This window comes from Phyllopteryx taeniolatus, chromosome 6, assembly GCF_024500385.1.
Source record: "Phyllopteryx taeniolatus isolate TA_2022b chromosome 6, UOR_Ptae_1.2, whole genome shotgun sequence".
NCBI classification, from domain to species: Eukaryota; Metazoa; Chordata; class Actinopteri; order Syngnathiformes; family Syngnathidae; genus Phyllopteryx; species Phyllopteryx taeniolatus.
In genome coordinates this window covers 7,409,089-7,553,267 of record NC_084507.1, presented here as the reverse complement: position 1 = coordinate 7,553,267, position 144,179 = coordinate 7,409,089, and the positions used below count along the sequence as shown (strand labels likewise).

The 144,179-nt window shown below is 41.1% G+C and overlaps 2 protein-coding genes across 4 annotated transcripts; one reads left to right on the top strand and one right to left on the bottom strand.

Annotated features, from left to right (window-relative positions):
- Positions 1-36,840: 36,840 nt before the first annotated feature.
- On the bottom strand, positions 36,841-40,361 carry LOC133479522 (prostaglandin reductase 3-like). Its single transcript, XM_061776639.1, has 2 exons — positions 39,741-40,361; positions 36,841-37,934 (listed from the first exon to the last, which is right to left on the bottom strand). Exons 1-2 carry the CDS (start codon positions 40,028-40,030, stop codon positions 37,004-37,006), a joined length of 1,221 nt encoding a protein of 406 aa, XP_061632623.1. The 5' UTR covers positions 40,031-40,361; the 3' UTR covers positions 36,841-37,003.
- A 301-nt stretch (positions 40,362-40,662) lies between these two features.
- Positions 40,663-84,650, top strand: tshz1 (teashirt zinc finger homeobox 1). Of its 3 annotated transcripts, XM_061776637.1 has the most exons (4): positions 40,663-41,282; positions 41,469-42,037; positions 59,612-59,894; positions 79,939-84,650. In XM_061776637.1, the coding sequence occupies exons 3-4, from the start codon at positions 59,891-59,893 to the stop codon at positions 83,472-83,474; spliced, it is 3,540 nt and encodes a 1,179-aa protein (XP_061632621.1). In that variant the 5' UTR covers positions 40,663-41,282; positions 41,469-42,037; positions 59,612-59,890; the 3' UTR covers positions 83,475-84,650. The 3 variants fall into 3 exon arrangements, with proteins under 3 accessions (XP_061632621.1, XP_061632620.1, XP_061632622.1); XM_061776636.1 differs by lacking the exon at positions 59,612-59,894 and having other exon boundaries at positions 40,664-41,282; XM_061776638.1 differs by lacking the exons at positions 40,663-41,282; positions 41,469-42,037; positions 59,612-59,894 and adding an exon at positions 60,860-60,879.
- The last annotated feature ends 59,529 nt before the right edge of the window (positions 84,651-144,179 follow it).

Below are 144,179 nucleotides of genomic sequence, written 5' to 3'. Positions count from 1 at the left end.
CAATTAGAAAGGTTTGTTGTTCTCTACAGCCATGTTAGGTACCTGTGGGATGCTGATTGACTCAACAATCTAATTAGGTTTTGTGATGTCGGCTCCACAACATGTTCCAATTGGCTGCGAGGTGTGCATAGTGCACAGGGCAACAAGGTCATAGTCACGAGTGGCTGCTCTTGACAGTCTCGCGTCTTGTTAATCTTCAGACTTCGAACACTCTCCCGAACAAAACAAGGGGGTCAACATTGTCTCATGTTTGAAGCTGTCATGGTAATTATTTGGCAAACCTGAATGTTTACTTGCATGCCACCGAGTGTCGCTAGCGCATCTACCTCACGGTCAGAAGTTCCATCCATCCATCCATCCATTTTCTGAGCCGATTATCCTCACTAGGGTCGCGGGCGTGCTGGAGCCTATCCCAGCTGTCATCGGGCAGGAGGCGGGATACACCCTGAACTGGTTGCCAGCCAATCACAGGGCACATACAAACAGACAACCATTCGCACTCACAGTCACACCTACGGGCAATTTAGAGTCTCCAATTTATGCATGTTTTTGGGATGTGGGAGGAAACCGGAGTGCCCGGAGAAAACCCACGCAGGCACGGGGAGAACATGCAAACTCCACACAGTCGGGGGCCGGGGATTGAACCCGGGTCCTCAGAACTGTGAGGCTGACGCTCTAACCAGTCGTCCACCGTGCCGCCGGTCAGAAGTTGTGGGTTCAAATCTCAGTTCTTCTGTTGTTCTCCCCATGTTTGCTTGGGTTTTCTCCAGGGACTATAGATTCCTCCCTCATTCCAAAAGCATGCTTGTTAGGTTAATTAAATACACGACATTGCCCATCCGTGTCAATGTTTTTTGTCTATCTTGTATAAGGGTTACAACACAACCCGCAAATACAGAATGTCCCATGAGTCATGATACTCTTATTTTTATTTTGTTTAAGGTATCATTTGGGCAGACGTGAGCCCATCAACATTAGACAGCATAGGCTTTGCAGTTCTTGTAACCATATCCCTTGCCTGTGGCTCACCAATTGATATTGGAGCAGTGTTGCAAAATTACCGCCTGGCAAGACGTTTTTCTGTCACTGACTGCAGTTCAGCACCAGTTTGAGAAGCTTTATGACCATCACACTGCTCCAACACGTACAGTACAATTTACACTATTCATGGCAAGTTTCTTTGACAACCATGCAGCAGAAGGCCTGCTAGTACCACCACTGATGAAAACACAGAACCTCTACAGCAGGCATTGGCGCAAAGCCAGGGAAAGTCTATCCGGACGGCTGAACTGGATCTCCGCATCAACAAAATCCTGATTCAGCAGATGCTTCAGTGAGTGATAAAGGTTGATGAGCCAACACAACCTGAAGTCAGTGCAAGAAACTTGCTATAGATACCATAAATTGTACTATGTGTCGGAGCAGAGGGACAGCAAGCTACCTTTTCAAACTGGTGCTGAACTGCAGTCGGGGACAGAAAAACGTTTTGGCAGGCAGCAATTTTGCAATGCTACTCCAATGTCAATTGGCAAGCCATGGGCAAGGGAATGATATGCTTACAGAAACTGCAAAGCCTAACTTGTCAATTGCTGATGGCCTCATGTCTGCCTGAATGATACTTATAATAAAATAGACAAAAAAGTGACGTGGGACACTCACTGTTGTTAAAAAATACTTGCTTGGACTTATGATGTTTGCGTTGTGAATACAAACAGCACATTATAAGGTAGTTTGCGCAGCGGTGTAAGAATAAGTCATCAGGAGGCACTTGAACACCTTCCAGTATGCAAGCCAACCACAGAAATAAAGGTAAAGACAGTTTGTCTTTTTTGTTACTGCTTTTCATTTTATTTTATGGCAAGAATTTTTTTTCATCCAAATATTTACTGTAATTATGACTTTACTAATCATAGTTTGGTAATAGGCTTAGGGATTTACGCACAAAATTGGGTTACGTTAGTGTTGTAGGAATGCAACACCATTGTAAAGTGCCCTGTGACTGATCGCTTGCTCAAAGTCAGCTAGGATATGCTCCTGCTCACCTGTGACCCTGCAGGATAAGTGGTGGAAACAGGATGGATGAAAAATACAATGCTGAAAGAAAAAGAAAAATAACCTTTTTCTGTATTAACAAAATTATTATTCATTATGGTGTCATCAACTCACCCCGAGTTGACAAGTGAAATGCAATAGAACCTCGATTTACTGGACTAATAGGGGCGGGGGGGTTGTCTGTTACAATGCTCCGATGTTACTGTGTAGTGCAAAATTGTTTTGTACTTTTTTGTGGCCGAAAAAGCCCAGTACATTACAAAGTTATTGCAAATAAATATATAAAAAATGAAAATGAAAAATGTTTTAAATTTTATCCAAACTTACCATGCTGGTGTGCTTGTTGTCATAGTGACTAGTGGAAAGTCGAGGCGGGTCGCTTTCATGAGCTGCGAGGAATTAGTGTGCTGCCTATTTCCAAAATCGGTTAAGATTAGATGTCATAGATGAAGGGCTTGACAAAAAAAAAGTTACTGTACCAAAAATACCATGTTCCAGACTCCAGATACTTGTGTGTTGTATTCCTCTTAAACACCATTGCCATGCACACTCTCTCTACGCAGAGACGGTCCGTTACAGCCGATATCCGATATGTCAGGGTCCGTTCTATTCAGGTTCCACTGTATGTTTAGTTTGATAATAAGATAATAATCAAAGTGCATTTGAGGACAATTAGGCTGCACGGGACTCGGTTGTGGACGTCGGGCCCTCAACCTACTCATATGGAGTCTGTTCCTGCACTTTGGGGAGAAACATGCTCAGGAGTGGTCTACGGTGGGTACATTGGTTGGTAGGGATGAGAATCATTGTATTTGAGTTCGGTAATTTTTTAGGCTACGTGTCTTGTGACAGCCTAAAAAACTAACTAACAAACTAACATTTTACAGGTGATCTCTGGGATATGCACTGAAAAAAAAATTTGATAAAGAAAAACACCACAGCTGCAGTGGCCGTTGCGCACTGACATTGATGATGAACCAAAAAATCTTTGCGACATTATCAACTCAATGATCACTTGAAAAATGTGAAAAAGTGCTGTGTGGTGACCTTCCTTGTGCTTGATAAATAATAAGAAGAAAGAGCTGAACCCTGAGCAGTGTATGATGGAGATTCACAGATGTTTCAGAAGAGGGGCAGACGATGACTGTGTCACACATTATCTATTAAAATGGATAAAGCGAGAAGAATGGAGGATCAACAGTCAGGACAAAGTCTCCGTAGACTAATTATTCCTTGTGACAAAGTGGCAAGTGTGCCACCACTGACCCACCCAATCACACGTGGCGCTCATCTGAGAAACTCTGTGAAAGCTACATTTTCTTCTGTGTGACTAAGGTGAAAAGCGAAGAGAAGCTCTGATTATAGTGGTGCACAGTGAGGAGAATCCACTGTGTAGTCCACCTTTGGGACCCTCCTTAAGTGGCTTTAAATAAGATAATAAGGGCGATGTACAGAGAAAAGGAGGACTTTGTCTTTTGGCATTAGTGCGACGGCTATGTTAGTGGCGATATCTTTTTTTTGGGGGGGAGGAGTATGTGGTGGTGTACACTTCCAGTAATGAGACAGGGCTGCCTTCCTTGCCAGCCTAATTAATCTTATATTTTCATAGCGTAAAATCTGTTCTCACAGGGCAGTCTTCTACTGGCCAGAGAAGAGAGATGTCAGAGGAGTCGCTATCTGTTACCCCATCTCTTGCTTTCCTCTGACCGCCTCTTTCCTCCCGCAATTTATTACACTGGTACCAGGAGTGAAGTGAAACCTCCCAGTACGGAGCTATCTGTCATCTCTACATTATCAGGAAAACACATTGCCTTCCATACTGTGCTACAAGGGGCTCCAGCAAATTACTAGTTTTTATGGGACATGATAAAGGAAATGCTGCCTTATGTTCAAATGTTTTACTGTCTTATTGCAAAAGGGAAGGACTGAGTGGTGTAGATTGCTATTTGGGTGTTGATCTGTGCGTGTGTGTGTGTGTGTGTTTTTGTATATTGTCTGTGCAGTTGTTGCTGACAGATAGCATGATGATTGGTTCGAGTCACACAAAAGTGAGTTTCTAAGGGGTTAAAATGCAATAAACAAGTGCCACTGCCACATGATATAATAACTATGGAAGATGGGAAGACAAAGAGCAAGCACTCTTAATTGCTACCGTGCGGGTAAATCTAGCTCTAGTTATTTATTTATTGTTACACTCACAGATATGCCCATGTAGTGGCGGCAGAATTTTATGGCAGGAGATGCACACTGAGGGATAATGTCAGATTGTGCAAAAGCAGTTGGAGGTTCATTATTTCACTCAAGTGTAACTCAGGAGTGCAAACTGGTACCTCTCCAGCAACGTGCCGCAATGGCCATGCTATTATTATTGTGATTATTATTATCAATGTTTCCCACAGGACCGGAATTTATTTGTGGTGGTGGCCACCCTCTGCGTTGGTGGGCGGAGGGGTTCTCTTTTTGCGCATCGTTTATGACCCCCGCAAAAAAAGTTTGATATGGATTTTAATCGAATACTGTACTTTTCTTTTAATGGATGGTAATACTAAAATACATTAAACAACAATAAATTCATGTTGAGTTTAAACAAACACAGAATAACGAGAAATTCCATAAGAAATACATTAACTAATTTATATAACTATAAATAAATTAAATTGTAATATCAAACACTTACCAAATAACCTAAAGGATAGTCCGATAAAAATATGATAGCTTACTTAAATAAGAAATTAGGTTGGTAACAAATCAATCAAAGTGTTACATTTTCTTGCAGCGTTTGCACTCTTCACTGGAGCACTGAATTTTACATGGCTTCCTAAAAAGATATTGCAAAGGCTTTTCAAAATTTAAGTCCACAGGATCATGTCCATTCACAGATATTTTGAAGCAGGCGGCCAAGTGATCTCCTTGTAAGCGATTATGGAGCTTTGTTTTCACATGAGGATGAATTGAAAATATAACTGTTAAAACTGCACCAATAAAAACAAGTTTGTTTGTTTGTTTGTTTTAATCATTAAAATGATGCTTTTACCCTATTCATTGTTGAAAAGTGACTGTGAGAGATGCTTAGTCCTTGTGTGCTGATATGCCGGCCGTTCCAAGTCGTCTTTTCTGTAAGATTCTGCTCCAAACTCAACAAAGCTGTACGCTTGTTTGATTGTGCTTTTGATTTGATTGCATACTGCACAATTGACAAAACATCCCTAAAATGTAGCCCAATAATAAAATTACAAAGTGTAAAAAAAAAAGATTATTAACTGAAGCTATAATGCAGCTTCTAAATTTGTGTCTGTGTCACATACAGCAATGACTTAAACTGATGCATTTTGAGCCACTCTGGGTCAAATGCAGTAGTTCTGTGTTTATTGTGCGCTGACGCAGTCATAAAGGCATCCATCCATCCATTTTCTGAGCCTATCCCAGCTGTCATCGGGCAGGAGGCGGGGTACACCCTGAACTGGTTGCCAGCCAATCGCAGGGCACATAGAAACAAACAACCATTCGCACTCACAGTCATGCCTACGGGCAATTTAGAGTCTCCAATTAATGCATGTTTTTGGGATGTGGGAGGAAACCGGAGTGCCCGGAGAAAACCCACACAGGCACGGGGAGGACATGCAAACTCCACACAGGTGAGGCCGGGGATTGAACCCGGGTCCTCAGAACTGTGAGGCTGACGCTCTAACCAGTCGCCCACCGTGCCGCCCAGTCATAAAGGCAAAGAAGAAAATAAATTAGGTCCAGCCTTGTGTTAACTATTAAGTTTCACCTTTTGCTTCTGAACTAGCAGACTCTACAGCATGTTGGCGTGTGTCCTCAGGACAGGGCTTTTTTGGTATTCGCTTGAAATAATTTTCAATATTGAACTGTGTGAATGAGACGTCATTCGCGTCAACTGATGAGCAGAACTGCTCCATGCAATACAAACAGTGCAAGTTACTGCTGTCTATGCACATGTTTAGCTTCTAGCTACGTTAACAGAGAGACAGTTTAACCTAACATAAATTCAACCTGTTCAAACTTCTGGACTTGTTTGGTGAAATATTTGTACAAAGTGTAGTTTATTTTTTGATTTTTTTTTTGCAAACGCATTACTTGTTTACCTTCATTATTCCCTTCGTCTGGTCGTGTCCCTCGCAAGTCGCGCTGGCGGCCCGCTTCGGCTTGAGCCTCTTCTTCTCTGGCAGAGCAAACTGCGCGTCTGCGATACATACCGCCACCTACTGACCAGCATGTAATGACAGACAGCGGCAAAATCTATAAGTGGCGGCCTGCCACAAATAAATGTAGAAGTGCGAAACCCTGAAATGTATTATTATTATCCAACCATCCATCCATTTTCTGAGTCGCTTCTCCTCACTAGGGTCGCGGGCGTGCTGGAGCCTATCCCAGCTGTCATCGGGCAGGAGGCGGGGTACACCCTGAACTGGTTGCCAGCCAATCGCAAGGCACATACAAACAAACAACCATTCGCACTCACATTCACACCTATGGGCAATTTAGAGTTGTCAATTAACCTACCATGCATGTTTTTGTGATGTGGGGCCGGGGATTGAACCCGGGTCCTCAGAACTGTGAGGCAGACGCTCTAAACAGTCGCCCACCGTGCCGCCAATTATTATTATTATTGTTGTTATTATTATTGTTGTTGTTCTTGTTATTGTTATTTACCACAGATTTTGACCTATTTATTTTGTTGGGTGAATGTGAAGCTCTGCACTATGGGGAACTGTAAAGGAACGTAGAGGCTATTGTAATTATTCTTATTTATTCTTGCATCTCTCAATAGTCATTTCATATTAAATCTTTATACATGTCACTAGATGTTTAAAATACAGTGGACCCAGAAATCAGATTGTTATATTATTGTCGGATGGGTGGTCGGCTTGAGCAACACCTACAATTTCTAGTAAATTGGGTCTACGGTAAAACTTAAACCAGAATCTACAACTGGGGCGAGATGGGATTGTTTTTCAAAACAATAAATATAATATATAAGTATAGTTTGTATTTGGCTTTTTTTGTGTATATCCTTTCACAAGGGGATCAGTGATGATAAGCAAAAGAGAAATCATTGCAAACAGTATAATTATAACAGAACTAAGATAATTCGATCAATGCACACACATAATGGCAAAAACTCAGAAATTTGCAAAGATTTCCCAAGACAATGGTCAAGCAAAACCACATACAGGATATTATTAGACTGCAGTACCATTGGATCATAGGAGACAAAACTAACAGCATTTTAAAGCAGCTTTAAAATGTTCCTATGAACAACAATAACTTGCAGCAATTCATTCTGCTCTTAAATGACTGGCATAAAATGTTACTTAAAACATTAATTTTACTATATTTAAAAGTTTTATGGTGGCCAAAGTTAATTCCTGTATATAGTTATTTCATTTTATTATCATTATTATTATCTTATATTTGGGGGGAAATTGTATTTGAAATCAAGACAAATCAAAGGTGAATATCATCTTTCCGTTCTTTTCAAATGAATGCGAAATACACTCTGAAAATCAGTTCTGTAAATCAGTACAATGCCTTCAAACAGATGCAATATGGAAAATAAGTCAGATGTCCATGTGCTGTTCATAGTCAGTGATGCCGTGTGACATGAATTGTTTTTATGTCGATGGAGAAGGCGAATGCATCGAGGGCTTCACTGCTCCGCTGCTCAGTGGCATTGAAGCCTTGTTGCAGAAGCATCCCTGAGATGATAAAGAGAGGAAAGTGAAAAGTCACATCCTGTCACATCTCATGATCTGCAGGCTGAAATGCGAGGCCTGCAGGGCCTTGAGGGTGACATCCTCTATATACCAACACACCACAACGCACACCAGAGGATGAAAGAGGCGGAGAAATGAGAAGAGCTTGGATGGTGTGGTATGGAGGGGGAGTCAAAAGAGAGATGGAGGATTTAATGGTACATAAGAATGTGTTATATCAACTGATCATGCCCCTTCCCATCTGCAAAAAAAACAAAAAAACTCCACTTCTCTTTTTCTATCTCTCCCTCTCAATCGCTGTCAGTGTGAGACAGATTCCCCACCTCAAAGTGACAGGCCCTCAAACGACTCGGCAAGGAAGCCAAGCATTAATTAAGTCATTGCCGGACTGTAATTTCCTTGAGAAGTGAAAAAATGCACGAGAAAAGGTTACTGAGACCTTTTCTGTGTCAAAATTACCATTTGTCATGAATATTAATGCACCTAATGAAGACAACCTTTGCTTCATCAAGAGTGTTCTGGAGCAGGGTGCCACACTGATAGACTCTCCCTGGCTGTTTTTCTCCTTCAGTCAGAAGGAGAAACTGGCACACACACACAAACACACACACACACACACTCACACTGTGTGGTTTACACATTTGAGTCACACACAATCGTTTTCCTTATGTGGTGCACTGTAGCCTTCAAATGTAAGGCGTTGCATTCGATCAAATAGACCACTGAAGATAGAATCCAGTGTAGATGCTGATTTAATTCAATTGCAAAACAGAAACACACATTTGAATGAATGTTACAAGCAATAAGGAATAAGAAAATTAATTATTTATTTTATAGAGACTGTCCCTTTACTTTAGATCCAATAATCCTGTGGGGAAAAGGCAACTGTATTTTTAAAATTAAGTTCATGTTTTATATATGGTAGTAGTGTAGTATGTTTTTTATGTAGAAACATAAACCCTTTTAAGTTTGTAACATCTTCTGATATATTCTGTTTTGTTTCATTGGCTTTATTGACAGTGCTTAAGAAATTTATAACACAGCACTGCCACCAATTATTAGTTTCTGAGACCATCCAGCATCATGAGGTGCTTGAATGCAGACTCTCTCATTTTCAGTGAGCGCTCGACATTTTACCATTTGAGCAAGTCAAAGTCAATTTCAATTACAGTATAAAGCGGCAATTCATAACAATATTATCTCGAAGTGCTTTTCTCATGGAATAGGTCTCGAAGCATACTTTGCCCACATCAAAGAAAATCAGCTGAACTCCACATGAAAAAACAAAAAAACTCTATGACAGCAGAGGGAAGAGAAAATCTACCTCTAAGGAAGATTCCTTAGACTCAGTGTGGGACGGCTGTCAGCCTCGACCGTTCGGGTTGAGATGGAGACACAGAGAAGGGGAACAAATGGTACCGTGAGAGAAAGAGAGAGAGAGAGAGGGGTATTAGGGTAGGAATGAGAAAAAAGGAGGCTCACAATAATTGTATTAGCAATAATGCTATGATAATTAACAGCAATAATGAGGTAAATTTTTTCCAATACTATTATTTGTATTACATAATAATTACAGTATAGCAGAAGGTGTTGCTGGTGTCGGGAGCATCTGTGGAAGCACGGGCTCCTACTAGAGGCGAAAGGGAAAGAAAGAAGAGACAGGTTAATAACACTACATAGCTGGGGATGACCCAACACATACCGATAGCTGTGTAACTGTTAAGTTATAATAAGCAATCGATGTGTTCTATCTATCGATGTGGAGGACTATTGCTGACTATTTGTGCCAACTGCTAAAAATATTGACTGTAGTATTTGTGTTGTTGTGTGTGGCACTCGAAGTGGGAATACATACTACCCACTAACCCGGGCCACATTCACCCCAATTTGATCTCAAGTGGGCCAGACCGGTATATCCGTGGGCTAATAAGCTAATAATAACGACAACTCGTCTGACTTCGGTGCGGGCAGTGTGGGTTCAGTTCCCACTCAGTGATGGTGTGCATGTGGGTGCGGATGGTTGTCCGTGTCTATATGTGCCCTGCGACTGACTGGCGACCAGTTCAGGGTGGAGTCCGCCTTTCGCCCAAAGTCAGCTGGGATGGGCTCCAGCGCCCCGCAACCCTATCCAGGATAAGCGGTGTTGAAAATGGATGGATGGATGGACATATGAGGTAAGCATTAGTCTGCACAATTATCAAGCCATCTTCAACAATTAGCATGCATCAAATTAGCGTTAGCCTACATCGAATGCTGTGTTCCAAATAAGTGGGAAGTCAGAGATTTCCAAACTCCGATTAAGAAAAGTACACTGGGATGCCACTCAAACTGGGAGGTCCAAGTCGCAAAGTCGGAGAAAAAATATGAACCCCGACTGACTTCACTGAGTTGCTTCAATCTGAGATCGCTCGACAATGGCGACCCCGATGGAGACACAGACCGTGAATGGTAAAGCATAATTTGTTAGATTATACAAATATATTTATCCATCCATCCATCCATTTTCTGAGCCGCTTCTCCTCACTAGGGTCGCGGGCGTGCTGGAGCCTATCCCAGCTGTCATCAGGCAGGAGGCGGGGTACACCCTGAACTGGTTGCCAGTCAATCGCAGGGCACATAGGAACAAACAACCATTCGCACTCACAGTCATGCCTACGGGCAATTTAGAGTCTCCAATTCATGCATGTTTTTGGGATGTGGGAGGAAACCGGTGTGCCCGGAGAAAACCCACGCAGGCACGGGGAGAACATGCAAACTCCACACAGGCGGGGCAGGGGATGGAACCCGGGTTCTCAGAACTGTGAGGCTGACGCTCTAACCAGTCGCCCACCGTGCCGCTAAAAATATATTTATCAATGTTTATTTAGTTATTCAACATAACTTCACATAACACAACATGATTTGTACTGACTGCGCGAGGATATACTGTTCTGCCTCCATAAAATTATTCGATGTTATGTCTTAAATGCTTGTAAAATAATCCATTTCTTTATTTTATAAAGCAAATTATGATTTTATATAGGTTTGCTGGAGGTCAAAATGTGTTTTGAGCAACAAAACTAAAAACAATTTATAGCGATCAGCCATCTTTGCTGTTTACATTCGCCCGGAACGCTTTAAGGTCGCAACTGCTACAATCCGAGTGGGATAAATCCCACATTTCTGGAATGCAGCATAACTGACTTTCAGCTTTTCACTGTCAGGGGTCGCCGCCACACAAAGTCACTGGCATGATTTGTTTGTCTGACGTAACCCAACCATTTTTAATAAAAGTCCAATTTAACTTCATAAACTGCACATGTGCATATTTGCACATGAAATTATTTTACAAACAATACATGATACATACAGGCGTTGCATCTGCAGGAGTTACACAAAATCTCTTACTGCATGTACATGATTGGACTGGATTGGAGTCGCGCCCCGCCGCTCTGCTCTTTTTTTTTTTTTTTTCCCCTCAGTTTTGTGCGTGACACATTCCGCAAGTCAAACCACTTCTGGTTCTACAGTGCTTGTGTCAAAATAAAAGCATGAGTTTCACAATTAAAGAACTAAAACTTGCCTGATGGACAGATTAATGCCCACGGGCCGGATTGGACCCCCTGACAGGCCTGTTCTGGCCCGTGGGCCGTTCGTTTTGACACCCCTGCACCCCAAAAAATCTGTGACCAGGGCGCAACCAGAGAGCTGTAGAGAGTTTTTCCATAATCAAGTTGAATTTTACTTTTGTTGGACAATGGCAATGCCTTTAGGAATAGTACAAGGAGTAACGATTAGATTGTCATCCGTTATTCGTTACTGTCAATGTGACGAGCCGGGAATTGAAGGGGCAAGTCCGAGCCCAAATATTGTGTATATGTATATTCTTTATACATTAATCGCAATATCATCGTAAATGAAAAACGTTATGTAAATGTATTGTATAACTATATCACATCGTGAAGTTTGTTGAATTTGTTTGCGTATGTGTATTTGCTTTTAGTTTGCTTTGTATCAAGCCAGGTCAGCATTGGAATTGAGAATCTGTTATCAATTGCCTTCCCTGGATAAATAAAGGTTCAATAAAATAAAATAGAAATCTATATTAACAGCTTTCTTAGCCCTTCTTCTAAACTGCCTTTGAATTTGCGACACTCTTTTGTTTAAAAGACTTCCGCTTGCCTGTGACTAAATCGGACTCCATCCTGCAGCGAGCAGCTAGTTTACAATACACTGTGCAAATGTTTAGCTCAAAGAACCATGGGGTGTCCATAGCTGACACATAATGGATATCCCAAGACTTAATTCAACTGCACTGTAAGATCCATACGATATATCTGCTTCCTTTTAAAACGTTTGGCTCCTTCCAGTCAGCAAGCACTGGCTACAATTTCACTTGAGACTTTGATCAATATGTCTGTGACAGATTCATGTACCCTTATCTTTTTTCTTAAAAAAAAAAAAAATAATAATAATAGAATGTTATTACCATTTCTATGTAATTTATGGTACTACAACTCTGTAAAAGCGAGGATATTTTTTCGTGTGAACAAAATACATATTCAAATAAGTCCGGTAGTGTTGAACAAAATAATTTTCATCTCTATCTAACAGATTAATTTATTCAGTACTTTAAACATTTTAAGATGAGAAGCATACAGCATATTGATAAAACTGGCCAAAACCCAAAAGAATCAGCAGAGAAGTTGGATATGAATATGAATATATTCACTGAAGAGTATATTCATTTTTTATCACGCTGGAAAGGTTGTAAGATGTAATCATGATGTTTCGAAGCCTGATTGATCAAATATACCTTTTAGATGGATTCAACATGGAAATAGATCGAGTTAATTATACTCGGAATATTAAACCTAAAAACAATAGCCACTCTCAAGAGTGAGCATATATGATATGAATTGTATCCCTGGAAATAGGCCTTTCCTTTTAAAACTGGGAGTTTGTGATGCAATTTCTTGAATTTTTTATGAAAACAAGTTTGAGCCTGCTAGACGGCATTACATGTTACATTTTATGCTGAACTAGAGCAAATCATTTGATATTTGGAGCCCGGCAGGTGTTACTGTATGTATGCAAATGGAAAAAAACAGATTTCAGACTTGCTCCCCCATGCTCACCAGCACCATCACAAGAGGAAAGATGCAATCATCAACGCATTTTTGAACTTAAATATGTAACACTCCAATTTACCAACAAAGCTGTGAGAAAGTGTGACTTTTATCAACACATGACAAATACCAAACTTCATTCTGCCACCTGTTATGTGTGATTTGTATTTCTTTGAATGTGTCATCCATATTTTTCAGTCATTTAAATAGTTTTCCATCGGTCTCGACCACAAAGATAACAATATTTTTTTATTAGTTTTCCAACTTTTTCTCGAGCTTCTGCAAACATAAAAATGAAGGCAGAATTTTGTTTAAGTCGTTCAGAGATTGGGTCTAATTTAAAGCTGTTTTAAGTCTTACTGTGTGACTGTGAGTCATACCATCATATTTACTTGCAGCAGTCAAATACAGTACCTCATGGACTTCCTCTGATAGCACAGCCATGAATTAACATCATCCATGTATGAGGATGTGTTCTCTCATCCACCTCCCTGCTGTAATGACAAAATGTGAGACCTCTTGCTCATGTTTTTGGTCCTTTTTGTCTGCTGACACTACTCAACTGAATTCCACTCAACTTTAAGTATAGAGCCCTTCAATCAACAAAAGCAAATGAAACAAAGTGCTTTGCATACATAAAAATCAGACCACAACAATGATGATAATAATAATAATAATAATAATAACAATAATAATAATGATACATTTCTTTTAAATAAAAATATATCTCTTTTTAAAAAACGTAAAATGAGTGAGGTGGAAACACTTCTGCAGTGCCTTCACTGTGTCTTTCGACCAAACCGTCTCAGACTTTTTGTTAGCGGCTTGCTGTTCCACCAGCGACTTGTTGGTGGTCTCAAGATGTGTGAAAGTGTGGTCCGATTCTCCTTAGAAGGGAGAGAGAAAAAAGCGGTATGCTCCGTTTAGAGTATTATTCTTTCTCGTTTCACACTCTACATGTTGTGTGAAATTAGTAGATGAGAGAGAGGAATATGACTGAAGTCTCCACAGTCCTTTTTTCTTTTCTTTTTACTTTACAAAACCTATAGTAACTTTAGCACAGGCACTCGACCCTCTCCAGATAACCCCCGGCATACATTATTTGTGAAGGGGACAGTTGCTGGCTCCAAGTTAGAGGCAAGTTTAAACATCAATGAACTCTAGGGGGCATTCGAGGATTGGCCACTGACATAAGTTTAGGTCAGATCAACATTACAACATGACATAATGGGTGCTAACTTACTGTAATTAATTTTTTTTATTGCAATTAAATTACTTTAATAAATACTGTTAATGACAAGCTAACTCTAATTCTCTCACTGTCCCAGCTATATGGACGGATGTTGTCCAGAGTTTGCGTTCGTTTGGCTTTTCCTTTATTTTATTTTTTCATTTTTATTTTTTCCACGCTGCATTGCCTGCACGCGGCATGCTCCTCCTCGTGTACATTCTTCAGGTGCCCGATCAAATTTGTGTTGAAGCATTTAGATGACGTTCCCCACGACGTACTTCAGTCGTGCACAGACTGCAAATAACTTACGTGTTGTTTGTCTGAGACACCGCAAAATAGTCCCACAACGATGACGGGTTTTTTAACCGACATGACTGAAAAAACTTTATTGGCCGTCAGATAGTTACAGTACTGCGCCACAAGACACGTGACAAGGCTAAAAATAAACTAGCTTTTGGATTCATACGCAACGGCGACGCGGAGTGAAATGTCTGGTGCGGAGCCGATCGATGACGTCATTGATCGGATCGGCGGATTATGACATGAAGTCCGATCAGCATAAAATGCTAATTATCGGCCGATACCGATCACACCGATCAGATCGGCGTAAAGTCTACCAATAACCCAACTACCTCTACTATACCCATATACAGTAGTGTCAGAAATAGGGCTCTGTCTACATTAATGCACCACATAACGCTAATTATTGGATTTATATTCATTGTATATTTTAGTACAGCTATGTTTCCAAGTTATAAAAGTCAAGTTTTCTTTTTCTTTGAGTGCATGTAATATTTCATTTTATTTCAATGCCTCGCATTTTACCACTAGGATCCCTTTGTGCATGCATGTGTGTTGGATCTTTCTGTCTAAATGTATGAAACAAGAATCTAGCAAACTGCAATAGTACAATAAATGTTATAATAGCATTCCAAGCACACGTGAGGTGCATTTTGGTACCCATGCCAAGGTTGAAACATTAGTTAAGAGGACTTAAATTATGAAATGAAGTTATTCATGAAATATATATTTTTTAATGAGCTATGAAATGGTTGCTGCAATTTATTAGGATTTAATCCAGGCCAAGACAACATTTTCAAATACCGAAATATATTAAAACATACATAAGCACATATAAATCCGTCTTCTCCTTCTTCAGTTTGGCAGCTGCATGCACTGTACACAGAAACCCAGCTGCAGACCAAAGATGGGAAGCAGATGACGATTGTGACAGTAATCTCGTAAAAATGGTACAAACAGTGGTTGGCTGGCAGATCAATAAACTGACATATCATGAAGGGGTGCTTCTAGGATCAGAGGCTAAGGGCTGCTGAGCCCCAGCCAGGCAAAATAAATTTCACTGTTTTGTACATTTTAGGGCAATTTCATTCACGCATTTATGAAAGAGAAGCAAAACACTTTTTGGGAAATTCTGTGACTAAACAATAAAATCTGATAAAGGTTATTTAAATGTTGAGTCACAGCAAAACAGGAATGGATTGGATGTATAAAACATATTGTAACCCGACTAATAACAGGATGCATTTTTTTTTCGGGAGTAAACCACCCCCTTATAGTGAATGCTAAAACTACCAAAAATGGACTTTGGACCTATTTTGGGGAGTTTTATATGAAATGTAATGCACAACATGTAAAACACATTAACTGAAACTGACTTTTGTGAATACTTTGAATACTAATATAAAAGGATCATCTGTTTGCGTCACTCTCTCTCTCTCTCTCTCTCTCTCTCTCTCTGCTTGTTCAACCCCCCCCCCCACCAAAAAAGGGCTCGAGACACCTATGTCATTAAGTTTCCTGTGTGAGAGGAGTGTTGGTGTTTGATTCAGCTGTTTCATGTAAACATCACAAAGACAGACATTTTTTATGTCTAATGCAAGAAATATTGAGAATATTATTTCTTACAAACAATATGATATACTCAGAGTTGTAAGGTACACAAATACATTGAGATGTCTTTATTTGTGGACCCTTTGGGTCATTTTGTGGATTTCGATTGAGTTTAAAGTTAGCTTTTAGGCCCAATGAGATTCTCTGGCCTCCCTTAAATTGATTTTCGAGGTAAAAGATCCACCAAGAAATTACTTGAAGAGTGTGAGCCTCCCAAGTCAGACGGAAGCATAAATGTTCAATCAAAGGGTTATTTACTTTTATTGCATTATTTGATCCATTCTGAGGTGGTGTACGATAAAACAAATAATTGGTCATTTAGGTGGGTGCAAAAAAACAATTCTTTGGTGTGAATCTGCATATGAGTTAAAGCCATACATTATCATGAATAATACATCCATATCCCATTCATAGCCACGGGTGGTAGGGAATAGATAAGCGCCATAAATAAGCTTCAAAGCTGGCTGTACGCCGTTCTGTTACACCTCACCATGGCGGCTTTGCTTTAATCACAAACTTAGCCTTAGCTGGTGAGCCCCTTTTGTTGTGATTGCTGGTGTCGCCATTAGTGCAGGGTGGCACCGTCTGTACTCACATCGTCATTTACCCAATTAACACGGGACTCACACTGGGAACCAACAGAGAACAAAGCTTGGGGAAGAAGGCTTGCTTCTTACTGATGCCCGCCATCAGAATCAATCTGAACAGAAGTAAAGAAATTAGCATTGGCCTTTGGCAGGTTTCTTTTAAAGAACTACACGATGAATGGACGTCAGTCTAATAGGAGCAGCAACTTTTTCTTTTTTCTCTGTTAAATGGTAATGATATAAAGTCATTCACTATATGTAAAAGTCATAATTGTTTCTGTTTTGGATTTCCATGTACTGCATTTATCTTGCCTTATTGTTTTCTTTTCCAGAAAACAGTCAGGTTCGGCTTCAGTCTGCTATGCGGTCTCTAAACGTTAGCGGTTTGTATTCTATGTTTACATTATGTGTGTATGTGAAAGGACAAACAGACCTTTATATTAGATGTGTGTCTGTGTGTGTTTGCATTATATATGTAAGATAAATGACATAATATGTGCAATATACTGTATGTGTATGGAAAAAGACAGACAGATCTTTACATTTTATGTGTATGTGAAAGGACAGACTGATGTTTACATTATGTGAGTGTGTGAATGGATAAACAGTTGTCTGCAAAAATGGTTTCCACAAAGAAAACACAAGGGTCAGTAATGAGGTAAAGTGATGCATTAGATTGTCTATTACATCAGGTAAGTGAGCATGTGCTGTTTCCTTTAAGTTATAACCCCCCCCCCCCATACACACACACAGACACACACACACCCACACCCACACAAATTAATTACATAGGGCTGGATGTTGCATCAGCCGCCAATTATCACCTGAGGAGAGTCAGTTAGCCTCAGTTGGCCAGAAGTTCCCCCTTTTTTTTCTTTGCACGCCTTCCCCGAAACCCATCGACTCCAAGCAAATTGGATAAGGGACAGGGAAACATATTACCACCTAAACACAAAGTGACAACAAATATGCGATGGCAGTAGTAATGTAAATAAGAATGAGGAATGAGGGATGCATCCTTGTCAGAGAGTTGGAGAACATTCAGAGGCGAACAGAAGGGCGAGAGTGAAATAAATGATGTGCTTCAACTTTATTTGTCCACCAAAGTCACAAAACAATATTTTATTTGTTTGTGATGGTTGTACTGTGCACTGTTTTCAATTACCGCAAAGTGAGGGGGAAAATCCAACAATTCTTTGTTCTGTACTAGTAGTAATAATTGTGTCAGTGTGGTGTATTGGGGGCAGGGGGGGTGGGGGGGGGGGGGGGGGGGGGGGGGGGGGGGGGTACTTCCTTTCAGAGCGCAGGTGTTAGCAATTAGTTGTTTTGGGGTTGAGGCTGAATACTGTATGTCATAAAACAACTGTTTGTAGAGGAAACATTTGTCGTATATTTCTAAATCTAAATCTGCACGTATCTTGGTTTTAGTAATCCAATGATGTTGTTACATGTTATGTATGTTAAGTTGTGTTAGTGGAGGCCCAAACTAACCTGATACGTTCTCCTGATACAGTCATGGAACAAATTATTAGAGCACTCTTTTTTTCTTCAATTTCTTTTTTGTTTTAATGCCTGGTACCAGGCATTAGATGAAGAATACAATGAACATGACAAAAATGCAGCTGATTCCATAATACATTTTGTCGTATTTGACATATACTTAGTAATCTTAATTGTATTCCCAGTGATTTTGGTTACTATCGACTCTACTGAGGATAAGCAGTTCAGAACATGGATGGATGGATGAAGAAAACCATGGAAAATGGCTAGATATCAGCACTTAAATTACATTCTCATGAGCTACAGTGTTTTTGTTGTCATCATTATATTTGTCCAAGCAGATGTACCTTTGGTTGTACCAGGCATCCTTCCATAATTTTTTTTCTTACCAAACCCCTTTATACAGTAACTTCACGGAGGCGGGAGGGTTTAACAGCAACCCTGATTAACGTTATAGTGTGCTGGAATACAGCGCCCAACCTCAGCAATAATTTCTGTATTTCACGAGGACTGACTGCACATATCAAACATTTAACGAGACAATGAGAAAACTTCAAAGCACCCTAAACCGGACGATTTTACTCAACGTTAACTGTGTCCTATTTGACTTGTAATATTTTCATGATAATATTTTATTTTCATCATTTCACTTTTGTCCTTTTCAGGGTGACTCAGCAGTGGTGGGGTGGTGCCCTAGCACCCTCTATTGACCAGCTGCCACTGAATACTATGATGAGATGATGAAACTTCTATATGGTTTCACAGTCTTAAGGGCCCCTCTGAGGGAAAGGTCTTACCAACAATGCGGCCCACGACAAAAAATTGTTTGACACCCCTGCTGTATAGCATTGGAGGGTCTCAGTGTAGATTTAAGTCCCTTAACAGCTGAACAAACTAAACTGTCAAAGAAGTTGGCTATGCAAGGCTGCCTCAGTTAAGCTGATGTCAACATTTGGACCAGAGAGTAAAGACGATTGTAAGAATAGACTCGGCAGCCATTAGCAGGGACAGAGGACGTTTTTATGTAATTTCAGTGAACCTGCATTTGCCAGCAGCCTGACCTCACTTTTATGTGGATGATCTTTGTTGCCTTGGAGACTCACAAAACAAGTGTGACACTAATTTTGAATTTTTTTTTTAATTATCTGACCAAATATATGTGGGCTCCATGGTCAACGGGGAGTTTGGCTACAAGTCTATATTTTTCACATTCATCTTGCATCGGTCCAGTAAGTTGTAACTTGAATGTGTGCACATGCAGATCCTTTGAGGTGACTGCGACCTCGCGGGTCTGTGTGTGTGTGTTGCGCACATATACCTTTATAATGTGTCATGGGAGAAAGTTGTATTGAACAAAAGCTAGCCACAATGTTTGAACTGCTCTATTAAAACAATCGTTATTTTTGATATACAGAAAGAGAAAACGAGCAAGGCTGACAGAGCACAGGCTGGATGTCAATCTAAGAGAGGAGTTTTGTTGTTTGATTTTGGTTTTCTTGAAATTTTGTTTCTCATTACTCTGCAAGGTTTCACATAAGGGGAGCAAACTGAAGCAGAGCAACAGTGCCTGAGCCCAGGGGCCCCCAGGAACCACAGGGGTCCCTACTTTGATGGGGGCCTGAGCATCATTAGAACAGATTGCATGATGAGGTCAAAAAATAAGTAAATCCCAAGTAAGGCTCAAACTGCTAAACAACCAAAGTTCCATGCAGCTTTTACTGTGACTTGTATTGATCGAGGAACCATTTTTAACATGCGGGTGAAATATACCCTGAAATATCAACGGAATGTCAGCACAGTTTGCGAAGACAAAAAGATGGATGACCATCATGAAACCATAGTACTGTAAAATATCTAAAATTAATTAGGAAAGAGAGGGAAATCATAATGCAAACCATTGATCTCGCAAAGTTCACTCCTCGATGCAAAAAAAATGACTGCAAGTGCCTATGTTATGTGCACAATCAAAAATTAATAGTCTTGCATTTAATTTTTTTAATAAAGTGAATGGGATAATTTAAGGAGACTGGCATATGTTAACAAGTACAAGAGGAACACGCTGTCTAAAGAGTAAAGAGAAGGAACAATTGTGCTCTCAACCATCTGTAGCCCTCAAAGGTCAACCATATTTTTGGAATATCAGTGTGGTGGCCGACACTAAATCTGCCCAATGAGTGTGGATAATAAAATTTGGCGCCTACCGAATTACCACACCATATATAAGTAGGAGTATTCTGAATGATTTTTTTTTTTTTTGGTTTCATGAGTGTGGCTTTAGATATACAACGCCAATTCCAATGAAGTTGGGACGTTGTGTTAACCATAAATCAAAACAGAATACAATGATTTGCAAATCATGTTCGACCTATATTTAATTGACTACACTACAAAGACAAGATATTTAATGTTCAAACTGATAAACTTTATTGTTTTTAGCAAATAATCATTAACTTAGAATTTTATGGCTCCAACACGTTCCCAAAAAGCTGGGACAAGGTCATGTTTACCACTGTGTTACATCACCTTTTCTTTTAACAACATTCAATAAACATTTGCGAACTGAGGACACTAATTGTTGAAGCTTTATAGCTGGAATTCTTTCCCATTCTTGCTTGATGTACAGCTTCGGGCTGTTCAACAGTCTGGGGTTTCCGTTGTCGTATTTTACGCTTCATAATGCGCCACACATTTTCAATGGGAGAGAGCCATATTATTATATATACATTGGAACTAAAGGTGGGACTTTAATGCATTAATCATGATTACTTAATTAGAAACAAATTAAATTGTTAAAAGATTAATGCATTTTAATCATAGTTTGTGTTCCAGACAACACGGAATCTTTGTCCGTGCACAATTTCCTGGTACACTGATTACGCTGACGCACATGTCAGAGCTCGGCTACCAAAATGAAGTAATTGGATGCAACAGAGTTGCTAGGACTGATGGAGGGCAAATTTCATTAAAAAAACATCCATCCATCCATCCATCCATTTTGTCTACCGGTTATCCTCACTAGGGTCACGGGCATGCTGGAGCCTATCCCAGTAATCTTTGGGCGAGAGGCGGGGTACACCCTGAACTGGTTGCCAGGCAATTGCAGGGCATTAAAAAAAAAAGCTACCCGATGGAAGCCTTGATTTTGTGTTTTGTGCAAATTGCACAAAATAAGGAATTTTTATACCACTGAAGCATTCAACCGTCTGACGTGTGATCCAACTTTTCAACTGCCACGCAAAAACTATTTAGACTTTAACTTTCGGTCTTAATTTTTTTTTCTACTGTTTTGTATTCAAGGGAAAGTCAATGCATTTTTCTAGAGTCAACAATATTCCTGTCCGTGTCAATTATTTGATTTAGTCGTACACTAAAATCCATTGAAATTAAACTATGTTGCTTTATAGGACACATTTATATATATATATATATATATATATATATATATATATATATATATACACACACACACACACACACACACACAGAGCGGCTGAAATAATAATAATTAACATGTCACCATTTTTCTCATTAAATATATTTCCAAAGGTGCTATTGACATGAAAATTTCACCAGATGTTGGGAACAACCCAAGTAATCCATAAAAGAAGCTCAGAAATTAAGTTGTGTGTAAAAATATGAAATGACACAGGGAAAAAGTATTGAACACATGAAGAAAGGGAGGTGCTAAAAAACATCCTTTCACCTGCATGAGCTCTGCATGTATGCACACACGCAATGACACACCTAAACAATGACGAGGCCCGTCGTAACACAATCTAAAAACATGGGAGACATGATACAGGCAGCGGTTAAGGGCTTTGGATGAGGGTATGTTATTTTTATGAAATACAGTACTGCGCAAAAGTTTTAGGACGCCATTGTATTTGTTGTTTTAGTGTTCTAATGATCAGTACAGTTACAGTACAGTACAGTTAGAATGCCTCTCAGTAGGGAGCAGACCTCCACCGAGGAAGTACTGACAAAAGGGATTAAAAAAAATTGCATTTGTTTGTTTGTCAGTTTATTGGGTAACAGACTACTTCCTGGTTCATGAAGGATGAAAAACAGTCACTGATACCATTATTATTCTGGAGGGTAGACTGTTCCACTGATGCCACGGTGACTCAAATGGTGAAAATAAATTACTGTATTTGTCCAGATCTTCACGGAAATATAATGGTGCTTCTTCTTTGGCCCATTTGCCACCCTTGTACAGTTTTGTGGAAATGGATTTTCCAATTCCTTGTATCTGTCCTGCTATTTACTGTTTTACTGTCTCAAAATTGTGTGGGAGAGGGTAATCTTGGCCTAAGACAGAACTGTATATTCTTAAAAATACTAAGGATGAAATACAATAATAATAATATACAGTATACGGTAATCACAGTTTCTTTTTGCAACCAAAATATCTACCTATTTTTCTACTAATTACAGAACATTGTTTTATGTTCATACTCGATTCTTGACAGAATAAGCTACAACTACACAACCTAATCGTCAACTTAATCTATGTAAAATGTTTATCCTAAGAAAGAATTTCTCATTCTATCCTGATTTGTGAATCTCATTTTTCATAACAGATCATTAACGTCGCATGGATACCCGTATTGTCATACTAGTTTGCTAAATACATCGAGCTTGAGTATTAATTGAACCATAATGGAGTCCCAGCTAGTATATGTTTTATTCCCTTTATGTTTGTGTGTGTGTTTGTGCGTGCATACACACATGCGTGTTGGGGCTCTCTGAAGACTTCTCTTTTTCTTTTTCTTGCTTTCTGCGTGTATGTGTGGGTTCCCAGTCGGTGATGAGCCCCTGTCTCTGACACGATGCTGCTGTGTTAAGGTCAAGCCCTACAGAATGTCAGGGATGATGACACGCACTGAAAGGTTTCATCTCATCCCTCCATTTCCTCTCTTCCCCCGTATCCCTCCAATCGGACCCTAACCCCCTCCATCTCCAGCCCGCTCAGTCACAAGACAGACATATACCAGCTTTCACCTACCGTTTGCGTCAAGACTCGTGGGTGTTTGTCGGCCTGTGTATAAATAGTGTCAAGTCAGTAATGCTTGCAGCCCCTGTCTATTTGGCTGCATGTTGGCAATACCTTTGATTCACTTCTTACTATATTCAAAGTATTAAGGTAAATACAACTTTGAATGTATGGAAATATTCCTTAGCCTGTGCTAAGGAATATGTCCATGCACATCTCACTTCTGGAATGAAAACACAAGTGGAAAATTGTATGAAGTCAGCATTTGACCCCTGAATGATAAAGTATCTAAACATTTTTAATCATAAACATGTTGCTGTTTAATCACACACTCTGAGAAGTAGCAGCTTAGTCTATATGGACTTGGCTTTGGTACCAGACGGCGAAATGTTGGAGTTTCGTTTGGGATGAAGGATTGTGGACTGATGGTTGGAGAGACGCTAGTCTGCTGTCTGGACACTGTGGAGGCTGCCTTGAGCAAGGAACTAAACCTCTGTGGTTTGGTTCTCTGCGTAGTTTATTGCATGCAGCATCCAAAATACAGCAGAGCGAAAACCTCTGTGGTATAAAAGAATGTGTCAATTAAAAGACAAAATTAGTTTAAAAAAAAAAGACAATTCAACACTTTTCTTCCCAGTATGAAAACTATAATAACTAATATTAGATTCTATTGAAGCAGTGTAACATTATCCATGCAAACGTTTGATTATAATTTTTTGAGCTAAGACAAAAAAAAAAAAAAAAAATCCTGAAAATCCTTTCATCCATACTATTTCTTACCCTCGTTAGGGTCACAGGTAAACTGGAGCCTATTCTGGCTTCTTTTGGGCGATAGGCAGGGTACACCCTGGACTGGTTGCCAGACAATTGCAGGGCACACATAGACAAACAAGCATTCACACTCACATTCACACCTTTGGACAAATTAGAGTCATCACTTAACCTAACATGCATGTTTTTGGAATCCATCCATTTTCTGAGGCGCTTCTCCTCACTAGGGTCGCGGGCGTGCTGGAGCCCATCCCAGCCATCATCGGGCAGGAGGCGGGGTAAACCCTGAACTGGTTGCTAGCCAATCGCAGGGCACATACAAACAAACCACTCGCACTCACATTCATACCTACGGGCAATTTAGAGTCGTCAATTAATGTTTTTGGAATGTTGGAGGAATTCCCAGTACCAGGAGAAAAACACCGCAAGCAACATGCAAACCCGACACAGGAAGTTCAGAGCCGTGATTCCGACATGCAGCCTCAGAATTGTGCGGCGTATGGGCTTAATCTACTGGACCACTATTAAACCACCGTGCTTCAAAAATTTGAAAACGATATGTATTCTAATAAAACCTCTATGTGTATAAATGTTAGACATTGAATCATTAAGTTTTAATGCTTCTCACACGCATGTCTTCCAAGGTTTTTTTTCCCTCCACTCATCGATAGGTTAGTAGGTTAACATGTCCTAAATTAGGAATCATGTAGTGATCACACAACAAACTACCTTGTGAAACAAAAGATGGCCACAGTCTGAAACCTGTGCTTAAATCTACTTTGGTCCAGTATCTGGATGCTGTACTCGGGTCAAAATAAAGAAATAATGCTAGCAAGCTTCAAGATGTCTGGATTCCTCTGTGCCTGCTCAAGCTGTCATTTATCCTCTCACCTTTGTGGATTGCGTCTGGAACAGTGGAAGGCTGCTGGAGATGAAAAGAGCAGAGGGAAAGGGGAGAAATGAAGGATTATATGAAGAAGCAGCAGCACTTGACGGTAACTGGTTGAGATTAGTGCCTTAGGGGTACAGCAGTGGCTGTGATTTTGATACTGCGCCCCCAGCTAAACGCTGAAGGCCGCCTTGCCTGGAGGAGTCTGCCTTCACCCACAGGCAGTCAAAGATTGTTTTCTTACCATCTCTTCCTCCTCCACCACCCCACAGACACCTGTCATCTCCGATGTCAAAATTCCACTTGGAAAGGCAAAGACGATGCAAAGAATAAACAAAAGAAACATGCTTTTTTTTTTTTTTTTTTTTTTTTTTAAATGGCACACTCCGCATACAGATGAGTGAGGCAGAAGCTTGCAGGAGCTAAAATCAATTCATGTCACCACAAACATTGTTCTGATGGTTAGAAAGGTTTATTTTGATGTGGAGATGAAATGGTATGAACATTTCCCATTACAATTTTAGTACCCCAAATTATCACTGTTATAAGAATTATCATGGTAGTAGTAAAACCAGACAAATATAAAACAAAACAACCCCAAAAATAACATGCACAGTAAGCATTAACAACAGGTTTTATTTTGAATACAAAATGATTTTTTTTGCACATTAGAAAGTATAAACTGACACAACCAAAATTAATTTGCAATGAGATTTTCATCTGTGGTAAGGTCACTAGGGTGAAATATATCGCTGTCACCTGGGCTACCTTTCGCTCTGTTTTGTAGCACTGTAACACAAAATGGTAATACTAACTGTTTATCAGTTCATCGGTGGACCATTAACAGTTTCATCCCTGTTATGCTGAGCAACGCCACAATAGTTAGTGCATTTCCATTTATGATTGCTACAGTAAAAAAAAAAAAAAAAAAAAAAAAGTGGAATATTTAGAGCTGTGCAAGTCAAGGAAGAACCCCTCACGTTTTCGAGGATAGCCAGGTTAAAAAAAAATGCAGCTACATTTCGGAAACGCAGACATTTATTTAAATGTTTTAGTCAGAATGGAACTGTCCAATAGATTTAAAAAAATACAGGTCCCATCACAGGACAGATACACATTTTTCTCTGGAGATAACCCCTCAACATAAATTCAGACAGAGTTAATCCTATGATTCTGGCTGGACTGAGGTTTCGTGAGGCCTGCTGATGTCTTGCACTAGAAACATTACAATACATCAGGGGTGCTTAACATAAAACGTTGCGCTATTATGTTATAAAATAAATAACCATAATAATCTGGGTGGCATGATGGGCGACAGGTTAGCACATCTGCCTCACAGTTCTGAGGACCGAGGTTCAAATCCTGCCCCCGCCTCTGCAGAATGTGCATGTTCTCCCCGTGCCTGTGTGGGTTTTGTCCGGGTACTCCTGTTTCCTCCCACATCCCAAAAACATACATTCTAAATTGCCCGGTGTGAATGTGAGTGTGAAAGGTTGTTTGTTTCTGTGTGCCTTGCGATTGGCTGGCGAACAGTTCAGGGTGTACCCCGCCTCTCGCCCGAAGATAGCTGGGATAGGCTCCAGCACGCCCTTAACCCTAGCGGTACAGAAAATGGATGGATAATAATCTGCAATTTTTTTCTCCTCTCAGCTAATAAAAATTGAACGGACTTTTGGCGAGTGAAATAAAGATAGCAAATCAAGATTTACGGTCCTCGGCCACCTTGAGCAAAGACAACAAGGCTAACAGAACGAAACAATTAGGTGATCACGACGGTGAAATCTTCCTTGCAGATGCACGTTTTTGACGTGACATTGGCAACCTCGCCAGGCGGTGTTGTAACAGCCAATGGGGGGCAGAGGACACGACTGAGCGTAATGGCTGCGACATGTCATCAACCTCACACTCATAACAACACACTGCCATGTTTCCTCTGCTCTCTTTTTCTCAGTTTTAATGCCTTCTGTTTGTTTGTTTGTCGACCTTGCTGTGTCAGCTGACCTCCTTCCATCCAGGCCATGAAGAGAGGAGGGGGACGCTGACATTTCTGCACAGGGGAAAAAAAAAAAAAAAAAACGGCACATGCAAAATGGCCCCTACCCCCTCCCCTTCGATACATTTACTCCAAAATATGTGCGTGCCATGGATGTCTGTGGCCGTCCTGATGGTTCTCTGCCGCCATTGCCAGGGAAGTGTCACAGTATTGTGACAACTTCAGCGATGGGTGACCCGCGACCGTCGGAGGGGGTAGGTGGGGGTTGTGCTGAATCCCCCACCCACCCTGGATCCTGACAGATGTCATATACCTCCTCCATGGGCACCTTCTGTTTCCCGTTCACCTTTCTCCATCCTGCAGCGTTAGGGCTCCTGTCTCTGCCGCGTCAAAGTGCACACACACATAAACACACAAAGAGGAAGGAGGGATACTATCATGAACCGCCATGGGGTTTTAGTTGTTGATATGTTTAGATTGACAATTATCACATTATCCACAATGAATATTTCCCACTTAAATTAGCATCTTGAGTGCACAGCTGCACCACCATATCCTTGCAGGCAGTGTGTTTTTGATAAAAGCCCAACATTGGCTTGATGCGTCCATTTTATTCAGTTCATCTGTTTGCACGGAATCTTTTTATTTATTTATGTGTTTAAATACGTGTTTTAATGGACAGCCTTGCGTCTGTGCTCTCTGGCATTCACATCGTCTTCTCAAGGGTCATTTCCTGTTATTTACCAAAGGATTTTCACTGTGAACATTTGGTATTTTAGTCTTAGCACAACCCACTCAAAACCTGTTTGCACAGATTTTCCCATCATCCTTCAGACCAGTTTGACAGAAACACTTAAAAAATATGGGATTCTGCCTCGTTACATTGTCTTGTATCAAACATGTCGCCTGCCCACTCTTTGAATAGCATGTCCAACAAAGCAGAAAACTCATATTAGATTTCCATAAACCTTCTGCCAGCTGCCTATTTGCAGACATTGTGCATCATCCACTCCAAATGCTCTCCTCGATGGAAATGTGCAGACTAAATCAGATCATGGCGCTAGATAATGTTCACTTCTCACTCCGAAACAGTGACAAGGGTACGAGGCAAAGGGGATCCCGTGACTAAAGCATCAGTCATACTGACATTTGGCACACATGATGGATATTCTAATTTCCATTTTCTATACAGGTACAAAGGATTGATGACGATTACTGGTTGGCAAGGTTATTTCAACTAAACAAAGGAAGAGGCCTCCAGCTTCACTGTAAAGCAAGTAAAGTCATTTTCCCGAGCTTTTACGATGATACCTCACATTTGGGACTCTATTCGAGATAAATGAGCAACTACGAAGTAAACATCAGCAGTTGACAAAGGTGTTGCTAACACAACAATTGCCTTCGTTGCTGCGGCAGGTTTTAAAGTCGCTTCTATGACGGGCTTTGACACCCTCACCTCATTTTCACACAACCTGTTTCTCACATTTTTTCATTGTCACCACCTCCATAATTATTTCTTTACTTTCACGCCGCTTCAAACTGCACAGATCTCAATGTATTTACAACAGCATCCTCCTCAGGCCGACTCCTCCAACGCTTATCAGTCAAACTCTTCAAAGACGGAGTCGTGCCAGTAATGTGTTTGATGAAAACCTCTGACATATCAGTGCTGTAGGCTTGTTTCGCTCGCTACAAGTTTGAACTTTTTTCTTTGTCTGCTTGAAACCAGTTTCATATTGGTGAAAATAACTCTTGCCAGCAAAGCATGAACAAGGCATTTGAGGTTACAGTACTGTATATATTTCTCCTTCACTAAATGGCCAAATCCATTGGACTGAAATTAATTACAGTCCATCTCTTGTGTGGACAGGCTTGTTCCTATATACACTGAGCAGTCACAGCATTATGACTATCTAATGAGACCCAAAACCATATCCATATCAAACATGCACCAATCTAATGCTCAGCTTTGATCAACACTGTTAGAGATGTATTAATTTACCAACATGACTATAATTCTTCATTTACAGTGGCTTAGAACTGCATTGCATCATTCAGTGAGAGGTGGCTCTAATATTTTTGGTAATTTTATAGCCGCATAAAAGTCAAAATACTAGAAAAAGCGCTTGATGTATTACAATGCAGTAAACTGCGCCCGCAATAATAAGTATCGTTAAATTAATACCACTCTGACAATGTGAGTCACAACTGAACAATATTATTTTGATGAAGCCACTGTTTTGGATTTTTGGCTGCGGTCTAAATTCGTGGCCGGCTGGTGTGAGTTGAATCGTAAAACAGATTTGTGATTTCTTCCCCTGTTATACCCTGATTTGTGGCTGTTAACTGCACTCAGCTCCTTTGCTGGACAACAGCCGCAAAGCATTTCCTTTGTGATTTCCAGTTCATCCTTTCCCAGCTGACACCGGACAAGAGCTTTCATAAAGCATCCCGCACTTGAGACTTTTCATAAGACGGAGATCTCTCTTCCACCTCTGTCCTTCTGCCTCTCTCTCACTATCGCACTTTATCTCTCACTCTCCATCCAGTCCCCCCTCCCGTGTCCAAAGCTGTCCACCCAGCCATCTGTCATGTAATGTTTATGAGCCCTTTTGCTTTTGTGTCTTGATGACCACTGTCACAGAGAGCTACCCATTACCGATGCGGCCTGATGAACGATGTTACCCAGACGCGTAGCTGACACCCTTGTGTCCTTGGCCGCAGAAAACGCTGTCTGCCTAGCCTTCTCGGTCAGTAAAGAATGAGGACAAGGGGACCTAGGGGAACGGAACTGAGGATCTGTCCGTTATCCTGTCGACACGACGCTCATATTTCTCTCCTCCTCCCAGCACCGTCTCTCGTTTCCTCTTTATCCGGCCAATGGAACTCGAGGGCTGGTCAGCAAGGCAACGGCAATGATGCTGTCATTAATCGTAAAAGTGTTGAATACTGTCCTTACCTCTCACCTTAATGCATATCTACATCTCCACAGATGCAGTTGGGGACCCAGACCCCCACCAGAGACTGCCGCAAGGGTTAACAAAGGGTTAATGTAGGTGTGAAAATGATGAATGCGGAGTGCGATTTCATCTATCGAATGGAATTGTTTGTTTGTTTGTGTCTTTCTGCAGGTTGTGAAGCCAGCTAAAAGCACATATTTAGCGCACAAAGTTGGTGTTCTATGATTCATTTCACATGCAGTTGTATGATATTGGTAAAAGAGTGTTGTGTAGATGCTATTGCACTTGGCCATGACAAGCCTAGCATCCTGTCTTCTTTTTTTAGAGAAAGAAGTTCAGGTACATAACATGCATTTTTAATTTGAAGTCTATTCACACATTGCATTTACTCGATCAATATACACTATACCTAATATTGACATGATGCCCATCACCAATAAAGGTCTGGCTAAATATTTACCAACAAGAAAACCATAGTCCAAAAATACAAACTGCTAACTACAGCTACATAATTAGATTAGATATTGTCACTGATTTAATCATTTTAATTGAATTTCAACATTCAAACTACTTTTGTCTAGCTTGCTGATAAATTCATTGTTAAAGCTATAAAATATATGTATGATCATACTGTATATATTTTGAGTTCCCCTTCGAAAACCCACCATGTCTGTCATTTTAAAAAAACAAGTACATTTCTTTGGTTGGTTGTTTTGTGCTGTAGCACGCTAGCTGCGAGGTGTCGTCCGCACATTCCGATGATCCATCCGTCTATTTTCTGTACCGCTTATTCTTGTCAGGGACGCGGTTGCGCTGGAGCCTATCCCAGAAGACTGGGCAAGAGAGGTTCTGCACTCTGAACTGGTCGCCAGCCAATCTTACGGCACATACAGTATACACACACAAGCTTGACCCTGCAACCAAATAGGACAGTTTTTTTGTTTTTGTTTAAAAAAAAAAAAAAAAAAGAGCAGTGGTACTCAAATATAAATATTAAAGGGCAACAAATATTTTTTTTAATGAGTCAAAGATCTCTGTCTACTGTCTCTGGCTACATGGAATCATACTGTAATCTTAAAACCAAAGGTCCTTATCATTCAAAGCAACAAACAGAAACTAAAATAAAATGTCATTTCAACTTTGATATAAAGTAAACTAAATAGTAATAAATAATAATAATAAAACTGAGACAGTGATTTGCCTAATTCTGGCTGTCATTTATTCTTTTTGTTTCCTGTCAAACATTATGTCCATCACACCAGTCAGGCATTCTTTTTTTTCTGAATCTGAGAAGAGCTTCTTGTGCTTACCCAAAATCCATGCCATAAATATGACAAGAATCCTGCTTGCAGCTTGATAAGATTTTAGTGCATTTATTTTTGCTGTTCTTACCAGTGAATTTTGAGGAAATGTCTCTTCAAAATTCCTATGCTTTGTCTCAATGCAGTTTCAAATTGGAAATAATCACAGCCTTTCAAGTCTCCTGGCATATTAAATACGTTGGTCTTGTGATGGTTGGAGGGAGGGATAGGGACTCCTATTATAGCAGCTGACCTGGAGTTGAAACGCACCTTTTTTATCTAATTTAGGCTCCGACAGCTGGCAAAGTGTCAAAAATATGTCAATTGTGCCAAAATAAAGAGTGAAAGTTCAGAATTGCACACGGAGCAGTGAATTGTACCACAGTAACAGGCTCTTTGTATTTTTGCATGAAGAAAAATCCCAGTATACATGTGCTGACCCATCCAGAACACATAGTGAAGGAATGAAGGTCCTTACACACTGCACTTGGTTTTCACTGCACCAAGTGCGGGGTGGTCACCACATGCGTAGTCAGACTCAGCTGCATGGTCATTGCCGACCAGCAGCACATGACACAATGAAAGGGTTAGATGATGGCAAACTGCGCTGTGCGAAGTGCCACCTATTGAGGCCCACTGATTTAGGATCTTCAATGAACCTAAGATACATGTTTTGGGAATGTGGGAGGAAGCCAGAGTACCTGCAGAAAACCCACACAAGCGCAGGGAGAACGTGCAAACTCCAGACAGGAAGGACAGAGCCCGGATTCGAACCCACAATCCCAGAACTGTGAGGCAAATGTATAGACACTTGACCCATGTGCTGCCAATCCAATGATAAGTATTATAAATTCTGTGTTCATGAAGATGGCTATATTTGCAGGATACTTCAAATGGATGGAGCATGCCATTGTGGTGAGTCGCAAAGTACAAAGTAAATGCATTCAGTAGTTTATCTGGCTCTGCACCAAAATTCAACAGGCTCTTCCTTTTCCCATGTAACATCCTCTCTATGTAAATCCATGCTTGGCAGATGTAACCTTATTCTCATTCTCAATGAATCCATTCTCATAATTAACACTTCTAAATATTACTTAATACAGTTCTGTACAACTACAAACTACAACTAAAATAAAAAATTTAAATGAAGCCCTCTCTGGCGGCACTGGTTAGCACATCTGCCTCACAGTTCTGAGGACTGGGGTTCAAATCCCGGCCCCGCATGTGTGGAGTGTTCATGTTCTCCACGTGCCTGCGTGGGGTTTCTCCAGTCCACATCCCAAAAACATGTGTGGTTGGTTGATTGAAGACTCTAAATTGCCCGTAGGTGTGAATGTGAGTGAGAATGATTGTTTGTTTATATGTGCCCTGCAATTGGCTGGCGACCAGTTCAGGGTGTACCCCGCCTCTCTGGGACAGGTTCCAGCACGCCCGCGATTCTTGTGAGGATAAGCGGTACACAAAATGGATGAGTGGATGGGCCTCTCTGACTGCCTGTCAATCATAATTTCAAATTATCTTTGCACATTTGTATACATATGTATATATTGTATATATATATTAACATATATATATATTGTATATGTATTATATATATATATATATCTATATATATATCATATTTATAACATAGTTTTATTTCATTGTGTTGGTGTGTGTGCCTATTTCTTTATCTTAAATTATTCCAAGCATCACTTTTATATTTGAGTTTCAATCCCCAAAAATCAATGCTTAATGATTAACTTTAGTGTACATTGTGCAAAAAGAGGTTTTGATAACATAAATTTGTTTCCACACAATCTGAGTTCATTCATGAGGTCCTCTGTTATGTGTCAGACCCCCACACACAACTGCATCCCTCTCTGAACATCTTGCATGGCCGCTAAGGCCACAGATGAATTCTGAAGCAGATAACAATGATAATTGTATCTCATAACTGTCACTTATGTGAAAGCTGCCAGTTTGCCCAGGAGTGAGCAGTGTCTTTTTCAGGATCTTCTCCGCATGGCAGCAACGACCCCAACCCCTAGCAACACTCGTCTGCCCCCCCCCCCCCCCCCCCGCCCCTCCCCCTTCTGTCCAACACCCCAATCGCTGACAAAGTGTCCGGCCCTGAATTACTCAATCAGAGCGACAAGTTTATGGATGACACCTTCATTACAATTAATCATAGGGACTTGATTAATAAAGTTATTTCGCCCCTTCATTAAGACTTGCACAAGTGGTGCTGTCGCATATTGTAATTTATATCCCTCTGCGTTTTGGTGGTGATGATGGACAGAGAAACAGACATATTGCCATTTGTTCTCAGACATGTGGAAGTGCATGTAGGAGAAGGAAAAAAGAGTGGGTATGAGAGTGTGTGAATGTGGAGTACATACGTATATGTGCCTCAGTAAACATTCCCAATCACTGTCATGCACAACTCAACAGCTTTTGCAGAGTTTAATAAATGACTTTAATTGGCTGTAGAGATGGGCTCGCGAAAGGCGGCTCAAATATTCCATTCTGTCTCCCTTCTTGACACACACGTGTACACACATGCAGGCACACTCCTGAATGAAGCCATCTCTTTACCTTTACTCACAGTTCCCGGGTCTGCTGTGGCTAATTAGTTGAGAGGGGTTTTAGGTTTGGTAATTAGACAGAGGCAGGAGTGACGGGGGCTGTGGGAGTTGAGGGTGTCTGACTGACTTGCTGGGGAAGAAACTGGACTGTCTGGCAGCGCCAACAGCCAGCCAGTGTCCCTTAGGCATCTGGCGGTCCACACAACAGCGATGATGTCTTTGTTTCTTTCCACATGTTACAGCCGGCAGAAACCTGAGTTAAAAAAAAAAAAAACACACACACACAAAAAAAACTAACCTTGTTCTTACTTTTGGATTTGGCAGTATCACCTGGGATTGTACATTTCAAAAGAATTAAATATACATGTAACACTATATTTCAGGTACAACTCTGCATTGTTTCTATATAAATGTATATTTATGTATAATTGGATTATTCACTCACAGGCCACATTAGGTAGAATATGGGATTTATTACAAGATGTATATAAAAATTTCTGCCTTAATACATTTGTTTTAATTGAACCCATGATTGAGTTACTCAAACACCATTTATGAGCTGTATCATATTGGAAGTGTTGCTAATATTGTGACCTTCTTCAGTTAAAGGTTCTCAAATTATACAACATACAGTATTGCTGTATGTTGTGGTGCAGTTCTACACCACTGAAAACTATCCACCCATCCATTTTCAACACTGCTTAGCCTATTCTCCGCTTAGCTGTGATATCAGCCAACTTTAGGGCACCCTAAAATGGTTGCCTGTCAGTCACAGGGATGTACATTGGGTCAGACACACATTGATACAAACATTCAGTCACTTACTGGGAACTGAACACACTCTGTCTTAGAGTCAGCCAGTGAACTGCTACACTGTGGCTCCAAACCTATACTAAGGGTGGGACTCAAAAAAAAATAATCTAATCAAATTTATTGGAGGCTTTGTAATTAATTAATCTCTATTAATTGCATTTTAATGGTATAACAATATTTGCACTAAAAAGCAACGTTTTAATTTTAATGGATTTTAAGTGTATGACTGAATCAAATAATTGACAGACATGAATATTGTTAACTCTGGAAAAAAAAACATTTAATTGCATTTCAATACAAAACAGTAGAACAACTCATAGAAAATATCACTCGCCAAAATGAAAAGAGACCTAAAGGTAAAGTGCCATTTTAGGACAGTTTTTTAGAACAATATTGCCTTTCTGTGTGCCAGTTGAAAAGTTGGATTTCATGTCGGAGGGTTGAAGCGCTTCGCTGGTAAAAGAACTCCATTTTGCACAATTTGCACAAAACCATGGTTATCAAGACTTCCACTGGGTAATTTATTATTATTATTATTTTAATGAAATTTGTCTCCCATCGGTCCTAACAACGCTGTTTTATGCAATTCCTCCATTTTGGTAGCCGAGCTCTGACGTGTGTCACTGTAATCGGTGGACCAGGAAATTGTGTGCTGACAAAGGTTCTGTGTTGTTTGGAACAACAAATGTGATTAAGTTTTTTTTTTTTTAAACTAATCAATTTGTAATTATTTGCAATTCATTTTTATAAATTAAATAAACACATTAAAGCAGCTATTTAACAGTGTCTTTCAAAATCGAGCATTATAAGGTACAAGGTACTTTTATTGTCAAAGACAATTTTTGACACAGCTCTACGTAACTGCTGTGTAAATTGACTCTTATGGGCAGTACTCAATATTCATAAATTAGAGAGAATATGAATGAATCAATAACCACAGTTGCACTACTATGAATAAACTCCCCCGAAAAGACTTTCCCAGTCTTTATAATGTCTTGTTTACACCGAACAATTCCAGGTTGCTTCCCTACGTAGCCAGTAAGGAGCCCCTGTCTGCAACACAGTCCAATTAAATAAAGAGTGTTGTCTCTCCAGGTTCCTGTGTTCTCTAATTGGGGCTGTGACTGCTCACTAATCAGCTGAGGTACAGGTGGGCCCTGGAGGACGTAGAGACAACGCTGCTCCTGTTAATTGAAGAGATGCTAAACCTGGCCTCATTGCCATGCAACATAGATGCAAACAGTAGTCAAGCATGCAAAATTTATCTAAACATCCATGTGCATCAGCTCCACTTTCACCTTTTGTGTCGCTGATGCTTTTTTTTTTTTTTTTTATTCCATAATGCTCAATCAACAGGGGTGTTACAGAGGTGATTGTGATAATTAAATGATCACCACCTGTTTGTACTTTTGATCAACTGATCCTTCTCCCCCCACCTTAATTGTAGCCTTTAATCCAGTCACAAAAGGACAACTTCATCTCGATAACGGTGCATGTAAATGCTTTGACCTCAAGGCAATAACAATGCCTCATTTGAATTTACCTGTTTCCCCCTGATTTGCTCCAGAGAGATGAAGCAAATTTGGCTGGGTGTCTTTGTGATTTCCTGTCCCATCTGGTGAAGTTAGCCACCATGCATGCTGGGTCACACATGTAAAGTATATCACATTGGGTTGTACTGTGAGCAGCCACCTGGATAAGGAAATAACATGCCCATGATGTAATTAAGGCTCCAGCCATCCCTGCCAGTTTTTTACCTACTTTCTTTGATAAACTTTCTTGAAAAGGGCTTGAAAGCTTTTAAAGTTGTGCAGTTGTATAATAAATCTAGAAAATATGCAGCTTTTATGCAGAATGTGTTAGCCCCAAGAACATGTGAGTGGTTTACTGCTACATATCCTTTTTTTTCTGTGTTGAATACAAAATATGGGAATGAAAATAAATGTCAAAGGGCAAGTAGGGCAGAGTAACTGAATAAAAATGGTCTTTTTTTCTTTTTAGAGTACAAACAGCAATTTTAAATCTGACTGCTAGTTAAGTGGACACATTTTTATTACGTGAAGCTTTGGGGCATGTGAAGGCAAAGATTGATTGTGTGGATTGTGTTTCTGTCAGCTACACACAGGCAATAAAATATCAGGCACACCTGAAGCAGTATTCACTTTTGACATATCCACGTAAGCCCTTAAAAGACAAACAATGAAGTCTATAAAACATTTATGGTAGATGAAGTCCTGGAGAGTGCTAAAAGCTAGCACAGTGAGGCATCTGAACATTAAACACTGCGATCATTTTGCAACAGCAACTGTAAAAGAGGTTAAATTTATACATTTATGCAATATATTTAAATGCACGGTAATTTTTTCCCTGATATTAAATTTTGATGGTGCAAAGTGAAAGTCGAATCATCACACTGACAACACAACTGTGATAACTCATTTTTATTTGTAATTACAATGTTGTCAAACATATAATCTCAAAACCTTTACATAGCTGAAATGTTAATCAGGCAAACTGACCAGTGCCAAATTTGCATTGATGATGATGATGATTTTAAAATGAAAGTAGAATTTCTTTGTTGCAAAACATTTACAGTTTACTTTTAGAATTAGAGGGAGGTGCCACTTCTACCACAACCTTGCCGACGTTCTTTCCTGCATACATGTAGTCCACTGCTCGGAAGACTGACTCCAGGCCAACAAACCTCCCCTCTTGGGCCAAATCCCCATAATCCACCTCGCACACAAGTTTGCCCATGGCAAACATCTGCATCATGCTAGTCAGAGCCTCTGTGTAGTCGCTGATGAAGTGGGGAAGGAAGAAACCTCGAATGCTTGCTGACTTCTGCAGAAGCTTTACGGGTAGAGTTGCCCCTCTGAACTGCGGGATGCCTGACGCAGACTGGTAGCCTGAGATGAAGCCAATCACTATCAGCCGGCCTTTTTTAGCCAGACAATTAACTGCCAGTTCTAAAGTGCTGCCCCCGACCGATTCATAAACCACGTCAATGCCGTTTGGGTACTCGTTCTTCAGGGTCTTGGCCAAATCCTCTGCTTTGTAGTTAATTGGCCTGTCGCAACCAATAGACTTAAGGAAGCCCGCTTTCTCATTGGACGAACAGGTTCCGATCACGTGACAACCGGCCTGTTTTGCAAACTGCACTGCAAACTGTCCCGTTCCTCCTGCAGCCGCTGTGACCAGAACTGTCTCGCCTTTGGCCAGGTCACCCAGACGCTTCAAGGCAATGTAGGCGGTAGCACCGCTGACCAACAGGGTGAGCAACTCGGGCTTCGTTGAAGGGACAGGCACACTTTCCTTGGCGGGGACGACGGTGTACTCGGCAAAGGCGCCGCTGCTGAAGTAGGCCACGGTGTCCCCAGCTGTGTAGCGGGAGCTGGCGCTGAGGCCGAGGCCGACAATCTCACCGATACCTTCAAATCCAGCGTCGAAGGGTGGTTGCACCGTTGGGTCATAACGGCCTGCTGAATAATTAATATCAGAGGCGTTGATCCCCACAAACCTGAAAGACAATGAAAAAAATATTAATTTGGGAAGGAAGATGAGATATTGAACAGTTAACACAATAACCCGTCTTGACATACATCGGCACTTGGATTTGTTCTGGGAACTATCCACTTTTTATCTTGAAAAGAGCTGCAAACTCCACTGGCAGGAAATGCTCGTATCACACAACACAATGCACGATATCATGATTCATTTCCTTCAGACACTCATAACAGACTGCACTTTGAAAACTGTACATAGTTCAACACAAGGGCGACTGTTTTCATCTTTGGCAAGATGATGGAAAGAAACGTGAGATGGAGAAAGTGAAGAAATAAACTGTCTTTACCGTCTCTCAGATCAGCATTTGGGTCTCATTACCGTGCATGTGGCATGTGCAGTTTATGCTTCTGCCGGTTAGCAATAGGTCAAGGTGATTGAATAACTTGATTACAAATGAAAAATAAAACTGACCATGGGCAAAACAGAAAATACAGAGGTTACATAGGTTCAAATAAGCAGTTAGTTGTGATACTGATATCCCATTCTATTTAAAAATGAGCTTAATTATACAGCTTTACAAATCATGTTCTCATGGCTATCAGCAGTTATAATTTGATATTCTAAAAAACACTCAACACATGAAAACGTTTTAATTTAATAGCAAAAGTTGCTATCACAACTATGCTATCAATTCATTTTGGGTGTGCACAATATTTAATGTAAGGTGGAATTGTGGCCGATCCTCCGAATAAAAGTGGACGTAAAAAAATATATATATTCAGAGAAATACCCTTCCATTATAGTCTCACATGGTTATGTGCTTTTTCATTTACGTACAAATATTTGTAATGTGTTGTACATAGACAACTCATTACATGATTCATATTTGTAGAGTAAAAGAGAATATGTCTGTCAATATTTTCTGAAAAACTCTTAACATGTGCTTTATACTCTCCCTTACTCCTTTTCCTGAAATTAAAACATCCAAGATACACAGCTGTGATATCACCGCGACCAACAACTGCAAAGTACCTGACGGTCAAAGGTCTTCGTTTACAGGCAAATAATCACGATCCTGTAGGCTATAACGTGATCTTCACTCAGACCGATGCAAAACTACATTTTATTGGGCCGTAAATGCCACAATATAAAACCTATGCGGGCTGTGAAAGACGTATTTAACATAAAACCTCAGGTCAAGCATGCATATCGAATAAAAAGCAGAGGTAAGATTAGCTTTCAGCAGGACTGATAACTTAAAACTCTATCATGCTTAGTCCTAAGCTATTTGTAACCGAATCGTGCAGAAATATGTTTAAATTGCAGAGAGGTCCAGTGAGCAGTATACTGCTCCTTTGAATAGGTGAAAACAGGGGTGCTGCATCGCCTCCATCATCTCATCTGCTGGCACCAGTGGGCCCCCCGTGACTTTGTGTTTGCAGGTTGGTGACGTAGACGGGGATGAAGACAGAGAGAGAGAGAGAGAGAGAGAGAGAGAGAGAGAGAGAGAGAAAGAGAGAGAGAGAGAGAGGGGGGGGGGGGGAAGGGGCGAGGGAGAGAGAGGGAGATGCCGAGATGGATTGATAGACAAATGCAGAGAGGGCGGAACTTGGAATTACAGTACAGCTCTTATTCCTCGCGTATTTTGCCATCTTGTGATGTGGATGATTGCGGCTTCAGGTGGACATGGCTGAATCGAGGCAAGTACGGCTAAAGCCCCTTCTTTTATTTACAACTTGTCAACGCATCATAATAATCGCACACGTAGTGAGGCAAGATTGCGATGTGTATTTCAAAACGTGGAGAATCGACAACTTACCGATTTCTGACGAGCAAGTCGGCGTCTGCGGGTGTCGGAACCGGAACAGTTTGCACCGAGGCGGCCTCTCTAAAATTTGGACTGAGCTTGCTCACGACCACCTTTTTCATGCTGCTCGCTATGGAGGATCCTTGAAAATCAATGAAGTGCGCCGAGTACGACATGTCGATGATGGGGCGCCTCGGAACCGGAAGAAGTCCACAAAGTGAGTCGGTGCCTCTCCGTCTCGTACCGACGACAGAAAACAAAAACGCCCTCCGAGCACTTTTCGCCAACGTCGCACAGGACATTGCCCCCTAAATGTGACAAAGTTCACGGGGCAACTTGACGTGTGGCGTTAGCCTGTTAACACGCTCGTCCTCCGCGCGCCCGACGTACAGGCCCAGCCCTGTTCAAACTCGCCCATTATGTCGCTTCGAACCGAAAACAAACATTACGGCGGCGCTTTCTTGTACGCGAAACGCAGCCGTCCACACGTGGAGTATTTCACTCACACACACACGCACGCACACAAAAAACGTTCGGTTGTGGCGAAGAGAAGCACAGCACGCAAGCCAGCCTGTCACACGCACACACACGCTAGTCGGCGAACGTCGCTGGAGTCCCTCCCCCTTCCGGTCCCCTTCTTCCCGGACACTTCACTTCCTCGTGGGGCCAAACAAATCGAAGCTCGCTTCCCAACACACCCCCGTTACCCCCCCCCCCCCCCAGAAAAACAACAACAACAAAAAACAACAACAACAACAGAACAACAGCGTCACTCACGTGTTCGCTTTCACATTCAGACACAAGAAGGGAGACAAGGCGTGGACGTGAAGCGACGTGTTTTTGAAGAGCTGTGGAGCACCTGTAACCTCATTGAATAGGCAGCTTGCTTTTTTTGGGGGGGTGGGGGGGGGGCGTTATCAATATGTTAGCGATGTCAATGTCTCACATAAATATATAAATCAATCAGTATGACGTGGACGTAGTGAATATTTCAATCTGCCTCGAGGTTCTTGTTCGTGTGCTTTTCAATGGCTACGTGAGAATGTGACGGGCTGCTATTGTCGGGTTTCTTTTTCCCAGCAAAGCAGGGGAGCGAGGAGGGAGAGGGGGGGAGTCGGTTGGGTAAAGGGACAAGACAATTAAAAAGATTGACAGGTAGCCTCCTCTGTCAGGGGTGACGCTTGTGGAGAAGGGGAGGAGTAAAAAAAAATGTAGCAGGAAAAGCCACTCGATGCGTCTGTCTATCAGTTGAGACGCTCTCAAACAGCTCCTGGATCCGTCGTGTTTCAATTTTTACTTTTTTGGGGTTTATTTTTTTTTTAAGAGGGGAAAAGAGCTCGGATGTGTCGCCGAAGTAGTAGCCCTCCCCTCCCTCCCCTCTCCCGTTCTTTTAAGAGACAAACGTGTTAGTAGTCCATGCCGATCTGATGTTTTTGTTGGGGAAAGCTTCGGATGCGTCTTGTTCGCCTCTCAAGTGATCGCTTCCTTGTAACCGCATCACACAAAACGCGACATGTCCTCGAGATGCAACGAGATGAATCCTTTGCGCCGTAGGTGAGAGAGCAAGACAATTGTCGTTTCTTATTTATTTGCACAACGAAAGAAGTGGCTTGAAGGGGGAGGGAGGAAAAGTCTCCGCCGGACTCGCGAGGCTGGATCCCGGCTGAGGTGGCGTAGGGGTGACGGGACTGACGTGACCCATCTAATGTCTGCATGTCTTTTATCTCCCCTCTCTTGCAGGGTTCCGGCTTGGAAAGAAACCGAAGGGACGCGTTTCTTATCAAGAAGTGTGCGTGGCGTTCTCAGCGGACTTATCTGTTTGTTTTATTTCTTGTTTTAGTTTTGTCGTGTGTAAAAAGTGCACCAAACTAGCGCTCCCTTCAAAGAACATTGAAGATTTTTTTTTTAAATTTATTATTATTATTTTTTTTAAAATCAAGCAGAAGTGAACTGTAAACTTTGGGGCTTTTGAACCTTTTGCTCCGCTTTCCGACCCGGCCGCAAGGGAGATGAAGGAAGATGATATTTGATGGACATGAAGGTCTCCCGAGCCGCTCCAATCTGTTCGTAATTTTTGAGCTCCACATCGTTGGAGCCGATCCAGCCATTACGTCTAAAAATATCAGGCAGTGTGAAAAAGAAGACTGACACTTTCAGCTCCGAGATCAAAACGCTCTCCCACCAAAAAAGGGATGATTCTTCACCACTGACAAGTCTTGAGTTCTTTGTCATTCCTGCATGAGAAACACCGTGGAAGCTGACGGTCACTATGCCGAGGAGAAAGCAGCAAGAGCCGCGCCGATCAGCAGGTATAATTTCTCAGCCCACCGGCCAAATACTGTACCCTACTTGTTTTCTCTCTCTTTCACACATTACACCCTTTCAGTTGCGCTGCATGCTAAACTCACATGATTCAACTTTTGAATGACATTTATTTTTGAAGTATCACTGCTACCTCTCTCCCACTTGTGTTATATGTGTATAATTGCAGAAATGACACGTTTCTGTACATCAATCCATTTTGATTGTTATCTATTGGCAGGGACGTTATAGGGCTGGATAATTGAACTGAATGTTCCAATTTTGGGGCGATAAAAGGAAGCTTTTGAGGCCAAAGAGTGAGTAATGTTGAGTGGGTGGGGGAGAAACTGGCAAGAGACTTTTTTTTTTTGTTTGTTATTTTATTAGAGGATTGCCATCCTTGATTTGACCGGTGATTGATCGCCTGTCACGTGCCTCTCTCTGATCTGTTCATTCCTGATATACTTCAGTAAATCCCTCCATACAGGCAGGCATGCTCTGTCAGGTTTAACACTCAACCCCTCTGTTGTCTCAGCAAGGATCAGAAAAAAAGTTTTGAATTAATACAGGAAAATTGTTTTTGAGAGAGCGCAGTAAAAAGGAGGGTGTGCATGCTGAGTGGTTAATTGACAAATGAACCGAAACAATGAAATATCTGTCACATCAGAGACTGTGTCTTTTTTTCTCACTAAGAAGTATTGAGGTTTTATATTTGTATTCCCATCCAAATTCACCCAACATCCCCTCCAAAAAATTAGTCTAGTATCCTAATCGATATCCAGTTCTGGAGGGGAGTCTAATATTTACTGTGCGGCCAGCTGATAAACCCAGGTGTTGGCAGTGGTTTGACACCATTGACTTCTAGTGGTTTGGATCTGGACTCCCCCCTTTCTCCCTCTCGTCTCCCTGCAGCCTTTAAACAAATGTAAATGAGTGACAGGGATTTCTACCTCTGTGCTAATGAGGCAGACTCTTTGAAGTTAGGCATTAACAACTGGAGTGAACAAAAGACAGTTACAGAATTTTAAAGAGATTTTGAAATATGAGGTGCAAAGCGGGTCGAAGAGGAGGGCCAGCCGCCGAAGACTTTGAACTCGGCAGGTTTTCTCTTTTTAAACGTAGAGCTGCTGCTGGTGATGTTGAGGATGATGATGATGATGATGATGTTAAGGAGTAGAGAACATGCAACCGGTGCTCACAGTTGACTTATTTCTGTCTGCCTTTCTAGCAAAGCCGCTGTAACGTGAATTCTGGCCCAGACTGTGAGGAAAAGACTCAGATTTAGATATGCAGACTGACTTTTCTTCTCTTGAGTGTGTAGTGTGCATGTCGGGGTTTTGGTTATTTCAATAAAATACCCCGTCTGGAAAAGGTCCCCCTTGTTGGAATCAGAGTGACACTCATTAGCCCTCTGCATGAAAACATGACATCTCTTTGACCCCTGCGTTCCTCACGCTCCCTCCCTCTCATATCTCACACCCCATTGATCCATCACATTGTCCACTGAGTGCCATCATCTGTTGTAATGGTCTATCACAACTTGGCATACAGGACGTTTTCTATTCTATCAAAAGAGCAGTAGTACAAAGTATCTCGCTGCCATGATTCCAAACGCACCAAATAACTAACATGCACGCACACACGCACACACACACACACACACACACACACACACACACACACACACACACACACGCACACACACACGCGCGGACACTTCTTGTAATTACCATCATGCACCATAGAAATAAAAAATTAAATCTGTCTACTCATCTTCCTCCTTTCAAACTAAATCTTAACCTTGGTGAAAGAAAGCATCAATAAGTTTTTAGTTTTTAGTTTTTTTTAATCCTACCTTCTCATCAAGTTATTCAATGATACTAAGTCTGTAAATTTAATAATAGCCCACACGAAAGTGAGGAAAGAAATGGACATTGTTTTTTTGTTTTTTTTTGTCTCCAGAATTTTTGTACACTTTTTTAAAATAATCTTTCTAAATTGGAGTCATTTTTAACCAAAAAATAACAAAAACAATAATAAGAGATTATCAAATTAGCAAAATAACCATTTATAACTATATTAGTAGATTTTTAAAAAATGTCCTAGTTTAAAAATTGTATACGCTATTTCAGATTTTAACCAAAACATTACGTATCTATTTTTATGGAAAGTAACAAAATAATATTAACTGTAAAATAAGGTGAAAATTAGGGGAGTCCATAAAAGACTTTTTTTTTTTTTTACTACTCAACTGACATGACGCATAATATGACTTTATGACTTATGACCTAATATGACTAATATACCTTCCAAACTAATGTACACAATAATAAAAATGCAATAATTAATAAACACTATAAACTTCAAGAAATTACAATTAACCGTTCTTACATTGCTATATGCTATTATTTGTTTTCAACTTTTTAGCTCTGATTTGACAACTATGTCTAAACTGAAGTGCGCTCCGCTGTACTAGGGGGTAACCACAGGTCACAATTAACTCCCACTGGAGCCTCACATTAGTCTGGTGTGTGTACATTCAGAGGAGGGAGCGATGGGGGTAAGGTTGCCATACCCGTCGGCTTCATTAGAGAGAGCCCTAATTATCTGTGCAGCTGATGGATTTGTGACAGGCCCTAACGATTAATGCTGACAAATTCAGTAAGGTGTCAAGTCCGCAGCTGCCTTGATGTAATCAAGCTGATATTATACAGTCCCCATAGCCCCTAGTGCAGCACCAACTCAATTTGCCTGTGCAGGTGACAAATGGACTTTGCTACCTGACTAATCACGTCAGGAGACAATGCGAGTTAATGACCTTTAGTAAGCCCTCGCCTCCCCCACCGACACCCCTCTGATAACCTTGTAATAAGTAGAAGTGGCTACAGCGCACCACATCGCCTTTCTACAGCTTTCTTTAAAATTATTTCATCTCACAGGCATTTTTTGAGGAAAAGTGGAATGCTGTTTTCCTTTAAAAAAGTGAATGGGTAGAGCATTTCCAACTGTATAAAGGACCACTTCCAGCGTCTTGTTGAACAAGCCTCCTGTGAACCCCTTTCAAAATAAAGCATTCGGTAGATGTGTTTACACTTTTGTGTATGTCGCGCTCCTTGGATTAAATCACAGCCACATCATAACACGCCCGCCATGTATTTTGGTTGAGGGAAAGTTTAAAAACAAAAAACAAAAACAAAAAACAGCATCCCTGACTCAGTTCTGTTGCTGCTTCGCTGAAGGCCTCCAGTTTATTCCCAGTTGAAGGCTTGCTGTGCTCAGGGATTAATGATTTTGCATGCTCGGGGTAGCTAAGATTACACAGCGACCTTTGTGCTCTTACTTGATGATACTGTTATGCGATATTCTCCCCCTGAAATCAACAGTATGCTCAGATATATGTGCCCCCCACCTTTCTGTCCACATCGCTGTCCCGAGGAGTGCGTCATCTGTTGCTAGCGTGCTTCCTTTATAAAAAGTGAATTTCCCATTCAGTTATATTGAAAAGTGGTGTTTTAGCAAATGAACTGATGTTTTTTCCCAAATTCTTAGGTGACAAAAAAGTTTCTAAAGATGACTCCACAACTTAAGAAAAGATATGTGCGTTAAAATCAAAGGTAAACATTGTATGTGAAATAGAAAACTAATACATTCTAATAGTGCTAGACTGTTTAAGAGAGTGTAGCTTAGCACGGACTATTGTTAGTTTTCCTGGAATGAATAACTTGAACGGGTGTAATGGTAACCATACCACGTTAGTCATCCTCTGCAGGAGGACTTGTTTTCAGACACCCGCCCCCCAACGCCCACCTCTTCTCTTTTTTTTTTTTACATTCCACCACCGGGGCACAAAAACAACTTCGGAAGAGCAGCTTCACGTATTTATCACCTCCGACTGTCAAATTTGTTCACTCCTCGCAATTAAAAGGGGAGCTGGAACACACATCGATCCACAACAACCTGTTTTTATTTCCCTGCTTTAGTTGACCTATGTGTGTTTTAGGTATTCCCTCATAGTGTGTGTGTGTGTGTGACTGTGTGTGTATAGGGGGGGTATTCAGACTCGGCTTGAGGTTACCATAATTGGAGCAGCAGTGCCGTTAGCTGGTGGCATTGATTGGCCTCATCGATGGCCACTTTTCTTCCTGGGCCTTCTCGCAAACAAATTGTTAAATTTACATGTGGGATTCAGGCCATTCAAGGTTAAACAATATGTTACTTTCACCTCACCAGGACTGTTGGTCTGAGGGCTTCAGTTTAGTCTGTCTGTGCTTGCAACTATGAACTGTTAGAAATGAACATTCTCAAAAGCTGTGTCAACAGTGGTACTGATTACTAGTGACTAATAGCAGGTATTAGTGAGGTTAAAGCACTGTGTTTTCATAGACAAGGAAATAAAATGCATGATATGCAGAAAAAGCCCCTCCTTGTTTCAGGGCATCCTTAACCAGACATGCCCCCAGGGCACTCTGCCACCAGCACGGGTGGTTGTGTTGTCCTCGCTCCACTTTACGAACACAAAAAAGGACGATGCAACACACACACACACGCACGCACGCACGCACGCACTTCTACCTAATGGTTAAAGTGGAGCCAGCATCCGTCTCCATGGGAGGTCATAATGGAGGTGGCTTAGGATGATGGGAAATCTTATCATTAAAGTAGCCAGATGTGCTTTGTTGTGTGCCTTGCAGCGCATAAAAACAGCAACAAGTCAAGGGATCCAAAAAAGAAAGAATATAATGCTGAGAGAATCGAGTTTAAAACAGATAGAAAGTTGCCCTTTGGGATTGAGCTGAAATGAAAAACTATTTCCCCTCCCCGAATCAAGTTTTTTTTGGTTAATAGAACAAGGTTGTAGCTGCAGAACTGAAATAATTTTTTTACTCTGGTGAATTTAAGATTGGATTGAAACCTAAAAAAAAATGTTGCACGCTTGCTGTTATCAGCGCTTTGTTATCTTTGTGAATCTTTACAATTTGTTTTAATAGAGGAAATGTAAGATTTAAGGAAAAATTTGTATACATTTTTTCTTTCGGCACATTATTTAAAGACATGAGGAAGATAAGAGGGGAAGCGTTCAAGAGAAGTAGTCATCCAAAATTTAAGAAGAAAAAACTGACATCTAAAATTTCTTAACTAAAATATTACATTTTTGTAGCTGGGGTACATTTGCTCTCTTGATCAGTGCCTTGGCCCCTCCAGAGGCTAAGCGAAAGACTGCTAGAACCAAATTTAACATGTTGCTTCTATCAATAAAAGATGAGCAATTACAGAATATTTTGTCTAATAAGTATTTGAATTCCTCAGTGCAAGCAAAAAAAAAACCAAAAAAAAAAACATGTAGCTTACCAACTCATTACATCAGTACAGCGAGTGAGAGGCAGAGCTTTGATGCCAACAAACAAACAAGATGGGCCCACTACAGAAGAGTCCTATCAAGGGACACCCAAACCCGGCATGTGCCTCCGCCTCAGCATCATCTAACGCAGCTCTGCCACTCTCTCTCTCTCTCTCTCTCTCTCTCTCTCTCTCTCTCTCTCTCTTTCTCTCACACTCACTCTTGCTCTCTCTCGCTCGCACTCACTCTCGCTCTCTTTCTCTCCACACCTCTCATCTCCTTTTACCCCTGCACTTCCAACTCCCTTTTTTCTCCCTCACTCTTTTTCACTCACATGTATGTTTTTCCTCTCACATCCCTCACTCACCATGCTGAATAAATGCTTTCTGACACTCAAAAGCATTCAGAGAATAGTAATTTTTTTAACTTATAAATAATGGTCCTGTTTTGCTTTATTATTTGGGCCGCAAAAGCAAATCATGTGCAGCTACTTCATGTTTGTTGCTAAAATCTGTTCCAAAATTAATAATGTTGATTTATTTTGTTTGTTGAAAGCATATTTTTGTGACCAAACCAGTTTTTAAAATAGATTGAACAATAGATGAACAAATTGTTTTCCTTAGCATAATATTTCAAAACGAGTTATCAATCAAAAAATTGGACACTGTGTGTAATAATATGATGAGGTGATTATCCATTTACTGTATATGGTTTCACATTCATAACGGCCCTCTAAGGGAGACCTATAACTACAGTTTGGCCCGTGACAAAAATGAGTTTGACACCCTTGTTTTATCAGATACAGTTAGGCTCTTATTATTTTGTGTCATTAAATAATGCATCTCCTCAACGTATACAGTATGCTTAATTTAGCTTAGTTGTTTTATAGTCTTTCGAATGGATGCAACTTTAGATGGGCACCAAAGCATCAGATCAGAGTATAGGGTTGGCTGGCAGGCAAAAGGGTGGAGGTACGGCTTTTAGGATGGGTATTAGAGCAAGACAGATGAATGAAACGATGGACAAATTCTCCCCCAACAGCTGTGACTGCCACCATTATACTGACAGGTGTCAATTAAGAATTATTGCAGGGCAAATGCCTCCACCATTTTCTTCTCTACACACATGTACACATTTAGTTCCATTCATCCTCGCTACAACACTGACATGCACCCATGCACACACACACACACACACACACACACACACACACACACACACACACACACACAATGTCCAGCTGTCGACATAGGTGCGGAGAAAAGTAACATTTTACCCTTGTCAGTCTTGTCACAGTGCCTGCAGCCTGACTCCTCTTCCTCTTTGAAGCAGCTGCCACCAGCAGAAGCTTACTGATCAATAACTCAGTGTGCTTGTGATCATTAGGATGGTTGTCTGTCTCTGGAGGTGTGAGAGCGGCCACTTTTTTGACCACGTGCCCTCTCTTGCTTATTTAAAAAAAAATCTGCCTTTACTGAGTTAATAAGGCTCTGTTTTTTATTGAATGTCTCAGAGAGGAATTAATGTAACAATATGGTTGTGGTTTGCAGTGGATGTAAAACTGCATCGTATCATACTGAGAGCTACTGTATGTCAAATACTTCGACTCGCTCATGCAAATCAGTTAAATCACTTCATGAAAACCTTTGAGCATTATCGCCTTTGGATCAAAAGAACATTTTCATCTATTTCATGTAATATGTTAAATAGTCCTGCGATTGGCTGGCAACCAGTTCAGGGTGGACCCCGCCTCCTGCCCGATGATAGCTGGGATAGGCGCCAGCACTCCCGCGACCCTTGTGAGGATAAGCGGCTCTGAAAATGGATGGATGGATGTTAAATAGTCCCGAACTGCATCTTCAGACTAACTGAGATCTTGCTCGCCTCGATCCAGTTACCCACCATGTTGGTTTAACACATGGCTGCCATTATTCTATAGTCTCCATATGCCATTCTACATTTTCCAAGTTTATTTCTGCTGTGGCACAGGGTTTTATGATGTCATGCTTCATCAAAGTGCAGTGAGTAAAGCAGAATGTTGGCCATAGTGGTTTCAGTGTTTGTGTGTAACAGATACAAAGTAGTTTATTTAAATAACCCTTTTTAATCATAGAGCATATTTGGTGTATTTTAAAATTTTATTGACCTTTTGATACACTGCTCACACTGTTGGGTTCTGTAATTAATGCACTTTCCAGTTCCATTACAAAATAAGCATGAGGTTGTGTTATAGAAGCAGGAAGCAAAAACGGCAGCGCGAAAAAGCGACACCAGTACAGAAGGTTCTCCAGAAATATACACATGGATTTGGATGTTCATGTTGTGATTTTTGGATTTATTCCCTAGGAATAATTTTCCTCACATAAGATAATGTTGCCGTTATTTTGCTGTTCCCGGTCTAATTGCATATCGTGTTTTATAATAAGAGAAGCCCTCTGAGGGAAATTCAGCCTGTTTTTAGAGTTACATTATTATGCATCACTTTCCACCCCCCACCCCACCAAACATAAACCAAACTGTTTCTTTTTTTTAAATGTTGTATTTCTTCCGGCCCATATCTTCTCGTCTGTCTGAAACTGGCAATGTCCTGCTCAGAGTGATTATCAGTCCTGAAAATATTCCCATCCCCATGCAAATCACTTAGCATGCATGCTCTCTTATCATTCTTGCTTTGCCCCCGCTCACCCTAAACGCTTGTGTGTAATCAAAGTAAACGGCAGCTAAAGCTAAAAGGGAAATGCTCTTTGTGGAGATGGATGGAGGGATTAAATATTAACTGGATGCGGCTGACTTAAGGCAAGTGTTTTACATAGCTGCTCTTGCCGCAGATGCCGCACATTGATTCCATCTCCCTGGCGCCTTTACCCATTTGGCTGCCTGCTGTTAATTTTTCACTATCATGGTGCTGGCTAGGCCTTTAGAAAACAGAAAGGGAGACCAATGAGCGGATCACTCATCCACCTCCAACCCCCCCTCCTCATCCTGTACGGGCAGGTGAGATGGATGATAGCAATTTGAAATTTTGTTTGTGCCTGTGATCATCAAGATAGTTTTTGGTATTACCATGGTGTAACAATTGCAGTGATTAATTGAGGTGGATGTACGCAACTGGGGCCGTAGGAATGAGGGAGACTTGATGTAGCAAGTTCTCCGCCTTCTCCGCACTTGACTTGCGAATGTGTTATCAGCTGACCTTGAGGTCCAACACGGCTGCTTTTGGCCTTGCAAACAACAGCACATTGTCCCTCTTGTCAACTCACTTCCCTCATTTACTTATATCGCTTTCCTCCCTTCGTCCATCTGTGATTTTCAGAGAAAATCAAACCACTTGACAAAAAAAAATAACAAAAGAGCCACAGTGGTTTCACTATGTATGTAGATGGATATTAATGGTAGTACTATTCTTCCAGAGGCATCGACAATGCGTGTTTTCAATGTGTTTATTGTCTACATGTCTATGGCCTATCCTGTGGATCACAGAGGCAGCTTGTTAACAGGGGTGCATACCAGTGGTGTTGAACCCCCCTCTCTACTAACCATACACACGCACTGCTGTCGACAGCATTGGGAGGGCCTTCTGGCATGTATAAATGCAGTGTTGGTACTGCTCTATCCTGCAGTCGTCTGACATCGGCACCACTCATCACTCAGTCCTTATAATGCCTTGTTTTCCCGCCTCCCACCTACCCCTCCCATGCACACAACCCTACCCCGGTCAGGGAAGGCATCTCATGGGGTCGTGAGCAGGTCATGACCTCCAGGTGCCCGCAGTCCGGACAATCTGTGAATTCCTTGTAGTGTTTTGTTCGCTCTCTCTTTCTCCCTTTGGCTTAGTTTCATCCTCCTCCTCAGATCACTTCATATGTATGTTTATATACTGCATGACACTCACAAATAACTTCAAGGTGATTTTCTTTTTAGTGTGACTTTATAATATCTGGTATTCCACAAATAATTATCTATAGCCTGTCCCGAAGCTAGTAAACCACAAAATGCCATCTACCCATTTAGGTACTGCTTAACTTGTTCATGGTCACGTAACGACAATGATAGTAGTTCATTGTTATTTTATATGCAAACAGAAATAATGTAGTTTTGTTCAGTACAGTTAGGAGGAAAATACCATACATTTAAGTATAACAGGTAGACTTACAAATATGCTTTAAAAAATACTTTTTTAAATCTCTTGTATTTTTTAACAGCATATTTCAAAGTATCTCTGCTTCCTGAACAATTTCACTGGATGTACTGGAGTAAATCATAGTCATCATATTTAGGCACACAGTACATGCCTAATTCCAAATCGTTGTGTGCAGGGCTGGGCACCAAGGCTTGATAATTATGGAAAAAAATAATAATCCCGGTTATTTTGATCGATATTGAAATCTCAAATAAGAAAAACAATTATTAATTGATTTCAAAATGTAGTGTTTATTTAACTACTAACAAAAAAGAGAACAACAAGAAAATAGTAACAAGTAAAATAATAGCATTTAAATAATGGCTATTAATAACAATAAAAATTAATTCCTGCTGTGCACGCCTTGGCTTTTTAGGGGCAGTGTGGCACATGCATGGAGAGAAACACTTCAATTAGGATAAAATCAGTAGAAGAAGAAAGTTGCAGTTGAACTTTAGTAATATCATTTGTTTTTTTTACAGATTAGGAAGACTGTATGCCTGTGAGCATTGTTACTGTATATTACCTTACCACAGGGTTTGTCCGTGAATATTCATTATTTGAAGGTAAATCGCTCCCGTTAGAGTGTGACTTCTAATGCTAATTGTTTGCACTAATGGCAATTCAGAAATGAAGGTAAAACACTAAAAGTATGTGTTGTATTTGAATATACAATGTGTGTATTTCTTTTTGTTGTATGTTTAATTTTATAGTAAACTTCTACTGGCGTGTCTAGCAGCTTAAAGCACTCTCAGGGAGGGCGGAATAACATGTCACACGCTTCCTACTGCAAGCATCACATGTGCTTTTAGGGTGCTTTTACAAAGCAGGAACTTGTGTATACACTGCGTCGTGTGGCATAATCATTTTTCTTCGATTATAAAGCTTTTATGATCGTGAGATGTCAAAATCAGAATCATGGTTACAAATTTTGATTAATCGCCCAGACCTATTTGTGTGTATTATGCTGAGATACATGCCCCCCTTGACATGCTTGACTTGTGCATATTATTTTCTTTCCTTTTTTGCCTAATCTCCAGAGCACCAATGACAGGTCAGCTGTTGAGAGAAATTGTGTGCGCATGACTGTGTGTGTTTTTGTGTTTGCATGAGTGCATATGGGTGTGTGTTTGTGTGTGTTATGTGTGCGTCAGGAGGCAGGGAGGTTCCGATCAGAGCATAAATAAGAAAGGATATACAAGAAGAGGAAAGACAGAGATTGCTCTTACTATACTTAAGCCCACCCATTGCGTGGGCGGTGCATTCAGAGGAGGGATCAGTTGGATGCTGTGATAGGCTGTCCGCCAGGAAGGTGGCTGAAGGTTGGCCTTTAGGGAACAGTTCACTGGCTGGATCCTTTTGCACTGCAAAATAACATCTCTACATCATAAGTGTTTCCACCGTTTGAAGACTGATGGTGCAGGCTTCTTGCTTTTTCCTGCTTTTCAAGTGCTTATGTTTATACTTGCATGTGTCTATGCGTGGCTTACTTTTCGAAGTTCATTCCCAGTTCCTGTGCGACTGTGTTGTGTGTGTGTGTGTGTGCGTGTGTGTGTGTGTGTGTGTGTGTGTGTGTGTGTGTGCGTGCGTGCGTGCGTGTGTGTACAGTTAAGCTGCATGTGCTCATCCTCCAGTCAAACACATGGATGACAGATGACCCAGTGGGAGACACCAGTCATCCTGCTTAACCGGAATTTTGCCCCCACCCCACACACCCTTCTTCCTCTCCTTCCCTTTTCACCTCTTGGCTGAAAAAAACAACAACAGAACAAAACATAAAAACTGTGTACTTTGTTTATTTCCTCTGTTTTAGTCATAAATCCTGGGTTCAACTCCAATGCAGTGTTGACCCCTTTGCTGAAGTTTCAGCCTCGTACAGGATGATAATAGCAATGTGTGTGTGTGTACGCCTGTGAGACTGAACTAGCTTCAACTTGGCTTTGTGCATGCCTCTCTATTGCTGTAGAAAGAGAGAGAAGGTGGGAGCTCACTCGACCAGGGGGAAACCTAAATCCTCATATAAAAAGGCCATGCACTCAGTCCTAGCTGGGGAGGAGGGAGAGAGCAGAGGCAGAAGGGATGAGAGAGGCAGACAAACATTGGGAGGAGAGAGAGAGAGGGGAAAAAAGTTGATTTCCTTTTTCAGCAGAGCCATACATCACAGGGCCTCCCAGCTGCAGTGTCACAAGCTGACAGAATGACATGTGTCATTTATCAAAGGGGCCAGGCGGGGGCCTTGGGAAACGCGCACCACAAAGCCTGAGAGAGTTCATTCCAACACTCAACCCTCCCTCTCTCCCTTGTTCCCTTCCTCCCTCATCTCTACACCCTCAGCCCGCCCCCGCCGTTCACTCTCCTCATTTTCTCTCGGTACAACCCCCCTTCCCACCGACTACCTCGACCCTCCCTGTTCACTTTGCCTGGTGCCAAAAAAAATGGCCCTGTTATATTTTCTATCTTCTGTGTATTCACTACAAATCTGTGTACCTGGGTGTACTGAGTGAGTGACTACAGTGTGAGCCCACACTTATACAAGAAATAGCTTTTCAGTCCAAATCAAAGTGAAAATAGTGAAAATAATTTAACTTTGCAAAACCAGTTTATATTTTTCAGCAAGAATTAGAATATCTACTTCCTATAACCCACATCACATTATTGCTGCAGTTAATTAAACAAGTCTGCTTGAAGACATTTGTATTGGCTGCCTTCTGGTTATACTCTCACTATAACATTCTGAGTTTACATTGACATTCTGCATACCTGCCACAAAAGTGTCATTTGACAAGGAGATTACCGCTTTCCTGGCTGGTTGGGCCTACGTTACCGGTCTGAAGGGGCATGAAACTTGGCACTTGAGGGCCTGTTAAAGAAGGCATTAGATTGCAAAACATCTTGTATACAGGAACATCCGTTGTAACCAGCAGTTACAGTAGCGAGCAATGTCAGTGCAGTCACGGCATGCCTCTTGACAACTTTTTGAGTTAATGTCTGAGCACTGTGCAGTTGCACCTCTTCCAGCTTCCTCTCATCCATCACTGGGTCGCCTTTCATCTGCACCCTTCATCCATCCTCATTGTCATTCCTTCCAAGGGTTAACTCCATCTGAGCCAGTTCCAGAATCATTACAGCATCTCACCTGGATGCCTTTTCCTTCTTTATTTTTGTTTACTGTCCAAGAAATGCTCGCTTTGCTGCTGCATTTGTCTCTCTCTCTCTCTCTCGCTCTCTCTCTCTCTCTCTCTCATATTATATATGTATATATATACACACACACACACACACAGTCCCCTTCAAAAAGTGTTGGAACAGCAAGGACAATTCCTTTGTTTTTGTCGTACACTGAAGATATTTGGGTTTCAGATCAAAAGATGAATATGAGACAAAAGTTCAGAATTCCAGCTTTTATTTCATGGTATTTACATCAAGATGTATAAAACAACTCAGGACAGAGCTCCTTTTGTTTCAAGCCACCCACTTTTCAAGTGAGCAAAAGTATTGTAACAGACATTATTAAATTAACTTAAAGTGAATAACATTTAATATTTGGTGGCATAACCCTTACTTGCAATAACTGCACCAAGCCTGCGATCCATTGACTTCACCAGTCAGTTGCATTCTTCATCTGAAATGCGTTTCCAGGTCTTTGCTGCAGCCTCTTTCAGTTCTCATTTGTTTCTGGGGTTTCCCCCCTTCAGTCTCCTCTTCAGGAGGTAAAATGCATGCTCTATTGGGTAAAGGTCCAGTGATTAACTTGGCCAGTCTAAGACCTTCCACTTTTCCGCCCTGATGAAGTCCTTTGTTGTGTTGGCACTGTGTTTTGGGTAATTTTCTTGTTGCATGATGAAGCTCCTCCCGATTAGTTTGGACGTATTTTCTGTAAATTGCCAGACAAAATGGTTTTGTAGACTTCAGAATTAATTCTGCTGCTACCATCATGAGTGACATCATCAATGAAGATGAGTGAGCCCGTTCCTAAAGCAGCCATGCAAGCCCAAGCCATGACATTACCTCCATCATGCTTCACACATGAGCTTGTGTGCTTTGGATCATAAACAGATCCTTTCTTTCGCCATACATTCCATCACTTTGGTAGAGGTTAATCTTGGTCTCATCAGTCCATAAAACTTTGTTCCAAAACCTTTGTGGCTCATCTCTGTACTTCTTTGCAAAATCCAATCTGGCCTTCCAATTCTTTTTGCTGATGAGTGGTTTGCATCATGTGGTATGGCCTGTATATTTCTTCTCTCGAAATCTTTTTCGAACAGTCGATTGTGATACCCTCACCCCTGCCCTGTGGAGGTTGGCAGTGATGTCACTGACTGTTGTCTTAGGGTGTTTCTTCACAGCTCTCACAATGTTTCTGTCATCAACTGCTGTTGATATCCTTGGTCGACCTGTTCGATGACTATTGCTCAGTACACCAGTCATTTCTTTCTTTTTCAGGACATTCCAAATTGTTGTATTGACTAAGCCCAATGTTTGTGCAATAGTTCCGATTGATTTTCCCTCTTTTCTAAGCTTCAAAATGGTTTGCTTTTCTCCCAAAGACATCTCTCTGGTCTTCATGTTTGCTTAACAGCAAATGCAGTTTTCACATGTGAAACCCAAATCCAAAAAGTGCATGTTTTTGTATCTAATGTTTAAGCAATCAATCCAAAAGGCAACACCTGAGCAACTAGAAACACCCATCAGTCACATAGCAATACTTTTGCTCACTTGAAAAGTGGGTCGCTTCAAACAAAAGGTACTCTGCCCTGAGTTGTTTAACACATCTAGATGTAAATCACATGAAATAAAAGGTGGAATTCTGAACTTTTGACTCATATTCATCTTTAGTTCTGAAACCAAAATTTCTTCAGTGTACAGTATAGTAGCTGAAAATAAAGTATTTACCACGTCACCATTTTTCTCATTAAATATATTTCCAAAGGTTCTATTGATACAAAATTTCACCAGATGTTGGGAAAACCCAAGTAATCCATACATACAAAGGAAGTAGAACAAATAAGATCAGAAATTAAATTGTGTGTAAAAATGTAAAATGACACAGGGAAAAAGTATTGAACACATGAAGAAAGGGAGGTGCAAAAATGAATGGAAAGCCAAGACAAGACTTAAAATCTATCAATATTCAAACAGCAATCCAGTGCAAATTAATATCAACTGGTTCAGTCCTAATCGATGGCTGACAAAAAGGTCTCATTGCCAAGGTGTGAGTCAAGACACATCTCATGGTGGGTAAGAGCAGAGAGCTGTCTCGAGACCATTGCAAACTATTTGTTGCAAAACATAACCATGACATTGGTTACAGGCACATATCTAAGCTTCTGAACATTCTAGTGATATTAATTTAAGTGACATCCCATTCTTAATCCATAGGGTTTAATATGACATCGTTCCACCCTCTGCAGTTATAACATCTTAAACTCTTCTGGAAAGGGTTCCCACAAGGTTTAGGAGTGTGTTTACAGGGATTTATGACCATATTTCCAGAAGCGCACTGATGTTGGATGAGAAGGCCTGGCTCTCAGTCTCCGCTCTAATTCATCCAAAAGTGTTCTATAGGGTTGAGTTCAGGATTGTGCAGGCCAGTCAAGTTTATCCAACTCAAACTGTCTCATCCATGTCTTTATGAATCTTGATTTGTGCACTGATGAACAGTCGTATTGGAACAAGAAGGAATCAGCGCCAAACTGTTCCCACAAAGCCGGAAATGTCCAAATATTAGCCCCAGAGCTCCAGTGAAAGGAACTCTGAGGTTCAGCATACCAAGAGATTTTGGACACTCAAACAGTTTGGGGATTACTCCTTCCTCTTCCAAAATGTGCACCAGTGTACAAAGCAAGGTCCATCAAGATATGGATGAGAGAATTTGCAAAGGATAGACCAACATCCTATTAAACCATATGGATTTAGAATGGGATATCACTTAAAATCATGTGTGTCAAGGCAGGTGTGCGAATACTTTTGGCAACATAGTGTATTTGCAAGGAGCCATGACTTATTCTGTTGTATGAATGGCAACAGGTGGATTCACAGGTTTATTGTACCTTTTGCCATCCAATGGAAGAGCATTTAACTTTTCTGGTTAGATGAACAAAGATATATTTCTGATTCATGAAAGATATATTTCTGATTTATGAAAATAATCCATCCATCTTCTTTAACACTTATCCTCACTAGGGCCAGGGGCTGCTGGAGCCTATCCCAGCTATCTTCGGGCGGGAGGTGGGGTACATCCTGAACCGGTTGCCAGCCAATGGCAGGCCACATGGAAACAAACAACCATTCGCACTCACATTCACACCTATGGGCAATTTAGAGTCTTCAATCAACCTACCACGCATGTTTTTGGGATGTGGGAGGAAACCGGAGTGCCCGGAGAAAACCCACCCAGGCACAGGGAGAACATGCAAACTCCACACAGGCAGGGCCGGGATTTGAACCCCAGTCCCCAGAACTGTGAGATAGATGTGCTAACCAGTCGCCCACCGTGTCGCCTTATGCAAATAATTTAAATAATAATACAAAATATAAAAGACAATTGATTTTCTTAAGCGTCAAGGTATACTGAACCTAACCTAAAACCGTCACCACAAAACCAAGATACAAACCAAACCATGGATTTTGTGAACCATTCCACCCATATTGTTTAGTAAAAATTACAACAATCTCCCGTCGTCTTCACATGTCTGGGCTTTGGGGTAAGGTGATAAGACAGAAGCCTTATCTTGCAAAGACACTTGAACACTGCTAAACACATGTTGGAGAATGTGTTATGGTCCAATGAATTCACGTGGGTTGAACTTTTTGGCCACAATTCCAAAAGGTACAGTATGTTTTGGCTCAAACACAGTACTGCTTATCACCAAAAGAACACCATACCTACATTGAAACATGGTGGAGAGACAGCATCATGCTTTGGGTCTGTTTTCTTCAGATGGAACTGGAGTCTTAGTCAGTGTGAGCACAAAACCTTCAGGCTTCTACTCGAAAGAAAAACAATGTCTGGAAAAGCCTACTAGAACAGCAGAACTTTATTAATCAAAGGCATTCTGAATGGTGGCTGTTGTCTTCTATTATCTTAGTTGTTTACTTTATTTACATTCTCTAAAAGATTTCTTATTTTTCAGTTGAGTCATACAAGTTCACATTAATCGTGGCAAATGTTTAAAATGATTTATCTTGTTTATTTTTTATATCACAAAGACCTGACATTTGAGCAGGGTTTTTTATACTTTTTTCTATCCACTGTACATATTGAAGTGGCTCGTAGGTTTCTTTGGAAATCATGAAACAACTTCTAGAGTATACATACAATAATAGCAGAATGCAACAGTACTAGTCTTCTAATACTAGATACTTGCCGCAGACAGGTCAAACAGCCTGAAGAGCTTCTGAACAAACTCAGTTTGAGAGTCTTTGTTCAATAATTAACAATCCAACTTTGGGTATCATGAGGTGGTGAACAGACATAAAGGGAGCTAGAAAGGCGAGGCAAGTCTCAAAAAGACCAAAACAGTCTAAATGTTTACCTTCTTTGTTTATGTGGGTTAAAAGACATGTCACTGAGGCGAATATTCAGCGGCAATATCACTGAGTGGTGACCCTTCCTAAAGGTCATGTATAGTTCATTCTTTGGTCTCAGTCAACTAAATCCTTCCCACCCCCAACCTCTGTACACACAGCCGAAGGTAGTGTGTCATGTGGGAGTTCCAACACTGAGTGTTTCAGTCGTACAATAGCCAAGAAAAGCTTTTGGTCCAGAGCAGAGTAAAGTGTTAGGTTCAATAGTGAAACTACAGACTTACAGAATTTGAGAACATATGCAAAACTTGGTGTAATGTAGGCCTACTCAGCTTATTTGTGTCTTGGTATTATGGGACTTAGCCATAAAAATAAAAATTTACAATATTTAGGGTTTGGAGTTATAACAGCTTCCACTCTTCTAAAGATTTTTGAGTGTGTCTGGGGGAAACATTTGTCTGTTCATTTGTGTATGTTATTATAACGGTTTGGGTTTGCAAGACACCATTCTCATTTGTCTTATTTGTTTTTTTTAAGCCAAATGTAAGCTGACAGGCATCACTCAGTGGCTCCCACATCTTCTAGTAGTACCCCACGGCCCAAACATATCCCACCCTCCCACAATGAGGTCAGGCCAGCACCCCTTCCTCCTGCATCTCATCCTTCTACCCCTCTCCCCACCATCAGCATTTCAGAAGATGGATGTGTCTTCAAAGCAGAGATTGATTGTGGCTATCAGAGTTATGGCACCATACATCACCGCCGATGTGATTCCGACGAGCTGGATTGAACAAAAGAGGTGGAACTCCTGAGCCTATGGGTGGGTTCTAGTGGGACAGCATGGACACACTTTAATAGCTTGGAGATGACAACGTGCGCTTTGGTCTCCCTGCGTTTATTGCACACGTACTCGCTTGTACGTCCGTAAGTTGGCCTCGCTTGGGAATGCTAGCATGTGTTTCGGTCTGGCTGTTTCTCATCTTTATTCTGTTATGTGTGTTTGTGTGTCCATGTGTGTGTGTTTGTGCGTGCGTGTTTGTGCGCGTGTGCATGCTGCTGTCTGCACTGATCTCCAGTGATGTGATCTCCCTTCAGAGTCTGTTCTCATCGGACTCTGATTTACGGCTTCATTAGGATCCTTGCACTACTGCCCCTACTTTTTGTCTCCCTTCTTTCGGCAGACGCACACACACCCACACTCACACCCAGTTGTAGGGAAAAAGCTGCAACGAAAGGGCATTTGTGTAGTTTGTTTCTGTTCTGTTTGTCATCTTTATGAGTAATCTCTTATTATTCAGAAAGGCTTAGCACCTCATTGTGCTGCAAGTTAAAAGCACTGTGGCAGTTTTGGAGGTGCTTCCCTACCCCCAGGCAGCCCCACTCGACTGAAAAGAGCCCTCATTGTGTGTGTCTTCTTTTATGGTGCTGTCTGAGAGAGAGGGATGCACTCCAGTCCGCATTCAAATGCACGTGGTAAAGCTGCCAGCAGAGCAGGACAAACACCACAGGTTGTAAATGCTCTGAAAAAAAGTGTGTGTGTGCGTGTGTGTGTTTCCATTGGTGGTTGCACACGTGTTTTAGGCGAATGTAAATGTACACATGCATGATTGTGTGTTCACAAGACTTTCAGTACATAGCCAGCTGCTTTTTTCCTTTCCCTCAATCCACCTGTCTTATAGTTGCCTGGAATGACTTTCTTTCCATCTCCACACAGAGATGAAGTTTTGCTTCATATGTTTTTTTCAAACCTCCACCATTATCAGAAGTCAAGTCATGCAGAAATGTAAAAGAAGAAGGAGAAGAAGGTAATCACACTGTGTGCTGGTGCTTTTGTCGTCAGTCCGTGATGGAAACGGGTCTAAATATGAGATTAGAACCTGCCAGTGACTGATGCTATTAGGCAGATATGCCATAGACTTTACTATCTCCCATGAAGGATTAGTACAAATTATACCGGGAGACAGGCCTGATTTCTCCTCTGCTTTTCTCAATGTGGGCATTTGAGGCACTCTAAGTTGACAGCGTCTGTCTCTGCTTAGTTTTTCGAGACAGGTTGCGTGACAGCTGATGCCAAGCGAGGGCTTAAAAAGTGTGTCTGTTTGTGTGTTTGGTCTGTGTGTGTGTGTGTCTGCATGGAAGTTTGTGCACGTGTGTGGCTATGAGAGTTATTAAATGATGGGAAAGTGTGTTTGAATGTGATTGTGCATTTTACTTTTCTTCACATGGCAGGTTATTTTTGAGAACGCTGACAATCGGGGGAAGGCTCATTTTAAGCTGGGTGGCTTCCTCTTTAATTCTACACACTCTCATCTGGCTTTAATTCTAATAATTAAAGCACCTGTAAGACTGTCCAGGTGATGCAACATTTATGTAACTATGAATAAGAAAGAATGCTGCCCAGGTGTTGGCTTTCAACATTTGTCCATTTGTGGGTATTAGGACTGTCACTACCGAATCTTTTTGCAGTCGATTATCCTATAGATATTTTGTTAAGTACGAACATGAATTTTATTCTCATTTATGAGGGATAGACTTCTATCCTTAAACTGTATATGTCTGTACTGAGTTTATAGTATAAATCAGCCTTTGCTAAACTGATAGCATTTGTAATTAGCATTAGTGCGCTAGTGATAACCATTTTAGGTAAAAAGAAAATACTAACTACCATTCATCTCACTAATACAGCATGCTGTATGTACATTATACCTCTGATAGTGTCTTAAAAATCACTTACATACACTCTGCTGTCATTTTTTGGGAATAGTTTTCCACTGGCCCAACAGTGCATCCATCTGCAACAAATGTCCATTTGGTAAACATGGACAGTGGCCAAATGTTTCCAGGCGGCGGAAATATGCTTTTATTAATACCTTTTAGGCGGCACGGTGACCGACTGGTTAGAGCGTCAGCCTCACAGTTCTGAGGTGCGGGGTTCAATCCCCGTCCCCGCCTGTGTGGAGTTTGCATGTTCTCCCCGTGCCTGCGTGGGTTTTCTCCGGGCACTCAGGTTTCCTCCCACATCCCAAAAACATGCATTAATTGGAGACTCTAAATTGCCCGTAGGCATGACTGTGAGTGCGAATGGTTGTTAGTTTCTATGTGCCCTGCGATTGGCTGGCAACCAGTTCAGGGTGTACCCCGCCTCCTGCCCGATGACAGCTGGGATAGGCTCCAGCACGCCCGCGACCCTAGTGAGGAGAAGCGGCTCAGAAAATGGATGGATGGATGGATAATACCTTTTATTGCCTCAAGGCAGAAGTTTTTGCGTTGACCAATTTTTGTGGCCGAGTTAGCTGACTTTTTTTTCACAGCCCAAGTGGGTATGTAGATTAAAAGGCAAACATGGATAAAATATTTATTTGAATACAAACCCCCACTTTATAAAAGTCCTTTATGACAGTGAGTCCATGGCATCCATCCATTGAGTGTAATCAACATTCTTCATCAATCTTCACCTTACTTTGTTCACCTCTTAGGAATGCCTGAAGAAGCTGTCTCCTGTCTCCTCTAGGCCTGCTGATTTAGGAGGGTGACCTGCTCTTTAGTATTTGGTTGTAAACCAGAGGGATGGATTTATAGGCTTGAGCCTTTATTTTGTATTTTTTATTTCTTAACTCTACTGTCTCTGCACTTTTGACAGCAGAACAACCTCCTCCTTTCCTGCCTTCAAAATATATTCATGCAACAGTGGTTAGTTAGCCATTTAACTTGTGAGTAAAGCAACCTTAAATGCGAAGCAAGAAACCAAGCCAATGTATATGCTACTGAATGAAATTACTCTTTGAAAACACCTTTTCCTTTGCTTGACCTTTTCAGTCCCAGCTATCCTTCATTTTCATTCTTGACAGAAATCTGCTCTTACTAAATGGTCTTCTGTGCTCCACCTGCATGCTTAGTTGGTGCGCTATGATGCTTAGCAGTGCAGAGTCAGCAGGACTGAAACAGGTCAGTAGTAGAGGGACTCCAACTCAGAGGACACTTGATTATGCACAGCTGCACAGTCAATTGAAATCAATTGAAGCTATATAGAAAAAAATTTGATAAACACAAAGATATTAATTTTCCGTTTTGATTCATGCTGTCATAAACATTTATTTAGGACCATATGTATTATTTTACTTGGAGTGTTTACTGATGTAGAACTGCACTACATCATACTCTCACCTCTTCATGTGGCTAAATAAGTTCAGCAAACACCTTCTCATTTTTGCTGCAGTATACTTCTACACCGCTACAGACTGCAAATAATAGTCATCATTTGCTGCTATGCGCATAAAAGCAGAGAAACTCATGCCCATCCTCCCCTGACCTCAACCCTATTGTGAAACGTTGAAGCATCTTCACGCAATGAACAATTGTTGAGGGTGAGAAGCAGTTGACATCTAAATGGCAGCCCTGGGAGTCTATTCTGACATCCTTCAAAGAAATTCAAGCATAAACTCAAAAAACTCACATTGTACACATTGTATTTGGGCTGAAACCTGCCGAAGAGAGAGCTGGTTGGCTTATGGTCCCTGAAGTGTGAAATACATCAATACCTTTGAATAATAATTTTAAAAAAAAAATTTGATTAAGGCCTTATCTATTGAATCAGTTTGTGGGAATTAGCTTAGTTTTTAGATGATGGCTCATTATAGATAGTACATGATATTAAAGGGTGAATTGGAATGTCACATTGCTGACCTCAGTTGCACATTTGTGTGTTCAAGGATTGAGATGTTGAGTTAAACGTGGCTTCTTGGCTTTCATAGTGCAATAGTGTAGACGATCATTTATTCTGAGATATTTGGGCATAATTGTTTTATAACTAGATGAAAAATAGTTTCCTCTACATTGGATGCTACAAATCAGTTTTATCGGCTCCTTAAAACAGTTTGAATGAACCAGTTGAAGTCCTAGTTTCCCTCTGCCATGGGACTCTGTCCATTTATTTATTTCCACATCGCTGTTCTGTTTTTCCCTTCATACAATCCATGTCCAAGCGTGTCATTGTGTGATTGATTGCATAGTACTCTTTGCTCAGGAAGAGAAAGGGGGATGGTGAAAGTGAGGAGAAGGTAGGAAAGGAGAGGAAGAATATACAACCCCAATTCCAATGAAGTTGGGACGTTGTGTTAAAGATAAATAAAAACAATACAATGATTTGCAAATCATGTTCAACCTATATTTAATTGAATAAACTACAAAGACAAGATTTGTAATGTTCAAACTGATCAACTTTATTGTTTTAGCAAATAATCATTAACTTAGAATTTTATGGCTGCAACATGTTCCAAAATAGCAGGGACAGGGTCATGTTTACCACTGTGTTACATCACCTTTTCTTTTAACAACATTCAATAAACATTTGGGAACTGAGGACACTAATTGTTGAAGCTTTGTAGGTGGAATTCTTTCCCATTCTCGCTTGATGTACAGCTTCAGATGTTCAACAGTCCGGGGTCTCCATTGTCGTATTTTACGCTTCATAATGCGCCTTTACATTTTCAATGGGAGACAGGTCTGGACTGTAGGCAGGCCAGTCTAGTACCCACACTCTTTTACTACGAAGTCACGTTGTTGTAACACGTGCAGAATGTGGTTTGGCATTGTCTTGCTGAAATAAGCAGGGGCGTCCATGAAAAAGACGTTGCTTGGATGGCAGCATATGTTTCTCCAAAGCCTGTATGTACCTTTCAGCATTAATGGTGCCTTCACAGATGTGTAAGTTACCCATGCCATTGGCACTAACACAGCCCCATACCATCACAGATGCTGGCTTTTGAAATTTGCATTCATAACAGTCCGGATGGTTCTTTTCCTCTTTGGCCCGGAGGACACGATGGCCACAATTTCCCAAAACAATTTGAAATGTGGACTCGTCGGACCACAGAACACTTTTCCACTTTGCATCAGTCCATCTTAGATAAGCTCGTGCCCAGAGAAGCCGGTGGCGTTTCTCAGTGTTGTTGATAAATGTCTTTTTCTTTGGATAGTAGAGTTTCAAGTTGCACTTACGGATGTAGTGCCTAACTGTATTTATTGATATTGGTTTTCTGAAGTGTTCCTGAGCCCATGTGGTGATATCCTTTACACATTGATGTCGGTTTTTGATGCAGTGCCGCCTGAGGGATCGAAGGTCACAGGCATTCAATGCTGGTTTTTGGCCTTGCCGCTTACATGCAGTGATTTCTCCAGATTCTCTGGACCTTTTGATGATATTATGCACCGTAGATGATGAAATCCCTAAATTCCTTGCAATTGTATGTTGTGGAACATTTTCCTTAAACTGTTTGACTATTTTCTCACGCACTTGTTCACAAAGAGGTGAACCTCGCCCCATCTTTGCTTGTGCATGACTGAGCAATTCAGGGAAGCTCCTTTTATACCCAATCATGGCACCCACCTGTTCCCAATTAGCCTGTTCACCTGTGGGATGTTCCAAACAGGTGTTTGATGAGCATTCCTCAACTTTCTCAGTCTTTTTTGCGACCTGTCCCAGCTTTTTTGGAACGTGTTGCAGCCATAACATTCTAAGTTAATGATTATTTTCTACAAACAATAAAGTTTATCAGTTTGAACATTAAATATCTTGTCTTTGTAGTGTTTTTAATTAAATATAGGTTGAACATGATTTGCAAATCATTGTATTCTCTTTTTATTTAGGTTTAACACGTCCCAACTTCATTGGAATTGTAGTAAGCGAGCAAGGAAGAACAGTGGCATGGTAAGCTGTAGCAGTGAAGGACATGGCAGCTTAGCGCTGGCCAAAAAGACTGTGCTGAACACCTGCTCCTGTCTCCGTCGCCCCTTCAACCTCCTCATTACCTGCCAATCTATCAAGCCAGCCAGATCAAATGTCTGCAGAAGTCAGGACTCGCACAGGGAGGGAAAAGAAGAGGGAGGGACTGTGAGGAAGGAATGAGGGAAAGACAAAGAAGATGTTTGATTTAAAAACCAGTCAGATTTAAATTTGTATTAAAGTTTGCAACTTAAAGCCCCATTATTTACAAATGAAACATGCAGGAATTATATTGTTTTAAACAAAAGAAATACAATTACACTAGATGAAATTAGAAGTTGTAGCAAATCAATACATCTTCAAAATGTTTAACAATTACACAGATAAATGGAAAACATACCATTTTCATGGTAATTAGTGTGTATTTTTTAGCAATGCAGCTGTTTCTCTTGTCATCACATCACACCCTTCAGCACCGTCTGGCCTTTGATTGGCGCCTGCGTATTACAGAGCTGAATCCTCTGACAGAGCTTCAGGAGGAGGCGGGACCTACAGTTTCAGATTACAGTGATAATACTGCCCGTGTAACTGCAGGTGGATTTTTTTTCTCTCTCTGTTTTTCCACGCTATTGAAACACAGTGAGAAACAAAACTTGTGGTCAACACAGTTGTGGTCATGCATGGATTTGTTTTGTATGTCCATTTGCCGGTGTGTGTATATACTGTCTATGGCAGAGTGCATTTGCACACCAAAGACAGAATGAACGTGTGCTTCAAAAAGCAAATGAATTTGAGCTATTCAAGGTGCATTAGTGCACACATGACCAGTCCAGGCCCACTAGTTCTGATCTCCCCCTCCCCTTTACTCTCCTGCCTCCCTATGTCCTTGTTTTCCATTCTTTCCCCAGCTCTCCTACCTCTAGCTCGCTGTTAGTGTGTGAGCTGTGGTGATTTACGGTAATTATCCATCGTTGGGTCATGTATCAGGCTGGCCGTTGCTAGGAGATGGGAGCAGCTGCTGCTGGCTGTTGTCTTGTCATGGATTTTGTGTGTGTGTGTGTTTGTATACATATATAGGTGTGTGTGTGTGTGTTCGTGGGATTTGGGTTTGCGCTTGAGGGTGTATTTGTCGTCGGTGTATGTGATCAGGTGATGTGGGATTTAAAAAGGTCCAGGTGGTGGTGAAGAAAGGAGTGCATAGACAAAGGGAAGACTACTGAAAGGAGGGAGACTGAGGTGATGATGGAGGTCAGAGGTTGAAAGGTGAAGTATGAGTGTGTGGTTTTAGGGGGGCATCTTAAAATTCACAGGTGTGTGTGTGTCTGTTTGAATGTTTGTGTCTGCGTACGTGTGCAGTGTGTGTGTGCGAGAGAAATAAGAGCTTTATAATCATTGCCCATTTTATTAGGTACACCTGTGTCGTTTAATGAGCCCATTATGAGCTGTCAATTCTGCTTTTTAGAAGGATAAATGGTTGCGTACGTGGTTAGCGTGTCTGCCTCACAGTCAGAATGTTCCTGGTCGGAATCTCGGGTTGTGCCTTTCTGTGTGGAGTTTGCATTGTTTCCCCGTCACCCAGGGTAGGAGAATCATTAGAAATTGGATGCATGGATGGACGATAGTATGATGTGGTGTCGAATTGCACTGCATTCTATGTAATATTGTGTTTATGTAATTTAATTACATTAATTCTACATCCCTTCAAACTATAACCAAAGTAATAAACATAATAATATTAATATCTTGAAACTGACCATTATTGTCTTTTTACATCGCGGTTTTACGAGCCAGTTAATTTCTTGTATTAAATCGCTTTAGTTTCTGAGGCTGTTCCTAATGAAGTGCCCAAACCAATAGGGAGTTGTTTTTGTGTTAAATAAGAGAGAGGGAGTGAACGAGAGTGTGTTAGAGGGATAAAGCAGAGTGTATTTCCCATTGGCAGCCATCACACAGATGGGTGCTGGATCAGGTCCCCGCTGAGGGACCTATTGCTTCCATTTGCTGTGGTAATCCGCCGTAGCCCATTGTGTTGAGGCTGATTCAGGTTTCATGACCTATACAAGGACGCAGACAGGAACTCAGGTATATAGGCCACCCAAAGGTCACAGGCACACACACCCATACTGCAAAATTTTAGTGAGCAAGGAAGTTTAATGCATTGTGGTTACTAGTATGGCCTAACTGAATTTAATAATCTACATTATTAAATTTTATATTGCTTTATTATTATATATTTGTCATAATTTGTGAGACATGTAAAAGGCATCTGCATTAAAGCTACATGTCATATGAGCCACTACAACTGTAAATACAACATCAACTCTTCCATACCGACCTAATTAGCACCAGTTAGCGTTTGTCATTGTGTTTGGGGGGGGGGGGGGGAGATTAGGAACACCTCTCAATTAATCTGCAATCAGTCTGTTTGTTAATTAGCTAACCTGTTCTAAGTGGCCTTCGGGGCTCTTGTGTAATTAGCTGAGCTGCTGGGAAGCAGGCCTGCATGTTGACATTGACCTGAAATGTGCCTGTGTGGGCACACACACACACACACACACACACACACATACATCCATTCATGCACCTACACATAAGTACAGTACACTAACTGTATAACCCATAAGAGAGACAAATGCTTAAACACACATTTAAACATTCTCCCACTTACTTCATGCAGATACACAGATTTGTACATAGTCATGCTCACAGTGAAATGCTTATACTGGTTATTCCTCCCTACACTTTGCAGAAAACGTGCATTACTCAAAAGCTTTCTTGGAAAAGGAAGGATCGCTTGCATTTCATACTCCCTTTACACATATACTCATTTCATCCTTTTCAAGTGCAACAATGAGCCCACCAAATAGAATATCTCCATTGGTTTGTTGTAGTGTTTTTTCTTAGTTCACTTCAAAGCCATTTGTTTACTCTGCTGCCTCCTGACATTCTCTGCGGTAATTAAAGGAGCGCCCTTAAATTTATGGTTTAATTATACAAGCCTTGTTATGCAGAGAAGAGCAGGATGGGCTGATATGCGCAATAAAAATAAATAAATTCCTCACAGGTTTATTGAACCTGCATTTTAGTAGAGACTGCAATCATTTCAGACATTCAGGTGTGTGTTACTGTGTTTATGCGGTTATGAGTGTGATTGTGTGTTCATGTATTGCACTGCTGTGGTTCTGAACATTGTGAGCGTGAGTGAGAATGAACGTAAAAAAAAAGCCAGATGAATTACTATTGATTGCTGCTGGTTCACTGTATTGATCCCCAGCATGTTAAAGCCTCCTGTACTCCATGAAGAACACTCAGTCAGTGTGGGCTAAAAAAAAAAAAAAAAAAAAAAAAATATAAAACTCTTGCCCAACTGACTTAGAGCTGTATATATTGTCAATACCTCCATGTGTTGTTACTGCATGTGTAAGAAGACCCAATGTTGCTTGCAGCCTCACCTGTGTGTGTGTGTGTTTGCATCCGTGCGTGCGCGAGTTAGAGGTTGAAGCGTTGAGTTGACTTTACTACTGCGTCAATATTTGAAGCTTGAAGTTGACTAAGGCTATGTTCATACTGCAGGTCAATTCCGATTTTTTTCATTTTCCATTTTTTTTATATCTGACCCAGGCCTCTTTCATATGTGGATATAAATCAGATATGTATCCGACGCGAGTGCAGTATGAACACTAACGGGGCACGCATCCGACCTATACGTCATCAAACGGTGACAAAGGTCACATTTGTTCGACAAAACAAACACACCACAAAATGGCAAAGGCAGACGAAGTGGCGGAAAACAGCCAGTGGCGAAAAAGAAGATACTTTAGAACTGATAAATATAGGAAAATGTTGCCTCCGGTTGCACAAATTTCTTGAAATTGCCACAAATGCGTCATGACGAGACCTACACGAGGGGCAGATTTATTTCCGTCAACACAGCGACTCGTGGTTCTGTTCACGCGCAATGTGACGTCCTGTTTTGTGCGCATGCTTATGACGTCACCAGCGGGTCCATCACAGTAGAAGCCGCATTTGTTTTTGTAATGTGAACAACTACATAAAAAGATCGGCTTTCACAAAAAAATCCGAATTGGGCATCGTGCCCTGCAGTGTGAACGTAGCCTAACCGCCAATCATGCATTTTTGGCATCTTATCTTCCAACTGTCCAATTTACAGTGTACTTTTTACTCGCTCCTCTGCTGTTGTCGGCGGATTTTAACGCTGTTTGGAGCAGTAAGATGTCCGGCCAAAAAGACGACACATTCTTCATACATCGGTCGAGAATGCGAAAATAAACTACTGTAGTTGTGCACCAGAATAGAGGTTAGCCTGGATAGCTTCGGCTGTTCCAAAAATATTCATACGAGTGGGACCACGAGACTGGCAGCGAGGAACGAGGCCAGCGGCGTTTATTATTAATATCACATTCACAATAAGCGCCAACATCACAACACCGTATGGCCATTTGCTACAAGTGTGTGGAAATGTTTTTCCTAAAAAAGAAACCGGTCACTTGCAAAGCATGCAAGTCTATCCTCAAATACAATAAAAGCACAAGTGAAATAGAAACAGTGAAACAGAAAAAAGTTTAAATTTGTGGAGTCTCACAACCATTTTCCATCTTACAACACGCTATGCTCTGGAAGATTAGACTGGCTGGCTCGTTGAAGAGAAACATGCAGGATTTTTTTAAACTAATTACAACAACTACATTCAGCGTAATGGGTGAGTTGTAATTTTAATCATTTGCTTTTATTTGTTTCTATGTCAGTGCGGTGGAATTTGTATTTATGTGAAACCGGTCCATGGCACAAAAAAGGTTGGAGACCGCAGAACTATCAATGACGTTGATTAATGAACGTTCATCATTATTATAGTCGATGACAAAAAATCTTTAGCCATTCAACCTCTAGTGTGCGTGCTTGTGTGTGTGCACGTGTGTTTGTGTGTGTGCGTGCGCACACTCCCTCTGTAATTGAGCGTAATCTTGGCTATGGCCCACAAGATGCCTCTCTGAACCGATATCTGAGTTGGTATAACTAGTGCTTACTCTATAAATATAACAGCAGTACCTTTCACACTTCTCTTGACTCTCATTCACTCACTCACTCTCTCTCTCTCTCTCTCTCTCTCTCTCTCACATACACACATGCTAACCAGGCTGACATGGATTCCCCACCTGTATCTACACACACACAATCATTTGCACATGTACTCTTACGAAGACCGAGCTTCCGTTAAGCCATAGCTCACTCTTTAGAGGTCAGGTGGAAGGGTGTCTGTGGGACATATTGACATATTTACATGCGAGCGTGACCTCTACAAGCTTAGCACTGACTACCTGTCTGACCTCTGACCCCTTCTGCTTGACCTACAGTCTTGTATTCCCAACCTTAAGCCCCAATGGATACATTTAGGCATGATGCTTTTATTCAAGGTGAGCAGGTAGCTATTGTGGCAGCTGGTGAAGACATTGAACCTGAGCCACTCAGGGAGATTTTTTATTTATGCTTTTCTTGCTTTCTAAAACAGACTTTACACGGTTCTATTAGCAAACTGTTGTTACTGGTGCTTGACTAAATATCTGCCAGTAATGCAGAATTTTACAATAATCCTATTTGCACAGCGCTTATTCACATTCAGACACCACTTTCTGCTTAGGTCCATTATGCAGCCCTATGTATCGGCAGAAAAACATGTCCCATCTGCTGCTATCTGCTGAGCTCAACTCAGGCTAGAGGTGTTTTGAAACGGGCTGGAGAGCGGGGTGAGAGATAAATTGGTACATCGAGGTGGAATGCTGCAGCAGTTATTTAAGGCCCTGTAGGTGCTGCCTAGACCATATGCTCCCATTATTCCACTTGGGGGGAGGCTCATGCGAGCATGTCTGGGGGAGAGGAAGAGGTTGATGGTATTAAATGAGAAAGGAGGGGGTGTTAGGAGTCAAAGGGGAAATGTACCAGAGGTGTTACTTAAGGTGAGCCTCCCTATGGAACACTGGAGGAATACAATTTTAAAAAAGAACCGGATACAAGGAGATGGCCACAATCAGATAAGAACGAATTAGTAAATGTTCGCCTTCACCCTCAATATCCGGCTCTTTCGCTGACATCTTTGCATAATTCAACTCATCAAATGTTCAGGTATGACAGAGTATAACTGATGAACTCCTCAACTTTTAGCTTGAAAGCTTCTCTGAGCTTGGTTAGCTCAATCATATCCATATCATCAACGTGTTCTCAGTTGAGAAATAAATGTGATAGTGTAAATATCCTTCCTGTAGAGTATTTGTGATGTAGTATTTAAACACTTTGCAAATAATAGTCCCTTTAGGACAGTGTTTCCCAACTTTTTTTAAGCCAAGGCATATATTTTACATTTGAAAACTCTCACGGCACACCACAAATCTTGTGCCACATGTCTCAATTTTCTCAACAAATTTACTGAATGTTTAACCTTTCTGTTGTATAAATGACAACAAGTGGATACAGGAATTAATTGTACAAGGGGCAGTCAAAAACTAGTGAGCCCAATTTAATTCAACCTACGAATAATTATTTTTTTAATGTTCATGGTTTGTAGTTTAAAAACTTGTTTGAAGTTTTTTTAATTTTTTTTTAAAGTTTTGTTTAAGCCTATCCTCTTCCTGTCAGCCATTTTGGAAATGACATAACTGTTGGATGCCCATCAGAAACAGAGCTGTGATTGAGTTTCTTGCTTTGGAAGGGGAACCACCACTAAACATTTTCAAAGGTTTGCAAACTGTTTATGGAGTTAGGTCATCAAAGATGATACATGATGGTAATGTCATCAATGGTGACGCTACAATCTTTTTTTTATCAGTGCCTCTACCCTAGCACTATTCCCAGGATCATCCTCTGTAGATGGTCTGCCGCGCTTTACTTGTCACTAGGCTTTACACGATCAGGATTTTTGGGGCCGATCAGCGAGTTTGAAAAACTGATAACCGATCAGCAATCCGATCACAAGATGGAGCAATGTGCCTATTTAAATGACTTGCTCATTTACTGTATATACTTGTGTACTTAATTGCTCCAAAAATTATATGTACAATAAATAATGTATCTTTGTTCATCTGTTTATGGCAGTGAGGCTCCGTGACAAACAGAACAAATGAATTGTCTTCAATTAGATGGCAGGAAGTAAATACAGTAATTAATGTATCCACTTTTTGTGGCATTTTTGTTTATTGGTGATATTTTTCAATTCTAAAATATGTGCCTTGGCTCCATAAAGGTTGAAAATCACTGCTCTAGTCAGGTGGTGTATTCTAATCAGTCAGGTCAAACCAACATTGCAACATGACAGAAATAATGGGTGCTAAATTACTGCAATTAAATTACTTTATTGTATTAAACCTCGCAAATTTTCGTGCAATTCGGAATGAAATGTCAACTGAAGCTGCAAAAATTTACCTGCATTCGATGATTCTTAGTCACTTTAACTATTGCATAACCAGTTGGTCCCAGGCTGGTCAGAATGCAAAAAAACCATTGGAAGTTTTGTACAAACAAGTAATTAAAGTGATGGATAAAAAACCAAGGCACTATCATCACTGTGCAATTTAAAAAAAATACAGTCTTTTAAACTGGGACCGTCTTCACATATTTGCAGATTTAAATTTGATTTATAAAGTACTGCATGATTTGGCCCCAGCTCCTCTGGCTGAGTTCATCAGCCAAAGAAACAGCTCTGAGCGTGTCACTCGAGGCTCTGTCAGAGGTGACTGTCTCATTCCTCTGCGCAGGAGCACTTTCAGTAAGTCAGCCTGGTCAGTGAGGAGCGCTGGTGAGTGGAACTCAGTACCTGAGGAGGTTAAACTGCTTACAACATACAAGGCCTTCACAAAAAAACTGAAAATGTGGCTAGTTAACACCTATAGCTGCCAACACTAAAAGACAAGTATGTTATGTTGTCTTTTTGTTATGATCAAAAAAATTATGGTTTTATTCTCTCTTAATAGTATAGTTTGATTATGTATCCTGTATTATATTGTCTTGTAGATGTATTTTACTGCTTTTTTACATCATGGCCAGGGGACTACAGATGAAAACTAGCCTTCTGGCTAATTCTGGCATTTTTAACCATGTGTACTTCATGTGTTTTATGAAATTGCATTGTCCCCTTTCAAAAATAAACTGATAAACTAAACTAATTAAATGACTTCACACACACACAAAACCTTAGCGCGTGATTCGACAGAACGCCGGCATGTTCGCTTACAACCATTAGTGCTAGCACTAGCTTGCTAGGCTACGTAACGTTTTGTTGCCTGCTTGTGAGCCGTATCGTTTTAAAAGTAAGTGAACATTCCTCAATCAAGCCTTAAACGAATGTCCTCTCCTGTCCTGAGCACCGGTGACCACTAACACACGTTTTCCCCCATTTTGTTCTTATAAACACACGGCACGATCCATCGTTGTTGTCATCGCCATGGTAAGGAGTGTATCCGTTCACGTTTGTGTTGACAAAATGAAGCCAAGTGATCGTAAAAAACGGGATGCGGTGGTATCAGAATACAAGATTTTATAGCAGTAGTCTGACATAGTCCAATCGTGAAAGAGCAAATTTGACTTGTAGTCTTATCCGGGCATTACGTGTTGTCTGTCTCACACCGCTGACATGTTTTTTTAAAATTACTTTATTGGTGGTTAGATATTTACTGTACTACGTCAACAGACACGCGACAATGCTAAAAATAAACTAGCTTTTGGATTCAAATATACTGTACACGACGGCGACGTAGAGTAAATGTCTTTTACGGAGCCATTGATCTGATCGGCAAATTATGACATTAAAGCTGATCAGCCGATCAGCATGAAATCCTAATTATTGGCCGATACCGATCACGGCGATCAGATCGGTGTAAAGTCGACTTGTCACATAGGTCACTTATAGCAGTCTCTTGTTTTCCACATTTGATCCTCGAGACCCACTTGCTGTTGCCTATTGCAGCTTCCTCATACACATTTTGCAACCTTTTGAAAATGTTTAGTTGTTGTTCCCCCTTCAAAGCAAGAAATTCAATCACAGCTCTCTGCTTCTGATGGGCATCCAACAATTATGGCATTTCCAAAATGGCTGACAGGAAGAGGACAGGCTTTTAAAAAACTTTTTAAAATTTTTAATTAACCTTCAAACAAGTATTTAAACAACAACAACATTTGAGGGGAAAACAATCAATTATTAGCAGATTACATTAAATTACCTCATAACCTTTTGACTATGCTTTGTGCCTTCTGAACAGTGGGCGACTGGTTAGCACATCTGCCTCACAGTTCTGAGGATTGGGGTTCAAATCCCAGCCTCGCCTGTGTGGCGTTTGCATGTTCTCCCTGTGCCTGCGTGGGTTTTCTGCAGGCACTCCGGTTTCCTCCCACATCCCAAAAACATGCATGGTAGATTGATTGAAGACTCTAAATTGCCCGTAGGTGTGAATGTGAGTGCGAATGGTTGTTTGTTTCTATGTGCTCTGCGATTGGCTGGCGACCAGTTCAGGGTGTACCCCGTCTCTCGCCCAAAGATAGCTGGGATAGGCTCCAGCAGACCCGCGACCCTTGTGAGGATAAGCGGTACAGAAAATGGATGGACGGTTGGATGGATGTGCCCTCTCCCATCTAGTGGAAGAGCATTTGATTGTTCTGTTTGCCACGACATGTTGCTGGCATAGATAAATGAACAAAGACAGATTATTTGTAGTACATAAATAAGAATTTTTGGGCCAAGTACCTGAAAGTGGATAATTTCCTACGGCACACCAGATCATCTTTCACAGCACACCACTGTTTGACGAAACAGTGGTTGGGAATCACTGTTTAAGGGAACAAAGCTCAGGTACAGCTTAATGTTTTCTATATCCTGGTCTCCTTCTCTCTCTGTCCTCTGTATTTTCTCGGCAATCTCCTGTCAAAATTAAGTCTGTGTACCTCAGCAGGCCATGGCTCTCATGTTAGCCGCTTCACGGGAACCACATCCCAACATTCCCTCTGACACGCCGGCAGCAGCATTACCATAATTGGCTTTTCTACATGACGGGACAGAGGAAATAATAATGTCATTTTATTTACAGCCCTCTTGTCCTGGTCCGAGAGCAATCACCCCTCCCCTCCAAACCTTTTCACTGCTGCACTCTCTCTTCTATCTGCCATATGAAACTCCTCCTTTTTTTTATCTCATCTCCCTCTCCACTCTTTCCCCCTATTCACTCCGTGTAGGGTGCGTCTCATTCTGCCACAGCGTGTAGGTCAAGCAATGGCTTTTTGATCAGCTGCTGTCCAAAGCCATCAGTGCTGAGAAGCACGTAATGGAGAGCAAGGTGACAAACAGAATCTGGGGAAGGAATAAGACTGCCAGTTTCCTATTAGGGGCCAGCCTAAACGGCCCCGGCCTACAATCCCCCCCATCCCACCACACAACAACCGCCTCCACCAGCATTCTTCTCCGCAAACCCACTCTTGCACTGCCTAAATCACATGAGTGAAGGGGCCTGTGATTGGACATTAGTGCTGCAAATGACTGCTGTGATTGCCCCCTCTTCCCAAATGCATATCAAATAAATAAATAAATGTGTGTAAATAAATAGAAGAAGGGGTGTTGGAGAAAAGCGGCGGGTGAGGAGAGGCTGACTGGTTTCATCTCTTTCTTTTCACTCTTGTTTCATCGCCTTTCTGCTTTTCTTATCTGGTTTGTTTGGTTTTGACAGTGGCCAAATGGTGAAGCTCTGCGAACCTGACAGAGAGTGTTATTGATTTAACAACCAAGCAGACTCCGCGAAGAAGGGCAAAAGCAGGAAAAACAGATGGATGGAAAAGAGATAGCAAAGTTATGAAAAGAAGTGATGTGTTGCCACTCCACTCCTTGCCAAAATGTAGACGTGAACTCTGGTTGGATTCAATATGGTATCATTTATAAAAATCCAAGTGATAAAAAAAAAGTCACTGCTTATGGGAGAGAATGTTTTAAAGATGATCTCTACTTAGGTCAAGCTTGTGTCGCTCTGTGAAGCCCAATTTTATACTGAGACAGGATGAAGGGCGTTCACTGCCAAATATAATCAACTGTCTGTCTCTGTCCTCTCTGCATGCCTGGACTGCATGTTCTTGCCCATGTTCTGTTCTTCAAGAACACATTTTATTTACATAGCACAGCACAGACTGCATGACACAATTTGTTATGATCCATCATATTGTAATACTGTATGTAAGAGATGTATTTTCTTTCCTTTTATCCGCGTAGGCATTTGAAAAGAGTCACACTTTCTTCTTGAGCCTATTAAAGGCATTTAGCTGTTTGTCCAATACTTTGTAGCGTGAGACATACCGTAATAACCTACTATAAAGCGTTATTATGTGTATCAATCCATTTGTGCATTATGCTTTTCAAGGGGTCCTTTATTTCATCCAGAGAGGCTACTCAACCTTTTTCGTGCTTAACGTATTTGATATTATTAAAGTTGTATGAACCATACGCGTAGACTCTGTAGTTGCGTGATATGCTGAGAAGCTAATATCCTGCCGCTCTGGTGTGTGTTTGTCGCTAGAGTGGCTGGTGGCGGGGCTTGATCGCTGCAGTTTGTGACAGTGAATCGTGGCACTTTCCTGGCCAAGCTACCGCCTGTCTCCTTGATGGCGGCACGTTCCCGAGCTAAAGTGACAAGCGCTTTGGTGGCCGTGCAGATGGCCCTGCTCACAGCCATCAGCCTCTCTGCAACCCAAACCGCCAGGGATGCCATCCCTAGCCCACCCTTGGTCCGCCCCTTCCTCCTGCTGTGACATTGCATATTGTATGTGCGTCCAGGGCACAAATCCGATGTGAAGTGGTAGTGGGTTTTTTGTGGGTTTTTTTTTTTTTTTTGGAGGGGGTTAATCTAATTGCAAGTTAAAATCACACATCTTCAAGTAGCAGTGATTGAAGCATCACGTTTGATGTGTAGCTCTTAATATTTTTACCTCTTCATTGCCAATTCAGCTTTCAGCATCCTGTCAGACGAGCATTTCAAAGGCGAGGGAGAGATCATTTATTTCAGGCTAACTTTAACCGCGTTTCATCACTAATGTACATTTATCGTTTGCAAAACAATCTAGATACCGCCTATGATTTTTACAGATGTCTTTCTCTGCCACTCTTTTGTCTCTGTGCTTTTGATAGCTCCCTCTTTGTTGTTTCCATGACAACATGGCAGGACAGGAATTGATTGACAGGGATCGTCAAAGGGTTCCCTGGCGACCTGCTCATCGCTCGAAGCCCCTCCTTATTGCAGTCTGTGTTTTGTCACTCATGCACAGATTTTTGTCTTTCTCTTTCCTGCTGTGATTTCTATATTTCCAACTATTGGGGTTTAGCTATTTTTGGGCTGCAGCTGATGTAAGTGACTCAGCTATGTTATTCCTACTGTACATTTGTGCTTGTGACGGATAGCTAGCGATTCTGCAGGATGCGGTGTATATTAAATACCTAATATGCATTGACATCCTCATGCTCTGGAAGCAGGTTTGTGCAGGAAGTCACCCTAACAGGAGACACTCTGCAGATGTGTTGTAGAGAGTACATCACATAATGCTAATCTGCTGTGTTAGGGATTTTCAGGAGTTTTAGAAACTGTCTCGGTCTCAGTCTGTCAGTGGGATTGAAGCGCAGCCAGGTTCTCCTGTAGTGCTCTCATTTCACTGAAATCCTGTCAGGCATTGGGGGTGGGAAGAGGGGGTCGGTAAGTTGCTCATTTGGAGAAGGGTGTATCAGCACCACACAGCACACTCTCGATTTATAGACAATATTATGGCTGGAGTCTCGTTTGCAGTTTAAGAGCAGCTAAGTGTGAGCTGCATTGTGAAGGTGAGCGTGCAGGCAAACGTGCATTCCCAAGCCGATGCGCTCAAATGCACATCATCACATAGTCACAGTGCATGGTGCAGCTGCTCACTTCCCCCACCACATCCACCCATCTCCTCTCAGGCAGCAGTAAATGGTGCCAGTGTATATATATCAGGTATTATGTCCACTTAGATTATGATATGACAGGTTAGCGTGCCGTTTGAGGCTGACAGCACATCTGTTTCATCAGGAAAGATTGATACTGGCATCTAGGACACACATCTCACCATGCAGGAAGGAGATAAAGGAAGAAGCTAGGGGGCTGTCTTTCCTGTCTCCCTGCCTCTCTCACCCTCTCTTTTTTCTTTCTCCTGTACTTGCTCCCTCCATCTCTCCTAGAAAACCCGACACGTCGTGCTCACTTGTTCTTCATTCGCAGTGTCTACTTTTCATTCACGTTTTCCCCTAACCACTTCATAGCTTTCTTGCTTATGGATGCTTGCAGTGACTTCCTGACCTAGGATGCACACATGCACGCAAGCACGTATATACACACAAACACACACACACACAGACGCACACACACACACACATACAAACACATATCTTCTTCTTCCTATCCTTTAGCTTGTGTACTACAATATTTCTTTATTTTTACAATGCATTGTCTGTCTACCTCATTCTCTCCTTCTTAACAATCACTAGCAGTCTGATTTCAAACAACATTGTTTTGTCAGTTTCTGTGTTTATTATCTGAAATGGGAGTGACCTTTAACTCGGTTGAACGGGTAAGGAAAAGCTGCAATACCTTCCAATTAGTGTTTTTTCCCCCTCTCCGGATCAGTTGCATAATCTTAACATTTGAGGAGTTGAACTTAACGGACTGGATGATTGAGAGGCAATAAAGCTTAGAGAATAGAAAAACAGAGTGAAAAAGGGAGTTGGACATGCAAGCATGCAGCTGACTAACAAGGCCAAACAGCCAGTCATTTCCCGGGAAACATGAGACATGTGTGAAGGAATAGGGAGTTGGGTAGGAAAAGGACAACTGTCAGAAGCGCAGTGATTTATATTTCCCTTGGAGGCTTTTTTTCACCACACGCTTTTAGAATCACATGTGTGTAAAATATAAAGTAATGCATGAATACAAGGAGATGTAGAATCGCAGTGGTTAAGAATAAAAGGCCTACATTTTACATTGAGTGTTAGGTTTGTGTAATTTGTGTCACTGTTAGTGCTAATGTACTCTGACTCTTTAATTTCACTCTGCTAATCTAATTTCTTTCCTCCAACTTGTGTCTTCTGTCTGTGCTCCAGCCTACATGCCCGAAGATGAACTTAAGGCACCCACTCAAGAGGAGGAAGAGCACCTCCAGGATGATGGCCTCTCATTAGATGGCCAGGACACTGAGTTTCTGTGCAACGAGGAAGAGGAAGATGTAGAAGGAGGCCGACCACCTAGGTACAGAGACTCTCCTCTCAGCAATGGCACCAACCCTGATGCTGGCTACGGGTCCCCGCTTAGTGACGCTAGTGACCGACTTACAGACTTCAAAAGCACTTCCTCACGGGATGGTCACGAGAAGGAAGGTACAACTTTGCCCTTCTCCCCCAACAACGGCCTATCTTTCCAAGATAGCTTAGCTCAGATGAAAGCCGTCTATGCAAACCTAATTTCAGATGCCTCTTGGTCCAGCATTACAATGGATATCATGAAATCCAAGTCTGCTGCAGCTGGCAGTGTCAACAGTACCCTCATCACTTCAGAAGCTGCCTCTTCTGCTCCGGTTTCTACAGCAACAACAATGAACACAAACAAGAGCAATGGGGTCAACATAGTCACAAGTCATCACAATGGCAAGAGCTCTAGCGCCACTGTCAGCCACACTGGCACCACAACTGTTAACACAAATGGTACAGCAGCTAGCTCTGTTAGCATCCAGAATGCAACCAGCATTAGTGGGAGCAGCAGTGGAGGGACTAATAACGGCAGTGGTGTGGCCTATGACTGGCACCAGGCAGCACTTGCAAAGACTCTTCAGCAGGCCCCCTACCATCTTTTACCAGAGCCTAGCCTTTTCAGCACAGTACAGCTCTACCGTCAAAACAATAAGTTGTATGGCTCTGTCTTCACTGGTGCAAGCAAATTCCGCTGTAAAGATTGCAGTGCTGCCTATGACACTCTGGTTGGTTTGACAGTCCATATGAATGAGACTGGCCACTATCGAGATGACAACAAGGACAAAGAGGAGGATCAGGGAAAGCGCTGGTCAAAACCCCGCAAACGGTCCCTGATGGAGATGGAAGGCAAAGAGGATGCCCAGAAGGTACTGAAGTGCATGTATTGTGGCCACTCATTCGAATCTCTGCAGGATCTCAGCGTTCATATGATCAAGACCAAGCATTACCAGAAAGTGCCTCTCAAAGAACCAGTGCCAGCCTTGGCCACTAAATTGGTATCCGCGTCCACTAAAAAACGAGCAATGCCAGATACTATAATTTCCCCTTGCTCTCCAGAGTCTGTCCATACTGGGGGTGGGGGATGCAATTTATCACTTGGTGATATTAGCAAAGATGCAAAAGCAGCAGCTAATCCCTATGTAACGGCAAACAACCGATATGGCTACCAGAATGGTGCCAGCTATACATGGCAGTTTGAAGCACGAAAAGCTCAGATTCTGAAATGCATGGAGTGTGGTAGCTCTCATGATACGTTGCAGCAGCTTACTGCTCACATGATGGTCACAGGTCACTTTTTGAAGGTCACAAATTCTGCATCCAAGAAAGGGAAACAACTGGTGTTTGATCCTGTAGTGGAAGAAAAGATTCAGTCTATCCCACTGCCGCCTACCACCACCAGACTCCCTGTACCTGGTAGTATTAAGTCTCAGCCTGTGTCCCCTGCCCTCTCCTCGGGCTCAGAGGAAAAGAGGGAAGTGAGTGAGGATGAGAAAGTTGAATGTGGGGAGCCAGTGGAGAAAAAAATTAAGGAAGAGCGAGATGACTCGGGTGAGAAAGTTGAGACTGACACAACATCATATAAATATCTTAGAGAAGAAGATCTGGAGGAAACTCCTAAAGAAGGTCTCGATATTCTTAAATCCCTTGAAAACACAGTGTTAAGCGCCATTAGCAAGGCTCAGACAGGCACTCCCACATGGGGTGGATATCCGAGCATTCATGCAGCTTATCAGCTGCAAGGTGCTATAAAGACCTCCACTACTGTTCTGCCCCCCACCATCCAAAGTGTCCAGATGCAGCCAATGTTTAACAGTGGGCTTCGAGGGCTTGTGAGTGACCCCAATTCAGTCATCCACTCGCCTCGGAGCCCCTCTTCTCCTACTCCACTCAGGAGCAACGTCACTGCCATGGAGGAGCTGGTCGAGAAAGTGACAGGGAAAGCTACCACAGTAAAGAAAGAAAAGGAGGAGAAGATGGTGAGCGTGGAGCGAGCCCGACCTCCATCGTTGGTTAAGTCCCCCTCTCCTGCACTGAGAGAGCAGAGAGAGCAACTGGCCTCTCCAAATGACCTCATTGCAGGTAAAGCATCTGGTATGAGAAGTACCAGCCCGGTCAGTGTAGAGTCCGAGCTTATCTGCAAGAAGGAGCCGAAAGAAAGTCTTGTGGATGTCTATAACAACAATTCAAAGAGCGGCACGGAGGCGTGCCAATCGCCGGCGACTAACGGCAACAGTCTCGGCATCATTACTGATCACTCACCAGAAAGTCCTTTTATCAACCCTCTCAGTGCACTCCAGTCAATCATGAACACACACCTGGGTAAGGCCTCCAAACCAGTAACCCCAGCTGCAGACCCACTCTCCATGCTTTACAAAATCAGTAACAGCATGATGGATAAGGCAGCCTTCAACCCAATACCTCAGGGCAAAACCGCTGAGCCCATCAACCACTTTCCTTTGTATGAAAACAGTGACGAACCCATAGACCTGAGTAAAAACAAGTCTATCACTAACAGTAACAGTAACAATAACAACAGCAGTAGTGTGGTCAACAATATTGTAAATGGTAGCAAACCTATTATTACCATGCCCGAGACAGTTTCCTCCCCTTTGAGAGAGAACGCTCTAATGGACATCTCTGATATGGTAAAGAACCTCACTGGGAGACTGACTCCCAAATCGTCAACGCCCTCCTCTATCTCAGAGAAATCAGATGCTGACGGCAGTGCATTTGAAGATGCTCTTGAGGATCTCTCCCCAGTGCAGAAGAGAAAAGGGAGGCAATCCAACTGGAATCCCCAGCACCTCCTTATCCTGCAGGCACAGTTTGTCTCCAGCTTGCGGGAGACCCCAGAAGGCCGCTACGCTCTGACTGACCTGGGCCCTCAGGAAAGGGTCCACATCTGTAAGTTCACAGGCCTCTCCATGACCACCATATCCCACTGGCTAGCTAATGTCAAGTACCAGCTGCGACGGACTGGTGGCACAAAGTTTCTCAAAAACATGGACTCGTGCCAGCCTGTGTTCCTCTGTGGTGACTGTGCTTCCCAGTTCAGGACTCCCTCCTCCTATATCAGCCACCTGGAGTCTCACCTGGGATTCAGCTTGAAGGACCTGTCCAAACTGTCAGCTGAACACCTACGGGAGCAGCAGGCTGCCTCAAAGGTGATCACGGACAAAATGACATTCGGCAGTTCCCTGTCAGCCTTGACTACGCCAGAGGACGACATTAGCTCTGTGTACCAGTGCAGACTTTGCAATCGGACATTCGTCAGCAAACACGCAGTCAAGTTGCACCTCAGTAAGACCCATGGCAAGTCTCCTGAGGACCACCTGGTGTTTGTTACAGCTTTGGAGAAACTAGAGAAACGAGACAAAATGGAGTCAGTTTAAGGAGGGTGTCAATGAGAAGAAACATTGACAGCTATAGAACTGATTAGAATTTCATTGCACTAAAACAACATTGTTCACAGTTACTGCACTGGGCCGAACTGAGCCAACAGAAAAATATCTTATTTTCTGTTGTAATGAATGCCTGACTGGACCATGTTGATTTGTTGTTCTTTTGCCAACCCTTTTTTTTTTTTTTTTTTTTTTTTTACACTTATTTCGTAAGATATTTATATGCTATTTGTCTGATCTGTGCATGTATTTTAGTGAATCAAGGTTAAACAAATGATTTTAATATTCTCATGGCAAAAATACAACTACTGTTTCAATGATAAAATTTAAAATGCATCGGAAGAATGGAAATCTGTACTATACTTATGAAGAAACAAAATTAAATGTATACACCCAAAATAATTAAAGATACCCCGAAAGACTGAAGTAGCACCTTAGATTTTTAAACTTTGCGTTTGTAAAAAGAACAATAATTTTGAGTTCCTGTTATTGAAATGTTTTGAAGAAGAAGAATGGCCTGCTTATTGTATTAAAAAAAAAAGATTATATGAACATTTGGAACAACTGAATTGCTGCTTCCAGTGAGTTAAAAGTGGCCATTGTATGCAAGTTTGCTTAAAAAAAAAAAATAATGTTGTGAAGTATCACCTATTGTCAAATTTAATAACTACGATTGTTTTTTTTTGTTTTTTTTCAATTTTACTCTTTTACCGGTGTTGCTTTCAGCTGTAAAGAGAACAGTTGTAAATGTCAGTACTCCCATCAGACATATCTCATCATTTGAAATGACTGCAGTCTTTGTATCTTAAGGTGTGTGCATTCTCTAACTTTTATATTGTGATTTTATATACTAAAATGATTAAAAACAAACAAAAAAACAGATTGTGTATATAGATATATGCTGTAGAGTTACAAAGTGTCTTTTTTAAGGAAAATACAAATTCAGCTTCTTTGGCTTGGTTTACAGAAATGATTTTAATTATACTTGCATCCGATTTGATGCATGAAATGGTGTGGGAAATAAATAAGCGATGCACAATGACTATACATTTCAATGTTTTATCAACAATATTGTAAAAACAACAAAGAAACATTTTCAGCACCGGTTAGATTGTTTCTTTTCTGTGTCAATTGTAAAATAAACCCCAAAGCAGTTGTTAACAGTCATACATTTGTGGTTGTGTATTCATTTGTCATAATGATGCATCAAGTTCCGTATGTATTTTAAAATGCTCTGTAGCATCCTCTTTGCTGCACATTAAAGCAATCACAGCAAAATCCAGCCCTAGCCCAGTGTAATACATTTTTTCTCTCCCTTTTGTACATTTTCAATTCCCTCCTTGCTCTCGCTACTTGTGGTGCACAACACTACTTTTCTCTTTACAACTTTTAAGAGAAAAATAACTGATGACAGAACTGCATCATACCACCAATGATTACAATAACGATGATGATGAGAGGAATGGTAAGCCAGTCAGAGTGCCTATTGTGCTGCAGAAACTCATGGTCGGCTTGTGACTGGCCTTCAGAGGCCCTTCTCTGAAGAGCCAGTGTTATATTTATTCATGACAGCAGTGTACTTTAACCTGTGATCCGGTCAGATTTACTGAGAACTGTAGGCCTAAGGAATAAATTAAAAAATCCATTGATTTGGTATTTCAAACCCAGCTCAAGAGTAGTTATTGTGGGTATTTTCATTTGTTTTAATTTAAGTTAATGCTTATCTTTTTAGATATATCAATCTGAAGCTTGTATAATTAAGTATTCTTACAAATATATCCATCCATTCCATCCATTTTCTCAGCCGCTTCTCCTCACTAGGGTCGCGGGCGTGCTGGAGCCTATCCCAGCTATCATCGGACACCCTGAACTGGTTGCCAGCCAATCGCAGGGCACATACAAACAAACAACCATTTGCACTCACAGTCACACCTACGGGCAATTTAGAGTCTCCAATTAATGCATGTTTTTGGGATGTGGGAGGAAACCGGAGTGCCCGGAGAAAACCCACGCAGGCACGGGGAGAACATGCAAACTCCACACAGGTGGGGCCGGGGATTGAACCCGGGTCCTCAGAACTGTGAGGCTGACGCTCTAACCAGTCGACCACCGTGCCGCCTCTTACAAATATATTCTGATCAAATCAAGTAAAATTGTGCATTTGGCAGAAAATTAAAATTACATTTAATATTTTCAAATGCTAATCTCATTTTATACATAGTCATCAGTTCAGGCAGAACTAGCCCGGTCAAGCTAAACAAGGTAACTATAAAAAACTGCTCTAAGTTAAAATAAGTGCGCTTGTACGCCCCTGAAAATTGACATAATTTAAAATTAATCCCACCCTGAAAGTGTCAGTATCAAAACTGAGCATTATTTATTTGTAAGGTATCTTTTTTTTTAAATTGGATGTAATTTTATTGTGCAGGTGTCATTGTGAGATGAAAGCAAATTAATCAAGTTTGTGGAAACTATTGCTGCCCTTTTAATTGAAGCCTGAATGTTTTGTGAGAGAACTTTTATGTTACAGTATACTCTATATACATATGTATATCTGCTGGAATGGATGGCTGTCTACGACCATGCATTTCTGGTTAGGCTCAGATTTGTAGTGTTCATGGATGCTTTGAATCGAGGTAAAATTCCAACTCATCCCTTCAGAACAAAATGTTGTCACAATCAAAGTTGTTCACTCATTAATTTCACATGTGATAAATATTTAAGCCATGGTATAAGTCTGGCTTCCTCCCACCTTCCAGAAACATTTATGTTAGGTTAATCGAAGACTCTAAATTGTCCATCGGTGTGAATGTAAGTGTGAATGTTTTTTTTTGTCTTTTATGTACGTGCCCTGCGATTGACTGGAGACCTCGGTGTGCCACATCTCATTGTCAACTGGATTGAGGAAAAGCAGTAAAGAAAATGGTCACAGTACAAAATAAGATAACAATTCAAACAATATTGCAATACATCTAAAACTCAACAACCGATGTGTAAGTAAAAATACAGAAACCGTGCCCAATAAACTAGTGAATGAGTCAGTTTGAATGAATTAGTTTTGAACCAAAATCTAACATTTGCACGAGCGTCCAAGTTTCTCATGTCTGGAGGGAGAGATTTTCTCCAGGGCACCCTCAAATCCTTCACCGTCAGCATCTATCTTGCACCCACCTTTTCATGTACGGTTTCTGTTTTTTCATACTTTCTTGATGCTGTCTTTTATTTTTTTCTATATCTATTTCTTTCGCTCAATTCTATATATAGCAGTGTCTTAACCTTCATCTTTAGAGAGAGCAGAAAGGGAATTATTAGGAACAGTGAACTCCTGATGACTCCCACCCAAATATCGCGTAGGTTTGGAGGTTTTCTTCTTGCAGCATGCTCACAGGTAAAGCGTCTGGATCAGGCAGTTGATCTCTCATCTCACCCTCATGTCTCAAGTTACAGATAGAGTTTACAGTGGCAGCCATTGTCTGATTGAAATCGTCCGGCAGTATTATGAGTGCAATTTCTCACGTTCACTACTTGTCTCACGTTGGCTCAGTCACCCACATATGCTCTAACAACTCCAGCAGTTTTAGCACAAGCGTCTTTGTGCGATTACACACCTCCTCGATCGGGCTTCACCTCACTGTGTTGATACATGGATTCAGTGACAAAAGAAACACAGGCAGAGGGCAGATTAGACTGGTTGGAGGATTCAGCTTTCTAAATAAGTGCCGCTTGAGTTGGGTTCTAAAACAAATAAGACAGATAAACAAGCAACATTTGTAGGATATAGTGTTCACTAAAAAAAACCTTTGTAGGTTTAATGCACACACAGCTAAACCTATGATTTTTCTGTAGCGCCAGATAGCTGCTGAGCAGATACTCTTCTTTGCTTTGTTCGAGATCAGTGCACTGTTTCTTGTGCATATTCTATGTAAATTACATGCGATAATCGCCGTGCATGGCACAATGCAGGTTCCCGCGGTGCTAGCGGAAACCGAGCGTTGATAACGCAGCCTGGGAAGATTTGCATAGCCTTTGTGTTTTGGGCGCTGCTGAACGTGAGCCCTGAGGATTGGTAGGGCTTTCCTCAAGGTTTTGTTTAAGTAAATGCCTGCTTCCTCTCAGGGCAGCAAGCATTATGTACAGCAGACAGCATTGGGTGGGGGCAGAGGGCACAGACAGAATAACAAAACTACCTAGTCTAGTGGGAACATGAGGAGGAATTCATAGCCCTTTTACTCAGGTCTGGCGCTTCCTAGAAAGAACCCAGGTATACTCAGCAGGACACAATGATACTATTCAGTACATTATTGGACCCAAAGAGCCATGGAATCTGGTCAAGATCATGCACAAGAAGTGTCACTCAGATGTGAAAGTGAACCACAGAGGGCTTGTTAATCCGTGTTGGGTCTTTTCTCGGCGGCTCTGAAGCTTCAAGGTGTGCACTATCATGAATGTACGTTTGCTCTGAGAAAAGACACACACCCTGCTATTTTTCAAAGTCTTTTCCTTTGGTTTCACATGCTCTTGCTCCTGGCTTGTATATGATAGCGGCATGACGATCATTGTCACTATTAAACAAAGACAAAGCTCCCACTGAGCATCTCGCTGCGTGTGTGCTGTCTATAAAACCTCCAACTTTGTACAGAACCTCAACACAGTTTAATTCCCTTCCAAAACGCTTCAAACCAAACAAACAATGTCTGACAGAGAATCAACAAAGAAGGCAACAACGGCTAAGAGACTTTGTTCTGGATCGGAAACTAAAGTCTGGGAAATCTGTTTGGCTCATGATATGTTTCATTGTGGAAATTGCATTCAGGGAGAAGTTATCAGTATTCACATATTCTACCTCCCTCAGTCTATTTTTATGTTGATTTAAGTCAGCTTGTGGACTTGATTCAATTATGCTGCCAAGCCTCGCTCTGTAAAATGTGCAGGATCTGTGCACTCCGGAGAGGGACGCGTCTATGTTTTTGAGGGGGGGGGAAAAGTGCCTTTGGATCTGTAACACTTGTTTTACCAGTGTTTAAATTCACAAAACAACTAACATTAAAAACATTGAAGTCATGATACGGCCCTCTCCTCAACTGAACCTTATTTAAGAGTTAACATCCAGTAATGCAAGATATATAATTCATTGCATAATTTCATAATTGCAGAAGAGATTGATCAAAAATTATGCATTTATGTTAATAATGCTCATGGTAACACCACAAAATGGAACCTCCAAAGTTGAATGTTTCTAAAGTTGTACCATTCAGGGGTAAAATACAATAAAAGTCACTCAAAAACTTGGATTTGAAATGGTGCATTCAAAGCGGATTGAAATTTAACTATTCACGCGATGTGCTTACACGTAAAGTCAATTCAAATGCCTGAATAGGTGCAAATTCTTGCCGGGCGACGTGAAAGATGCTTTTGAGGAAGTCGAGTGAGCGTGAAAATGTGCTTCTTCGTCGACTCGCTCGAGTTGAACAATTCCAACTTGAGCCACAAATTTACATGACACCGCCACATCGTGGCAGCCAGTCGCCATCAAGAATATACTGCGATACACACCACGTCTGAGAACAATGGAGGACATGGCAAAATGGCAGGCCTCGAAAATGGTGAGCGAGCAAGTTGGCGTAGCTGGTAAGTGTATTTATTGTGTTTACAACTGTTGGTTGCACTTTACTGTGAATCCTCTCCGGTTACGTGTGGAATGAATGTAGCAAATTCACTTTCAGTGTGTACGCAACTCCCGCAATCAAACTCGCGTAAGTAACGCGAGGCGAAACTTCGCTTTGCGTCCAGTGTTAACGCAGCATAAAGGTCGTTATGTGTTATGACATGCGAGACTACAGCAAATCTTGCTTGACGTGATCTCAGTGAGCATCTGAAGCAGTAGCTCCACAAGTGACAACGGCCACGACAGAAGTCTTACACTGATGGTACAGTATAAGTACAAATATGGAATTAAAACCATAAAGCCAATAATGGAAATTACGACATAGAAACTATGTAAGATATCTCTGTGCTGGCAGCAATGTTGATATCATTAATATAAAATGGAATTTAAATCACCTGCTTCTTATAGAGGAGACCAGATTAATGTGAAGAGACTCACCTCTCAGGTATGCCTGCCACATAATGTGAAATTTAGGAATGTGTAATTGCATTAAGCAAGCCCTTCTCATCTTTTCCGTATCAAACGCATCGAGTACATGTAATCAGAAGGTGAGTAATAGTGCATCTTTTGTCATTTTAGTTCCCTTTAGTCTTATTTGGTCAAACCTGCATATGAATGATAAGAATGTTAAAATGTGACTTAAAACATTGCCCGTACAATTGATAAAAGTTTTAGGATGGCAACAATTTGATCTAGGAACAGATCATTTCTATTGTCAGTGATTCAAATTCAAAATCCATCCATCCATCCATTTTCTGAGCCGCTTCTCCTCACTAGGGTCACGGGCGTGCTGGAGCCTATCCCAGCTGTCATCGAGCAGGAGGCGGGGTACACCCTGAACTGGTTGCCAGCCAATCGCAGGGCACATAGGAACAAACAACCATTCGCACTCACAGTCATCCCTGCGGGTAATTTAGAGTCTCCAATTAATGCATGTTTTTGGGATGTGGGAGGAAACCGGAGTGCCCGGAGTAAACCCACGCAGGCACGGGGAGAACATGCAAACTCCACACAGGCGGGGCCGGGGATTGAACCAGGGTCCTCAGAACTGTGAGTTTGACGCTCTAACCAGTCGCCCACCGTGCCGCCAAATTCAAAACATACTCGGATTGTTGTTGCTAGCTCTTGTACAGAGGTGGATAGTAACATTGCATTTATTACGTTCCACTTACTCAAGTTACTTTTGGGATAAATTGTACTTTTAAGAATAGTAGTTTTAATTTTTACTTTTACTTGAGTATTTATGTTAAGGAGAAACAGTACTTTTACTCTGTTACATTGAGCTACATTCCGCTCGCTACTTTTACTACCTACCAACGTTTGCTTTTCAGTAGGTATAAATGTGAGTGCGAATGGTTGTTTGTTCATGTGCCCTACGATTGGCTGGTGACCAGTTCAGGCTTTACATCGCCTCCAACCTGCAGTGAGCTGGGATAGGCTCCAGCATAACCGCAACCCCAGTGAGGATAAGCGTTGTAGAAAATGGATGGATGGATGGATGGATATTTTAGATTACTGAAAGTGATACTGTTCAGAAATATCTGAATTTATACAGATTTTATTCATTTACTGTATTCTAGTGAGGATAAGCGGAACGGAAGATGAATGAATGAATGAATGTATTTTGTCTGATGTTCATGCTGTTTTAAAAGTAAATCAGAAGTTACTCACCAGTTACTCAGTACTTGTAGTTTTTTTCATGGAGTACTTTCCTACTCTTACTCAAGTAATTATTTGGAGGACTACTTTTTAATTGGACTTGAGTTATATTATTCTAAAGTAATAGTACGCTTACTTGAGTGGAATCTTTGGCTACTGTACCCACCTCTGCTCTTGACCTAGATTATTTGTGCAGGTGTACCGAATATAATGTTTGGTGAATATTTGTCCACCCTCTTTTTTGTCTGTCTTTCTCCAGATTACAACTATTCTGCTGCCTATCTACTTTACTTAATAAAGTGTCCATTCAGATCTTACATATGCTGTAAGGCCATTAAACCGACTGCAAGAGCTAAGCAATATGATTAATATTGAACAGTATATTTTGAATGATAAAGCACATCACTTAACAATATGATGCAAAGGCCATCACTTAATAATATGATGCTAAGGCTGATGTAACAATAACAGCAGCCTGTGTGATGAAGCAACCTGCGTGCGACGAAGAATATTTTTTCTCTTTTTGATGGACAAGCTGTAGTTTTTCTTGATGGTGTGTTATTTGAGTGGGAGGGCTGATTTGACAGACTTGTCCAAGGAGACTAATGTGTTTAACAGCATCAGGCTTCTGGATGTAGGAGATCATCTATAAGGCATTAGTTTTGTTTATGTTGTGGGTGAGACTTTAGGTGTGTATTGCCATCCAAGCGTAGACACACATGGTGTGAAGTGGATGAAAAGCATACTCTTTCCTTTTCAATAAAATGTAGTGTGCTTTATAGTATTTCTAGACACAAAATTCTGCGGAAAACAAATCCTTAGCTGAAATCTACAAATTAAAACATTGAAAACGGTATGACCTGATCCATAGGGAGATGTCTATAGCTACAATCTTCTTTATTTCAAAGATTCATAAGGTTTTGTATTATTCAGTGTGTATACTGTATGTGCTATTCCGTCAGTGACCTCTCAGGATTATATTTGAATATGAGAACTACCATTTCCCTGTCATTTCCTATTTCAAATCAAAGAGGTCAACATGGAAAATGTCTCCAAACCAATTTGTGTTTCAAAAAGACCCTAGAGAAATAGTGGCTTGTGTTGTGTTTGATATGCACAAAGACACTTCTCCCTTATCTATCTTTTCAGAGCAAAAGAGAAGGAGATGGAGGGTGAAGTGCTCCAGGAATCAGTGCTGCCTCTATGAGATATGACACAGCTTGATTTTGATCATTGACATTTGCTTTTTCATGCATTCAGAAAAACAAAGTCTGCCTTCCATTAAGGAATTATTCAAATGACCTTCAACAGTGCATGTTTTCCTACAGTTTTGTTACAGGAATATGAGAACACATACTGACATCTCAATTACTTATGCAAGGCTCAGAGTAGGCCCAGTGGATGCAATCACCGTGTGTGCAATCCTCAGTCACTCCGAATCACAGAGGCTCCCGGACAGACACACATAATTCAGACAAGTCAGACAGGATTTGCATACAAAGACTACAAAAAAAAAACATAAATAAAAAATGCACCATCTTGAGTGGGGGGGGGGGGCAGATTTTTTAAGGGCAGGGGGACAGTGATGGACGGAGGGGAGCCAAGTAAATTATTTTAAAAAGGTCTCAAATGTGATGTTTTATGCGCTACACCGAGCTGATAAACAAAACCAGACATAAATATTAAAGGTATTAGAAACTGGTAGGTATGTGTTTGAAATAAAAGGCTCACCTTATACTGGACTAGCTATTATTCTTGTCCATCTCGATTCTTATAAAACATTTTTATCCCCTCCGACCCCTCTGGAGGTGACACGCTGTCTTGTCGCCTGGTGATGGGTAGAGGGTGTTAGAGCGGTGGGCGATGGGGTGGCTGAGGGCAGGCGGGAAGATGAGGTGGGGTGCAATGCAGACTAACCCAGCATCACGTCATTAGCGTCGCGCGACGGAGATGCAGGGGCACCCTGACACATGTCACGGACAGCCAACCGAGAGCCCACGTATGAGGCTGACACACTGCGCATAATTTATCTTGTGACATGATCTGCATGCCGAGTTGTTGATCTGTTGTGTTTGGTTTGGACATGGGTGCTCTGGCAGGGAAGGCAGGGTGGGGGTGATTATGCATCGGGTGGAGGTGGTGGGGGCATGAAGAGGAGGGAGAGGGTGAAGAGGTGGCAGGATATGTGTGTATGTGTATGTTTAGTTGGGGGCGCTCGCAGCGTCTCGGTGTAGCAGACACTGAAGGGGCGACATGTTTGTCATGTCCACTGAGAAGCTACATAAACAAGTGAATTCAGATACACTAATACAGACACCCACTTTTTTTTTGTTTTCTTTTTTTATACAAACTGTCATTTGATTCACGCTTTTGTGATATGCATGTTGAATCACAGTAAAATTGCAGCCATAATCTTGTGATTCAAGACATCTGCTCACAAGTGAGTGACTAATACTATTGAATTGACCTGCTGTCATTTGATTGGATGACAGTTTCCCAAGATACTGCTGCAGAGTGGTATTAACACACGGCTGCCACCACTTCTCATCAGCTTCACATTATTTTCACGCCACTGATTCAATAAAAAAAATTCCCAATAAATACATGTGCATGTGTGTCTGTAATGTTTTCTTTCAACGCACCTTCGAGGAATAAAAGCAATACTGAATTTGCATGACCATAAAGCCCCGGTTTAATTGGAAATGGTAAATGAATGTGGGTGTGTCTTGATAAGTAATTAACATTGTAATGAGAAGTGGTTATGGTTAGGTTTTAGTGATAGTTGTGAATCACACACATCTTTGTGAGGCTCTCTCATCCATTGGAGAAAAGCTCATCAACCATCAGATACTCGTGCGCCCCTCCTTCCTTTACTCGTTTACATGAATTATGCATATGACCAGTCTCGTTAGAAAAGCCCCTCCCTCATCATTCTCCTAATCCCTACTGTTGCCGAGGTAACCAGATTAGACATCACTGTGAGGTAGAGTACGGGCCCTTAGGCCTTTTTTCTCGGCAGACCACATCCAGGGCAGGCATGGATAAAGATCTGGAGGTCCTTCAGGCATCTAGGTCACTTGTCCAATATTATTATGGGACTTATTGGTTGATGGAAATATGATGTTCATTTGCACTGAATCGTTTGCCATTAAGCATTTAGTTGTTGCCATAAAAAAAAAAACGAAAATCTGAAAAATTACAGTCACTTTATTACGTAATTTACATGCTGTCGTTCATCTCCAAAAGAAGCATTTAATATAGGAATGACAAATGTTTATGTTGATCGAATAAATATTTTTCGGCCTTTTGGAACAATTGAAGCTGTTGACCATATGTAATTTAATTGAGTCAAGATCAAGCAAATATAATCAGAAAACACTGGAAAATCTGTAGATTTTAAAACATATTTATGAAAATATACATGTTGTCAAAGGATACAATGAAAATTTTCATTTATTTCTATTGATATGGGGATTTTTGGGGGGTAAAAATATTAAAGAGAAAAAAATATATATCAATTATGTTATTTTCTGTGAGATTCAAAATTTGCTATTTATATTTGCATGAACAAATCTTTGTGAATAAAAAAAGGTCCAGTCTTCCTAGAGAGCAAGTAAGTAGGTGAGTAGGTAAGTAAGTAAAGTAAATGTTCCTATTACCGATCTGACAGATAGTATGCGATATTATTTTATGGTTAATTTTGAATTCATTCATTCATTCCATTACATTTTATTTCATTTAACTCTAAAGATAATAATTCCTAGGGGAATTATTTAACTGTTTTGGGGGAGAAACTGTATGGAGTGAATGAAAGTATTTCAGACATCAAAATACTCATCTTTGACCTTAAATCATACTGGTATAAATAGTGTTCCAAAAGCACAAGACTGTCTTGCCGTACATCGATGAGATAAGAAAATGGAATTAAAAAAAAAAAAAAGCAGCTGCAGGCTCCAGATGCTCTAAATTGATACATATTTATTCAGACAGAACAGACTCTAGAACCTCTACATTCCCAATCGTGGTTTTTCCCTTGTTAGTAACATTGTTAATGTAACTGTATGAAACGACTCCAGCTGTGGTGTTCAGGATATCCTTCAACAGTGCGTAAAACCTGCACTGAATCCTTTCATGAATTTCAGTGGAGAGTTTTAGGATACCATAAAGATCTAAAGGCTGTTTTCAAGTATAGTCAGATCATTTTGGACATCACACACATTGTTCATTCATTCCTTTTCTAAAGAGAACTAAAATGAATTTGTTTGGAAGTGGTTTCTGTTTGACACTTTCAGTTTTGATCCTTGCTCATGGTGGCCTCTGATTTAAAATTTCAATTTAGAATAAATAGATAAAATAGTAACTAAAAACCCTTGTGTTAAAAGCATATTATCTGGGCGGTCATTTTGAGGAACCATTGTTTTACTTAGTGCTTTTTTAAATTGTTATAGGGGGCATTGACACTGGAAAGGAAAAATTGTAGCTACTGGATACAGTAACAATACGTTTAGAATGACAAAAAACACAAATCTACACATTATACAATATAAAGTGCTCCGTGGAACACAATTTACTCAGTACACTATGCATAAAATGGGCTTCTCTCCATCTAATATATGCGCACAATGCATCAAAAATACCCCAGACACCTATTTTCATGCTATATGGGAATGCACACCAATTCAATGCTTTTGGTTTTCGCTTACACAAAAACTCTCGTTTGAATTTCAGGATTCCACTTTCCCCAAGATTGTGCATACTTGGCGACTTAAGCACAATTGACCTCCCTAATAAATATTCACAATCATTACCCGTCGCGTTAGCTACTGCTAAGAAAACAATTCTATTAAACTGGAAAAACAAACAAGCTATTAACATCAATCAGTGGCTAAATCTCATCATAGAATATATTGCGTTAGAAAAAATATCAGCAGAACAAAAAAATCAATTACATATATACGTAGACAGCTGGTCACCTTTCCTCAACATGCTAAATCTAGTCTCTTGATTCCTTTGCCTGGGTCGTGTGCCATCTGACAATAACTATTTTTGTAAGTGGGAAAGTAAACCTTTGACTTCTGTGTTCTTTGTTGTCAAGGTTGTGGTTATTTCATTATTATTCTCTTTATTTATTTCTTTATTTTTCTTTCCCCCCTTTTTTGCTTTTCTCTTTCTCACATTTTAGATCGGTTTGCATGGTGGGAGGACAGATGCATGGAGTAGGGATCTTCTTCTCTTGTCCCTGTGTTTGCGGTTCCGGTGTCTGTGGGGGCGGGACTTTCTTCACTCCTTCCCGATCTCAGGGGTTGGGGCGGGACCACTGGGGTGACCTCCCGGGGAGCATTGGTGATGTGATGGTGACTCGGTCATGTTCCATGGGTGCTGGGGCGGTGCCCGCTGGCGCCCGCCTAGGTCCCCTGCTCTGGCTGCTGGTGGGGGCGGTGGTGCCCCCCTGTCACTCCTCGGCTTGCTTCCTCCTCTTCTCTCTGTTCCTTGCGTCCCGCTCCGGTCGCGTCTTCCTCTTCTCGTCCACCGTGTCCCGTCCACCGGGCTGCTCTCGGGTGGACCTCTGTGCCCGATCCTGCCCCTCGATTGATTGGGTGGGGTCCTCAGCCTCCGTGGTGCAGGCACAGCAATTCCAGGACACTTCTGTCAGTCTTTGTGCATGTAAAACGGAGTCAATTCAGTTGCATGTGTCCACAGGCACACACACCTGGGACCCTTTCGCTGGGTGGGTGGCCACTCACTTATTGCAACAAATAACTCATCAATATGCAAATTGCTTGTGTATCCCCTCACTCCCACTCTCGTCCTATAGATTTTTATAATTTACACAGTCAATCACACCACACTTCGGTTGTACAGCCGGGTTCACGACCCTTGTCCTGCATGCTTTTTCTCCTGTCCTTGTCCTGTTCTAGCTTGTCCTGTTCTTCCCTTACAGGGTGTAGCACTACAGCCTCATGCAACACTCATATCTAAGGTTTCATTGTTGTAGATATATAATGATTTTTGTCTTAGTTTCTCTCTCCCCTCTAGAAACTTTGTTTTGTTCAACTGATCGATTCTGATTCTCCACCCATCCATCCATTTTCTTTACTGCTTATCCTCACTAAGCCTATCCCAGCGGGAGGCGGGTACACCCTGAACCGGTCGCCAGCCAATCGCAGGGCACATAGAAACAAACAACCGTTCACACTCACATTCACACCTACGGGCAATTTAGAGTTGTCAATTAACCTACCATGCATGTTTTTTTTGGGATGTGGGAGGAAACCGGAGTGCCTGGAGAAAACCCACCCAGGCACGGGGATAACATGCAAACTCCACACAGACGGGGCCGGGAATCGAACCCCGGTCCCCAGAACTGTGAGGCAGTCGTCCACCATGCCGGGAATTCTGATTCTCAATAAATGTAAATTATAATACTAAGAAACCACAGCGGAAGCTTAAAAACTCCACTGTGACAGTAAAACTGTTCCGGCATAAGAGGGATACAGATCCTCCATTCTGCTTCACCGAACAGGACAAAAAGAAGAAAAAAAAAGACACTGGAAAAATTGTTGAAACAAGTGAGTTTTTCATGTGGAGTTTGTATCTTTGACGAAATCCTCTTCTCTCACGAATCAATACATAACCACTGCAACTGTGATGTTTTGTCTTCTCGTCGCCTAATTTACTCTGATTTGCTATAGAGGGCATACAAGACAAATTACAGCGTCTGTGGACCTATACTATATTTAAGTATCATCATAAATGAAATCCAGACAGCATATTGATGAGTTATTTCTGGCATGGAAGATTTGGTTGCCCCTCTTAGCCCCATTCCATTTTGTTAACCTTCTCCAGCACATATTGGACCCCCACTCTGTTCCTTCTGTAATACAGTCTGCTGTCATTTACTGTATCATGGAATTACACTATATGTGAATAGCAGCAAAGAGCATTCCAGTAGTTTTGAAAGTTTATATTTTATCACAATACAAACTCTGAAAAAAAATAATAATTGTGACTTAATGTCACAGCATGAGTAGAACCCAAACGCAGTACAATAGACTACAATAATAAATGATATTGACTTATAAAGCCCCTCTAATGCGAAACTAAGTCTTAAAATTTGACACCACAGAGAAGAGTATTGTTAACAAGCCTGACAAATTTAAATAGTTAAAGCTGCCAAGTAGCTATATAAAATTAGGCTTAAAAATTGTGGGAAAAAAATAAATTAAAAAAAGAATTAAAGCCATTCTCCTGTAACCACACCCTGCTCAACTGTCAAGCAAATATATTTTTATGTCCAGCATCTTTCTGCTACCTACACATGCCTATTTGTTTGAGCCACAAAAATACAGTATATCCACTTGAAGCCTCCAATTGCTAGACTATATCCCACCAAGTCATCGCGGGGCTTTTCCACATCGCGACAAGAGGCGCTAGTCACAAGCTGGCTGGTCGGCTAAAAGGCCATCATTTCTTTTCTCCAGTCAACTTTTTTTTTTTTTTTTTTTTAGCTGTAAGTCACAATATAGTTACTGGTATGTAATAACATCCATCCATCCGTCCATTTTCTGTACCGCTTATCCTCACTAGGGTCCGCGAGGGCGTACTGAAGCCTATCCCAGCTACCTATGGGCGAGAGGCGGGGTACACCCGGAACTGGTCGCCAGCCAGTCGCAGGGCACATATAAACAAATAACCATTCCCACTCACATTCACACCTACGGGCAATTAAGAGTCCTCAATTAACCTACCATGCATGTTTTTGGGATGTAGGAGAAAAGTCACGCAGACACGGGGAGACCATGCATACATGTGTTTGTATTTATCCATCAATTCATTCATTGATGTATATTTTTCAAGTTAATGTTGCCAAAAATGTATGCAATTTGATCATATACACCCTGGTTGTTTTTGGTCTTCAATACAAGTATATAACATAAATGAACACAGTAGAAGGAGGTTGTTGAGCGTTCACTGCAGAGCTTTATTTTGACAAATAATCACATGATTTTTTTATTTGTTTTAAATTTGGATATTGCATATCATGTGCAGAATGGCCTTTGCAACTTTTTGCACTGTCCTCAGCACAAATCAGTCCCTAAAGAAGAAATTAATGACTCCACATGATAATGTTTGACAGTGTAAAGGTGGACTTTGAGTTACAGTGTTGATTCAATGCATGGGTTTTAGTGCAATTGATATGGACCAAGTTAGGATCCTGAGACTTACCGGATTGTCATATACAGTGGAGCCTCGCATATATGCAGTTCAGCATTTACAAATTAACCAATTTGCAGATTTGTATTTTATTTTATTTTTTTTATTTTTATATTTTATTCACGTAAACAGCTCACTTATTTGTGATCTTCTATAGCATGGAAAAAAAAATTTTAGTTTGTTATTTTCTTGGTACAGTACTGTCTACAGCAGGGGTGTCAAACTCATTTTTGTCGCGGGCCATATTGTAGTTAGGGTTTCCCTCAGAGGACCGTTATGACCGTGAAACCATAACAATCTTTAATCGCCTCATCATATTTACACACGAAATTTATGAACTAGTTTTGGAATCAGAAATCAAGGTTAATGGGTATTTCAACTATTGCTCATGTTTGGTAACACAAAAATTCTTGCAGTATCTCAACATGATCATTTACGATATATGACTATTTGAAATTTCAGTGCAGATTTGAACAAGAATCATGGAAGTTGACACACATAATTTGCCTTTGCAGGCCACATAAAATCAAGTGGCGGCCCGGATTTGGCCCCGGGTCTTGAGTTTGACACCTGTGGTCTACAGCATGTACGTATGATATTTATTGTGTTGTAGCGTTGCCAAACTATGACTAAAAACCAGTGGAATCCTTACAACAGCTCAGTGGAACAGTGCTAAGCATATCTTTGACCGCCAGTTTATGTTGTCCCTGCATGCATCCAGCAGTTTCGGGTCAGTAAACACTGAAGCGCTAACCATTCTAGAGCTAACAGCTATGTCGGTCGCTCTCAGCAGCCTACAAAGCAGCTGAGTTTCCCACCAGTCCAAGCTCCCCCTGGAGTGGCAGCAGTAAGCGCCATCGATGTAATGCCAGCGCTTTTTTGTGCAGTTAAATGTTCATTGTTTTATACTGGACTGTACCGCTAGAATAATTCTTTATCATCATCATCAGAATTGTTGACATGTATAGGTACTGTACATCGTGTACCTGTGTGCTTTGCTTTAGGCGGTTTACTGTATGGTATGTTTAAGGGTACAGCAATGTTTGGTGATATTTGTCCTGTAAGACTTTGAACTATGTTGGAAAATACCATTGATGTGTTTTGGGATCATAGTTTGTGCGATATTTATGGTTTGAAGTATTAATACAGGCAAGTATAATCACATTTCAGTGAGCGACAACATTGACGTAATTTCACGATTCGTGGCGAATAGTGGTGGTCTACTGTATCTAAATTTATTTGACTAACTTAAACCAGGGAGCTTGCACGTGCATGCATGCGCGCAAACACACGCCACCCCACTACCCTGCCTATCCTTTGTTAAGCCAAGCTCGAGTTCCATAGACACAGATGAAGGCGTGGAGAAAACACATGCCGAAAAGGCCCCCCTGCCACTCTCACTCTTGCACAGCGACAATGATAGGCTGTCATCACACAGCGATCAGCACTGTCACCCACAACATTGCAGTACACAAACACACATACACAAAAGCACACAAATGCACGATCACACACACAAAGCTAACACACACGTATGCAGGAACACACATTCACACGGATACACAGGAGCCACGACTGTGAAAATCCGCAACAGCCTCGACAACACTGACAACCAAGTCACTGCTGTCATTTCAGTTATTTTTAGTGGGACCTGACAACATATCAAAAATCCCTCTCGCTATGGGAACAATATGGGACCACCGCATCAAGCCCATTAGACGCCATGTGTCACATCAAATATCTAATTATCTGCAATTCAATATTCCCAATTAAGTAAGAAATGTTCTCTAAACACATGCACACAATAATCTATCACAGTACAGTGGATGTAAACTAACATGATACGACCCTAGTTGTTTCAAAGAAGAAGAAGAAAACATTGCCTCTGTATCCTACTGACAATGAGAAGGCTTAGGCAGATCCTGAAGAGAGTCCTCTTCACTGCAAACAGTCTGACCACAAACAGTGAGGAAGAGTTACTCAGAAAAACACATCATACTATTTTAATCCAGGCCGGAGCAGGAGTAGTTAACTTTTTTGGCCCTGACTGCTGTCACCAAGCAGAAGGCAGCTATGTGATGAGTCTGATTGGCGGCCTATGGTGGTGAGATCAGTGGCAGGGCTGTGCGATGGATGCCATCTTGGCTGCCTTGTGATGTGCAGTTTGTCGCCCAGGCTTCACGAGGAAGCAAAGCCTTGAAAATACCACTGGCTGTCACTCAAAGAGAAATGTGGTGTAGTTCCCAAAAACCCATCGCCAACTACCTTTTGTTTCTGCGTTTGCTAGCTTTCACAGCCCCTAGTATGTTGCATAGTGTTACAGCGTGAAATAAAATTGATGTACATTCTGTTTTATGAGAATCAAACAGCTGACAATCCAATATTAATGACTTTACATTATTATTAACCAATTTTATTAACAAAGATCCCAAATACGTCCACCTCCCACAGTTAAAACATACCTTTATAATAGTCATCTTGAAGAGGCAATACATTTAAAATGTGTATATAACATAAGAAAGTACTGTGTGCGTATTTGGTTTTCCATTCGTTATCAAGCCGGCTACTTTCTATTAGGGGTTGAGTGACTGTAGATTTGTTGTGTAGTTGACGCTAAGACGATGATAGTCGAGTCGACGTCGGGACTAATCGATGACGTCTTTCCTATATTTTTTCAGTCATCAACTTCAAACACAAGATCGCTCACTCACTCCTCGGTTGCACAGGGCCACCACATCATCCAATCACATTCAGACACTTGCTCATCCACATTCGGACACCTTCATGGACTCGCAAACAGTTGGAACTTGTTCAATAACTGTCATTGCAGAGCGGTCAAGTCGACACATCGACTATTAGCCTTTTCTTTTTAACCACTTCTTTCTACCATTTTCAATCTTTGGCATGGGGAAAGATTCCATCCATCCATCCATTTTCTGAGCCGCTTATCCTCACAAGGGTCGCGGGAGTGCTGGAGCCTATTCCAGCTATCTTCGGGCAGGAGGCGGGGTACACCCTGCTGGGGAAAGGTTCCACTTTCAAAAAATGGAAAATCATCTGCAATCTACAATCTCAATTTGCATTTTTGTCTGAATTTACACCAAAGTTTAAAGTGGTTCTTGTTTAGCGCATGTGCCGCCACGAAGCTCCCTGTGTCAAAGTGCAACAATAGCCCAATAAAGGATTCCAAAGCAACCAAGATCACCATATGACAGTAATGCAATTCAACAATGAAAACACAAAGAGCATGAAATACAGGCACATCTCAATAAATCAGAATAGTGTCAAAAGCTTAATTTAGTTGGGTAGTTCAACTCAAAAAGTGAAACTCATATTATAGAGATGCAATAAAAACAGTTAGAGTAAAATATTTCATGATTTTTTTACATATGTATTTGTATAATGTTTATGATTATAGTTTACAGCAAACAAAAATCCCAAATTCACCATCTCTAGAAACTGCAATATTAGGTAGTATACAATCAAGAGACAATGAAGATTTTTAATGCAGAAATTCGGCAGGGATTTGCCCGTGTTTAACTGAATCTACGGATATAATGTATGAGTAATGACATGAATTTACTTTTCTACCATATTCAAATTGATTGAGATTATTCATTATATATTATTGGGAAGATAGTGAGGAAACACAAAAGGACGTTGTGAAAGAAGATAATCAAAAACTAAAGTACAACCAAGGTAAGTGGACAGAGCCACGATGGGAAGAAGACTAATGAGGAATAGCTAAAGACCATCGAACAACAGAATCATTTCTACACAAAGAACAAATAAACACTCACACAAAAATAGGTGTACACTGGTAACGGATTGCCAAAAAACACACGGAGAAGCAATACAACAAGAAATAACAGGTATTCGGAATACAGCGAGTATTTCTACAGCAAGAGACAATGACATTATTCAAGGTAATAATCTGGCATCTCCTTTCCGCCACTGCTGCATTTATGAACTCCATTGCGACCGGCGATACAGGAGGCTCCGCCCACCAATGCCCGTCTTGGAAACTGCAAAAGAAAACAAACAGCCGGGAACATAACACCATGGATATTGGTTTTAGATCTTTTTCATAATCCTGTAACTACAAAAACAAACAAAGCCAGTGATCAAAACAATACCTCTTGACCTTGCACATTGACAATAAGTATTCTTTACAAACACATACAGTACAAGTCAGTAATTCAGGCATAAAATGGGCTACTGGCCCCAAGAGTCCATGTCATTTGAATCATTTGATTCATTAATTGAATCCAAAAAAAAAAAAAAAAAAAAAGCAAGACTGGTAAAAAACAAGAAAGAACCACAGTGTACTATAATTCATCCATCCATCCATTTTCTGTACCGCTTTATCCTCACAAGGGCAATTTAGAGTCTCCAATCAACCTAGCATGCATGTTTTTGGGATGTGGGAGGAAACCGGAGTGCCTGGAGAAAAGCCACGCAGGCACGGGGAGAACATGCGAACTCCACACAGGCGGGACCGGGACTGAACCCCAGTCCTCAGAACTGTGAGCCAGATGTGCTAACCAGTCGGTCACCGTGCCGCCCTCACTATAACCAATTATTATGATGAAATAATACGGCCTGACATTAACACATTTGAAAGAATTTCCTCTAAAGAAAAGCTTTCTTTTTATACAAAATAAAATGAGTCAGGATGTAGAAAATACAAAAGTACAAAGTGTTTTTTCTCTCCACAGAATGAATTCTTTTTTGAGTATACTTCAGGGAAAGGAAAAAAAAAACACTTCTTTGTTTACTCATCTTTTAGAAATATGTAAAGTGGATAAACACATTGATCAATCAGGATCAGGGCCGGGTATGAGAGGGCGGTACCATGTTAGAGTTTGTGGTGTCATTGCACATTTGGATAGCAAACTTTTGTAGGCCAAAGTTAAGTAGCCTACGGGAAATATCATATAGCCCTGGGCACTGGACACAGACTACACAACATATTATAACATTACTGAATATGTTGATGCAGCATAATAATGAATCATGCCATAAATTCACATTGCAGAAAGTATGAAGGCTTTTGATAGTAGTGGGTAATTACAAGATTTCTTTCTAATGTATTCAGTGTGTTAAGACCTGTAAAGTATTTCAAATACAAATGTTTCATGTCATTATTGGAGACCTAACTTCAGTATTTTTACAGCCAGCTCAAGCTCGACTCTCCAGCTCACATTCATGCAGCAAATGCAGCAGTCCAAACAAGGACTCTACAGTGTGAAATCTACACTGAGAAGCAACCAGTGTACAGTTGGGGTTGAATGACTAAAGATTTTTTTTGTAGTTGACTAAAATGTTTTACACACCGCCACATCTGCAAATATAAGAAGGAGTGCACAATTTTCCCCTAAATAGGATAATGTGGTTGGCACTGCTACCTCACAGCAAAAAGGTTCAGGAATCAGAATTCATAGCTATTGGCTGTGGCCATTCTGTGTGCCCATCCTGTGCTTGTGTGGGTTTTCTCCACTATGTGCCACTGAACAAGAATGTGTATGTTGCGTTAATTGAAGACTAAATTGGTCTCGTGTGAATCTGAGCCTCTCGAAGGACACGTTTAGATGACAAATAGTTCAGGTTTTAAATGTTACATGTAGACTTATTGTACAGTTTATTACATCATCTTGAACAGCTCTTTGTTCCGTCATTGTTAGTATGAATGTAATGGGCTCAATGCGCTGGTTCTTGTGTTCCATTTTGAAGACAATCGCTTTTCCTGTTCAGACGACAATGATTTTGTGGTTGCATTCAGAAGTCTGTGTTTTTAGTCTTAAAAACACCATAATCCTCATGTTATGTCATACCACCGGATGGCCAAAATAACACAGTTTTGAGTGGAAATGGTCCCAAAGTAAGATGGCCCAGCCTTTGTCATCCCAGTGGTCACCAAAGGATTAAACTGTACACAAAATGGATTCATGCATTTAGATAGATAGATAGATAGATAGATAGATAGATAGATAGATAGATAGATAGATAGATAGATAGATAGATAGATAGATAGATAGATAGATAGATAGATAGATAGATAGATAGATAGATAGATATACATTTTAAAGGGGACGTTGCCATTTTTCACTTTTGGTGTGGAAAAGGCAGCTAATTAGTAAAGACTCTCAGCACTTCAGGGAAAACCTTGAAAACAATTACCCGCCGAATCCCCGAATCTTTCACCCTGTTCCCCCCACTGTCATTAACCCCTTGTTTGACTGGGATTAAATACAGTCTAAGATGTTGCATTCCGGAGAATCTGCTCATATAAATATAGCAATAAATACAAGTCCTTGGCCCACGAAGCCTGCCCCTATCACCACCTCCACACCCCCCGGGCAAACACCCATCCTCCCCCATTGTATGTTCATAGCCTGAAGCAAGGATTGACGATTCATAGCAGACAGTTGGAGGAGGACAACAGGGTCAGCTTTGCCTACAGGCACTGCCACCCTTGTAGCCACAGCAGCCGCTCATTTTAACCCTCAACAACACGGACAAGAACTGAGGCCTCGACTGCTTCTCATGACCAGGAAGTTCCACAATATCATCGTCTAAGCACGACAAACATCTGAGGACAGAACCTGGCAAAGGGAAATAGGTTGTTTTGCTATTAAGAGTCCTTGTTCAATACATTCTTTTAATTTTATGAAATAAGGTCTACTTTTACGCAGTGCATACAAATTCTACAAATAATTTGACTGCAAGACATTCCTACTATTGACTGCAATACTTTTTTATTCACTTGGAAAATAAAAATTATACAATGTGCAGTGTTAGCTTCAAATCTGAAAATCTTTTCTTACCACATACCGTCCTTTTTTAGATTGTTGCCAGCTCCGACATAAAACTAGACAAAGGGCATATCTATATGACTTTGGATCTTAATGAGGCCTGTTCTGTCTTTTTAAAAACGGAGACAAGGTCCTCATCAGATGCTTTTCCCTGGGGACTGTCACCCTTTGCAGAGTGTGTTTCCACGTAAGAGAGCTCTCTCTGACACAAAGGCATCTCTCGTCTATCTGCAAGGCTTCTTCAAGTGTTTATCCACTAGAACTGACAGAGAGCTGACTTTAATTAGCACCGGCTCCCTTTGTACCCCCGCTCAACACCCTCCCCAAGCCTCATCAGATTTTGTAATTCCGAACTCAACCATATATTAGGGTTTTAGTCACTGATATTTTTGAAGGACCAGTTCACAGAGAGAGGGGGAGCGAAGTGGCTGTTCTCTTCATTTATGGCACATAATTAAAACTAAATGACAATTCCACTCTACTCTTTAATTAGCTAATTTAGATAACACAAACACACGTATGAGCGGAAGAAAAACATGCTCACAAGTGTGCATGATTACCATCCATGTTGACTCAATGCAGACACACAAACACACACAAGCCTAAAAATCTTTTAAATCCAATAATATTTCAATATGGGCTCTTTTCTGACATAGATAATATTTGTAAGCAAAAAGATGTCCCTCGCTTGACACCCTTTAGGGTGTGAGGTTGTCAGTCAACATGACACCCTGTAAATACTCTTTTCAAGCTCCTGTTTTAGCCCCCCACATCCAATCATTCGTGAGTTTTCTCAGTGTTAATGATGAAGGGCTTAATTCATCATAACAGTATTCGCACAACCTCTAATTAGCACCAACACTCGTACAACAATGCCAGCATTATCTCCTCATGCAAATGAGCTCAGTCTGTGGCTGTTGCTAACTACACAGTGATAACCACGAGGCCTGCTCTCATCATCCTTGCGTTTAACCCCGGTTTCCTACTTAATACGGCATCCATACCAAACAAACAGCAAACAATAATGCTATTATCATCTTGATTATTCATCTTTTTGTATTTGACTTCAATCTATTCTTATTCATAGGCAGAAAACACATTTCAGTAGTTGTCGACTTTTATAGTTTCAATATTCCTGTTAAATTTACATTATTTATTGATATAGCTCTACACACACACACACACACACACACACACACACACACACACACACACACACACACACACACACACACACCAAATATTTACAGTATGTCTTCAAACTTTTGATAGACTTTCAATGAATTCAAGAATGATGAATTCATGGTTTTTGTTTGACGTTTTCACAATCGATAAAATATAATCGGCAAAAGGGTGGTATTTGATTTGGTTTTGGTGGTAATTAAATGGAAGTTGTGTATTAATTCTGTATGAATAGGAAATGTACAGTGAACATGATTGAATTGTTGACTTACTTAAAAGGTTAGACTAAAAATACGATCATTGCCATTTTGGAATGACACTTTATGGAAATCACCTACATGTTCTAGGGCAAGACAAGACAATGTCTCAAGATAAATGGTTCATATTAGGTATTGAGTTGGAATTTGGCAGCTGTTTGACTGGTCCTAACAAAATGAAGTCCCAGGGCATCTCAGTGGAAGTGAAGGAGGCAATTATTAGGCTAAAAAAAAATTACATCGATCTCAAAACCCTTACAGTACATGTGGCCAAAGCAACAGTTTGGCACATTATTAAAAAGAAAGAAAACACTGTGAGATCAACAACATCAAAAGGCCTGCATGATAGACAATTACTAAAATAAACATCACTACAGTAGCTACACAAAAATACCTATCCGGTGAAAAAAAACTAACACCAGTCAAGAATATTCTGGAGAAACTTGGTGTATGATTGTCAAAATCTACAATCAAGAAATGCCTTTATGAATGAAAATGCCTACAATGACACCCTTGTAGATAGATTACAAAGTAAATTGCATTTCTGCCATGCTTGGTTATTACAGTACGTCATTTAGTGTGTTAGTGTAAGTAACACATTATCATATTTTTTTATATATTTATCTGCTTGCATTGCTATAATTTTAACCAGTGTGTTTAAAGATGACCAGAACAAAGCCCAACTGACCACGATGACAAATGTGCAACCATGTCAAAAAAGAACTGCTTGATTTTATTAACATTAAAACATGCTGTTCATGCAGTTTTGGGCACCAACGGACAGTAATTACATAATAGCAATGCAGTTATCTGTCGGTGGTATGTTTGTCGTCATTAGTAGCACTCTGCAGTCTTTCTCTGTCGTTGCTTGTTGAGGTGAGACCCTGTGATGATATGTCAAAGCAATGGTGTGCGCGCCTAACTGGGTCAGACTAGACAATTAGAGGGCTTTAGGGTGCTGGTGTCAAAGGGTGAGATGTTAAAGAGGGAAGCGATGCAGGGGGAGGGGATTGTGGCTATGTAGCAGGGCATCGAATGAATTGGTCTAGTGCCGATATAGCTTTCGTCGACACCCGTCCTCACTCTGAGCCCGCCAGCCGTTCCTTTAAAGATTTAATGACACATCATAATTAGCATAATGTCCCAACATGTCTGCTGATTTTGGCTGTCACACTGTATTTGTTTGAGTATGGCCAATTACAGAAGTGATGTGTGTAAATGAGTGTGTTGGGGTGGGGTGGTGGGGGAGGCTCACATCTCACTATCTTCTAGCCCTAACAGGAGGGTAATGTACCGTTTGTAACACAAGACAATTCAACAAGGAGTTTAAATCTGCATTGGTGATTGTACTTGTGACAATCAACAGGACTTAGCAACAAATCGTCTCTTTAAATATGTCACTTCACGTTCAGCCTCCCCGTTACTGAGTGAATTGATGTGTCCACATTGTCTGAGTGCATTTACTTTTTTTTTTTTTTTTTTAACTTTGAGACTAACTTGATATTTTTAAATGGTTTGCTTTTTTGGATAGGATTTTTTTTATGATCGTTTTCCAGCTATTCTTTGACTTTTTTTCACATTTTTGTTTGATCTTTTTGTTGATTTGGTCACAAACCCAACATTTCGAATAGTTAGGCCCTTTCACATTATCATCAAAGCCATCTTTTACCCGAGTCTTTGTCCTGCGTGAAAGGTAGTAATAATGTGTAGTAGACAGAATGTCACCTGTGGGTCAGGGAAGCCAGCACCAGGGTAGAAGGTTTACCACCAAGAATCACTGCCCATAACCCTTTGTGTTGGAAGCGATGGTCACCATGCAACTAATTATCTGGAATTTGCCAGACGATGCATCAGCTGCAGTGACATGCGGTGAAGTTAATGGCTGGTGAGGCACCAACATTAGAGTCAGATTTACAAATTTATGAGCCAAACAGAGTGGCATATTTGTCTTTATATTAGCAGCCTGACATTAAAAACTGGTGAACAAAATATAATTTCTGCATTCATTTCACAAACATTAAGTTTGTATTTCCCGTGGTTTTGTCACAAAACTAAATAAATTATTACAACTTGGCGTGACCGTAAAGTGTATGTTGTTATTCTGATACATTGACGTGTACTGATATTAAGACACATGATAATTCCTTTTAGTAATCAATTTTATTATACGAGAAGAAATGAAAAACACATTCACATGGATTTTAAGAGGTGAACGCACCTCACACAGCTGAGCCAGCAAAACAGTACCTGGAGTACATGACCAAACAGGTAAAAAAACAGCAGCATGGAAATGAATATACAACCCCTATTCCAATGAAGTTGGAACGTTGTGTTAAACATAAATAAAGAGAAAATACAATGATATGCAAATCATGTTCAACCTTTATTTAATTGAATACATGACAAAGACAATATATTTAATGTTCAAACGGATAAACTTTATTGTTTTTAGCAAATAATCATTAATTTAGAATTTTATGGCTGTAATACGTTCCAAAAAAGCTGGAACCTTTTCTTTTAACAACATTCAATAAATGTTTGGGAACTAAGGACACTAATTGTTGAAGCTTTGTAGGTGGAATGCTTTCCCATTCTTGCTTGATGTACAGCTTCAACTGTTCAACAGTCTGGGGTCTCCGTTGTGGTATTTTAAACTTCATAATGCGCCACACATTTTCAATGGGAGACAGGTCTGGACTGCAGGCTGGCCAGTATAGTACCCGCACTCTTTTACTACGAAGCCATGCTATTGTAACACGTGCAGAATGTGGTTTGGCATTGTCTTGCTGAAATAAGCAGGGGCGTCCATGAAAAAGACGTTGCTTGGACGTCAGCATATGTTTCTCCAAAACCTGTATGTACCTTTCAGCATTAATGGTGCCTTCACAGATGTGTAAGTTACCCATGCCATTGGCACTAACACAGCCCCATACCATCACAGATGGTGGCTTTTGAACTTGGTGTCCATTACAGTCCGGATGGTTCTTTTCCTCTTTGGCCTGGAGGACACAACGTCCACAATTTTAAAAAATAATTTGAAATGTGGACTCGTCGGACCACAGAACACTTTTCCACTTTGCATCAGTCCATCTTAGAGGAGCTCGAGCACAGAGAAGCCGGCGGCATTTCTGGGTCAATGTCGCGCCGAACTGTACATTTACTGACATTGGTTTTCTGAAGTGTTCCTGAGCCCATGTGGTGATATCCTTTACACATTGATGTCGGTTTTTTATGCAGTGCCACCTGAGGGATCCAAGGTCACGGCCAATCAATTTTGGTTTTCGGCCTTGCCGCTTACTTGCAGTGATTTCTCCAGATTCTCCTTTTTAGAACCTTTTGATGATATCATGGACCGTAGATGATGAAATCCCTAAATTCCTTGCAATTGTACGTTGAGGAACATTGTCCTTAAACTGTTTCACTATTTTCTCACGCACTTGTTTACAAAGAGGTGAACTTCGCCCCATCTTTGCTTGTGAATGACTGAGCAATTCAGGGAAGCTCCTTTTATACCCAATCATGGCACCCACCTGTTCCCAATTAGGCTGTTCACCTGTGGGATGTTCCAAACAGTCGTTTGATGCGCATTCCAAACGTCCAAACTTCATTGGAATTGGGGTTGTAAAGCACAATGAAACTGACAGAGAACTGAAGAGACGCATAAATGTAACCTGCAACACAGTATCAGAGTGGAGTGGTGATGAAAGTCACCTTTGGTCTCGGGATATTTATCTTTTTTTTGTTTTTGTTTCAATTTGCGAATCGGTTGAAAATTGAAAGAGTGCATTTTTGTCTTTCAATTTAATGAAAACAATAAACAATAATAACACCATTTATAATAATTTATGATAATACATTTTCATTGTTGTGCTGACACCCGGCACGCTGCTCACAACAGCAGCTGGTGGAAAGGAGAGAGAGAGAGAGAGAAAGAGAGACACAGAGAGAGAGAGAGAGAGAGAAATTATTGTCATTATTGTAACCGTGTAAAACAACAGTCCATTTCTGCAGGGTACCGACTCAACTGTTGACATGTTACCACTGGCAAATTAAATCAAGTACTTCCAGGTTCAATGAGGGACTATCTCTAGTACCTGGTCACCAGTCAAGAGTTGATATTATACGGGCCACGTAAGCAACTGCTACTTGCTCATCGATAGAGCAGATATGTCATCATGTCCATTTTGAATGTTATGCAGCCAGAAATGACAAACATAAGACACACATGCTAACATTCAATTACACTGTTTCTGTGCCTTAGAGCTGGATGCAGTAGTTTCATATGTTACACTTGCCATTTTGCTGAAGGAGTCTGTTTTCTTGCTTTTCTCAGTCTCCTCTCGAATAAAATGTTTCCTAAGCATGGCCAACAAACGCCATAATAGAGGGCCCTCGTTCCCTCCATTGTTTTTGTTTTTTAACATGTTCAAAATGCTGTTTTGGGGAGTTTCAAGCAGTGCTATTTTCAGTTATTGAGACAAACAACCACTCACTTAAATTCATTTATTTACGCTGTCTCTTAGTGGTAACTGAACCCATGCTATCTGCACAGAAGTCAGGAGAGTCAACCACTAGATGGTTGATATCTATTTTTTTTTTTACTAGTATTTAATACAGAGGGGTGAAAAAAATAATTATTGTAATGTTTCTTAATGAAAAGTTTTTATTGTGACAACCAGTTTGTCAAGTGGAAAAATACATCCAAAGTGTCAGAGGCTGATATTTTCCTATTCATTAGACTTTGTTTGAATCCATCTCCATTTTATTCCTCTTTCCACCACACATCCAAGTTACGGCAGCCTTATTTATTAATGTGTCTGAACAGAAAAGAAACGGAGGTGACAGAGTCAGTAGTTACTATGATCAAATATCATAGCTTCAGGCTAACTGGGCATCAGGCCCCCCTGACAGACACAGTCCACAGGGAGTGAAGGGATAGAAAAGGAAGGAAAAGGGTAAGTGTGGAGGAGATAGGATGGTGAGAACAGTAGGTAAAGGATGGCCATGTGTTCGTATAAATCACCATCGCAGAGGCTAATCTCTCAGGATCTGTGGCAGGATAAATGCTTTGCTTATATATCCAACACGCCTCAGCCTCCAACACTCATTGGGCACGCTCAATAGGCACAAGGCCTCCCTGGGCATGGTGCTTGCATCCCCCTAATCCCCCCCCACCCCCACCCCCCCGCCACCCTTCGAAATCATCCCTCACACTCATCTTTTTTCACTCCCTTCTTTCAGCACTGAGACGTTGCCTGGGTGAGAGATAGAAATGGCATTTATCTGTATTTCACTTGGTCACACGGCATTTAAAGGAGGTATTTTTTTTTCATAAAGTCTTTGAAACTCATCTCTGAAGTGCAGGTCTTAATTTTTTTACTAAAATGAGAAGATGTTTTGTACGCCATCTTTGTTGGTCAAGTAGTTTTAGCTGTCATCCTTTTTTAAGGGGTCTGATCACAACATCATCTGTAATAAACGGCAATATGCAGATTTGGCTTCACTTATTCTGCAAAGGACTTGTTGAAAGACCTTTTGCAATTTACTCATCATTCAGCCTGTCCTTTTACTCATTAAAAGACCTTTTGTAGATTACCCATTATTCACTTTGTCCTTCTTTCAGCTGACTGGAGGAAATGCTGACATAAAATGACTCTCAGTCCATTGTTTCTCCACTCACAGTGAGCATTTCCTTATTTCTACAACATTTCACACTCTTCTCCAAACCCTTATGTTTTCCATCCATGTTATACGTTTTATATCTGAATGTCCCCTTATTCACCCTCTTCATCTTGGTGAGGGTGAGATAATGACAACCTCCCCGACCACATCGCCTATACCTCTTTTCCGCCGCTCTTTGTCCCTCCCTTGTTCCCTCTCTCTGTAATCTGGCCCTGTCGTAGTAGTGAAGGTGCAGCCTGATTGAAACAAACGGCTGCTGATTGCTGATCAGCCAGCTGTAAAGCCTGGCAAGGATATGAGCTAATGAAAAAATGGGCCTGATTTGAGAAGCACTGAGCGTCGCTCACCCTGCTAGCCCCGCTGTCCCCTGCTGTTACCCTCTAGCCTGCCATCCCTGCCTCGTCTTCCTCACATCACTCCCCTCCAACTCATCCTGCCTGCCCATCATTGTCATTGCACATTATAGCAGAAAAACAAATGCAAAGGATGAGCTGGTGCTACTTGTGATGATGAAAAGGTATTGACCACGAAGAGTGTGATTCAAAGCACCTTCCAGTGTTGCCTACTCCTCAGCAAGGAAACAAGGAAAGTTGCGATTGGCTGTCCTGAAAGTCAAATGACGTTGTCACCTTAATCTACATAAAGTTAAGTCAGTTTTGTAGATGGTCGGCAGGAGGGTGTGGGACTGGGTGACGATGAGGATTTAGCTGTACTGTACATATATTTTTTCATCCAAACTCCGTAAATTTGACATAATTTCTGTAAATGTGAAAAAGGACACAGTGGCTGCATTATTAATACTGTATATTATTGTAGAAAACAAAGTACACAAAACAGTGGCTGTTTTACTAAAGGAAAGTTGTTCAATTTAACCCAAGTTTCAAAAGTTTCTCAAAATGTTTAAAATAGTTTCTCTCATTAAATTTAATCAGAATTTTTAGTGGGTGAGATATGTGCTGTACATTGAAATTTAAATTTGAGCCTCCAAATATGTTTCTTTGATGCTTCCATCCTCTGGATGAGGAAGTCTTCATCACACTGTATCTCATATTATTTAATTTCTTTGTCATCAAATAACATATTTTGTAATGCGATTCCAAATTGTGTTAAAAAAAAGCACACAGAAAGAGATGAGTGTACATCATCGACCACTTAGACCAAAATGAACAGCTTGTGTTTGTTTTTGCATTTTCTGATAATTTCCCATCCTCATTTTGAAGCATACAAAGGCACAAAGTAGTGTGGTATTCTCTGAACCCCTTCCCATCTTGAGGGGTCAACGCTAAAGTGGGCAATAATTACCAGGGGCAAGTCATTAGAATTGGTGATTTGGCGAAAGTTGAAAAATAAAGGAGGCACACAGATAAATGCATGCACATTCACGTGTTGCACAAATACATGGCACTAAACAAAGTTCTCAAAAGCGTCCAGGTAGGCACACTCACACATGATAGATTACAATTTCTATGACTCTGTGTACATGAAATTAGCCTGGGGCCAACAAACATGCATGAGAGCAGTGCATAGTAACAGAGGAGAACTCTAATTGGAGGTCATTATTTAAGCCGGGAGAGGAAGTGGGCTGAAGACTCATTTTAACTCCTCTTTTTCCAACTTTTTTTTCTTTGACAGGCACTGTAAATTTAGAAAGTGGTGATATTTAATACCTTTTAACCTCCCCGAGACAGTTTCTGATCAATTACTAGAGCAGGCTCTAATTGTTAGGCTGGATAAAGATTCCACATGTGAGAAGATGAAGCCCCGAGTGCAATTACCTTAAACCCCTCAAGTGTACGGGTGTCTTGGGAGGACATTATAGGGAGGGAGATTTAGTAAGACTGGCAGAGAACCTGTGCAGAGTCATATGAAGTGGAAGATGATGTGAGATCATCCCACAATGAGGTATAAGTCTTCTCATAAACATAAAACAGCCCTGCACACTGATCACTCCAAGTAATGCAATGGAAATCGGCGTTGCCACTGAACCTTAAACATGTGTTGTGTAAAGATGACTGGGAGATGAAACAGACGGACAAGATAAGACTAACTTGTAGAATGCATGTGTAGAATGTATGAGTGCCATGTGTTAATGATCAAATAATGCAACATTTATTTAGAATGATTATAGCTGCATCAGCTCAATAGTTTTAGCATGGTTATGTGATAGCACAAAATATATTGCGTACAAATTCATCTGTATTCTGTACATTAGGGATGAGTGAGTACGATACCGGCCTTATTTCAAGATACTCGTGAAGGCTGCCGATACCAGCCACCGATACTTAAGGCAAAAATATCTGACATACTGTAAGTCTTCCGCGCTAGTAGTTAGCGCTATACTGCGGCGGTTTGAGACATCGGCGAATCATCATATGCGTCAGAAAGAAAAAGAGGTCTTTGTTCACATTTACCTGTCATTGTGTTAATTGAAATTTTATGTATCACAAGTACTGGCATCGGTAATGGCTATTGGTATCAGTGAATACTCAACAGTTATCGAATCGTTATGAAAAAAGTGGTATCAAACATCCCTACTGTACATCTTTTCTAAATGATGTAAAAATAATGTCAACATGATTGTTTTCCCTCCTAGTATGGGATATTTTGCCCAATCAGTTGGTGCAATTCAAATTAAGAGGCTTCATATAATTGATTTGAAACTTTGCCCTGAAGGGAAGAATTGAAATACGCCCGATTATCTTTGTGTCATAACGGCATCCCTTTATGCCTTACTGAATGTGACTATCCTTTCCATATGGTCCAATAGACAAATTATTTCTCTTCTCACATTTTCCTTCTTTCTTTTGAAATAAGTGTCACAAAAAGCCAAAGGAAAGGCAAACGGACTAGAGTTATTCCTTTGATGCTAAATTTACTGGTAAAATCATGATTATTGCCTAGTTTGACTGGTTAGAGCATTTTTTTACTACTGTGCCTTTACTGTCATTGTCTGTGTCACCAAAGAGGAAGTATTATGACTGTAGACAGGTTTTAAAATTACATTCATCTGTAAACACTGGGCTTGTGGTGCATATCATTGTAGAGATTGTTTTTAGATTCTTGGAAAGCAATGCAGTTGTGAATATTCATTATGAACAACTGAGAAATGACAAATTTCGCACTTGAGCACTTCTCTGTGATTAAGGGGGTTTGAATACTTTTCGTGCCCACTGTACATACTCAGGTCAAATGGTGGAGTACAGAGTCCAAACCAAACATGGTTATTATGGTTATTATTATTATCTAAAACTGGAGGCTACACTGTTGATAGGAAAAGTTGGATTCTATTCCAAATATCGAAGAGAAGGTTTGTGCAGGTTCCAATTCCAAAAGGATTCGAGGTTGGGGTTTTGGCATGGTTGCGAATACCTGATCCATAACAGGAATTACAAGTGTTTTACTGATGCAAACTATGAAATTTGTTCTCTACCGTTCTGATACCAAGCAGATGTTAAAACAAAAGAGGTTTTAATCTTATGCTTTCACACTTTGTTTTTTATTTGTTTATTTATTTTTACCTTTTACCCCAGAGCTGCACTGTTTTGAAACTCTCAGAGGAGGTAGAATGCTTACAAACAAATGAAGAAATTCCAAACAAACGGAATGCTTGATTTCTTCAAATATTGAACAGTTGGTGGTGTTGTCTGGCTTTGTGACCCAGCACTCACAGCAAGCAGGCCGGAGTGGCGTGACCTGACCTCCTGTCTGCACCGAGGCGGGTTGGCTGCTGAGGAGCGAGAGGGAGAAAGAGGCGAGGAGACAGGCACAAAAGGACGAGGGTGAATAAAATACCACATGCTAGCACGGACAAACACACAGAAAAATAAACTAGCATGAACCTGCTGCCACACTCCCCTCACCGCCACATCACATACTTTCAGGCCATCTGTTTTTTAAAACGAGTAAACAACAATGTGCTACCAATATCAACTGGGCCTGGTTAGAACGCTTGTTTGATATTGAAACAGTCTAAATAAATGCTCTTATAAAAGCTACAGGTTTTTCTATTCACAATTTCCCAGTGTAACCTCTTTCTCATGTAGTTTTAGCAGAAAAAGAAACTTGTGTTCTGGCTTGTTCTCTTTTCACACCAGTGGATTTTTGGTGTCACTTTTAAGAACAAACATTCTGCTGAAGCATTTCCATCAAGCTTTTATGTTTTATACCATCTGTGATTTTCAAAAACTCATCACACTTTGCAATAACAGCATCCTCTTCCTATTTTCTATCTTAAGGCAACTCCTCCACTCCAGCTCCACTGTGATAGTCTAAGGTGTTTAATATATACGGTATGTCCTATGTGAGATGACTGCATCAATAGTCTGATGAATATAAACCAATCACCTTCAAACAATTATTATTTTTTTCCATGTGCAACCCTGTTGATTTTGGATGAAAATCTCCATATGATGACCGCCATCCTCTCAGTTTATTCAACTGCTACACTAGTCTTCTTCCAACGTTCAATGATGACGAGTAGAAGTACCCTATTCTTTTTTCATAGAATCTGTTTCAAGACATTTGAGGCAGCTGGTTTAAAAGCTCACTGTGGTATAGGTTTTTTTTTGTCAATGCTCAACCAATTCTCTACCAGCTCTACCCAAAAATCATCTTTGCTTACTTAAGATCATTTCTAGGTGGAGCACATTGGCATATGTATGTTACTCATCCATCAGTAAATGAATTCAGTGCATCATGTTGTGACGTGGTGTGAGTTGTCAGCGCCAGGCTCAGGTCAAACCATTTGCGATATACTGTCTTGGGGTAACAGGGGTATTGTGTTTGTGTTTGTTGATGTGTCTGTGTTCCACTACACTAAGTGACAAGTGTAACCAACTTGGTGATTAAGTGCCGCCTCTACAAGTGAAAATCCATGGTTTTACTGTCTTTATGGGCGCTCGCTTTTTTCATTGGCTGCCACAACCACATGTGCATAAGTAGCCACTCGCCTCGCCCTCCTTGGGTCGTTATGGTAATGCAGGCTGTACTTGTGTTGCACACCCAAGAGAAGCAAGGCAAGGTAAATTTATTCATGTTGCGCATTTCATATACAAGTAATTCAGAATGAGAATCATCTTTATTTTGCCATGTCCAAAAAACACACAAGGAATTTGTCTCCGGTAGTTGGAGCCGCTCTAGTACGACAACAGACAGTCAATTGATAGAGAACACTTTTGAGACATAAAGACATTGAGAAAAACAGTCACTGAGCAATAAAGGGTTGCTAGTTATCTGGTGATGCCGGTACAATTTTTTTTTTGGGACAATTGTGCAAAAAGATGCAGAGTCCTCTAGCATTTAGAGCAGTTTGAATGACTAATATAGCAATAGTCCGGTGCAATGACCATTGTGCAAAGGGCGTAGAGACTTCAAGGAATGTATGCAGTTTAAAGTGACTATTAGCGGGATAATCTGGGACAATGTTGATTGTGCAAATGTTGCAGATACTCCTCAGTCAGTGTGCAAGTGGCACTGATGCTATACCGGCATGAGTGGCCAGTCAACAAGAAATTCAATGTGCTTTACACAATAAAAATAATTTAAAAACAGATAGCAAAAGACATTTAAAAAGAAAGTACAAACAAATAAAAGACATCTTACAGTATAGTGCAGTGCATGAAAAACTTTCTTTCTTAAGATGAAAATGCTCAATCAAAAGCAGAAGGAAAAAAATGAATGTTTTTTAATGGTTAACTTAAAAAGATTAACAATTGGGCTGACTTCACTTCTGTTGGGAATTTATTCCATTTGTGTCCAGCATAATAGCTAAATGCTGCTTCACCATGTTTGGTTTGGACTCTGTACTCCACCATTTGACCTGAGTATGTACAGTGGGCATGGAAAGTATTCAGACCCCCTTAAAATTTTCACTCTTTGTTATAGTGCAGCCATTTGCTAAAATCATGTCAGTTCATTTATTTTCCTCATTAATGTAGACAGCACCCCATGTTGACAGAAAAAAACTGAACTGTTGAAATTTTTGCAGATTTATTAAAACATAAAAACTGAAATATCACACAGTCATAAGTATTCAGACCCTTTGCTGTGACACTCATATATTTAACTCGGGTGCTGTCCATTTCTTCTGATCATCCATGAGATGGTTCTACACCTTCATTGTAGTCCAGCTGTGTTTGATTATTCCATAATCCTTAATTGGAAGACGTTTGGGACGACCAGAACCCTTCCTAGACCTGGCCGTCCGGCCAAACTGATCATGCAAGGACGTACAAAGGTTCTTAGGGTTCACAAATTTCTACAGAAAGTTTATTCGAAATTTCAGTTCAATAGCCTCGCCTTTGCATGATCTTACCTCGCCACACAGACCCTTTGTGTGGAACCCGCTTTGTCAGTTAACTTTTCAGAAATTAAAATCGAGCTTTACCTCTGCTCCCATCCTCACTTTGCCAGATCCCAAACAGCAGTTTGTTGTAGAAGTTGATGCGTCTGGTGCCGGAATAGGAGCAGTGCTCTCCCAGGAATGTGTCAAGGATGGTAAGTTACATCCTTGTGCTTATCTCTCGAAAAAAATGACGGCCGTTAAGGGCAGGGGTGGGTGTGGTGGGGAAACTGTCATGGGTGTGTGTTCTGGTTGTTGTCTTCCCCCTGTCTCGTACAAACCTGCTCCTGAGAGCATCCTCCCCACCTGTGCCTCGTTTACCCTAATTACCCCATGCATTTAACCTCGTGTCTCATTCTTTCTCGTCGCCAGTTCGTTGTAGCTTGTTGTCACGTTCTAGCATTCCTTGTTTCCATGTCACCAACTCATAGTAAGACTAGACCCTGTTCTGATTATTGACCTTGCCTTTTTGCTGCACGTTTTTTGGATACTGTTGCCTTTGTGGATTGCCTGCCTGTGTACCAACCGCTGCCCGTTTATTAAACCTCTCTTTTTGAAACTGTCCATTTGAATTGGAGTCCTCTACAATCCATTTTGGGTCCTGTCCTTTTTTCATGACAGTCTCCAGATGACTACAGTTCAATTGAGGTGTTGTGTCATTGTTTAAAACAAATAAATAACTGGATGAACCAAACTTTCCTTCAATTAAACCACAACAACACTGAGGTAATTGTTTCTGGCAGTAAAGAAAAGAGGATAGCTGTTCGTAAATACCTGGAGTCACTCTCTTTAAACACTAATAACCAAGTCTGAAACATTGGTGTGTTGATCGATTCCAATCTGACTTGCAGAAGTCATGTCAAATCCATCACGTAAACTTCTACCAGCTGAAGAACATATCCACTCCGGTTTCCTCCCAAACTGCAAAAACATGCATGGTAGGTTTATTGAAGACTCTAAATTGCCCGTCGACGTGAATGTGAGTGCGAATGGTTGTTTGTGCCCTGCGATTGAAACGAGAAGAGTAAAACGTAGTGGTGGGTGGTGTAAGGCAGCAAACGCTGTAGGGAAACCTTTGGCATAATGACTTTTGAAATCATGACCACTCCAATGTCGAGCTTACTATACTATTTTTTTTATCCTCTCTTGAAATTTTGTGCACCCAATTTTTTGCACCGGAGGTCACCTCCCCTAGACACCACTTTAGGTGGTCAAATACTCACACATGGGGAAAAAACAAACACATAAACAAAAAAGAAATAATAGTAATCTTTAGGGTCAGTGACTCTCAGGTCAATGGCGTGTTAGTAGAATCTGAGAAGAAATGCTTAACTTTCAGAGGAGTTGAATTCTCTTGACTCGCTTGACTTTATAACAGAACCTGACAAGGATGATTTACCTTCACAGCCACTGAGATGATGCACACAGCAGATGTTTTACCCTTTCTGACCATTTATTTGTGAGTGCAGGAAAGGTGGTGTGTAATTAGGATTTATGGAGTGAATCTGCCGAGTTGCAAAGGCGACTGATGAGCCTTCCTGTAAGAAGTGTCTTTGTCTGGTGAGGGATAACGGACGGCTCCATGTCGACAACGGCAAGGACAATACGGTATGTTTTTAGCATCATTCACTGGGTCTTTCATGTGGTAAACACAGATGAACACAAATGTGTCTATGCAGAGTATGCCAACTTTAGTTAAATTTAAACAGTCGTTATAACAATGAAGATAAAATGGTATTTTTAATGCAATAAGCAATTTATTTGGTCAAAAATGATACACTTGAATGTCATTCCTCAAATGCAAGAAGCAAATCCAGCCTTCTTTTCACGTTATAGCAGTGCAAATGTAAGTAGAAGAGAAAAGTAGAAGTAAACACCACATTGGAAGACAATACCCAATAAACTTTATTTTAAAATATGTGGCGTGGTAACATCTTGCCATCTAGCAAAATCAAGGCAAGAGCAAGTATGAGAACAGTTAACACAACCAGGAACTATCATGTCCTACTTAACACAAGACTCGACGCAACTTTCTGAAGGCAGGGTTTTCTAAAGGGACAGCTTCTATTAGGACCCAGCTACTATTTAACTCACAATAAAGCGCACATTTTTTTTTCTACGTTTTTTGTTTTTTTTCTTTCGGAATGATTTAATGTTGATCATCACAGAAGCATGCCTCCAAAGTTCAATGGAGTTATACCAGATGACTAAAATTGTGTGCCTTTGTCTCCCCAAGCCTCCGGCCTGTAATCTGGTACTTCCTGGCGGTCATTAAATTAGTTAGTTACAGCAGTATCCCTTTGTCAAACTACTTTATGGAAGCCTTTTCCACAGCATTGGCCAATGTTTGCAGGTAAGAAGCTGAAGTTAAACTGGTAGTGGCTTGACATTTGCTCTCTCCTTTTTGAAAATCATCAATGGATGTGGAGTGGGTTTGTTTGTCTAAATGTTAGTACTCTGGAAGAACTCCACTGCGATGGGCACCCAGATCATATTGGAGGTTTCACTGCATAATCATAAACACACACACACACATACACACACACAAACACAGTGCTCCCTCACTCTGACAGGCCGCCATGTTGGGCTGGCAGCTCAACAACACAAAGCTTTTATCTGTCAGTGGTCAAGCCTGACTGAACCCTGGCTACATTATTGGCACTCTCAAACACAGAGAGACTCAAACACACACACACACACACACAGACACACACACACACACACACACACACAGACACACACACACACACACACACACACCTTTAAAAGCCATTTCTATTTTTTTTCTCTTTAAAACCTGGCTCAAATCTGCTCTTTTCCGGAAATTAGCCATCTGTGCCGTCCATGAGTGACAGAATGTTCATATCAATCCTTCCAGGAGATGAGCACCCCGTCTGCACAGGCAACACCCACACACACACACACACACACACGCACACGCAAGCATGGCCACATATATGGGAGCAAGTCATTGGTGATTTTTGTGATTCGTAGGCTGGTATAAATAGACCTCCCTTCCAGATGATTTTTTTAAATAAAAAGTAATGGTCACTAAAACTAATCAACTACGTTTACTCAAAATATTAACAATTGCCACACAGGATAAGAGAAAACACACAAACACACATTAAACATTTGTGCAAGACAAAGATGACTGGTGGTTAATGAATCTTCGTTAATGCTATTAGATTGAAAAATGAGCCCTGTCCGAAGGTACGTTCCTATTTATTTATTTTTTTACCCTAGTTCTGTTTGGCTCTCTTCCTCTGCCTCTATTTTTATGCTTGAATTTCGACGAATGGCTTTCATCAGCAAAGCACATCTCATTAGCGGCGATGATGCGCCGTATGTTGATCATCATCATTTGTGAGTGGACTGATGAGCGATGAATGTCAGTCGAAATGGAGGCGACAAGGCTGCGTCCCGTATATCCACAGCAACACACTCACACTAATTACTCTATACAGCGCCACAGCAAATGGCTGCAGTGGAACCGCTAGGAACAGAAGTGAAAATGACAATCATAATGAACCATATCAGGTGCATCAGTTCGCTGAACACAAGCTGTGGCTCTGTTTGATATGGGAAAAAAAATCACTTTTTGCAATTTGGGGGAAACAAAATAGAAACAGTGAGGCTGATTTACTTTGTAGGACATTACATTGTAACATTGATTTGACATTTACTACACCTGAATAGGCCTTACTTAATGGAATATGATTGAGTATATATAATATAATTGAGTGCAAAAATTCTCACAGTTTATAGACAATTTGTTCACAGATGATTGTACCCTTTTTTCCAGGGTGGACTATTTTGTTTAAATCTCCTGGACTTGTCAGTGTTTGTTTCTGTACCATCCATCCATTGGAGCTGGTCATCATATCCTAAATGACTTTGGGCTAGAGGTCAACAGCCAATTGCAGGTCACTTAGAGACCGTTCATTCTTATATTTACATCTATGGACAACACAGAGACTTCTATTACCCCAAGATGCATGTTTTGGGAATGTGGGAGGAATAATAATAATTCATTCATTGTCCGTACTGCGCATCCACACTAGGGTTGCGGGCGTGCTGGAGCCTATCCCAGCTATCTTCAGGCGAGAGGCGGGGTACACCCTGAACTGGTCGCCAGCCAGCCATCCATCGATCCATCCATTTTCAACACCGCTTATCCTGGTTAGGGTCGCGGGGCGCTGGAGCCTATCCCAGCTGACTTGGGGCGAAAGGCGGACTACACCCTGAACTGGTCGCCAGTCAGTCGCAGGGCACATATAGACACGGACAACCATTCGCACTCACATTCATACCGTCACTGAGTGGGAACTGAACCCACGCTGCATGCACCAAAGTCAGGTGAGTGTACCACTACACCATCAGTGACTGGTCGTCAGCCAATCGCAGATAATAATAATGATAATGATAATAAATGGATGGATAACAATAATAATAATAACTTGGGTTTATATAGCACCTTTCACGAAAACCAAGGTCGCTTTACACAAAGTGGACAAACAAACAACACTAAACATCAAAAACTGCATGAAACAGGTGAGTTTTGAGTTTTAGTTAAAAGTGTCCCATGACTGGTTGTTGTGGATCTCGGAGGGGCGAGAGTTCCAGAGGGTGGGGGCTGCCACACTGAAGGCTCTGGCCCCATAGGTCTGCAGGCAGGTGCAAGGGATTGAGAGGAGGCCAGATTTGGAGGACCTCAGGTCCTGGGATGATGTATATGGGTGGAGGAGTTCTGACAGGTACTCGGGGCCTAGTGCATGGAGTGATTCGTAGGTGAGGATTTTCAATGTGATGCAAGACTTGACCAGGAGCCAGTGGAAATGGATGAGTGTAAGAGTGATGTTCTGCCAGGGCTTGGTGCAGGTGAGGACCCTAGCAACTGACCTTTGGATGTACTGGAGCCTCTCCAGGGCTTTGCTGAGTAGCCTGAACAGGAATCTGCTACAGTCGTCCAGGCAGGATGTAACAAATGTGTGGATGGGGGAGCGTAACAGTCTGGAGATGTTTTTCAGGTGGAAAAAGGCAGATTTGGTGATGGATTTATTATTGAAGTGAAAGGAGAGAGTGGAGTCCATGATGACACACACAGTTTCCAAACTTCAGTGGATAAAGAGCTGGAACAACCGCCAATGTCGCGGAGGAGCTCTACGTAACCAGAGAAAACACACACAAGCATCGGGAGAACATGCAAAGTCCACACTGAAGCCAACATTCAAATGTTCAGAACTCTAAGGCAGACATGCTAATCACTTGCACCATGCTGTACCATTATCAGAAATACACACATGGGCAAAATTGTTGGTATCCTTCCTTTAAAAAAATAAAAAAATAAAATACAATGCTCACAGAAATAATGTATCACAATGGTAACTGAAATAATATATTGACAAGCCACAAAGCTTTTGGGAAATTGTCCTTCGACAGAAGGGCCAGAACGGGAGCTTTTTGGCAAGTGATATCAGTTTTGTTTTCTGATGCAAAAATGAAGCAAACAAAGAAAAGAAGAACATTCCAACTGTGAAACCTTAAATTACAAGTTGGTTTGTTTGAAGTGACTCCATTATAATATGAATATATTTTACCACAAAATGTTTCTGACACACTCACATTCACAAGAATGTCACTGGTTGCCAAATAATGTTTGTCTTTGTTTGAAGGTGTTGCTGATGTACGTCATGCTAACTTGCAAATTATTGAGGGCAGTGGCAGTAGTATTGGCAGGGTCACATTAGCACGAGTCTTTGTCCTCTCACCATTTTGGTTGTTTCTGCTGACAGTGTGATTCCTCGCAATTCCACATTGGCTGTGACACAAATTGTCAGCAACCTAGAAAACCACACCACGTTTTACCCTGACCCTGTGGGTGGGGCATTTTTTGGTTTTGCACATTGTCAAAATTGGCTCAATTTACAGTTCATTTCCAGCAATGATTTCTTTATTCTGGGAGACAATTTTACGTATTTCTCTATGAACTGATTTATTCTGAAGATTTATTCTGAAGATCCAAATATTTCTCTCCTTTTGTCTGCTTCCGGCTGACGGAAAGAAAAACATCCTCATCATATATTTTTCTTTGTTGTTTTCACATGTGTGCTTCCCAAAGTTGGCAGACCTTTCAAGTATTATTTAGTCTAACCTGCGGTCTGCAACTTCTATAAGAACGAGTGTGCACCTCTGCTCCAGTTTGGAGAGATTTATGAGTGGACCAAACCAAAGAGTGTGAGATAGTATACTCAGTTGGAGTTTGGGAGGAGAGATTTACGATGCTCTGTTGCGGCCATAATTCAAAGTTCATGCTCACATATATCACATTTTGAATCACATAGATTATGAGAAAGAACAGATTTATCATATGCACAGGTAGCACATGTGCCATGTCGAGAAGGCAGAGAAGAGCGAAAAACAGCACAACATTGCTTCCCTCATGTTTTTATTCTTTTCCCTGAATGTAACAGTCTTTGGTGTAAAAAAGTGATTTGAGTACTTTAAATACCGCTTAGTATATGGAAATCTTTTTTTCCAGGATGAAAACAATGGTATATAATAGTATATGTCAATTAACTTTCCATAGTAAAAAAAAAAAGCCTCAATTTGTGTCAGATTATACATCAACAATTTTTAATGTCGAAAAATGAGCTGGCTACATTCATGTCTCATCAAATCAATTTATTTTTTTTGTACAGGTCTATCCTCATAACTTTAGTTTACTATTTTCTATGATTTACTGTTTGGAGTGTGTTAAATGTTTCATGCACCACAGAGGCCACTGCTGAAACCTATTCAGCACTGAACACACAAACCATCTATTTCTGTTCCTGTTTGTTAAATATTAACCACACATTCCCACTGTTTCATCCACTGTGTATAGTTGCAGCGCTGTGTCTCTATAAGCCTTGCCAATAGAAAGAGCTCTTTTTTTTGTGTGTATAATGTTTCTATTTGTGTCTTTGTGCCATGTGCCTAGCTGTATTACTTACAGTGCTTTCAAACCTTTCAAGGATATCAAACTACATCAACAACTACATAGCCACTAAATCCCATTATCCAGCAGTGGCACATTCAACAGTATGTTTTCAAACATGGTGGACATAGCAGAGGCATAAATAATGTTTATTAATCCTGTGAAGGAAGTGAAGATGTGATAAGGTAGGAATTCATATTTTAAAAAGTCAGCAGGCTCTCAAGCATTTTCTATTTGGGCTCCGGTACTCTGGAATGCCCTACCCCCAGATATTAGAACTGCTACCACAGTAGACATTTTTAAATCCTGACTTGAGACTTATGTCTAATCTGGTATTTAGTTAAAGTACATGTAGGCCTGTTTTACTGCCACTTGACCTATCTCCTACCCCCTCATCTACTGCTCGGAGAGAGGTCTAGGTGACGTTGACTGAATCTGAGGCTGTTGCTGTTAGGGTTCTGTCCTGACCAACTACGACAAGATCTGAGGTGAACCACTTCCCCTGGAGTCAAACTCGGGCATGTGAGGACTTTGGTGAGTCCATGGGACGGCTTCAAGGAATTTCAGGTCCACCATCTGGCATCTCAGGAAGGGGTAGCAGTGCTCCATCAACACTGTGTATTGTTGGGATGGGGCACTGGTGACCTCAACTCAAGACTTTGTAAGTCGGTGGGCGAATACTTCGAAGACCTCTGCAATTCCACAACACCACTGCCTTTGAGGAAGCTGAGTCTTGGGACTCTGTGACTGATTCTCCTATCTCTGGGTTTGAAGTCGCTGAGGTAGTTGAAAAGTTCCTAGGTGGCAGGGCCCCAGGGGGTGGTTGAGATCTGCCCAGAGTTCCTAAAGGCTCTGGATATTGTGGGATTGTCCTGGTTGACACACCTCTGCAACATTGCATGGACATCGGGGATAATGCCTTTGTGTGGGCAGACCGGGATGGTGGTTCCCCTTTCTAAGAAGGTGGACTGGAGGTTGTCTTCCAACTACAGGGAGATCACACTCCTCAGCCTCCCTGGTAAGGTCTATTCATGGGTCCTGGAGAGGAGGGTCCATCGGGAAGTCAAATCTCAGATTCAGGAGGAGCAGTGTGATTTTCGTCCTGACCGTGGAACAATGGACCAGCTCTACGCCCTCAGCAGGGTTCTGCAGGGTGCATGGGAGTTCGCCCAACCACTCTACATGTGCTTTGTGTATTTGCCGAAGGCATTTGACCATGTCTCTCGAGGAGCCCTGTGGATGGTGCTGTACAATCTGTGTCAGAATTTGGATGCATTGCTGGCAGTAAGTTGGATTTGTTTCCAGTGAGGGTTTAACTCTCCCGATTCTGTTCATAACTTTTATGGACAGAATTTCTAGTAGCAGCGAGGCGTTGAAGGGGTCTGGTCTGGTGGCCTCCACATTGCATCTCTGCTTTTTACAGATGATGCAATTCTGGTACCACATTGATCGTTAACTCTCGTTGGAGTGGTTCGCTGCCGAGTGTGAAACGGTTGGGATGAAAATCAGCACCTACAAATCTGGGGCCACGGTACTCAGTCGGAAAAGGGTGTTGTGCCCTCTCCAGGTCAGGAATGAGATGCTGCTCCAAGTGGAGGAGTTCAAATGTCAAAAATGAGTTGATCAAATTTGTTGATCAAAAATGAATAAAAAATCGAACGTGAGAGCGCCAGACAGATTGGTGCAGTGTCTGCAGTGACGTGGACTCTGTATCGATCTGGTTGATCTACATACTTACCCTCACCTATAGTCATGAGCTGTGGGCCGTGACTGAAAGAACAAGATTGCAGATAAGAGCAGCCGAAATGAGTTTCTTCCGCAGGGTGTCTGGGCTCTCCCTTAGAGATAAGGTAAGAAGCACAGTCATCCGGGAGGGGTATTAGAGTACAGATGCTGGTCCTTTGCATTGAAAGGAACCAGAGGAGGTGGCACGGGCATCTGGTTAGGATGCCCCCTGGACGACCCAGGACACGATGGAGAGACTATGTTTTCCTGCTGGCCTGGGAATGCCTCATTATCCCTGGAGAAGAGCTGGATGAAGTGGCTGACGTGAGGGCTTCCCTGCTTAAGCTGCTGCCCCTGCTCCCTGACCCAGGATAAGTGTAAGAGGATGGATGGATGGATGGATGGATGGATGGATGGATGGATGGATGCATGGATGCATGGATGCATGGATGGTTCTTGTGTTATGTGTGATATGGGTGTCGTCTGCCTTTTGCTGGAAGTCAAAAGAGATTTCGGCTCCAGCTCCCCCGACCTTGAACTGGATAAATGTCGTAGAAAAGGAATAGTTCTTCTACCGTGTTCGATCACGAAAAAGAATCACAATGACCTCTGTTATCAGCTACCACATTTCTCATGTCATTATTTTAATATTATATAATTAAATTTAATTTGATGATGACAATAAATGCTGAAGTTTAAATTAAGATTGGTTATAAAAATCATGATCATTTACCTACTGTTCTGACCTTGGAACTCAGCACATCAACATTTCACATTATTAAAGGTTTATTAATTAAAGGTTATAATGTAGTTCCATAGTTCAAGGATTCAAGGAGTTTAATTGTCATACCAACACTCATTCACGCATAATATGACACATAATTTGATACCCAAGGTTCCAGATTAGCCCAATGATTCTCAAGACTTTTGAAATATAAATAGAATAATAAAATAAAATCTCCAGTTTCCTCCCACATCTCAAAAACATGCATGAATTGTAGACTCTAAATTGCCCTTAGGTGTCAATGTGAGTGCGAATGGTTGTTTGTTTGTATGTGCCCTGCGATTGGCTGGCAACCAGTGCAGGGTGTACCCCGCCTCCTGCTCGATGATAGCTGGGATACGCCCGCGACCCTAGTGAGGAGAAGCAGCTCAGAAAATGGATGGATGGAATAAAATAAAATAAAACAAGAAAAAAAACATAATACTGTATTTTCGCTACCATAAGGCTCAATGTATTAAAAGGCGCAGTCTCACTTACAGGCTCGATTTCTGCATTTAACACATGTATAAGGCGCACCATATTATTGGGCACAGGCATGGTAAAACATACGCTAGCTTAAAACATACGGTAGCATGCATGCACGGTAAAACATACACTAGCATGCCTGCTAGCGTATGTTTTTAAAAAGGCAGCAGGAGCAAAACTGAGTTCGGTTGTACTTTATTGAAGTATTTAACAATGTAAACAGTGAGTTCGGTTGTACTTTACTGAAGTATTGAACAATGTACTCACATTATTTTTTGATCAATCCTCATCCACAAATCCATCAAAGTCCTCATCATCTGTATCCGAAATGAACAGCTGGGCAATTTCGCCATCAAACATGCCGGGTTCCCTCTCGTACTCGTCGGAGTCAGTCTCGTTGCCGGCTCACAGCAGTCAGAGCAGATACCTTAACCCAGGCATCCACTTGCGAACCATGGATTCGTTGATCTTGAATTCTCTCGCGGCTGCTCGATTCCCATGTTCCTCCGCGTAACTGATAGCTTTCAGTTTAAACTGTGCTTCGTTAGGTGCCATTTTCAGGGGTCCTTAGCCAATATATACCTACTGGGGGCCTGCCTTTAGCGTCCTCTTTCACGCGCACCCTTACCCCTTTAACATCCGCATGCTGTCCTCAGTCACGTCCACCTTTCCTCTATATAAGCAGCGTGTCGGCAGGAAATGCTCCCAGTCAGTCAAGCAGAGCGCTCATCAAAGTCACAAAACAATATTTACAGATTTTGGAACTTGGTGCACACATAAGGCACGCCACATTATAAGGCGCCCCGTCCATTTTGGAGAAAATTTAAGACTTTTAAGTGCGCCTTATGGTCGTGAAAATACGGTAATTAAAAAAAATATATGCATTTGTGAATGTGTGCAAAGGTGCAAATGCAGCAGTAATACTGGATGCCATTAATGTCATGAATATATTCATTTTTTTCAGGTTTTTTTGCAGTTACATAATTTAAAAAAGAACATAAAGCACTTAAAATGGGATATGTTTTTCTTCTGTATGTCTCAGGTAAAAGAAAAGAGCAATAATCTCCATTTTGATGATGCAACTTTACTTGAGCCTGAACCTCCTCCTGGCCTATGTGAGACAATTAATGAGTGTGTTTTGTTTTCTGGAGGCTCAGTTCTTGTAAAAGTCAGTGTGATGAAGCTCTTGTTTTTTATCTTGACCTTGCTGGAGCCTCCATCACCTTTCCAAATTAATATTCAGAAGCCTTTAATTAAAAACCCGCCACCCCGTCTTTCTCTGGAGCAGCATAAACAAACCTAGGCCTGTGTTTGTTCCTTCTGGCCCATCCTATACTCTTTTAATGATTCCTCTTCAAGCTCAGTAAAAAACGCAACATGGCACAAAACAGCACAATGTGACATGAAAAGATGAAGACAAGATATTGCTTGGGGTGAGTGAGAGAGGTGTCGGCAAAGGGGGTGTTCTGTATCTTAGAGTTGTAGTTAATTACAAAAAAGCATTTTATTAACCCCTTATCAGCAATTACTCAAGGGTCTTTGATGTAAAGTTGTGCTTACAAAACCACCAGGGAAAAACAGGCCTCATCCATATTAGCCCATTAGGCAGGGTGGTATATGGACGAGCCTCGATAACTGCAGAGTGCAGGACAGCCTCCGCAGGCATTAAAGCATTTGTTTTGACAGCACTGTTTGTTTTCTACTCCCAGAAGCCATTGCAGTGCACCTCCAGCTCCCACCAGTCTCTCACCACAAGAGCCAGTTTGCAGTTCAAATATGATGGAGCTATTGCATTGTGCAGAAATTTTGCTATGTTTCCCCGCCTTCCGATTATTAACGAGCATGTTACACCTGACTGGCAAACAAGATTTTTAATAAAGTCTTGAATTATGCATGTTGTTTTTTCACTTTGACTTGGCATTAGTTGGTTTATGTGTAATATTCCAGAGGAACAAGGCCAGGACTACAGTATTCACATGTTTGATGAAATTAGCAAGGTTAGCAAGACTTCTCAAAAATAAATAATAATAAATAAATAATAATAATAATAAAGTCCTCAGAAGTCATTTGTTATTTAATTTGCATTTCCATAAAATATATTCTATTCTATTATATCATATTCTTTTAGGATTTAAAATAATGATATTACATGACTGATGTGTTTTCTTTTTCCTCAGGCTAACTATCAGAGTGTGATAAAATTTCAAATCCCTCTATAACCTGATGGTACACATTGTTTAAATATACAGTAGATACATTAACATCATGGACACCAGCATAATTTGATTAGAGCCAATACCAAAAAATACAGATGCAGATGACAATGCACAAAATGTTAAGTATTGAAATTATTTTTGTGGCTTGTCAATTATTCTCCACAGAAACAAATCCCTCAACTAATTAATGTAATTCATTCGATACAATTATATTCGATTCCATCCCTCTACACCTTTAGCCAATATTACAGCCTTCTACTGAATAGTCTCACCCCCACCGAAATAAATGAAGATTTTCATGAATTATGATCAGAACATTTTGTATTGTTTGACATCACAGTGTCAGGCAAGAGGTCATTTGAAGGGATTGAGAGATGCTTGATCACATACAGTATATTTACAGTGCATTGGGTAGTCTGTATGCAAAAGAGGCTTCTGTCATGTGGTTGTCTGCGGGGTTATCCAGAGGTCATGGGGGAGAAAGAGGTCAGATGGACGATGATGGGGTGAGCTTGAGGTCAGTCATCCTAAAAAATACTGATGTCCACAAGTGTATGTATGTCTGTTTGTGCGTGCGCATAATGTAGGGGTGTCACAGTTATATTGGGGGTCAGAGTCGGGTCAGTTTGCGAACGTCCACTGAGCTGAGCTGTTCATTTAGGGTCATGTGATGGTCACTGTGACTCACTTTGAGTACTATAAACATTATGGCCTGTCTATCAGCCATTAGTTGATGCTTTAAAATCCTTAAACATGCTGAATTGATCTTAACATTTCCTTTATCTTCTTGTACCATCTCCCACTCAACACACACACACGCGCGCGCACGCACACACACACCACTTTTCCTCTTTTCAGGCATGTTCTCTTCTCCACGAAATGTACCCGAGGGCAGGTAAACTATTGTTGATGATATTTTTTGTTATTGTGCCTGCCCATGTTCATTAAATTAGGAAATTCTTTAAGTCTGCAGAAAAGAAGCAAAGAAGGGAATGTTGTTTTGTTAATAAAGAGGAAAAGTGGCAAACGTTGTGCTGGTTAATGAGAAGTACAGCAGAGTGCTTCAGGACTCTGCAATTTCAATAACATAGCACATGCTCCCTCCCACCACTCCAACATTGCAAAGAGGACAATACTACAGCCCCCTCCGTCTGCTTTCCCCTTCCTTGTTTTCCTGGCTGGGAAGATTCTCTGTGCTGTCTAAGAGAAGCAGTGCAATAGCCTTGAGGGTTTTTTTGTTTTATTGTGGCCTCTCTTCTTTTTTCAATGCTGAATATCAGGGCTCGGTCACGATCGTACCACAGATCATTTGAGTTGGATTATATTTCAAAAGATTGAGCAGTTTGCATCTCAAATTGCATATAATAAAATCAGGTCAATTCATGTCATCAATTTAATATGACCTTTGATGAATTTCAAGAATGTGACATGGTATGTTTCCATTGTCATGCAAAGTGTGGGTTGGTGTCATTGTCAGGCCAGTCATTAATTCCACAAAACTTTTACAATCAATGGACAGTAAATTTGCTATGCACTGACAACCAGTCCTCTTGCCCAAAGTCATCTGGGATAGGCTCCTTCATGAGGATAAGCAGACTGAATGATGGCCATTTAACTAGGTGTAGCGCCTCTCTAGTGGGTAAGAGGTGGCTAACCTGCGTTCTATCCTCTATCAAGAACAAGAAACTATTTAACCAATAAACTCAATGGTACTTACTTTTAGTGCATGTATTTTTTTATACTTTGTATAAATCTGTAAATCTCTTACTTTTGTAATTATTCTGTTCAAAAGGTCTCTGCAATTATATTCTCTCTTATAAGACAATGTTATCTTGTTTGTGACAACTAATCCCCAAATGTACAATCACTACTTTTAACCTGATTTTCCGATCGTCAATGAACAGACTTGGTTATATAAAAAGTTTGAACATTTAATGAAAAAGACATTTACCAGGCTCGTCATATGTGACTTTAACGGTTGGCTTAATGGCTCTTTTAGGTCTAGGCTAAGCTCTGGTCTTCATACCGTCTTCCCAGACTTCAGTCTTGGATTCGTCTTGCCCAGACTTCAACTCTACTTCATCGAAAACTTCAGGATCCTCTTCACATTCCACTTGTCTCTCCTCCAGAGATTCAAGTTCAGACTTTTCTCCTTCCTCTACTAGTATATCAGAGTCTCTCTCTTCAACAGATTCCTCTTCAGGGTCTTTATCTTCTTGTAGATCAGTATCAGTCCCCATTTCAGTGTTGCAAACATGCTCTGACTCAAGTACTTGCACATTTTCTGGCTCAGGGGCATGAACACTGGCTAATTCAGGGTCATTTCCAATGTTTTCCATTGGCCTGGCAGCATCCAACACTCTTTGAGCAGACGGTGACGGGGTAGCTCGGTGAGTGATGAAATAATTATTTGGTACAAAAGGTTTCTGCAATTATATTTTCTCTTATAAGACAATGTTATCTTGTTTGTGACAACTAAGCTCCAAATGTACAATCACTACTTTTAACCTGAATTTCCGACAGTCAATTAACAGACTTGGTTACATAAAATGTTTGAACATTTAATGATAAAAATAAATACATTGAGAAGTAAATTCACTTTCATTTCAAAATAAATTACCTCATATCAAAATGTCTTTTTGATTAACGAAACAAACACCCTTTGAGATTGTTTAGTCAACACAAACGTCAGGAGTGAAGAAAGAATGCCGAGGGGTCCCATCCACACACACGGCGTCGCCAAAGTCCTCACCAGTCAGCAACGCTATCCGCTCGCTCGAGGTCCCTTGTCGTCCTCGGCAACTTCTTCGCCCACACGCAGGCCACACTAATTTGAGTTAGCTTGTCGCTAGCTTTTCAGCAAAGTCCTGTCTTAGCAGCCAACTCCACCAACTTAAGTCTTATGTTGAGTAGTCCACCCAAAACAACCCACTCTATCACTATTGGAGTTTTCAAGAGTACTTGCCGAACCCTTTGGTCAACTATGATAAATGTCCACTTTACAACTTCCTACTTTTCCTCATGCATCGGAATAAAGTCCTTCGCTCTTTCTTTTTTTTTTCTTTATGAATGTTTATCAGTAACGTTTTGTAGTAAAGGCCCTCTGCGTTGTTTCCCCAACTTCCCCTGCAGATTTAATTCAATTTTCTCTAAAATTCCACTTCCTGTTGTGTACTTTTTGTGTTTGAATGGAATAGTAAAACCGCTGTAATCAGGGACTGGTATTTCCATCCATGTAGCAAGCCTTCTAGATAACATCGCTTTTCCTAAAATTTACAAATTTAAAAAGAGACGTGGTGCCCCACACGAGACAAATAGTTTCATTGTAACCGTCCAACGTTCATTGGATCACGCTGGAAGTAGACACAGGCGTCTAACTCCCGAGTCTCCTTTTTCAAAATTACTTAAGCTTTTATCCAAACCCAACATACGCTACAGACCTTTTTGTAGGCCATCAGTTAGGAATGAACCAGCTGATATTCATTTGCACTTCCAAGGGGCTGGATTGCTGTTTGATTATTAATAGATTTTAGGTGTTGTCTTCTCTTTCCATGCCTTTTTGCACCTCCCTTTCTTCATGTGTTCAATACTTTTTTCCTGTGTCATTTCACATTTCTACACACAACTTAATTTCTCATCGTATTTGTTCTAATTTCTTTGTATGTATGGATTACTTGGGTTGTTCACAACATCTGGTGATATTTTCAGGTCAAGTATATTTAGTGAGAAAAATGGTGTTGTGTTAAATAATTATTTCAACCACAGTATTTGTATGAAATCCGATTGTGAATTTTCCATCCGCCTACCTTCTAGACTGCTCATCCTATTAGGGTAGCTATACTCTAGGCTCACCAGGCAGATTACAAAAACAGAAACAAGGCTGCCGTGGTTATAAAAAGTCTACACATCCCTGTTTAAATGGCATGTTTTGTGATGTAAAATAATTGTGACCAAGATAAATAATTTTAAAAGTTTTTCCAACATTAATGTGACCTAGAATTTGTAGAACTCAACTGATTTATTTTTGTATCTTTTTGAGAGGGGAGGTGAAAATAAGCAACTGAAATAAAGTTCAATGTGATTGACTTGTATTTCACATTTAACTTGCTGCCTTCTTTGCCAGGTCACCATTGCAAAAGAGTCTTTTAACTGGTCTTTTACCTGGTCAAATATAGTTTAAGTATAAATCAATTTCGTCGCACAAGGATACACTCCCTCTTATAACTGGCATGTGGCTGTGTTCAGAAGTAACAGATCACATTCAAACTCATGTTCAATGGGAGTCCACACACACCTGCCACCATTAAATTTTTGAGTGCGTAGGGCCTTACAGAAACATTATTTACTTGATCCGCTAAAATGACTGAATTAAAAGCTGTTTGCTGACCAGACTTATTGATAAAGTGTGTGTGTGGGTGTGTGGGTGTGTGTGTGAGAGAGAAAGAAAGAGAGAGAGTAAGAGAAAGAGAGAGAGCACACAGAACTTAATTGAGAAGATCCATGTTTTGCCGTTACTTGTGACCATAAAATAGTGCTGACGTTGCCATATGCACAGCCAAAACAACAGTAAAAACATCAGCAACTTACCTCAAGGTGTTCAAGCCTCTCGGCCAGTGCTTCTCAAACTTTTTACAATACCATCAGAAAGAATACTCGGCCCTCCAAGTACAACCATTATGACCAAAATTAAAATACAGTAGCATAAAATGAGGATCATATTTTATGCCGAAAATAGTACATATAATATTGTAAATCGATGTAATATTATGCACAGTTGGAACATTAACAATGTGCTTAAATATAGAAAATAAAAAAACTGTACTTAGTAATTCCATTAAGATGTATTGCACATAAAAGTAAAACAAATGTAACTAAAAATGTTGGAAAACAAACATTTTTAAATGATTGAATGCAAACGTAGCAATTGAACTGGATTTAAAGAAAAAAAAAAGTTGAAGCCACTCCAACATGGTGCACAATTTGAACATTTAATTCAACTGATTCTTTCACATACCACTCGAGCACAGGTGTTCTCTCTTTTTGCATCACTATTTAACAACAGTACAAATGTGCTTCATGGAGAGCTGGACAGATGGAACGGCAAAATACATGATAAGAACATGCAAGGCTATGCAGACATATATATTTTCATAACTACACATTTTGGTCTTTCGTCCACATGTAAACATTGTTTTTTTGTCCCTACAGGTTTTACTTTTGGAGAAGTCTACAGTACAGTATACTGGGAAAACAGAAGTTTGTGGCTTGTTTCATGAAAAAAAGAAGGACATCTATTTCAACTTAATTTCACAATAGACCTGTACCTTAAGTATGCTGACATGATTTTGTGCAATGACAAACGCGAGTGTGAATTTTAACATTTACAGCCAATTAAAATTACCTACGTTTAGACGATTGCTGGTTTAAATATAATCTATGGATAAAAGTTACTAAAATGTTTTTAATATACATTACTTTCTTTCACTCCACAACAACATTATCAGTTAGGCACATATTCAAAGGTCAGGCAAAAGTCCCTTGCGTGACCCCCTGGCCCTGCGGTGACCCACCACCCTTAGATTGATCAGGGCAATGTATCTGCAGAGGTCACAGGGGTCCTCTCCTCTTCAAAGAATCAGAAAGATGCTGGCAGCCATGCACACCATCAGATGATTGTTCCTAGAAGGCTTGTCCTGCTGCTTGAGGTTTCTTGTCCAAGCTCCCCAGTGATAGATAACTAAGAGAAGTTCAAAGAAAACACCTGCTTCTGCCTTTGTAACACCAACATTAAAGAAAATACATTTTCTTGATGAAGAAGTATCCATTTCCGTTCCTCCGAAGGTGCTGGCATGCTTTTCTTCCACTTTTCCTGAGTATTAAAATTTGAAACTTACATACATAAAGTAGAAAAGTGTCACACACAGTGACAATATGACAGAATATTTGTTGCTTCCCTGGTGTTTCAAGCTGACAAGTCTGCAGAGGCCACAACTTGACCTTTTGACGAAGCAGAGCCTTATGGGTAATGATGATACTGATGGCCTGACAGCCATCTCGCCCAGTGGCCATCTGGTGCAGCTGTCATGGTGGCTGATTGAGAAGGAGACCAACCACCGGCCAAACATTGATTTTTTCCAGGAGCCCTCCCTTCCTCTCAGTCTCCATCCAGTTGCATCTTTTTACATTGTGCTCCACCTGAACTTTGACCTCAATAGGAGTGTATCTAGAGGTCATTGCCAATGTTCTTTCTGCCTTTCTTACCCATTTTATGAACTGGCCCATTAAAAACACACCAATGCGCCTTCTATGCAGGAATCTAGTTTAAAATTAGATGACAATTACCTGCCCCTTGGCCCGTCCCCCACATTTGAATCATTTTCTATCAGAGCTGATTCACCATACAATAGGTGTTCAAGAAAACCTCCTGAGCTCACCTTCATAACCAAGCCTGATTCCATAGCCACCAAATTTCAAAGTGAATACAATATATTTATTTTATGTGCATTAAGTAGAAGCAGGTGGCACGGTGGCCGACTGTGCATCAGCCTCACAGTTCTGAGGACCCGGGTTCAATCCCCGGCCCCGCCTGTGTGGAGTTTGCATGTTCTCCCCGTGCCTGCGTGGGTTTTCTCCGGGCACTCCGGTTTCCTCCCACATCCCCAAAACATGCATGGTAGGTTAATTGGAGACTCTAAATTGCCCGTAGGTGTGAATGTGAGTGCGAATGGTTGTTTGTTTGTATGTGCCCTGCAATTGGCTGGCAACCAGTTCAGGGTGTACCCTGCCTCCTGCCCGATGATAGCTGGGATAGGCTCCAGCACGCCCGCGACCCTAGTGAGGAGAAGCGGCTCAGAAAATGGATGGATGGATGGATGGATAAGTAGAAGCAGTTCAGCTGCGATTGGCTGACAACTAGACAAAAAAGTCTACAGGGATAGGTTCCAGCTCACCCACAACCCTAGTGAGAATAAGCAGTATTGAAAATGGATGGATGGATGGATGGAAACTGTTTACGTACAGTACTTGATTCATGTTGTATTTCATTGTCCTGTATCTTCTATGAATATCAGCACTTACCGAAAGAGAATATCAAGATTGTCCCATCAATCCTGACTGAAGGTACACAGCAGTAGTGTACGCAGACACACAAAGGCATTACTCTGACCTCTTAGTGAGGCTTCTTGCCTTCCTATCGGAATTGTTTCATATGTAAGCAAGATGATAGTGATCTGCTGCTGCTAGCAGACCAGGTTGTGACCATATACACCCCTTCAAACCGACACTACTCCCCTAAAACACACCTACGCAACACATTCCACTGCTGCCGTATAGTGATCCACATAATCCGACAGGCTTGGAGAATGATTGATAGCTATTGTTGTGTTGGAAAGCTTTTGTCACCTGATAAAGAGCTCTGGCTTTGGCCCTCATCCCTCTGCGTCATCCTCTTCCTCATCTTTTCTCTTGGGGATGTGAAGTTGCCTCAGCACCAGATCATGATGACTGATGGGAGTCTTGGTGATGGGTGAAAAATAAAAGTATTATTGTAAAGTACACATAGTCTAACTCCAAGACAAGGTGGTTGAAATATGCTTACTGCTCTTGTTTTTTGTTTTTTTAAAATGCACTATATCTCAATTTGAAACTATCAGCTGTCTTTATTAACACATTGAAAAAAGGTATTGGTGTTATGGAGGAGGTTTAAACCAGCTAACAGCACATTTCTGCTGCTCTGGCACTTATTTTTGCTCATTTTGCTTGTTTGTTGTCATGATAATGAAGTCACCCTGTTGGTGTCACCAGGAGAAATCTAGCATTTTGGCCTTGTTCCACCACTAATGTATGCAAAAGCTACTCTTCCTTTCTCTTCACTCTAGCAACCAGCCGCTTGCCATCAAAATGGCTCCTAATTAGGTGATCTGGAAACAGAAAGCCAAGAATGGAGACGGTAAAACATTGAATTCACTATCAATGCTGTGGAGTTCAAAAGTAAGCTCTGAAATATGCTCCTCAATGTTTCTATGATGAGCAAATCACAGCAAATGATAAAAAAGGGTTTTGTTTTTTTGTGACAGAAAGGATTTCAAGGTAATGAGTGGGAGTGACTGAACACTTCTGACAAGCTTGAAGCATTATAAATGTTTGGACAATGGAAACTGGAAAATCAAATGTTTTATATTTGTGTCTTCTTTTTCAGGGCAAAGACACATTTTGTGTTCATTGCTATTATTCTTTTTCACTCCTTTCTTGTATGCATGCCATTTATCTCAATGGCCTCTCAGTGCACTGTGGGAATAGCAGCAGTACTTGTGCCATGTGTGAGACAAAGAGAAAAGTCTGTTTCAACACCATCAATCCCACACAGTGATGAGTGAGAGATAGTCACCATCTGTGGATGTGTTTCTCAACACTTAGCCTAAAACTAAAAGTGTCCCCAATAAAAGTTAAAGTGTGAAAGCCTCAGTGTGGCATTTGTCAGGGTGTTTTGGAGATCCCACCCACTATATTCTGTATCACCTATTTATTTATTTATTTATTTTATTAACTTGCCATTTGTAGTAGGCCGGTAAATGCAGCATTGTGTAAACCAATAATGTGTGTTAAATACAAACACTTTCTTGGGCCATGCGCCTGTGTCACTTGGACTCCATGTTTTTGTCTGTTTCCCCTTGGTTCTCTTCTCTCTCATTCCCTTCTCCTGGCTCAGCACAGCAGCCATTAGCTTTACAAATCCAGCCTTTGATCTCTGATTTGGGTGGGTGCCTAGGAGAGGAAGGGTATTGGCTGGATGTATGAGTGAATCTGTGTGCACGTAAGAGTGTGTGTGTGTAGCTTTCTATGTTGGCCATTTGCGGGTTAGCTGGCACCGCAAAGGAGGAGAGTTCACGACCGGTCCACTTCTGCTGAGGTATTACAGCGGGAGTCGATTTCCAGGGAAGAGACCGTGATGACAGTACAAGTTCATTTGCATTTGCACCGAGCGTATAAGCTTCCTAATGGTTTAAATATAACTCACTTACCGCTCATTGCAAACGCCAACCTGCCATGCCCCCATTTCACCTTACATCACCCTGTAGGGAGTCAGGACCCTCGTCCTGTCTTCTACATAGTCATCTGGGTTGTGTTAGTGCCAAAATTAGAACACTCGAGTCACCTTCAAAGCTGTTTGCAAAAAAATGAATAAGCCTGTCATGGTCTGTGTTTTAGTTTAGATTATAGTAAGTATTTTTTCATGTATTCCTGTGTCCCATGTTGTTCAGGTCTTCAGGTGTGCTCGCTTAGTTATTGTGTCCATCTGTTTTCTCGTCAACCCTCCACCTTGCGTCAACCAATCAACTCCGTCCAGCCACTCGTGTCTTGTCCAGGTGTTCTTTGTTGTCCTGTCAATTTGTCTGTATTTAGTTCCCTGCTTTCTTTCAGTCAGAGTTGCTACATTGTTGTTTTTCAAAATGTCATTTGTCTTAGCCCATGTTTACATATCCCGTCATGTTAATTAGTGGTCATTATTTTGGTTTCCTTATTTCTTTGTTACTTCGATTATAGATTTTTGGACTTTGTTAAGTTAGTATTTAGATGTTTCCATGTACCTTGTTTGCCTTCTTAGGTTTTGTAAATAAATCCTTTTTTTGAAATTTTGGCACTCGTGCCTTCCCACCTTACGTCCCTGCAATTGGGTCCTCCACAATTTTGTCGCATTTTCCCTTTTCTGATCCCTGTGAGTTTACACTCAAGTCCTTTCATTCCGACCTTTACTTGGGCAACCGTTTGAACATCCATCCGGGACCTCTGCGTGGTGGCCAACGGAGGCGCCCAAGTAAAGGTCAAATTTCATTGTCCCGTTTTTCTGCCCCTGTTTCTAAGCATGTAATTTGTCACCCGTTTAGACACCTCGTTCCAACCCTTCGACCAAATCACATCCGTCCAAACCTGCCCCCACGTCACCTCGTTCCGTGTCTATTTCGTCACCTCATCTAGTACCACCCGTGTTTGCCAGCTCAACTTCCCGAGTTCCTGTGCACTCTGCCCCTCTTGTTTCCTGTGTTCCCAAACCTCTATGGCGGCAGGCTTAAAAGTGACTGCAGACCCCGTGTCTGCTCCTCAGCAGCTGCAGCAGGCCCAGGCGCTTGCTCCTCGCCCGCCACCCGAACCTGCTCTGGCGGCGCTTGTCCAGCGGCCGCCACCCGAACCTGCTACAGGGGTGCACACAGTGCGACCGCCACCCGACCCTCTTGCCTGGCCCCTGCATTGCCATTGGGTCCAGCATCATGGCCGACCACCTGAGCGTTCCTGTAGAAACCCTTGTGCTTGGCGTCCTGGCCGACCTCCTAAACTGCCCAGCCAAGCACCTCGCGTCTGGTGGCCTCCTCCTGATGGGTGGACCCTGAACCTGCCTCCAGGCCCCCTTCCACCCACCCTTTTTTGGTAGCTTTTTTTGTTGTGCCTATTGGAACATCTGGGATCCGTTCTTTAAAAGGGGGTACTGTTGGTCTGTGTTTTACTTTAGATTGTATTTAGTTTTGTTTCCTGTGTCCCATGTTGTTCAGGTCTTGTGTGCTTTTTTGGTTATTGTGTCCACCTGGTCTCGTCAACCCTTTACCTTGTCAACCAAGCAGCTCCCTCCAGCCACTCGTGTCTTGTCCAGGTGTTCCTCGTTGTCTTGTCAATTTGTTTGTACAACCACAATTCCAATGAATGTTGTGTTAAACATAAATAAAAACAGAATACAATGATTTGCAAATCATGTTCAACCTATATTTAATTGAATACACTCCAAAGACAAGATATTTAATATTCAAACTGATCAACTTTATTGTTTTTAGCAAATAATCATTAACTTTTATGGCTGCAACACGTTCCAAAAAAGCTGGACAGGGTCATGTTTACCACTGTGTTATTTCACCTTTTCTTTTAACAACATTCAATTAACGTTTGGGAACTGAGGACACTAATTGTTGAAGCTTTGCAGGTGGAATTCTTTCCCATTCTTGCTTGATGTACACCTTCAGCTGTTCAACAGTCCGGTGTCTCTGTTGTCGTATTTTACGCTTCATAATGCGCCACATACTTTCAATGGGAGACAGGTCCGGACTGCAGGCAGCCCAGTCTAGTACCCGCACTCTTTTACTACGAAGCCACGGTGTTTTAACACATGCAGAATGTGGTTTGGCAGTGTCTTGCTGAAATGAGCAGGGGCGTCCATGAAAAATAAGTTGCTTGGATGGCAGCATATGTTTCTCCAAAACCTGTATGTACCTTTCAGAATCAATGGTGCCTTCACAGATGTGTAAGTTACCCATGCCATTGGCACTAACACAGCCCTATACCATCACAGATGCTGGCTTTTGAACTTTGCGTCCATAACAGTCCGGAAGGTTCTTTTCCTCTTTGGCCCGGACGACACGACGTCCACAATTTCCAAAAACAATTTGAAATGTGGCCTTGTCGGACCACAGAACACTTTTCCACTTTGCATCAGTCCATGTTAGATGAGCTCGGACCTAGAGAAGCCGGCGGCGTTTCTAGGTGTTGTTGATAAATGGCTTTTGCTTTGGATAGTAGAGTTTCAAGTTGCACTTGCGGATGTAGTGCCGAACTGTATATACTGACATTGTTTTTGTGAAGTGTTCCTGAGCCCATGTGGTGATATCCTTTACACATTGATGTCGGTTTTTTGATGCAGTGCCGCCTGAGTGATCGAAGGTCATGGGCATTCAATGTTGGTTTTCGGCCTTGCCACTTACATGCAGTGATTTCTCCAGATTCTCTGAACCTTTTGATAATATTATGGACCATAGATGATGAAGTCCCTAAATTTCTTGCAATTGTACATTGAGGAACATTGTCCTTAAACTGTTCGACTATTTTCTCACACACTTGTTCACAAAGAGGTGAACCTCGCCCCATCTTTGCTTGTGAATGACTGAGCAATTCAAGGAAGCTCCTTTATACCCAATCATGGCACACCCCTGTTCCCAATTAGCCTGTTCACCTGTGGGATGTTCCAAACAGGTGTTTCATGGGCATTCCTCAACTTTCTCAGTCTTTTTTTCCACCTGTCCCAGCTCTTTTGGAATGTGTTGCAGCCATAAAATTCTAAGTTAATGATTATTTGCTAAAAACAATAAAGTTCATCAGTTTGAACATTAAATATCGTGTCTTTCTAGCGTATTCAATTAAATATAGGTTGAAAATGATTTGCAAATCGTTGTATTCTGTTTTTGTTTATGTTTAACACAACATCCCAATTTCATTGGAATTGGGGTTGTTTTTAGTTCCCTGCTTTCAGTCAGTGTTGCTCATTTCACAAATGTCGTTTGTCATAGCCAATGTTTCCATATCCCATCATGTTAATTAGTGGTCAGTATTTTAGTTTTGTTGTTTCTTTGTTATGTTGATGATAGCTTTTTGGACTTTAATATTAAAAAATTTCCATGCACCTTGTTTGCCATCTTTGTTTTTGTAAATAAAATGCTTTTTTTTTTATTCTGGCCTTGCATAGAGGCTTCCCTGCAATTGAATCCTCCACTTCTTTGCCTCCAACTCCTTGAAAACCTGAACATGACAGAGCCATTCTTTGGCAAACGGCTAACATGTCATTGTATTTAGAGTAATCAGTTTTCTTGTTTTGAAATTATTGCGACACGAGTCTCCACTGGTTGCAGAGATGTCTCCAATCCGGGTCGCCAGGGAGTTTGAATGTTTGATATCATCTT

Excerpts from the sequence above, each read along its gene's own strand:
- tshz1 (XM_061776636.1), top strand. The coding sequence starts at position 41,998 with ATGCCGAGGAGAAAGCAGCAAGAGCCGCGCCGATCAGCAG. Across the intron at positions 42,038-79,938 it reads AGAGCCGCGCCGATCAGCAG|CCTACATGCCCGAAGATGAA; the intron begins GTATAATTTCTC and ends TCTGTGCTCCAG.
- LOC133479522 (XM_061776639.1), bottom strand. The coding sequence starts at position 40,030 with ATGTCCTGTGCGACGTTGGCGAAAAGTGCTCGGAGGGCGTTTTTGTTT. Across the intron at positions 37,935-39,740 it reads GACTTGCTCGTCAGAAATCG|GTTTGTGGGGATCAACGCCT; the intron begins GTAAGTTGTCGA and ends ATTGTCTTTCAG.